At 49.8% G+C, this 137,032-nt stretch overlaps 2 protein-coding genes and 1 long non-coding RNA gene across 21 annotated transcripts in view; 1 reads left to right on the top strand and 2 right to left on the bottom strand.

Moving 5' to 3' along the window:
- Positions 1–19,791: 19,791 nt before the first annotated feature.
- Myo18a (myosin XVIIIA) lies at positions 19,792–120,133 on the top strand. Of its 17 annotated transcripts, XM_076936243.1 has the most exons (46): positions 19,792–19,923; positions 32,008–33,087; positions 69,701–69,778; positions 70,981–71,016; positions 73,015–73,102; positions 73,287–73,393; positions 73,488–73,664; positions 73,971–74,184; positions 74,384–74,526; positions 75,491–75,591; positions 76,326–76,389; positions 76,569–76,713; positions 77,062–77,082; positions 78,203–78,214; positions 78,804–78,980; positions 79,189–79,279; positions 79,519–79,711; positions 80,546–80,632; positions 82,986–83,127; positions 83,237–83,396; positions 84,630–84,816; positions 85,084–85,327; positions 87,704–87,813; positions 91,146–91,211; positions 95,222–95,350; positions 95,995–96,138; positions 96,472–96,561; positions 96,690–96,809; positions 96,967–97,078; positions 97,615–97,742; positions 97,981–98,135; positions 99,796–99,919; positions 100,006–100,206; positions 100,732–100,842; positions 101,278–101,382; positions 101,692–101,838; positions 102,237–102,350; positions 103,676–103,792; positions 104,449–104,532; positions 104,969–105,106; positions 107,187–107,372; positions 107,712–107,851; positions 108,656–108,700; positions 112,199–112,321; positions 113,516–114,828; positions 118,885–119,039. In XM_076936243.1, the coding sequence occupies exons 2-45, from the start codon at positions 32,089–32,091 to the stop codon at positions 114,822–114,824; spliced, it is 7,464 nt and encodes a 2,487-aa protein (XP_076792358.1). In that variant the 5' UTR covers positions 19,792–19,923; positions 32,008–32,088; the 3' UTR covers positions 114,825–114,828; positions 118,885–119,039. The 17 variants fall into 17 exon arrangements, with proteins under 17 accessions (XP_076792358.1, XP_076792362.1, XP_076792360.1 ...); XM_076936247.1 differs by lacking the exon at positions 113,516–114,828 and having other exon boundaries at positions 70,981–71,124; positions 118,885–120,133; XM_076936245.1 differs by lacking the exon at positions 69,701–69,778.
- Positions 47,535–56,406, bottom strand: LOC143442743 (uncharacterized). Of its 3 annotated transcripts, none has more exons than XR_013111178.1 (4): positions 56,263–56,378; positions 50,936–51,067; positions 49,470–49,659; positions 47,535–49,194 (listed from the first exon to the last, which is right to left on the bottom strand). It is a non-coding gene; the product is annotated as an uncharacterized LOC143442743 (long non-coding RNA). The 3 variants fall into 3 exon arrangements; XR_013111179.1 differs by having other exon boundaries at positions 47,535–48,769; XR_013111177.1 differs by lacking the exon at positions 49,470–49,659 and having other exon boundaries at positions 56,263–56,406.
- A 14,673-nt stretch (positions 120,134–134,806) lies between the features above and the next one.
- Positions 134,807–137,032, bottom strand: part of Pipox (pipecolic acid and sarcosine oxidase) — a 13,000-nt gene continuing 10,774 nt past the window's right edge. Inside the window, exons 5-8 of the mRNA XM_034506119.3 lie at positions 136,760–136,906; positions 136,289–136,447; positions 135,682–135,757; positions 134,807–135,410 (exon numbers count right to left, since the gene is read on the bottom strand). Coding sequence (XP_034362010.2) covers positions 135,280–135,410; positions 135,682–135,757; positions 136,289–136,447; positions 136,760–136,906 — 513 coding nt within the window. The 3' untranslated portion in view covers positions 134,807–135,279. The remainder of the gene's footprint in view (positions 135,411–135,681; positions 135,758–136,288; positions 136,448–136,759; positions 136,907–137,032) is intronic.

The raw sequence follows: 137,032 nt of genomic DNA, 5'->3' as shown, positions 1-137,032 counted from the left end.
AAGGATGATACAGACATCACAGTAGGTGCGTGGTGAGGAGTGTGGGACAGGACGAGCAGAGGGCAGGGTGGTTCAAGTGTTGGAGAGGGAGTTGCTACCTGTGGTGTGTTGAATGAGTTTCTGTGAGCACACCAAAAACATCCTGTGCCATTTCAGTGCCTGCTGATTCCTTCCGTCACATGGGACAAATGCACTTATCATGGGAGAATATCTGTGTACGTATGTGTGTGAGGTAGAATAAGAGTGACAGATAAGATAACCAGTGGTATAAACTAGTTCAAAGCTCATTCTTTTCTCTTAATTAGTGTCCAATCTAAATGGTATGCTCTTGCTTAGCACTTAGCTGGTGGATTGGATGGTTCAGTGGCTATGAATACTTGCAGGTCTTGCCAAGGATCTGGGTGAGGTGGCTCACAGCTGTCTGTAACTCCAGTTTCAGGAGATCTGAGGCCCTCTCTGACCTTTGTGGACACTGCATGCACATAGAGCATTCATATACATGCAGGTAAAACATCTATATACATATTTTTTTGTTTTTGTTTTGTTGTTGAGGCCCACACTGCCTGGCTTGGGGGCCACTGTGTCCCACCCGAGCTGCTGCTCCAGTCCGCGGGTCAGGGTCTACCAAGAGAGAGAGTGGGGATGAAGGGGAAGAGACTCAAAGAATGGAGACAAGATAGAGGTTCTGATCAAGTCTCAAGTCTCCTTTATTGTCTCATTCGTTGAAGGGAAGTCCAGGGTATTTATACGCTTTGCCACGTGCCTTGTAGGTGTGGATAGCACGTGCACCATGCACCTTGCAGGCGTAGATACCACGTGCACCTTGCAGCTGGGGGCACTGAACAGCAAAACAAGATATGTGGGATAAACAAGATGTTTATCAGAGTGTGCTCAGCTGTTGTAGGCTGTTGAAAACAAGTCTCTTGTCAGGGTATATGGCCTGAGATGGCTACAAGAACGATAGCTGCTTTTTGCTACGAGTCAGCTCCCAACATTTTTTTTGTTTGTTTGTTTTTGTTTTGTTTTTCGAGACAGGGTTTCTCTGTGTAGCCCTGGCTGTCCTGGAACTCACTCTGTAGACCAGGCTGGCCTCCAACTCAGAAATCCACCTGCCTTTGCCTCCCAAGTGCTGGGATTAAAGGCGTGCGCCACCACTGCCCGGCCATATACATGATTTTTAACCTTTATTTTTATTTTACAATGTTTTGCCTGTGTATATATATGTATGCCTGGTACCCTCCAATGTCATAAGAGGACTTTGGATCCCTTGGAACTGGCATTACAATGGTCGTGAGCCTCCATGTTGGCACTAGGAAGCAAAACTGGGTCCTCTGTAAGAGCAGCAAGTGCTCTTAACCACTGAGCCATCTTACCATCTCAAAACACCCATGTACATAAAATGAAAATAAATAAATTCTTTTTTGTTTGTTTGTTTTTGTTTTGTTTTGTTTTCGAGACTGGGTTTCTCTGTGTAGTCTTGGGTATCCTGGAACTCACTCTGTATAACAGGCTGGCCTCAAACTCACAGAGATGTACCAGCCTCTGCCTCTGAGGTGCTGAGATTAAAGGCATGTGTCACCACTGCCCGGTAAAAATAAATAAATCTTAAAAACAAAACAAAGTTGTGGACTAAAGAGGTGGCTCAGTGGGCAAAGCTGGGAAATGAGGTCTTTGTATGAGTGGGTAATGTGTAGCTATAAATAAAGGATTCTACTGCCATAGAAGAAAAGGAATCTATTGTCAGGCAAAAATAAGCAGTCTCTGTCCGTGTATGTGTGTGTGTGTGTGTGTGTGTGTGTGTGTGTGCGCGCGCGTGCGTATATATGTGTATTGTGATATGGTATGTATGTGTAGGGTGTGTGTGTGTGTTGCATGTGTGCATTTGTGTGATATGGTATGCTCATATGTTCTGTGTAGTGTGTGTGTATGTGTGTGTGTGTGTGTGTGTGTGTGTGTGTGTGTGAGATGTGGGGTATTTTTGTTTGTGTGTGACATACATGTGGTGTGGTATGTGATGTGAGGTGTGTTGGTATGTGGGGTGTGTATATGTGTATGTACATGTGTGTGGTGTATGTGAGATGTGTGTATGATGTTATGCATGTGATGTAGTGTGTGTGTTTGTGTGTGTATGATTGTGTGTGTGTGCACCCAGGGAGCAGTTAGACTTGAACTGCTGCTCTGGCCCCAGACCTGATCCCGCTCTTTTCAAGTTATACTGCTCTATCCTGCAGCTCATTTCCTTGTAGGTGAGATGATCTTAGATTAGGACGGTGTTTTCCCAGGAGAGGAAAGACAGGCAGGGTTTCCAGCTTAGGTTCTGAAATGCCCTATAGAGTCCCTGGCCAGGTAGTCTCATCTGGATGAAGGACATACGAGATGGATTTTGGGTTCTTGGGAGTGATCACCCTTCTGGCCAGCTTGTGGCTCTGCGTGCTGAAACCAGTTCACACCAGTGTTCCATTGCATCAGCGTTTAGGGAGGGACTCTTCTGACCTGCTTGAGCTTGATAGTTCTTGGTGCAGGTGGGGCAGCCTCATTGGCACTGGGGGGTGCTCATGGGGCTTCTGAAGAATGTGGCTACTCAGGTGTGTGTCAGCTCGTCCCAGCTGGTTTGTTCTTTGAGGATCGGTGCCTTTCTGTCTAAAATGGACACAGTAGAAAGTATTGAAGGGTGAGGATGTGACTGAAACCCAGTTGGCAGAGGGCTCCCCTAGCTTTCACAAAGCCTTGGATTTGGTCCCCAGCACCGCATTTCTGGAACATGATGCCTCACACCTGTAACCCCAGCATGTGGGAGATGGAGGTGGGAAGATAGGAGTTCAAGGTCATTCTTGGGGACTTATCAAGTTTGATGAGTACATGAGATCCAAGACACAGTCTCAGAAGAAAAAAAAAGTGCCTGCTAGGAGTTTAATGATTATAAAAGGAAATAAAGTAGCTTAAGTACTGATCACAGTGTTTGACTTAACCAAAAACATGCTACATGTGGTAATTGTGCTGGTGGTGGTTGTGGTGGTGGTGGTGGTGGTGGTGGTGGTGGTGGTGGTGGTGGTCATAATGATGGTAATGATGGAGAGTTGTAGCACCCCAAACCCTCCCCAAAAGGAAGGAAAATTGGTGCACATGAGGAACCCAGCACTCTAGAGGCTAAGACAGGATGACTGCACCTTTAAGGCTAGCTTGAGTTACATAGTAAAACCCTGTTTTAAAAATAGAGTAGGGGGTAGAGATGTTGAGAGGTGGCTGAAAGCAATAATCATTATAAACTTGGGGCTGGAGAGAGATATCTCAGTGGTGAAGAGCTTTTGCTGACCTTCCTATAGACCTGAGTTCACTTCCTAACACCCAAATCGGGTGGCTCATAACTACCTATAATTCCACTTCTAGGAGAATCCAGGGCCCTCTTCTGGCTTTCACATGTCCACAAGAATCTATACTGTACACACATGACATTCACACAAATAAAAATAATTAATTTTTTTTTTGTAAAAATTTTAAGTTTATACCGGGTGGTGGTGGTGCACGCCTTTAATCTCAGCACTTGGAAGGCAGAGGCAGGTGGATTTCTGAGTTCGAGGCCAGCCTGGTCTACAGAGTGAGTTCCAGGACAACCAGGACTACACAGAGAAACCCTGTCTCGAAAAACCGAAAAAAAAAAAAAAAGTAAATTTACATGTAGTATTTGTTTGTTTTTGCTTTTAGAGACGGTTTCTCTGTGTATCCCCGGATGTCCTGGACTTCACTGGGTTGGCCTCGAACTCATAGAGATCTGCTGCCTCTGCCTCTTGAGTACTGGGATTAAAAGTTTATGCCACCGTTGCCCGGCCGCAGATAGTTAATGATGTGATATTTTTGGAGATTTTTTTCCTGATATTTTTCTTACTGATGTTTTAAAGGAAGATTTATTATACTTTTCTGTCTGTCTGTCTGTCTGTCTGTCTGTCTCTCTCTCTCTCTGTGTGTGTGTGATATGTGTACACATGAATGCAGATGTTCTTTTGAGACCAGAAGAGACTGTTGGATCCTGATGTTTTAAAGGAAGATTTATTATACTTTTCTGTCTGTCTGTCTGTCTGTCTGTCTGTCTGTCTGTCTCTTTCTCTCTCTTTGTGTGTGTGTGTGTGTGTGTGTGTGTGTGTGTGTGTGATATGTGTACACATGACTGCAGATGTTCTTTTGAGACCAGAAGAGATTGTTGGATCCTGTGGCGATGGAGCTTCAGTGTGTCATGAGCCTCCTGACACGGAGCTGGGATCCAAGCTCAGATCCTCTGCAGGACCAGTGCACTGTCCAGATCACAGAGCCAGCTCCCTGCTATTTTCTTTCCAAGGAACTTGTCTGTCCTGTGCTCCCTGCCTCACAAATGAGGCTGAGGAATCGAGCTTCTTTCTGACCTGGCCTGTAGGGGACCAGAGTGTCCTTCCATCATAGCCTGGATGATCCAGGATAAAATACAAACAAGAATAGTGAATGGCCTGGGCATGAGAGGGCAGGAAGCCAGAGAAACTAGAAGAGAAGAAACTAGAAGCGAAGTGAAGTACAGAACTCAAATGAGCTGCAGCCATGATGGAAATAACTGAGACAGAGGTAATTCTATGTTTCCCCTGCATGGACAGAAGCTCTGGGTTCACCTGTAAACAGTTCCAGGAGCTAAGAAAGCACTTCGAGACAGACCCCAGCCCTAAGGAGGAGACTGTGGAGGCCTTGGCTGATGCACTCAAACTGACAAAAGGACAAATTAGGTACTGGTTCTTCAAGAAGAGACCTGAGATGATACTCAAGTGGTTGTCTCAGGCCCACAAGAACTGGAAAATGTACTGTCGCCACTGTACATCAAGAGGGACCACCAGGCAGAACCCCAAGGAGTCCTCTCAAAATGAGACTGGGCTCCCTGATGCTTTGGAAGCCTTGAGGAGTGTCACACTCTCTTCTGGGGACTAAAGAAGAGATGGCGAGTCACAGGATTTCTGACTTTTCTTTCTTTCTCTTTTCTCTTTTTTTTCTTCTTTTCTCTCTCCCTCACCCCCTCTTTGTTTGTTTTTTAAGACATTGTTTCTCTGTATAGCCCTGGCTGTCTTGGAACTCACTCTGTAAACCAGGCTGGCCTTGAACTCAGAAATCTACCTGCCTCTGCCTCCCAAGTGCCGGGATTAAAGGCGTGCACCACCACCGCCCGGCTGATTTTCGACTTTTCAACTTCTTTGTTCCTTGTTGGGGCAGGGGGCTGTTGGGATTTATATCTATGAAAAGTACACTAATAATAAAGCTTGCATTCATAGAAGAAGAAAAAAATAGAAACTAGAAGCTAGGGCTTCTCCGTGCTCAGAAGAAATGACAGAGGGGAAGTAACGTCAGTGGAGGTGACCACCCCAGCAAGGAAGGTCCTATCATGTTTGGAAGGACAGAGTGTGGGGGACACAGCAAAGGAATGGCTGGGAAGGTAGAAATTTGGCCTCAGAGTCCTAGGACCTCATGCCTGACATGGAGGGAACAGGAAAGCCATCTCAGTGGAAAGCCACATGTGGGGTCTTTAAGTGGATAGATGGCAGGTGACCTGGAGATACCAACCAGGGGTGGAGGACATAGTGGCTGAATGTTTAACACCTGTTTTAAGGACATTTTGATAAAATGCTGCTGTGGATGGAAGAGGAACTTGGGTATACATAAGTGACCATCTGTTCCCTATGGCCTGCAATTAAGGACAGTCATTTCTGCTCCACTTAGGCCAAGTACTGTGTGATTGATGAAGCTACAGCCTGGCTTTCACTCTCTAGGCCTGGCTTTGGCTTCCAGCTATGTTGCCCAAGTTAGCTTTTTTCCCCCATTAAATGTATTTTATCGTGTATTAGTGTTTCATCTGTGTGTATGTCTGTGCATCATATCCTGCTTGGTGCCTAAGATGACCAGAAGAGATTGTCAGAGCTCCAGAAACTGAAGGTGAGCTACCATGTGGGTGCTGGAAATTGAACAACTAAAAGAACAGCAAGTGCTCTTAAGAGCTGAGCTATCTCTCCAGCACCCCAGTCTACCCTGGCCCTCCCCCAACTCCCAGTGTCCTGTGTGCATGTTCTGTACTTTTCCGCTGAGCCACACCTCCAGCCCCCATGACAAGGATTCTGTTATCAACTTCATATTGTTGGTAAGAAGTTTTGAATGAAGCAAGAGATGTTAATCATCCATGTGTACGGCCCTAGAAAGCCACCAGATGTAGTTGTTTTTTTATACAGATAAGGACCAGAGAGAAATTGTGCTGCCCAAGGCCACTCAGAAAGTGATTGAGATCAGGATCCCTGTGTTCAGGCTGATAGAGGATTGGAAGCCAGAGAAGCAGGTAAGGCTTCTAAGATGGAGCTGGAAACGTTTTTCCTTCGCTTAGCTCTTCATGCAGGCTTTTATTGTTAGCATGGTTCCTGGGAGTCTCCCCAACCCTGAGATCTGCATTCAGAAGAGGTCCAGGGCCTACCTGACTAAGTGGGGTTGAATGGCATGTCATGGCTCATCACTGCTGAAACCTGGGGGTCACTGGTCCTGAGCATGCCAGTCTTGTGATTCCAGAAGACCAGCTCAAGCATCTCCATTGCCTGTGGCCTGGACATCTTCTCAGCCCCGTTTTTGACTTCTTATAGAATTTGACATTTTGGATTCTGGAATTTAAATGTCAGCTCTTGTTGTTCAAAGCCATCTTAGACCCCTTAGTGAGACCTTGTCTTAAAGCAAAAAGTAAAAAGAAGTCTGAGGCTACTGAAAAGATGGGTCAACGGATAAGAACACTTGTTGCTTTTGTAGGGGACCTGAATTTGGTTCCCAGCACACACACACACACACACACACACACACACACACACACACACACCTATATATACATAATAAAAAAAAAACTTTTTGAGATAGGGTCTTAACTGTGTCACTCTGAGTAGATAACCTGGGACTTACTGTGTAGGCCAGGCTCATCTTGAACTCATAGAGATCCACCAGCTTCTGCCTCCTGAGTGCTGGGATTAAAGAAGTGTGCCATCGTGCCTGCAAAAATAAACTAAGAAAAAAACCAAACCAAAACAAAAGAAGGCTGGGGGTGCAACTCAGTGGGGCACCGGATGCAAGTGAGAGTCCCTGGGCTCCACTGCCAGCATTTCCAAAGGAAAGAAAAAGGGAGCGTTTAGCAATAGATGGTTTTGATTGCCATGGCTGGGGATGGGGATGTTGCCAGTATACAGGGTAGACCAGGCCAAGATGTTGCCATAGCTCCCACGGTAACCTGGAGAGACCCCAAACTGTGTCCCCTATGCCATTGAGCGGAGGCTACAGTTAAAGTTGAGAGACTGGCCTGCAAAGCTGAAGCTCTGCCCCATTTTCAAAGTCTTACTGGGAGTCTGTTTTCTGCCATCGCCTTGGAGCCCTGGGCTGTAGAACCTGTTCACTCCTAATGCTATTCTTATGGCCTTTTCTTCCCAGGAGCCCTAGAGACAGATAAACTCCTCCGTCCCATCTTTCTTGGGCTACATGGCATTTCCCATTCCAATCCCTAGGTCTTATTGATTTCTTTCTCTATTAATTTTTTATTATTTTATATATATGGGTTCTTTGCCTGCGTGTATGTCTATGGACCACACATGTGCCTGGTACCCTCTGAGTCTAGAAGAGGGTATCTGATCCTCTGGAACTGGAGTTATAGATGGTTGTGAGCTGCCATGTGGGTGCTGGGAGTCAAACTCAGGACCTCTGGAAGAGCAGCTGATGCTCTTAACCACTGAGCCATCTCTCAGGCCCCTATATTCTTTATAATTATGTGTGTCTCTGTGTGACTATGTACATGTGAGTGCAATGTCCTTGAAGGCCAGAAGAGTGTGTCAGAATGCCTGGAGATAGAATTGCAGGTGTCGGTGGGCCATATAACATTAGAAACCAAATTCAGGTCATCTGTGAGAGCATGCATACTCTTTATTTATGAAGTGTTCATTAAGGGCAGCTCCTAATGGCTGAGCTATCTCTGGCCTCTGACTTTTCTCTTTTAAGGGGCAAATGGTTCAGAGTTTATCCAAGGGCTGCCAAGAAAGCTCAGCTAGTAAGGCATCTTCTGGCAAGCCTGACAACTTGGGCTTAATCCCCAGGATCCACAGTATGGAAGGAGAGGAACAACTCCCACTCAGTGGTCATCTGACCTCTGTATACACATAGTGGTGTATATGCCTTAAATAAATAAAAATACAATAAAATGGTTTTTTAAAGGGTTATCTCAAACTCAGAAGAGATTTATACTTTTGGTTTTATTTTGTCTCTGATATAGGGTCTCTTTGCATGGCCTGGCTGTCCCGGAATTAAGTATGTAGATCAGGTTGCCCTTGAACTCATAGAGATCTGCCTGCCTCTGCCTTTCAAGTCTTGGGATTAAAGTTACTCCTGACTTCTGCACTCATAGGTTGAATACTCATAGGTTAAAAACTCATAGGTTTTAACAATAGGCTTGTTAAAACTTTGGGCATTTTAAAAGATTTGTTTGTTTTTATTTTATGTGTATGAGTGGTTTGCCTACACATATGTATGTGCACCATGGGCATGCCTGGTGTCAATGGAGGTCAGAAGAAGCCATCCAATCCCCTGCAACTGAAGTTACAGACAGTTGTGAACTTCTGGGAACTGGTTGTGGCCAGTACCATCTCTTCCCACTATTCCTTGGGGTGGGTTACTAAGCTGAATTAAAAAAAAAAAAAAAAAGATAGTGAAGCCAAGTGTGGTGGCACATACAGAGGCAGGTGGATCTCTGTGAGTTCAAAGTCTGTCTGATCCAGAACAGCCAGGATTACATAGACCCATCTCAAAAACAAAAATCAAAGCAGAAAAGGTGAGCCCTGGCATCCACCCCTCCTGACTGCAGATGAGATGTGACCAGCTGCCTCATGCTCCTGCCACTGGGCTTCCCCACCATGATGGACTGCATCCTTAGACTGCGAGCCAAGATAAACCCTTCCTTCCTTGTGTTGTTTCATCATAGCCAAGAAAAGTAACTAATACGGTTTTCTAGCACCATGTGGCCATGGGCAAGTTGCTCTACCTTTCTAAGTTCCTGTTTCTTCATCAGTGTAAGAAGGAGTACCATGGCGTTGGTCTCATCATGTTGTGCTGGTTTCTTAACTAAATGCATATAAAGAGAAAACAGAGAAAAGAGCTGGGTACAGATCAAGCTTCATTAGTAATCAATGCTATTCCTGTGGTGGTGAATGGCACCATTGTCTACACCAAAATTGTACCCATACTTACTTTCTTTAGCTTCTTCTCCATAGCTAATTGTCACCCCAAGTTACCATTTTTACGTAGCTCCTATCTCATCTTAGACAGGCTGTGTCTCCTTCCCTGAGGAGAGAGATGGTCTAGGACACACAGAGTTAGAGATGCTTGCTGTGCCCTGACAGATTGCTTTCACCAGGACTGGACAGAGGCTGAAACATCTTGAGAGAAATGTGGATGTTTTCAGCAGGAAGGAAAGGGCATGTCGGCCACAATGGAGTAGCCATTTCCTGAAAGCTAAAAAAAAAAAGGTCTATGGGCAGCCTAGGATGCAGTTTCTGAGGCGGGCAGGGATGGCAGTCAATGAGGGCTTGCCTGCTGCTGCCCCCTTGCTGTGTTTATCTGGGAGGCTGAGGGACGGTGTTCATTCCAATCATGGGGTGTCACTGTCTACCCTAAACTACACCGTACTAACTTTTCTAGAAACTTCAGGGTTAGAAGCTACAGGGATAGGACAGGAATTCATGCTGTCACCATGGCAGCCTGAGGAATTCCCTTGATCTTTTAGAGGCCTTGATGCAGGTCATATCAGGATTCCTGGCTTGGATGCTGAAAAGGAATTTCAAGAATAAACAGTATGATGAACAAGCGTTGGGGATTTTATTAAGCATACTAAGGTAGGAGCCAGGTAAGATGGCTGAGGAGGTGAAGGCGCTTACCACCAAACCTAATGACCTGAGTTCAGCCCCTGGACCCACTTGGTAGAGAAGAGCACTGACTCCTGTAGTTTGTCCTGTGAGCTCCCATGAGTACTTTCTTTTACTTTTGCTCACTGAGCCAGCTAGCCAGCCCATTTTTGTTTTTGCTCTTTGATAAATAAGTCAAATAGGGTGACTGCAGAGAGGCATCATGTGAAATTACAATCTGATAAGATAGATTCAGAAGGCACTAGGGTTACAGAAAGGGTTCAGGCCATGTCTTTTTCTTGGAAATGTTTCTGGTGAGATCCCTAGAACAGTGCAGGCTTGAAGCTCAGAGACAGAAAGGTCTTGAATGGCTATTAACTGTGCTGCAAGTTGTTTGTTTTGTTTTGTTTTTCTCTGTGTAGCCCTGGCTGTCCTATTCAATCTGTAGACCAGGCTGGCCTTAAACTCAGTGATCCGCCTGCCTCTGCCTCCCGATGCTGGGATTAAAGGCGTGTGCCACACTGCCTGGCTTGAGCTGGAGTTTTGACTTCCTTGTTGGCCAGCAGTTTCATCTGGTTACCTGGGTGAGGGGCTCCCCTCTCTTCCCTCTCATGTCCCCCAAACTTTCCCTGTCTTCTTCCCTGCCTCTGTAAGGTGAGTTTCCCAGCAACATGAGTCCTCCACAAACATTGGGCAGAGACACAGTAGCATCTGTCCCTATCCACCCTGACGTGGTGATCTTGGGACCCAGAGGAGAAACAAAGAAAGTCAGGAGCTGACCTTCAAGACATCTTAGAACAGATTTCCCCTGCTATGCTGCAGGGCTGGAGAAAAATTTGGGGAGACCAGAAGGGCTACTGCATTGGAAACCTTTCAGCAGGAGACTGCTGGGCCCTCAGCTTTCGGTTCAATGACATAATTTTGGGTTATGGCTGGGCTACTTCTGGGGAAGGTTGTTCTGTCCTTTCTGCCTTTGTGTCCTTTTCTTTTCTAGTTTGCTCCTCCTGTCCTTGTCAAAGCTAATGACACACCTGATCATTAGGAGCGGATGCACTGCAGCTCTTGCTGCGGGCCTGAAATAGTTTTGCAGGCATCTGGAGGGTTTATCTTTTCATCCCCATCTCTCCTAAACCCCAACCTTTCGAGCTCCTTCTCCTCCTCTTCCTTTTCCCTTCTTCTTCCTCCCCCACCTCAAATTAGACCACGCTGACCAGTTGGCTTAGTTAATTTTGAGATAGGGTCTTGTTATGTAGCTCAGATTTGGCTTGGAATTCATAATTCTCCTGCCTCATCCTTCTAAGTGCTAAGATTACAGGCATGTCTCACTATACCTGACTCCTCCTCCTCTTTCTCTTTAATTAATTTGGAGACAGGTTTCCTTATACATCCCAGGTCAGCATTAAATTCACTATGTACCCAAGATCTTATTAGAACTTACAATCCTCCTGCCTTAGCCTCCTAAGTGCTGGGATAACCTTTTGTACCACTGTTGTGCCAGGAAGTGTTCGTGAACCCCAAAAGACCACCAAGGAGCCATTTCTGATGTAATCACATTAAGGTCTCTTTATTACAGGCTCGGGCTTGGGCTCTCCTCCAACCTAATCCTGACACATTAGGATGGGAAGACAGAACAGCCTCGAACCCTCAGCAGGGCAAGGTTCTACAGAAAATGGAAATAAGTGAGGAGGGGTCCATCCTGGCAAGCATCTAACTGAATGTCTGTTGTAAGCTGACAGGTGGGTGCTCTGAAGCAAGACTGTATACAATCACAAATGGTCTGAAAGTACATCTGAAACACTCAGACTAATCTTTGATTAAACTGTTGTTAGAAAGCCAGGGAGTAACTGTTGTTAGAAAGCCAAGGACAAGCCCTGGGGTCCTTCCTGGTACACGGGTGCAGCTTGGGTTCTGCTACAGGTCAAGTTCTCAGGCAGTTTTTTCTTTTCTTTAAGATGAAGGCTGTCTAGAGATGCAGTAGGTTTGGCCTCTCACTACTACACTCGGTCTTTTACCTTCTTTCAGGCTTGTGATTTCTGTGTCCACAGATGGTGGACTGGTCCCTACTGGTCTTACCTTCCTACTAAAGTGCCCAGACAGACTACTGTGATTGTGACCATAACTCAGTGTCATGTGGCCACCCTGGTGGGAGATGCTGTGAAGATAAGCTATCCAAGTCGATTGGCCACATGTTTTGTGTGGCAGCCAGGCCACACCAAACCACTGCATCTGCTTCTTGCTCATGCTATGTCTACTTGTAGAGCTTCTAGACTCTGCTGCAACCCACATCTTCTGCCTTCTAGGTTCTGTAACAGTTTGTGAAAGAGGAGGTTGGATGGGCACAGCAGGGAGGCCTTATAGAAACTGCAGGTCTGAGGCTTGGGGTCTTGGTCCTTCCTAGAGGGCCACTTGGCAAAAGAAGAGGTTCTCCTTACATTCTTGGGGCTGCAACCTAGTAGCCCAGCCTGTAGTCACAGGGTCTTGCAGTGTCCAGCACCCCAGGGTGCTGCAGTTTCCCATGGAGCTGGGCTTCCTGGGCAATGTTCTCTAGGTTTGGTATTGTGCATTTATTTCCCTGTCAGCCCTCCCCTATCTCAGAAGATCCAATCATATTCTGTCCAGTGCCTCAGAGAAGCCAGTCTCCCTGCCATGCATGTGTGGTGGTGTCAGACAGCTTCCTCCCTTACCTGGTGGAGCTTACGATGGCTATTCTTGGTTGTCAACTTGACTACATCTGGAATTAACTAAAACCTAGGAGCTAGGTACACCTGTGAGGGATTTTTTTCTTAATTAAATCACTTGAAGTGGGTAGAACATCTTAAATCTGTATCTTTTGAGGTAGAAAGACCCACCTTTAATTTAGGCCACAACTTCTGTTGGCAGTCTCTTTTATATAAAAGACATGGAAGAAGGACACTTTCTCTCTTTGCCTGATTACTCTCCATCTCACTGGCAAGTCCATCCCTTCACTGGACTTAGAACCTACTTACTTGGAATTCAGCATATACTGAAGACCAGCTGAGACATCTAACTTCTTAGAACTAATATCATACAACAACATACGGGATTCTTGGACCTACCATTGATAGCCATTATTGGGTTTGTTGGACCAAAACCTGTAAGCTAGTATAATAAATAGTGTGTGTTGTTTCTTTTTATCAGATCTGCTCCTCTAGAGAACTTTGACTACCACAGAGCTGCACTACCAGACTAGGTTTTTTGCTGTTGTTGTTGTTTTAAGATTTATTTATTTATTTATTTAATGTATATGACTACACCGTCGCTCTCTTCAGACACACCAAATGGGGTCATCGGATCTCATGACAGATGGTTGTGAGCCTCCATGTGGTTGCTGAGAATCGAACTCAGGACCTCTGGAAGAGCAGTCAGTGCTCTTAACCGCTGAGCCCCACCAGGCTACTTCTTTACTGCCAGCACTCTTTGCAGCCTGTGCCAGCTGAGATCGTGGTTGAGCGCTGCTTGCTGCACTCTGAGTAAGGACTAGGCTTCAGCTGTCTCCATTCTGGTCAGTGCCGAGACAAGTCAGGATCTAAGGGTGTTATTCCCCAGGCTCAAAGCCCACAGTAGAATGAGGGACCCAGTCTTTGACCAGGCATCACCATTATCTTAGGGTTTCTATTGCTTCGATGAAACACCATGACCAAAAACCAAGTTGGGGAGGCAAAGGTTTATTAGGCTTATGTTTCCACATTATAGTCCATCATTGAAGAAAGTCAGAACAGGAACTCAAGGAGAGCAGAAACCTGGCAGGAGCTGGTCTAAAGGCCATGGAGGGGCGCTTCTTATTGACTTACTCACCTTGCTTTCTTATAGAACCTAGGACCTCCAGCCCAGAGATGGCACCACACATAATGGGCTGACTACCATCCTTCGTCAATCATTAATTAAGAAAATTAATACGACCCCCACAGCTGGGTCTTATGGAGGCATTTTCTCAATTGAGGTTCCCTTCTTTCAGATGACTCTAGATTGTGTCAAGTTGACATAAAACTATCCAGAACAACCATCCAGGGAGAAATCCTGACATCTTGTTTATCTTTGAAAATGGGGAATGTGGAATGTGTGTATTAAATCCTGATTGTTCCTCCTGAGGGTGCTACCTCAACAGAGATAGTGATACAAGAGACCTGTGGTGCTCGGGACAGGGCCCAGACAGTAAAGGGCTTGTTGAACAAACATGAGGACCTGAGCCTAATCCCAGCCCCCAGGGAAAAGCTGGGCTCGGTGGCATGTACTTATAATTCCAGTGTTGGAGAGGCAGAGACTGGAAGGTCCCTGAAGCGTTGCTCTCCACAGCCAGTCTACTTCACTCTCCGGGGTCAATGAGAGTCCTTATCTCCAAAAGCAAGGTGGAGGAGGATGGTTTAGACACCTGACCCTAACTTCTATCATACAAACCTGCCTGCAACGACTGGCTGTGTTGTCTTGGGTAGGCTATCTGGTAGTTGGGAGGGACACTCTCCCATGTATAAAAGGAATCTCATAATGCTACTTGTCACAAAGGTTAAATAAAGGAATGCAAGGGCCAGGTGCACAGGCTCCCCAGGAGGCAGGAGAGGCTGAATGAAGCCCCATGGGAGTGCCTGGTTTGCCTGTGTTGAGGCCCTTAGGTGCCAGATGCCCTCTGTTTCTGGGAAGCCCCTACCCTACCCTTTTGTCTGCCGCCCCTTTTTCCCTCTGAGGCCCCAGGTCAGGTCCACTTCATAACTAGTCACATATGGCGTGTGACTTACTCCTGCTGTGATCTCGGACAGTTCAGCTTGTCCTGATGAGCTGCCTGTGAGTCACTTCAGTCTATCCCGCTGGATTGCTTGCACTGGTCTCCAACTGGGCAATTCATCTCAGTCTCTAGGAGGGCCAGGGCCAAGGGTGTGATCTGAAATGTGGGATGTGTGTGTTTTGTAGTAGATACAAGGATTAGGGGCTCAGCTCATTATGCTAGTTTAATTATTTAGCATATTTAGATGCCACACTAGGGTAGCACATACCTGCAACCCTGGCATGGGGAGGTAGCCATGGGAGGGTAAGGGCATAGATCAAGGTCATCCTCCGTTATGGTGAATTTGAAGCTGTCCTGGGCTATATGTAATGCTGTCTCAAAAATAAATGGGGGCTGGAGAGATAGCTCAGTGGTTAAGAGTACTTGCTGTACCTTGACCTAAGTCAAGTTTCCAGCATCCATGTTGGGCAGCTCCCAACTGCCTGTAACTCCAGCTCCAAAGGACTCAACACCCCCACACACGTGGCGTATGCTCATGCAGATACACACACATGCACATAAATAAAATTAAATCTTAGGTGGTGGTGGTGGTGCATGCCTTTAATCCCAGCACTCAGAAAGCAGAGGCAGGCAGATCTTTGAGTTCTAGGTCATCCTGGTCTACAGAGTGAGTTCCAGGTCAGCCTGGGCTACCCAGAGAAAGCCTGTCTCAAAATAAATAAATAAATAAATAAATAAACAAAAAAATAAACAAATCTTATGAAAACAGCCGCCCCCTCCACCTGACTCTAAGCAAACAAGGAAATGGTGAACTGAAGTTGAGATGGGACCTTGAGGATTTAGGTTCATCGTGTTACTTTGCTTACTTTTGTATTTTTCTGAATATCCCCAAACAAAACCTTTTTGTGTTGTATTTTCAAGTCAGGGTCTCACTATATATCCCTGGTTGGCTTGCAACTGTATCTGTAGATAAAGCTGGACTTGGGGTCTTAGAGACCAGCTTCTGCCTCCCGAGGGCTAGATGAAGGGATATACCACAACAGCCAGCTATTGTATTTACTTGTGTGTGTGTGTGTGTGTGTGTGTGTGTGTGTGTGTGTGTGTGTTAGCTAAGGCAGTGTCTTACTCAGCTGGATTTGTTTGAACTTGCAACGATCCTTGTGTTTCAGCCTCCCCAAAGCTGGAATTACAGGAATGTCCCATCACACTCAGCTTCACCTGGGTTCCTCAAGTAAACACAAACATTTGAGGGCCTGGAGAGATGGCTCAGAGGTTAAAAGCACTGATTGGTCTTCCAGAGATCCTGGGTTTGATTTCCACACTCACATGGCAGCTCACAACCATCAGTAACTCCTGTTTCAGGGAACCTGACACCCTCTTCTGGTCTCTGTGGGTAACTATAAACACATGGTACACAGATGTACATGCAAATAAAACGCTCATACACATAAAGCAATAATAATAATAATACTTTAAAGTTTAATCTCTTGATTTGCAAGGGTTTGTTGTTATTTGTTTTAAATTCAGTCTTACCATTTGCCAGGCTGGCCTCAAACTCCTAGGTTCCAGGAACATCCCTTCAGCCTCCCAAGTACTGAGGGCTACAGACCCCACCTTAGTTCTTTCTGGAGGGGCATAGCATGATAACTAGCCATTCTGTGAGTTCTACACAGGCTGTACTCTAGGATGTACATGTTATTAGCACTTCCCATTTTACAGATGAGGAAATAGAGGTCCAGAGAGACTAATAATAGCTAACCACGTACCACATTTTGAGTCCTGGGCTAATTGCTTTAATTGAATTTATTCATTTAATCTTCTCCCAGCCTTCAGAACTGAGCTAAGCACTATTATCATCTCGACTTTATAGGCGAGGAGAAGATTGAGGTCTGGAGAGGGTAAGGAGCTGGCTGGCAGTGGAGAGAGCCAGGCATCCTCTCTGTGTGGCCCCACAGCCCAGCTGCTAGTCACTGAAAACTCTCAGGATGCAATTCAGCTCAGTAGTTCTGAGCAAGTGCTCAGATCTGTTACCTGTTAGACACATGGCCTTGGGTGGGTGGCTTGGCTTTTAGAAACCTGGTTTCTAACCTGTCAATTGGAAATAAGAATAATAACAACTCCCTCATAGGGTTTTGTCGAGATTAAATGAGACAATTCTATCAAGGAGTGAGCCTTGCGTCTGACTCATACTAAGGGGTCAGCTGGTGTGAAGGATTTATAGTCTCTTGTTTGTTTCTCTCTTGGCCCTACCAAAGTCACATGACCTTAGGAGTGTAGAAAAAATCTTTAAAAAATGAGATGGGTATGGTGCTCATGTCTGTAATCTCAGTACTCTGGAGGCTGAGGGCAGAGCTATATAGCAGGACCCTATTACAAAGAAAGAAAGAAAGGAAGGAAGGAAGGAAGGAAGGAAGGAAGGAAGAAAGAAAGAAAGAAAAAAGGAAGGAAGGAAGGAAGGAAGGAAGGAAGGAAGGAAGGAAGAGAACAGGAGTTTAGAGTATAGCCTAGTTCTTAGTATGCTAACCTGCTGTGCATGAAAACCTGGATTTGATCTCAACCCAGTCTTCCGTAAAACTGGGCATGGTGATCTACACGAGTAATCCAGCACTTGGGAGGTAGAGACAGGAAGATCAGAAGTTCAAGTGCAGCTCGGGCAATATAGGACTGTATCTCAAAACCACTTATTAAGCAAATGGTCCCTTGGTAAAGTGGGGACATTCCTCTGGTATTTTCTGTGAAGGGGAGAGAAATTTTTTACTTTTCCATTCATGTATAGCCAAGACAAGATGGTGGCACACACCTTTAATTCCAGCACTCAGGAAGAAGAGTTCTAGACCAGCCTGGTCTACATAGAGAATTCCAGGCCAGTTAGAGCTGTATAGTGGGGCCCTGCTTCAAACAGAAAAACAGACAAAACAAAACCAAAACCAAATCCAAACAAACAACCCTCAAAGTTTGTCACTTATAGCAAAATTGAGTGGAAAGTACAGTGCATTCTATATCTTTGCCTGCTATCATCATGAACTATCAACATCCAACATCAGAGCTACACATTTGTCACAGTGACTATACACAGGCTCATTTACAATCACCCAAAGTCTACAGCATACAACTTCTGTTGTGTTGGGGACAGTCTTACATACTCGAGTCGAATATGCCTCTTGCCGCTACACAGCAAGTGTTGGGACTATGGGCACATGGCACTAAACCCAGCTTTCTTAGTCTTATCACTGTGATGCGACACAATCACCACAAGCAACTTGGAGAGTAAAGGGTTTATTTGACTTACACTTCCACATCACAGTTCATCATCAAAGGAAGTCAGGACAGGAACTCCATCACAGCAGGAACCTGGCAGCAGGAGCTGATGCAGAGGCCATGGAGGAGTGCTGCCCATGGTTTGTTCAGCCTGCTTTCTTATATAACCCAGGACCACCAGCCCAGGGATAGCACCACTCACAATGGGCTGGGCTCTCCCTCACCAATTACTAATTAAGAAAATGTCCCACAGGCTTGCCTGTAGTCTTACCTTTATGGAGGCATTTTCTCAATTGAGGCTTCATCAGCCGGGCAGTGGTGGCGCACGCCTTTAATCCTAGCACTTGACAGGCGGATTTCTGAGTTTGAGGCCAGCCTGGTCTACAGAGTGAGTTCCAGGATAGCCAGGGCTACACAGAGAAACCCTGTCTCGAAAAACCAAAAAAAAAAAAAAAAAGAGAGAGGCTTCCTCCGCTCAAATGACTTTAGTCTGTGTCAAGTTGATGTAAAACCAAGTATCTAGCACACCAGCTGAGGTTCATCGTGGGTGAGATACAATCTATAGATCTCCAAAAATGTATCAAGCCATGTGCTCACTAATTATCATACAGAATATTTTTACAACCCTAAAAAGAAATCCCTGTGCTCTGCCCTCTGTCCTTCCCTCTGCCCTAGCTCCTGGCACACCCTCTCCACTAGCTCTGCCTTTTCCAGAACAACATATCATGGGAATCGCATAGTATATAACCCTTCTGATTGGCTTCTTTCACCTAGTAATATACAATAAGCCTTTTCCTCATCTTTCCATGGCTCGGTTGCTCATTTCTCTTTGGCACTGAGTATTTCATTGTCTAGACATACTGAAGTGATTTATCCACTCTCTGAAGATATGTTCTACTGAAGATGCCACTTTCATGTTTTGGCGATTATGAATGAAGCTGATAGAAAATCATGTGCAGGTTTTTGTGTGGACGTGATTTCAATTCATTTGTGTAAATATGAATTATATTTTGTAAGAAGCTGTTTTTCAGAGATGGGAGTGGTGTGGTGGCACACAACTTTCCTCTCAGCACTCTGCCGGCAGGAACAGGACAGAGAGGCAGAGAGACAGGGGCAGGTGGATCTCTGAGTCTGAGGCCAGACTGCTCTACAAATCGAGTTCCAGGACAGCCAGGGCTACACCAAGAAACCCTGTCTCAAAAAAAAAAAAAAAAAAAAAAAAAAAAAAAAAAAAGTTAAATAATAAATAGTCTTCTTTTAAAGTACTTGTGTCATTCCGTACTCCCACCACCAGCTGGGGTTTAAACTTGTCGTTCCTCCCACCTCTCATGTTGGGGGTCTGGAGTTGGACTTGTGGGTGCTAAACAGACCTCTTAGAGCCTCTTAAACTCTAAGTTTAAGAGAACCTCTAAGGGCTCTCTTAAACTAAGCCACTGAGAGCCTGTTCCTTCCCACTTTGGGGTGTAGCTCTGGAAGTGCCCCTTTGGATTTAGCCATTGGCACCATCCAACAGAACTCTGCCTCTGCAGGGCCACTCTGGGAAGCGGCAGCCACCAAGACTCACTCATATTTCTAAACAGCTCTATCTATCCTGACCAAGCCCATGAATGTCCAGCCTTGGGTAGAATTCCAAACATTTAGCGCATCCCTCTGAGGTCTTCCCTGGGCAGTGCAACTCAGCATCTTTCAGACATGCCCCGCAGTCTCCAGCGGCTAGAATGGACAAAATCTCCAGGCCATGGCCTCTCGGACGCGGGGTCCTCGGAGTCCATCGTGGACAGTGTCTGGGCAGCGCCGGGCTCCAACTTGGCCCGAGGCTGGCGGCGCGCCCGGGCATCAGGCCGGCGGGCGTCTATGCCGCCAGCCGCCAGCAGAGGGCAGCCTTCGGCTCGCTCGGCTCGCGCGGGCGCGGGGGGCGGCGCTGCGCCGCGCCGTGCTGCGCTCCAGCCGGGACCCGGCCGGGGCCGCTGGATGCCGCGTCTCAGCTCCTGCTGCCTGCCGGGCGGGCTCCGGCGGCCGGTGAGTGCGGGGCGGCCCCGCGGTGGTGAGCCGGGCCCGGGAGGGTGGCGTGGTGGGTTCGGGCCGGCGGCGGGCTCGCGGGATCCTGCTCCTTCCCTGTCCCCTGGAAGCGGCGGCCCGGACTCCAGGCTCTGTCCCTGGCGGCGCCGCGGGGCTGGACAGCCCGGGTGGGGGCCGATCCGAAGCGTTGGGCAGGGAAAGCGCGGGGCCCGTGCTGGCAGGCTGGGCGCCGGAGGCGGGATAGGGTGGCCTTCGGCTTGGGAGGGCTGAAGGTTTAGAGGACCCAGGTGGCCCAGAGCTGCAGCCTCGGGACTGCAGCCTCGGGATGGGGGCTGCAGCCTCCGGACTGGGTCGGGGGGCATCTCTGGGCTAGGCCCGAGACCCCCAGATGAAGCGAGCGGGGTGAGGCACTGGGGAAGACAGTGAGGAAAGCGAGCACCTCCGCCGAGTCCTTTATCCCTGCCAGCGGCCTTCACCCTTTCACTGCCAGGCCGACAGCGGGCTCCTCTCAAAGGAGCAGCTGCTAGACAGCTGGCAAAACAATGGAGACCCTGCTTCCCGGGCCCCCTGCTCTTGGGACAGATGACTGGGGTGGGGTGGGGTGGGCGAGTGTCAGGCTAGGGGATTTAGCAGAGTAGGCTGCCCGGAGTAACTGGTTGCCCACTTCACCTTTCCCTGCAGGGGGTGGGGTGTGTGTGGGAAGGTAGGGCAGTCTGCCCCAGGCTTCTGGGAGAGAGCACCGACGCCCCGCCCTGCGAACCTGCCGTGCCAGTTGTTTCGCCAATGGAAGGGGAGGTGGCAGGGTCAGGTGCCCCCGCCCCTCCCTGTGCTAGAGGCACGCAGGTTGGTACCCAGCATGGCCCAAGGAGTGGGGTCACACTCCTGGAAGAGATAAGGCCTGCAGAGACACACCATAGGTTGGGGCTTTGTTGTGGGGGTGTCACCCTGTGTCAAGGCATTGTGTTGTCTACTGATCAGCTGGAAAGACGGCCGCCAGAATGAGCTAGAGGTGGCTGGAGGTGGGAAGGGAAGACAGCCAATTTGGTTTTGTACTCATTTTGCCTGGCCTTTTAGCCAACGAGGCTTGTGTTTGTCAGCTTCATAGTGTGTGGGGACTGCAGGGAGGTAGTTCCTGAAGGGGGCTCTCCTGTCTAGGGCCTTCCTGTCCTCAGGTAGTCCAACAAATGATAGAATTAGGATCCTTCTCCTTTCGGCTCCCTAATGCTCTGGGCTTGTTTGCATAGGTTGCCTTTGCCTCTCTGTGTCCCTGACACAACTGTGGCTAAGGAGGCCCTTAGTTGTGTGAATACACTGGGGGGCATATTGGAAAGAAGGAAAAGTTCACTCCAGAACCATGATAAGAGCATGGCCACCCTAGCAGGATGATAAATCTAGAGTATGCTGATTCAGGCTGCCTTGGCTTGTGCTCACCAAATCTGGAGCCTTTTTTTTTTTTTTTTTTAAAGCAGGTTGGTGTCCTGTTGCCATGGCAAATAGGACTGGCTAAATCGTGCTCCCACCCTTTCTGGTTCTGGGGCTACTTTTTATTTGGGGATATTGAAAGTTGCTCTCCTGAGGTCTCCAGCTTCCTGACAGGCCTTGTTAGCTCTTTGTCAAAGGCCGCCCACCTCCTTAGCTTCCTCCCCATCCTTTTGTGATGAGGCTTTCCAGGAAGGATCTTCCTGGTTGTTGGACAAGACTTGATTGGTTATATATAGTCTTGGGTGGAGATGTGCTTGGCTATTTGGAATTGAGGATACTTGGAGTGGGGCCTCAGTTCCAGAAAAACAATGGCTTTGGAGTGAGCTATTGTGTTGTGAGCTTAGGGAACCAGGAAAGGTTGCAGGCAGGGGAGGAGGGGGGAGTAGGAAGGGTCACAGGCTATGGACACTTTCTTTGAGAGCTTGGACTTTGGATAGTTGACCACAGGATACAGCGTCTCCGAGTGTCTCATTTGTTTGCTCTCTCTCCTGGCCTGGCTCATGTCCCAGGTTGTATGTCTGAGGGCTTCCTCCTCAGAAGCCTCATCACATGGATGGTGCCCTTCCTGACTCCAAGGAGGTCTAGGCTGACTGCCCAGATCCCCTCCAATGACTTTGCTGGAGGCTGTTCACTGAGGGGGGCATGTGTCTTCAAAAATTGGTCCCAAAAGTCTAGGGTTCCCCAGGAGCAGGTCTGAAGGTGAACTGGGTAGGGCAGAGTTGAGTTTATGTGAAAAGGGAATCCACCCTGCTGGGGTGGAGCAGGGAGGTGTTGGGACTCCGGAAGTCTTCATCCAGACTTAATGTGCCAAAGGATTTCAGGGCAGCAGGGCGGTTCTTACTCCTTCAAACCACAAATCTGTCCCTAGCCTCTGGAGTGGACACCACAGCCTAGAAGCAGAGCATCAATGTGAGTGAGTCCTCATGTGGAGGGAGCACTGCCGAAGGGAGCACTGTGTATCTTGAGTGACAGGTTTTCACAGGACTTGGGATCTGCTGAATGAAGTCTTAAAAGTTGTACTTTGGGTTAGGTCCTGGGTGCTTTAGAATCTGTACACCCCATCCTACCCCATCATCGGTTTCTTTCCCCAAACCTTTTATTTTTATTTTTAAAGCATTTTCTGAGGTAGCCAGAATTAGAGGGTACAGGAGTGGTAGTGAGTGGGTGTTCTCCACTTCTCCCTCTGCGTCACCTCCCTCGACTTTGTGGAAGTAGGAATTGAGTGGCTTATACACCGTCCACATTTCCTTGACATTTCTGTTTTGAGAATTGGAGCTTTTGATGATTTTGATGGCTCAAAGGTGGGTTTCTCTTTGCCAGGTTTTTCAACACTTCAACATCTCTGACCAGGGTGTGTGTGTGTGTGTGTGTGTGTACAATTTTCTGGTATTCAGCAGAGATGTTAGTGTTGGGTTCAAGGTCACACAGCAAGTCGGAGGCGGAGAGGGCTTTGAACCTGAATTTTGTAGTAGAACAGAATTTCCTTCAGGCAGATGTTTGGGGTCAATTTTGTGCTGTCAGGCCCTTGAAGATTTTACAGTTGGACTCCCCCCCTCCCCCTTAAGAGGCGATGCCACTAGCTCAAGGTCACACAGAAGGGGTGGGTGGCCTGCTGAACAGTGGGAGGGCTGAGCTGCGGGCCAGGCTGCAGGCAGTAGGCGCTGGAGGCTGAGGTGACACTTGGAAAAGGAGGGCAGGGCTGGACCTTAGTATTCTCCCGCCCTGGTCCTCCCAGGCCCGCAGCTTTCCGCGTGCCATGGGAGTGGGTTCCGCAGCAGCTGGGAAGCTGCAGATGCTGCTGTGCGGGCCGGCTGGCGTGTAAACGCCGAGGGCCGCGGGGCTACTGGGCTGCTCTGGGCGAGCCTGCTGATGTCATGCGAGAAGCCTGCACACCTGGAGCCCAGATAAGCTCCGTGTGACCTGGCAGTGAGTCACGCGGTGCTGCGGAGCTCAGCAGAACAGGCGGGCGCGGCGGGCGCGGGCCAGGTCAGCCAGCACGACCCCGCATGGCGCTGCGCCATTGCGCGCAGGCCTGGGAGAGGGGCTGCGGACTGGAGGGAACCACAGCTCCGGAGGTCAGAGGCCAGGGGAAAGAGGCCGGGCCCCCTCCGGAAGGCATTTCCTTTGTATTTATTTATGAGTGTCGAGAGGGGTGGTGGCTGGGGAACTGACCTAAGGATCAATCCATGGCAGCCAATCATGGTCCCCAGTTTGGGGAGGCTAATGCTATAGTAGTTTCCATTTCCTGGAGTTGCTGCTTTGCCTGCAGCAGGATGGCCCATTTAGCTCTGTCCCAAAGCTGCGGAAGTCACTGAAAGTTTTTGTTTTTGTTGTTTTTCAAGACAGGTTACACTGAAAGTTTTTGAAGACAAGAAGGCAAGGCTTATACTAGCCATGGCAAATCCTATTTACTGCTCTGATAGCCGTGGCTTGCTCACTACCTTGTCAAGACTCCCCTTTCACTTTTTGAAATGGACACTCTCCCCACCTCTGACTCTAGAGTTGGATCTTTTGTTTTGTTTTTGGTGCAGGGCTGGCATTCAAACCCAGGCTTGTCACAGGTGCCAGCCAAACCCTTCACTGCTCGCTGAGCTATATGGCTAGCGCTGCAGAACTTTCAAAGACTTGTTATATGGATATGTAGAGATGGTTAAATATTACATTAAAATATAATTTAATGCACATATTTTTATGTTTTCTGTAGAAAATAAAGCTGTAGAAAAGTAGTTGAACAAAACCCCATTCCACTCAATTTTCTCACCCACACTTGGACACACACACACACACACACCTACCAGCTGAATGCTGACATTGTAAAAATGTATAACATGGGCCAGAAAAATGGCCTTGCCACCAAATCTGATGACCTGTGTTCAATTCCTGCAACCTGCATGGTAGAAGGAGAGAAATGACTCTCACAAGTCTCTTATGTCCACAGTGGTCCTGTGGGACATGTACTCATATATACATAGTTAGAAATAAAATGTAATCATTGAAAGCATATATATGTATATATATGTGTGTATCACAAATCTGCTTTTGACTTCTAAAATCTGTATCACTTCCTCAAAGCATACATTCACCCGTGGACATGCAAATAAAATATGTAATATAAATGTATATGTTCAGATACACATACATATATTAAAATTTTTATGCCATTGGCCTAGGGAGATGGCTCTGTAGTTAAGAGCACTGGCTGCTCTTCCAAGGGACCTGAGTTTGGTTCTTTTCATTCACATGGTAACTCCAGTTCTAGGGGATCCAATGCCTCTGCAGGCTCTGGACATGCAAGCAGTGCCTATAGGTACATACATACAAACACTTATGCACACGGGGAAAATCAATATATATTACCCACAAGTTACCTTTTAAAAATTTTAACAATATAGAATTTTTCTAGTCAGTACACAAATGTACCCCTCCCCCACTTTCAGTCTAGGGACTTGAACCTAGGACCTTGTACATGTTAGACAAGCACTCCAATGCTGTTATATCCATAGTCCCTACCTCATTCTTCTTAATAAAATTTTGCAATTTCCCTAGTGATTTATGTTTATAGATTTGCTATTATAAATAAAGCCACAAAAGATTAGTTACATTTATTGTGTGGAATATCTATAGATGACCCACAGTAGAATTGACCAGACAAGGGCTGGGGAGATGGCCCTGTGGTTAAGAGCACTTGCTGCTCTTCTGGGAAACCCAAGTTCAATTCTGTGCAGCTCATAACCACTGTAACAACAGTTCCAAGGGATTGGACACCCTTTTCTCATATATACATAGAGCATATGTACCCGCACACACATGGTGTTACTCAAGTAAGCACACGTATGCACATAAAATTGAAAAACATCCCAAAAAATGGACTGGTCAAAAAAAACATGTATATAAGTAATTTCATAGACACTACCTATTCACCCCACTAGAAAATTATGCCAGGGCTTACTCTCACAGTATAAACACTAAAATTGGACGATCCAGGCGTTAGCATGGCTCCTGTGCAAAGATAAAATACTAGTTCATGAAGTACTTCCTGTTTTTATAATAAAAGTGGCCTGGCCTTTTTGATACTCAAAAAAAAAAAAAAAAAAAAGATATTATGGGGTCGGTGAGATGACCCAGCAGGCAAAGGCTCTTGCCTCCAAGATTGGTGACCTGTGCTCTGAGTTTGGTCCTTGAGTATGTGTACCTCGTGGGAAGAGAGAAATGACGCCTATAAGTTATCCTCTGACCTCTACCCGTGCACATCAGCTCTTGCACCCACAATAAATAAATGTCACTTACAGTTTTTTTAAAAAAGAAATCATATGAGTATGTACTTTGATCAACATGGATAAGAGTCTCTGTTTTCCATGCCCTAGTTGGTCTTGTTCTTGAAGCTTCTTATTAAACTACTATGTAAAAAACCTATGAGCCTATGTCACATGTCCGTGACTATTATAAGAGCTGAGTTGATCTCCTTGGTGGCTGTTTGTGTTTCTGTATCTGTGAATTTCCTGTCAACATTCTTAAGCAGCAGTTTTGGAGGGCTGTGGACTCAAGCCAGTAGATCCATCCGGTCATGTGCTTACTGGCTCACCTTCACACCTTTGGGCTTTCCCGTCCATATTCAGAGGTCTAAAGCCCAGTGGTGGTAGCTGGTGCCACATGCCTTTAATCCCAGCACCGAGGAGGCAGTGGCAGACAGATCTCTGAGTTGGAGACCTGTCTGGTTTAAGAGTAAGTTCCAAGACAGCCAGGGCAGCAAAGAGAAACCCTGTCTTGAATAACCAAACAACAACAAAAATCAAAAACAAAACAGAAAACAACAACAAAGGTCTAGACTTCATTTAGTCACATTTGTGCTGGTTTGCACTCATCGTCAGTATTGTTCGAGTGGCAAAGATTATGCTTTTGGATGTGGAAACCGAGGGAAGATCTTATTCAAGGTCATTCCTTGGCTACTTGTTGCATTTGAGGCTAGCATGGTAACAAAGGACTACCTGTCCTTTCAAAAGCAATAAAGAGAAAACTTTATATATCATATATGCTACAGGATTTGGAGTTGCCCAGACAAATAGCTTTAATTTACTTTGAGATGTGTCAAATATATGCTCATTTGCATATCATTAATTATATGCGTGTATGTGTGGTACGTGTGTCTGTGTTTGGGGGAAGTGCATGCTATGACACACACATGGAGGTTGGAGAACAATTTTGTGAAGTTAATTCTCTCCTACCCTTATGTGGGTTCGTTCTTTGGATAATTCAAGTCACTGGGCTTGGATTTCAGATAACAATTTGCTTCAGCTGTTGCTCTAGTGTGGTAGCCCTTTGTTACCATTCCTGAGAGCTCTCGTGTGGCTTAGGCATTGTAAGAACATCTATCTACATGTACTCTGTTTGGTGCCATCTATACTCTTGGCTTCCCACTTCTTTTGTGATAGGTACTATCATTGTGTCCATTTTACAGATGAGAAGAAGGCAGCGTTCAGTGTCTCTAAGTGACTTCTCCCAAGTAGCATAGGTGTTACCTCTTTGTTCCTATGTCTTTACCTGATGGCCAAAGTCCGAGCTTTTTACTAGGTTTACCTACTTTGATGTCATTTGTATTTAGTAGGTACTTGGTGCACACATCTTATCACAGAGATCGGCAAACGTTCAGAAAAGTTAAAGAATTTTACAGCTCCTGAGCTTCCCAGATCCTGCACTCACTGCTTCTCCCTCCTGGTTGTCATATTCCTATCCGTAGTCCATCTACGAAATTATATGAGAAGATTGATACGTCCCAAGGAAAATGAAAGCCATCAGCATGCTCCACTCAATCCTGCCGCTTATATTTATTAACTAGAACTTGGCATTTGTTTACAGTTGTTTGGGTATTTTGTTCTTGGTTTTTTTTTGTTTGTTTGTTTTGTTTTTGTTTTCTGAGTCAGGGTCTCACTGTTAAGCTCTGGTTGTCCTGGAACTCGCTCTGTAGACCAGGCTGGCCTGGAACTTAAAGGTTCACCTTCCTCTGCCTCTCAAGTACTGGGATCAATGGCATGTGTCACTCTGCCTAGCAGTTAGTTTTCTCTGTCCTCCTCCTCTTCCTCTTTTCTTCCTCTTCCTCTTCTTCCTCCTCTTCCTTTTTTTTTTTTTTTAGTAAATTTTAAAGCTCAAGAAAATGCACTGATCTCACAGTACACTGATAACAACTGACAAATGTGTAAGCTTGTCAACTCAGACCTCTCTGAAGACACATGGCTCGATCATCACTACACAAAGTCCCCTCATGCCTTTCTCACATATTCCTGACCTCTAGTCCCCAGAGATATCCATTGCTCTGGCTTTTCTCATCATAAATTAGTTTTGCCTGCAAAAAGCAGAACCATACCACCAAGTATAGTGATAAATGCCTGTAATCCCAGCACTCAAGAGGATCAGAGCCATCCTCTGCTACATAGTGAGTTCAAGTCCTGCCTGGTTACGTGAGACCCTATCTAGAAAAAAGGAAAAATTTAAAAAAAAAAAAAAAAAAGGAATGATATTAATGTGTCTGCTTTTGTCAATGGCTTCTTTCTCTCTTGTTTCAAATGTTGTTGAGAACCATTCTTGTTCTATGAGTAGTATTTTGTTTTGTAAATATGGATGCACATCTGCCTTGAGTGGTCCTTGCCTTCAAGAGGCTGACTGTCCTAAAATGATAAAGCAGCTGAGTTGCCAGATTAGACCTGGAGACAGGATGGTCAAAGTCACTTACATACACACTTACCTTTCCTCCAGTCAAAATTGGGAAGAGCTTCCTGGTCAGGAGAGTTAGGGAAAGAAGTCAGAAGGATTACAAGGTTAAAGTCCCTGCAAGGAAGTGAGAGGGCAAGAGAGGAAGGGGCAGGGCCCAGCATGAAGATCTGGGAGGTGGTGGTTCCAGAGCTGCTGGAGCCTTTCATCTCAGGACAGGAGCCACTGGCAAGCCCAAGGAATCTAAGAAGGGTCTGGAACCCAGGAGTGAGGAGTTCAGCAGAGGCAGCTGCAGCTGTATCACAAAACTAGTTTGGGAGAGAAAGGGTACAGGCAACCATTTAGTGGTGGACACATGGCTCAGGAGAGACTGGATCCACAGCCAGGCCTGACCACATGGGGCTGGCAGTGGGGGAAGGCTGCTTTGTGAGCTGTGCAGATAATGGTAGTGGGACAAGGGTGGTAAGTGACTCACAGTGTAGCCTCCTAAGGCCCCAGGCTTGTGATGAGAGAAGTGTCTTTGACAGAAAGTTAATAGTTAACTTGTGTCCACAGGAGACTTGGTCTGTTGGAATTTTCGAGCTGGAGGAGGTCTAGATCATTTAGTTTAACCTTGAGCAAAGTGACAGGCTCAAGGTCCCCTGGAGACCTGTGGCAAATCCAGGCCTAGATACAAGATCCTTAACAGTTTTAGTCAGAGCTGTCCCCTGTGGTGCTGTTTGGTCCTGCCTGTTGCAGTGACAGTGAGGGACAGGCTTGTGCTGAGAGAGGGGTTTATGGAAAATTACCTCTAAGGGACTTTTGCAGCTCAGAGATTCTAGAATCCTCAGACTGCTTTCCATGGATAGTGCTCTGCTGTCTAACCTACAGCAAAGCCAGCATCCTCTGGAACTGGAGTTACAGACAGTTGTGAGTTGCTGTGTGGGTCCTGGAAATTGACCCCAGGTTCTCTAGAACAGTGGCCAGTGTTCTTAACCGCTGAGCCATTTCCCCAGCTCGCTCACAACATTTCTTACCCTTATGAATACATTCTGTCCTGGTTTTGATGTGATAAACACCATGACCAAAAGCAATATGGGGAGGAAAGAGTTTCCACAGTTCATCATGAAGAGAAGTCAGAGCAGACATTCAAGGCAGGAACCTGGAGGCAGGAACTGAAGCAGAGGCCATGGAGGAACACTGCTTACTGGCTTACCCCCCCCCCCCCCAGCTCACTCAGCCTGCTAATACCACTTGGGACCTCCTCCTGCCTAGGGTAGCATTGCTCACTGTGAGCTTGACACTCTCATATCAAACATTAATCAAGAAAATACCCTACAGGTTTATCTGGTGGGGGCATTTTCTCAATTGATACATGACTTCCCAGACAACTGTAGCTTGTGTTAAGTTGACAAAAAAACCTAACCAGGGCACACTCTATCTCCAGAACTCTCCAGAGCTGTTCTGGCACTCCAGCATCCCTGGAGACTGAGCATCTGAAATCTAGGCTGTGTGCTCTGAACTCTGCTCTAGATGTAAAGTACAGACCACGATCTTACTTACTCATTTATTTTGAGACAAGGTTTCTCTATGTAGTTCTGGCTATTCTGGAGCTTGCCATGTGGACCAGGATAACCCCAAACTCACAGAGATCTTTGTGCCTCTGCCTCCTGAAGCTGGGATTAAAGGTATGAACCATCATACTCAGCCTTGCACTGGATTTTGGAAATTTAATATGGATGGGTCAGGAATGGTTGTGCATACCACAACAGCTCTCAGGAGCAGTGGCAGAAAGATTCTCCATGAATTCAAGGCCAACTTGGTCTTTGTACTGAGTTTCAGGTCCAGCCAGAACTGCATGAGAATATATCTCAGAACCAAAAGGCAAAATAAATAAAATACACACACACAAACACATCTATATATCAAAACAAAACAAAATATAGAAAATTAAATATAAAATATCTTAAGTTTATATATAAATATTTTATGTAGATTACATGTTGAGATGATAACAGTTGGACACATTATAGTAAATGGAATATATTATTAATTCATTCAATTAATTCTATGTAAATTAGATAATAGTTTATCTAATTTGTTTTTGAAACAAGGTTTCTAGTTACTGGCCAAACTTGCCTCAAATTTAAGATCCTGTCTCGCCGGGCAGTGGTGGCGCACGCACTTGGGAGGCAGAGGCAGGCGGATTTCTGAGTTCGAGGCCAGCCTGGCCTACAGAATGAGTTCCAAGACAGCCAGGACTACACAGAGAAACCCTGTCTCGAAAAACCAAAAAAAAAAAAGATCCTGTCTCAGCCTTACAAGTAGTTAGAATTGTAGCTATGTGTCACCCTGCCCAAGTTCACCAATTTCTTTCTTTTTAATTGTTATTTATTTATTTTATATGCGTGCAGGCATGTTGCTTACATGTATGTGTTTGGGTCACAAATGTGCCTGGTGCCCATGAGGCCAGAAATGGCCACTGGATCTCCTGGAGCTGGAGTTACAGATGTTTGTGAGTTGCCATGTCTGATTACACAGAATCAAACTTGGGTGCAATTAGCTTGGGAGTTCCTGGTCTTACTGCCTTCCTAGGCATTGAACCTTGGTTGGTGCGAGTTGCTCTCTCTCAGTGGACAGGGCAGAGTGGAGGGCTTTGCCTAGCTTTGGGGGTTGGGTGGAGAGGAAATGCCTGTCCAGGGCCTGGCAATAGGCCATTGCTGGAGTGGATAAGCTCATAGACCCTCTGTTTGGAATTCAGAGGGGAGGCGTTCATGGAGAGAGAAAAATTACAGTTAATTTCTAATTAGATGGTATGGCCTACTTTTATTTTGTATTCCCTGCTGGTTAGAACAAGAAAGGCCCTTTGGGCCCCACCCCCACCAGGTTTTTCTTACTCCTGCCCGCATCTGGTATGCATGAGAGGGGGGGTAGGTTAGGGCCCTAGGTGCTCACATCCTGGAGCGGGCCTTCTCTCTCAGGCCGCCACAACTTTCTTCCCTAGTCTATATTTAGATATTGGTCCGGGGAAAAGGATGTGAGTTTTTCAGGATCCTGTTTATCTAGCCGACCCCACCCCCACCCCGCTACTGTCTGTCCCGTGTATAGTCTGGAACTTCCCCTTCCTTCCCTCCCCGATTTACTTTGGGCACCCAGGGCATTAGAAGGGACACATCAGTATGGCCACTCATTTCATGAGTAGCACCTAACACATCCTTAATTTCCCAAGAGCCATTTTTTCTCACCTGTGAGGATTGAATAGGAAGGGGTATGTGTGATGTTCCCGGTAAGACACATCATATAAATGCTAATCCCAGGTGCCAGAGAGATGGCCACGTGGTTAAGAGCACTTGTTATTCTTACAGAGGAAGATTCAGTTCCCAGCGTCCACATGGGTGTGCACAACTGTCTGTAACTCTAGCACCAGGGATCCAACACCCTTCTGGTCTTCTATGGTACTAGGCACACATGTGATGCACATACAGACAGACAGGCAAAACACTCATCTAAATGAATATTGTTTTAAAAAGTTGGACCCTCCAAGGTCTTTGAGGCCGGGGCTAAGGCTGCAGCTCTGGGGCTACCAGGCACAGGGAGGAGCCCAGTCACGTGGGATGTCCACTGCTTCAGTGGACTGCCTGTGGAGAGGTGTTGTTGCAGAGTCCCTTCCATTTCCTTTTATGTTCCATTTTCATTCGTGTTCTAGGTTGCAATGGCGTTTTCTGTAAGGCAAGTCTCTCAAGGGACACCTATGCTTTGGTCTAAAGGATTAAGTGAAATTAGAAAAAATATGTAAATCAGATTGCCTGTTACATCAGTAGCACTCCAAGAGTACTGGAGTGACTGGCTTATCAGTATCAGCTGCCTCTCTCTGAGCTGGAGGGAAAAAACTGAATAGCTTTTCTCTGTTTCTACCTGCAGCTACAAGGTGGGGTCCAAAGACCCTGTATTAAGCACCCATAGTCAACTGGGGATACAACCCCTAAAGACAGCATACCCACCATGTTTAACCTCATGAAGAAAGATAAGGACAAAGATGGCGGGCGGAAGGAGAAGAAAGAGAAAAAGGAGAAGAAGGAGAGGATGTCTGCTGCAGAACTGCGGAGCCTGGAAGAGATGAGCATGCGCCGTGGCTTTTTCAACTTGAACCGGTCCTCCAAGCGGGAATCTAAGACGCGCCTGGAAATCTCCAATCCCATCCCTATCAAGGTGGCCAGTGGCTCTGACCTGCACCTGACCGACATTGACTCCGACAGCAATAGGGGTAGCATCATCCTGGACTCAGGCCACCTAAGCACAGCCAGCTCCAGTGATGACCTCAAGGGTGAAGAAGGCAGCTTCCGGGGCTCTGTGCTACAGCGGGCAGCCAAGTTCGGTTCACTGGCCAAGCAGAACTCTCAGATGATTGTCAAACGTTTTTCCTTCTCTCAACGGAGTCGGGATGAGAGTGCCTCAGAGACCTCAACCCCCTCAGAGCACTCTGCAGCCCCATCACCTCAGGTAGAGGTGAGGACGCTTGAGGGACAGCTAATGCAGCATTCTGGGCTAGGCATCCCTCGACCAGGACCACGATCTCGAGTCCCTGAGCTGGTGACTAAAAGATTCCCAGCCGACTTACGTCTCCCCGCTCTGGTGCCCCCACCACCTCCTGCTCTTCGGGAGTTGGAGTTACAACGACGACCCACAGGAGACTTTGGCTTCTCACTGCGGCGCACAACCATGCTGGACCGGGCCCCTGAGGGCCAGGCATATCGACGGGTGGTTCACTTTGCTGAGCCAGGGGCAGGCACCAAGGACTTGGCCTTGGGGCTGGTGCCAGGAGATCGACTGGTGGAGATTAATGGACAGAATGTGGAGAATAAATCCAGGGATGAAATTGTGGAGATGATCCGGCAGTCTGGGGACAGTGTGCGGCTCAAGGTACAGCCCATCCCAGAGCTTAGCGAGCTGAGCAGGAGCTGGCTTCGGACTGGCGAGGGACACCGCAGGGAGCCGGCTGATGTGAGTGCTTGCCTGGGTTTCAGGGATGAGCAAGGGGTTTGTGTATGTGAACCACTCCCACTGGTGTACTTAATGGGGGATTGAGGGTACCCAGCAACTGTGAGCAGATCTTAGCGAGTGTGGAAGTGGAAAGATGGGCCAATAGGGAGGAGCCAGCCCAGGAGAGGGTGCTCCTCTGGAAACTCATTAAACTCACACCTTTGCTTCTTCTGTGCCTTGTCAAAAAGCTGAAGGTAGTCCCCCAAAAGTTCACTGGGAGAAAGTCCTTAGTAATTCAGCTGGGCCTTCTGGTCTGAAGTTTCCGTGCAATGTCCTTTTAGATTGACATGATTGAATTCAGCCCTGTGAGTTTTCAAGGGCATTGGGTTAAGATCAGCTTTGGCCTGTTACTATCAGTGGGGGTGAGCTGCCAGTGGGTAGTTGGTGAGAAAGTGTTCAAGTTTCATCATACAGAGATAGCTTAGGGACCTGGGAACCATATCTGCTGAGCCCTAAATTGGAGATGTAGGTTAACAGGTGCCACTTTGAGATCTGAGAGTCTTCGAGCATCAAAGTATAGGAAGCTCATGTTGTTTAGATTTCAGGGATGAGAACAGTATGGCAAATGACTTAAAGTCATGGCTGTCTGGGGTGTCTGGCTGCTGTGGTTACAGTAGTCATGGCTGTCTGGAGTGTCTAACTGCTGTGCTTACAGTTCTGGGGGAGGTGATTTCTGCTAGGGTGGTATCCTTTCACCTCAAGTGAGTGAGACACTAGGAGTCAGGTCATAAAGAACTTGTAAACAATGGTTGTGGTTTAGATATATCTATACTAAAGAGATAGTTTGCAGCCTGACTGTCTGTGAGCTCCACCAGTTGTGATTGCCATGAAACCCCCAGTGGGAGGGGCGAGAACATTCAGATCACATGCATGGGTAGGTAGGTCTCCGTGGAGCATCAAGATGTGTTGTTGTTGTTGTTTTGTTTTTGTTTTTCGAGACAGGGTTTCTCTGTGTAGCCCTGGTTGTCCTGGAACTCACTCTGTAGACCAGGCTGGCCTCAAACTCAGAAATCCGCCTGTCTCTGCCTCCCAAGTGCTGGGATTAAAGGCGTGGGCCATCACTGCCCGGCCGCATCAAGATGTGTAACCTCTTGATGAGGTTATCTTTTGATGCAGAGAGAGTGAAAGAATTTTGCATGTCCTGTGTGGACATGGTATATGACGGACTAGGTGGCCTTTAGTCATTGTTCTTGTCCAGCTATGTGTTTTAGATCTATGTCCTGTAGCCTGAGCACTGAGTGACCTGCCTGGGACCTTTTAGCACTAAGTGATTAGCCAGATGTGCCAAAGTCAGAAAGGGGAGGAAGTTGGGAGGAAGCAGGCAGAGCCCGGCTCCCAGTGAGGGGGGTAGGGTGCTCCGGGTGATGGCCCAGTCTTGCAGTATGCTGGATCCAGAGGAGGCTAAGAGGGGCAGTTCAGACCTAGGAAGACACACTCGACTTGTGTTCCAGGCCTTCCTGTACTGGAACTGCTTGTGTCTGGCAGCTTTGCAGAAGTAGGTTAGTGGGTGGAATGATGCTTCTATGGAATCCAGAGAGGGACATGGACTTATTCATTCTAGAGATACATACACTGAGGGCCAGAGAGATGGCGCCACAGGTAATGGGGAATGTACTTCGCATGCAAGCCCAACAGTCTTAAGTTTGGTACCTGGATCCTGGAGAAGGAAGGAACCAGCTTCTAAAAATTGTCCTCTGGACCTCTGTATGCCTACACACACACGCACGTGCACACACACATGCATGCACGCACACGCACAATGGCTTAGAATTTCAAAGCACTTGTGGCTCTTGATGAACACCCAGGTTTGGTTCCCTGCACCCATATGGTGGCTTCCAACCAAACATAACTCCAGTTGCAGGGGATCTAAAACCTTTTTCTGACTTCCTGGGGCATCAGGAATGCTAAGTCGCATATAGGTGTGTGCAGGCAAAATCGTCATACACATAAAATAAGATAAATAAATCTTTTTAAAAAGCAAGAAAGCAGAAAAAAGCCATGTGTGGTGGTTGTATACCTGTAATCCCAGCACTCAGGAGACAGAGGGAGGTGGGTTTCTGTGTGTTTGAGGCCAGCTGGGTCTACATAGTGAGTTCTAAGACAGCTAGGACTATATGGAGAGACCCGGTCTCCAAATAAACAAACAAGCAAACAAACAAAAAACCAAAAAAGAAGAGAGGAGAGACAGACACATTGAGCATCTCTGTGTTAGCATCTAGCTAGGCTGAACTCAGGGAACTGTATTTTAAAGGAAGATATGCAAGGGAAACATTTTTATCTCAGTCCCTAGGTCATAGTATTCTACCACATTTGACTCTTGGGCCTCTGCTGATACTGCTTTTAACAGGTGGAATTTTCTTCTCAAACACAAATCCCCTGGGGTATTGTTGCCAGCTCCCTGCCGAACCACAGCCAGGCCTCTGGGGCTCTGAGCCTGGCATCCCAGATGCCACTATGTTTACTCTTTATAGCTCAGGCAGGGACTATCCTGGCAACTCACATTTCCCAGGCACTTTACCTTCCCAGCTAGCTGCTGCTACTCCATCCCCAGGGAAGAGGATGCTTTAGCTTGGAGATGTGGTAGCATCCACCTTGCAGCTGGTATCCCTGAAGTCCCAGCTTGTTCTATCCCCCATGGGACCAGCCCAGCTGATGCCCAGAGGACTTCTTCCCCAGACTTAAGCGTAACAGATCTGACAGAGTGCACCGTAGGAAAGCCACCCGTATGACTTCTGAAGGCTAACAGCACTTACTGTAAAACACATGGGGCTGGAAGAGTCTTTGTACTTCCCTCCATTCGGGTCATGGTGAGACTTGAACACAAGCAGAGGAGCAGGGTGAGCCCAGCATTTCCAGCTTCTTGAGACTGACCCCAGGAGCTTAGTGGGAGGCTTGTCAACTCTCTTGGGGCCCTCAGCTTATCTTCTCTTCTTCCCGTTCCAACTTCTGCTCATTGTCTTGGCATGGGTTCCAACTTCACTTTTACGCCAAGAGCCTTCGAACAGCCTGAAGCCTCTGGGCGGGGTACCCTGATGACAGTAGCTCCCTCCATAGGGATAGCTCCTGGCAGCCTCCCTGGCCATCAGGTCATCCATCAACTGTCCACACGCTGCCTGTCTCCAGGGAGCTCTGAGGGAGTTGGCTAGCCATCCATCTGTCCTCTCCCCCACACAGATGGGGCCTGAGGCCTTCATTCTTTGTGGCCTGTTTTAAAGGCCTTGGGGAAGAGACAACCTTTGGGATTCCAGCTCAGAAGATGTAAGTGGAATTTGCAAATCCTTTTCACCTGTCCTGTAGCTACTACAGGGGTAAGATGAGAGTGGGTGAGAGGTGAACCAGAGTGATAAGAGAGACTTGGGGCTTGAGTGACAGAAACCAGTCAGCAGGCCTGTCAGCAGCACCCAGTTCTCATGCCGTGGCTACCTGCCCTTCGGTACAACTGTCCATTAAACTGACATCTGTTTGAAGACCCAGGCTTGGGTTTTGCCAGTTTCCAAACTTCTCTGAGCCTCCACTTACTCATTCCTCCAATAGACAGTGAGGTTTGCTTAATGGCCAGGCACAGTGCTGGGCATGAGGGGTTAAGTGAGTAATGTGACCTCTCCATGCGGAAGCACAGACCCAGGTGCAGATGTACATCTGAGCACCATAGTTGCTTTTGCATAGGGCTGAGCACAAGCACAGAAGGTTGGGAAGGAGGAAGTGGCTAGGTCTGACCCTATGAAAGGTAACAACCAGCAGAGATCACCTCAGTGGAAGTGACCCTTGATTCTATAAAAATGTATCTATTCTCTCCTCCCAGAGATTAGATTGGATAACTCCTCCCAGGTTAGACTGGAGAAGCAGTGAAGCAGTGAAGCCCAGCAACTTCCCTCTAGGCCTCTCTGGGAAAGACAGAGCAGGGGGCTAGGCTAGCTCCTTAGCCGGGTGCTGTCCTCTGTGGGTCTCCATAGAAGACAAGCTTGTTTATGTAGCAGGTGAGCTGGTCTGGGGAAGTTAGTATCTTCCACCTCTACAGTTTTCTATGATTCCCAGGCTCTTACCTAAACATTTTCTTTAAGACAGCCCCAGGCGCTGGGGTTACAGCTCAGCGCCTGAGAAGTCCTGGGTAGTAAATAAATGAATAACAAACAAACAAAAAAGTCAGCTGAAGGAAGAAGAGGCATACTGGGTGTTCCAAATCTGTATCCAGGTTTCTGTAGAGGAGACTAGTGGGAGACTGGCTGGTCAGTGTTGCCTTTGTCTGGGAGAGACTAACAGAGTTCCTTTGGCTATTGTGCTATTTCAAGACTCCTGCGTGGAAATGGTATGAACCACACACATTTACTTTGTCAACGAGATTCCAGGTGCCGTCAGGAATGGGACCTGCAGGGTTCCAGGAATGGCTTGGAGATGAAATTGCGTAGTTGGCTAAGCTTCCAGGTTAGCCGGGTCCATGCGGAGCACTGGCCTGGGGGTGGAGCGGCTAGGTGCTACTTGGGTTTGGAGTTCGGTAGTGCTTCTGTTCCTCATATTTTTCCGAATGATTCTTACAGGAGTTTTGAGGGGTTTTTTGTTTTTTGTTTGTTTGTTTGTTTTTGTTTTTTTGTTTTGTTTGTTTGTTTGCTTAAAACAAAAAAAAAATTTTTTTTTTTGTTTTATGCCAAAGCTTCAGGACCTCTGGCGTCAGAGTCTTACCTCATGAGAGCCCAGACTAAGTTTCTTTTTGTCTCTCTCTTTCTTTCTTTTTCTTTTTTTCTTTTCTTTCTTTCTTTTTTTTTTTTTTTTTGCAAGTGTCAAAAGTACAGGAAGTGCTAGGTAGAAGGTTCTGGGGGCGCCTGAGGGTGCACTGTCCAGGATTACTAGGGTTCCAGAGCAATGAGCAGACAGAGCAATGAGCAGAGCTAGTTCTGTTCTGCCAGGTCTCCCTTCTCTGTCCTTAGAAAGACGTTTCTGCCTTCTTCCTGTGATGAACAGCAGTCCCAGAGTGCTCTGGCCACCCAGCCCGTGGGTGTGGGCACAGTGCCTAGGCCACATTGAACGGGGTGTGGGTACGTGCCCTGGTCAATGGCTGTTTTTGTAGGCGCTGCTTGGCATGGGGCAGGATATTAAAAGTGGCTTGCCCTGAGCCACCTAGGACATTGCCCTCTGCTTCCGGCTAATCTCTTATTTACATTAAAATGGTTCTGGAAAATACCAGATAGGCAAGCACCCTGACTGGGGTGGCTTGGGGAGTGGGGTGAAGGGGGTGTGTGAGGCGGGTGGGAACACAAGTATTTTAAAAATGCTGCAAATGTCTACAGCGTTTCCCAGAAACCACAAGCATGTGCTCTGCCTGCCAGCAGGGTTCCCGCCACCCCACTGCACCAAGCAGCTAGATTCTCCCAATGAAGCCAGGAGTGGAAGTCAGCTTGGTGGGGGTAGTGGATGGGCATCCATGACCCAGTTGAAGTAGGGGCATCCCTGCTGCCAGGACAAGACATCTGGCGCCTCCATTGTCAATCCTGTGGTACAGAAGTGCCCTAGGCATCGGGCAAGTCTGTGGGCACCTCCTGTGTCAGACACACTCTGTGAAGGAGTGCCATTCTCTCGTGGGTTCCCTGCCCCCTGCTGTGCACCTAGAGGGGGTGGATAGGCAATTCCAACTCCTGGATGGTGGTTGGCAGCAGCCTAGGATTTGTTAACTACAGAGGACATTGTCAGCATAGCTTAGTTTTCAGTTCGGTTGGGAGACTATTTCCTTAGACCTGGGTCACCATTCTGAGTCCTTTTTTCTCCTGCCAGATGCCCGTCAGCATTAGGGCACGGCCTTCTGCCCTGGCTGACTCAACTTCCCTGCACTTTGCATAGACTCTGCCTTCTCTATGGTGCCCAGTCCAGTGTGGGTGTGGGGCAGATGTACCACCTAGTAGTGATTACTGGATCTAGATAAGATTCCGCTGGACCGAAAAGGCTTGGGAACAGCATGGGAAATAATGTCAAGTGAGGCCATAAACCTCACTTCTAAACCCACTGCAGACCTCAGCCCTCTGTCCCCAAGCCTAGAACTTTCTTCTTTCCTTGTCTTCCTGCCGGGAAGGAAGGGGAAGCTAGAGGTGGCAGTCTTGTCCTGCAGAAGGGTGTGACTGTGACTCTCAGAGAGTCAGCTGGAGGAAGTGAACAGCAGGTGGCAACAGCTACTATTTAGTGTGACTGGACGGGCAGGAGTGTAGCTGAGGAAGCCTCCAGAAGGGCTGAGACAGGGTAGGGTGTGGTTCCCCCAGGACGGAAGAGGAACACATTGTGTTGCCCACTGCACAGCTTCCCTGACAAACCTTAGATCTTGGAAACATGTACATTGCCTTGCTCACACATTCTCTCTTACTGTCCTCAGAATTTATGGTGGCACAATCACTGGAGTATCACCTCTGACAATGGAAGGCAGGCCCCCCTGTATTGCACAGGGCTGTGTGCTATTCTATACGTACTGTAGGAGAAACTGAAGGAGTAAGGCCAGTGGAGGACCCAGCAGGAAGGTGTCCAGCTCTGGGGTTCTCATTGGTTCCAAATAGGGAATTCTGGGGCCTTCCACTTGTCCAAAGTGCTTTTCCCTGCAAACCGCATGCACACATGCATATTTCCCAAAGTCTGAATGTCATTTCCTCAGGGAAGCCGTCACTGATCCTCTCAGACCACATCTGTGTCCACCTTAGCAACAGGCATCCTCCCTCACAGCATCCATTGCCACCCTTGGAGCACCCATCCTTCTTCACTGCATCCGTTGGAACTTCGTTAGTTATCTGGGTATTTCTCTCTCAAGCAGCAGGTGGGGGAGTGGTGGGGCCCATGCGGGTATTTGTGAATGATAAGATGGTTCTTTAGCCAGAAACTAGTTTTCCATTCTCTCGTTTGGTTTTCTTTGTGTAGCTAAGGTTTGGTTGCTAGAACTCACCTCTTTTCCAGGCTCTAGTGACCTGTCTGCAGTATGTTGCTGCTCTTGCTTAAACTCACTGACTCTCTTTAGTATTTAGAACTTGGCATCTCTCACAGTGGAGAAGAATGAGGTTCTGCAGGTATCCTGGGTAGAGAGACACCCAGTTGCTGCCTCTTCTTGTGACTGCAGGGACATCCCCATGAGCCACTGGAAATTTAGGTTTACAAGGGAGCCTACACTGTCCAGTCCAGGAGACCCTAGTGGAATGTGCCTGTCGTGCTGTCTGCAGGTCTCTGAGGGGTTGGAATGTGGCCTGGGCTCCAGGCTTCCTCTTCCCGCCTGCTGTTTTCCCTAGGCTGCCTCCGTGCTGGAATGTCAGCAGCCTGGGAAGGTTCTTGGTAAGGACCTCTTCCAGTCTCAGCAACAAATTCCAGCTGGAGCCTGGGGACAGCTCCCACATGGGTACGGAGGCCACCAGAGAGGGCAGCAGGAGCACTAGGCCTGTGGGAACTGCTATGTTCTTGGCTCTCAGGCTGGTGGACTTTCAGCCCTGACAAGCCGATATAGGGACTTCTCCTCCCTTGGCCAGGTCCTGAGGAACCTGAACTGAAAGACTCAGGAGTGGAAAGGGGAGGCCTGAGGAGAGAGGAGGCTGGCCCTTTCCCATAAGGCCTTGCCTTGCCCAGCCCTGACATGAAACAGGAAGGGGAGTAGCCTCAGATTCTGTCGTCAGGTGGGGCCTGCCTACCAGCACCAGGTTCTCTGGTCCACTGGGACCATCCTTCACAGCAGGAGGTGACTCTCCTGAGTTTGTCAGCCATATCTGACTTCTCAACATTTCCAGGGCCTGGTTCATTTCTTGGTGACCTTTGTAGCTCCTGTGCCCTTTGTCCCCTGATCACATTTCTTCTCCCTCCCATTCCCATCTCTGTAAGGAGCTGACTCACTTCCTCCCCCTTAACTCCACTCACTGCCAGGCCCTGTGGCAAACAGGGTGTGTGCATGGAGGGAGATCTCACCCAGGACACGGCAGTAGGACTTGGAGGTCATCCTTGGCTCTGGAGCAGGAGATGGGGAGGAGGGGTGGCTCCAGGCCATAGGGGAACCCCCCGCCCCCCAGCCATTGTGCAGTCTGGATAGGGCATCAGGGAACACCTGCTTGTGTCACACTGTGGGCTTGTTTGGGGAGGAGACTGACAGCCCTGTGATGAAGGAGCCTGTGCTTTCACTAGAACTATAGGCTTCGGTAGAAAGCTAGATCTCAGCCCTGGGTGGCATGGGCTAGAGGCCAAGTGGTGACAGCACTGTCAGGCAGCTTGAGAACGTCATGACCCTTTGTGACACCCTGTCTCATGCACAGACCCATCACATTGAATGGACAGTATTTGGAGGTTTAAATAGGACCTTCTGGAGGCCCAGCAAGAGACAAAGATTTGATGTTGTCTCCTGTGTAAGTTCTTGCTGACAAGGCTCCGCCTCCTGCCCCCCTCTTTAATGAACTGGTTTGATTGTAGAATTGACTGATGGCAGAGGGCCTGTCTGGGCTGGCGTCTTCTACCTCACTCTCCCCTGAGCTGTCCAGGCTATAACAGCCTGAAGCTCAACACTCCAGGCCCTGGGGGGACCCAGTTTGTGCTGAGCCTGGCATAGCCTTGCATCCTCCTGAGAAGATGCCTCAGTTACCTAGGGTGAGCACAGGGTGGGATCAAGTCCTCACTCATTTGGATGTTCATTGAGGTTAAAAAGAAAAAAGGTAGGGACTGGAAAGATGGCTCAGTGGGTAAACAGAAGACTTGAGTTTTGATCAGTGTATGCACAAAAAAAGCCAAGTGTGTGGCATATGCCTGTAGTTCTAACACTGGGAGGCACAGACAGGAGGCTCATGGAGGCTTAGCACTAGCCAGCCAGACTAACTCATCAGTGAGCACCAGGTTCAGTGATAAACCCTGATAAACAGAAGAGCTAGGGAGAGGGGGTGCAGGGGAGGGAAGAAGACCTAGGCTGGAGAGATGGCTCAGCAGTTAGAGGTTACGGCTCTTGCAGAGGACCTGGGCTTGGTTTCTAGCATCCCATGCAGGCTCACAACCACTGTACCCCAATTCCAGGAGGTTCAATGCCGTCTTCCAGCCTCCATGGGCAACGGACATATATGTGGTGTATATACAAATGTGCAGGCAAAACACCAATATACATGAAATTAAAACAAAGTAAATCTTAAAAAAAAAAAAGAAGAAGAAGAAAAGGCAGAAAAATGATAGAGGAAGATCCTTTGCATCAGCCTCTGATCTACACACACAGGCATACACCACACATACACACACATGCATACACCACACATACACACACATGCATACACCACACATACACATGCATACACCACACATACACACACATGCATACACCACACATACACACACATGCATACACCACACATACACACACATGCATACACCACACATACACACACATGCATACACCACACATACACACACATGCATACACCACACATACACACACATGCATACACCACACATACACACACATGCATACACCACACATACACACACATGCATACACCACACATACACACACATACACATACATGCAGAGAGTAAGGTGAAGGAGTAGATATCAAGAGAGAAACTGGGCCACGGCCTTTGAGGCAGGGTGTGTTGGGGTGGGGGTGGGCACACGACTGTGGTCTGCCTTCCTGGAATCCAGTGACAGCAAACAGCCCTGTTCCCCGGCACTGGCATTGAGCTATGCCTGGCAGTGCCCCATGTACTGTGGCCTTGGAGTCTGACCTTAGGACTTTTAGATGGCAGGAGTTTCTTGTGTAGGTTGTGGGGACTGGAGAAAGTGAGGGGTGCCAGCCTGACCCCCACCTGACATGCCCGTTCCCTACCTAGCAGGAGGAAAACACACTGCACAGGCACATGGAGACCCCTCTGTGTTAGCTCAGACACTGTTGCTAGCTCATGCTCCACTGGACTCTGGCAGGATCCTTAGTGTGAGAATGGCCTAGGTACTGTCCATGTACCTCCGGCAGAGTCAAATACAATTTTGCTTTTAGCCGTCTGTCCTTCCTCCAGCTCTTCCCTTCTTTATCCGTATGAAGCTTCACAGCAGAGGAATAGGTCTCTGAGAAGGCAAGGCCGAGTGTTTCCACTTTACTTAGCCCGTTTGTGTTTTCTTCAATTGTAGGTGTTTCTTCTCTGCCATTGGAAGAGGGATCTTGCTGGGTGTGGTGTATATCTGTAATCTGTCATATCACTTGGGAATTGGAAGCAAAAGAATCAGGAGTTCAAGTTTAGTATTAGCTACATAGCAACTTTGAGGCCAGCCTGGGCTACATAAGACCTTGCCTCAATAAACAAACACAAAAACAACTAAAAACAAAAAGAGGGGCTGGAGAGGAGAGCCGACTCAGCGGTTAAGAACACTTGTTCTGGGGCTGGAGAGATGGCTCAGCAGTTAAGAGCATTGACTGTTGTTCCAGAGGTCCGAGTTCAATTCCCAGCAACCACATGGTGGCTCACAACCATCCATAGTAGGATCTGGTGCCCTCTTCTGGTGTGTCTGAAGACAGCAACAGTGTACTCATATACATAAAGTTAATAAATACTTCTTAAAAAAAAAAAAAAAAAACAAAAACACTTGTTCTTGCGAAGGATCAGGGTTCAGTTAGTACCTATATGACGGCTCACAACATCTATAAGTCCAATTCCAGGGAACCTAACACGCTCTTCTGACCTCTGCAGACACCAGGCACACACACGGCCCACATACAGATAGACAGACAAAACACTCATATACATAAAAAAATAAAAATAAAAAAATGTAAATGTACTCGACTTATTAAAACAGAATAAGAATGGGGGAGGGTTAACCTAATCTGTACCATGTGTTCGCTCAGTCCCTCCCATTCTCAAAGTCCTGTGTAGTCCCGTCCCCCCACTTGTACTGCTGCGGTAGAAGCAGAGGCATGTGCATAGGGGTTGGGTCAGGGGTTGGTTCTGTCTGTAGGAGCCGCCCCAGCTCTTCTGGGACAAGAAGAGGAAGGCAGCTCAGAGGAAAGGGCCCAGACATCAAGACTGATGTATGGTTTTGTATGTGTATTAAACTGCATTATAATATTTGGGTGATGTGTGGGCTTTCGTCTGGATTGCCTCTGGCTGAATGACCTTGAACAGATTCTTTCATTTCTTTGGGCCTTATTTCCCTCTACTATAAAACAAGAGTAACGATGGTGCTTATAAGTGTCATGAGGGCTGAGGGGCGTAGTGCATTTATAATGACTTTTAATAGCCCCTCAAAAACTATTAAAGTAGTTCCCCTCACCTCAGAGGGTAACAGACCTGAAGTGGATGTCCAAAACCTTGTGTATACTATGTCCTGTATATAAATATTTATGGTAAATTTTAATTTATAAATTAGGTGCAGTAAGAGGTTAGCAGTAACAGTAAGATAAAATAATCCTAACAGAACATTGTAATAACATTTATAAATGTCCACGTGCCGTGCTTGACACCAGGAATCTCAGCATTTAGAAGGGGAGGAGGAGGAGCAAGAATTCAAGATCACCCTGGAGCACATAGCAAGTTTAATGCCAGCCTGGGCTACATGAGACCCTGTCTTCAAAAAACAAAACCAAGCAAATGAGGAGCCGGATGAATTATTTGTTTCTGGAATTTGCCATTGAGTTGTTTTTGACTGCAGTTGACTGTGGCTAACTGAAACTGTAGCGGGCGGAACCAGGACTGAGAGGATGATGTCGGGGCGCCAGAGTGAGCCTCGCCGCCATCAGTCCACTTCTGAACCCCAGGAAGTGCTTGGTTTCTGGAGTGGAGACCATCTGCCTGCAGAAGTGCTGCAGGCTCTGTCCCTGTTAAGGACGCAGCTGCCTGGCGTCCTTTACTCATGTCCTCAGGCTAGTGCCTTTGCCCACAGTGTCCTTCCAGTGATGCTGGGGAAGCAGCCTGAGCTTCCTCAGGGCCACTCTGAGCATGGACGGCTTGCCCTGAGCTCCAACCTGCTCTTCATAGTTTGATGCAAGCTTTCAAATCCTGCTGGTTTTTCTTTGTCTGTCTGGTGCCAGTGCCTTTGAGCCCCAGGTTTTCTCCTGTTTGCTTTCTAGTTGGCAAGCTTGCTCTGCTCTTTGTTGTTATCTATCTCCATGCCTGTCTTGCTCCCAGCAGCCAGTCTCCAGTAGGGCTAAGCAAGAAGAGAGGCACAGAATTTAAAGGCAGCCCTTGCCTGCTCTCTCCTGGGTCATCCTCATCACACATAGGAGTTTGCTCAGACTCTCGTGTAGAGTTTCTAGCTAATGTAGCAAAGCCCTGAGATTCAGGTCCCGTGGTAGGATGTGCTAGCAGTCAGATCTGCTCTGCTGTCTCACTCTTCTGCGTACCCAGGTTTAGTAGAGCTTGTCTGAGTCACTCCAGCAGGTGCCCAGAGTCCATTGTCCTCTTCCTCATTTGCCTCATAAGGCTGTCTGGAGGGAGATGTCCAATTTGGCTCTCACTGCCCCGTGGCCAAAGTCCTGGCCTGGGACAAGGTGACTTCATTGCCTTTATTTGCCCTTAAAATAAACCTTGAAGTTTTCACTTAGGACCCTTTCTGGGGCATCACCAACGACTGTGAGTCCAGCAGCCAGTGTTCTGGTGGGAAACCCTCAGGCCACTACATTCCAGACATCTTACCCGGTGCCTGGCCCAGAGACTGTGGAAACAAGGACGGATTGTGCTGGACTGAGGGGCTTTCTCCCAAGCCAGGGAGCCTCGGGGTGGAGGCTGGCTTTCCTTCAGTCTCCTTCCAGCCCTGTGGCATCTGGCTTTGGCTGATTGGCTGGATGCTAATTGTGACTGCTCCCTCTCCCCCATTTCTTTTTGAGGCCCAGGGAACAAGGCTCCACACATGGGACAAGGGTGTAAGCAGGCTGTGGGCAGGGGTGAGAGACAATAGCAGCAAGTCAGGGACACCATCTGAAGGAAGCTTGGACAAGAATGACCTTAAGCAGCGTGGAGGGAAACCCCTGGGCCAAAACTGTCCAACAGAACACGCTGAGAAATAGAAATGTTCTGTGGTCATATGGCTACTGAACACTTGGAACGTGACTTGAACAAAAGAGAAGCAGAACTTTACATTTTATTTGATTTCAATACAAAATATTCCTGGTATTTTTAATGTAACTTAAATTTAAATTGCTTTCATGGCCACGGGCTACTGTATTGAACACTACAACTCCAGACGGCTCCTAGAAGTGTGGGGTGGGGGCAGGGAAACAGTTCTTACTTCTTACAGTCTTATCTCCTTCTGCAGAGTGCTCCCCCCCCTCCAACCCCTCCAGGCTGAGCCTGGTGGCATTTCCCCTTCCTGTCAGGAAGAAAGGTTTGTTCTCTGGCAATTTCTCCACTTCACCAACTCTGGAATCCTGATGCCCTAGGGACAACAGGTCCCTGGCAATGTGCCACCATACTGTGGCAGTGCTTCCCCACCTTGCCAAGCGTGACTCTTGCCCAGCTTGGTAACACACAGGTGCTCACATGCCCAATGGGTTTGGCGGGCTCTGCACATGGGGGCGGGGGCAGAGCCGAGGTAGGTAAAGCAGAAGCCTCTTCCTGCTTCTGTGAAGATTGGGCCCAGCTTTGTTGTTACTTCAAAGGGTTCTAGAAACAGGCCCAGTAAGGACCTCTAGAAGTGAGCACACAAATCTTCAAATACAGGATCTGTGTGCCCCCTACCCCCACCCCACCCCCATTTAGGGGAACCTGAGAGGAGAGTGCCTGAAGGAGCCTCTCTGACTTTGAGAATGAGTTCTACAGGATGCCAGCTCTCACACCCTGGAAGACCTTTCTTGGGCTTTATTAAATCAGTGTGGCTGACCCTTAAGCTGGTTTTCCTTTATTCGTCTGTGGAAATAGAGAAAAGCGGTCATTTATATGAAAAGAGCACAATGCTTCATTGTGCTTGTTCTCAAATGTCAGCCAGACAGGATGGGATGTGAATATAGTGACTGTGGTGTAATTAGTAGACTCAGACCCAAGTCTCCGTGAGATTTGAGGCAGAGCCTGGTGAAATTGTCAAGACTGGTCCTGGGCTTTGAGCCTTGTTGGAAATTGGAAAGGCAGAGATGTTTGGAAATCCCCAGAGCTGGAGGAAATCCCCAGGGGCTGAGAATCCCTAAAGAGAAACAGTACCCATGGAGCCACCAATCAGGTGGCCTTTCCATACATCCAGGATCTGACTGTTTAGTTTTGGGGGTAAACACCTGTTCTTGATAGAGAAGGCAAAAATGGTGCGCTAATACAGGGCTCTGAGCAAACCTTTGGATGTGTAGAACTGCAGTCTGGTGGTGGAATGGAGGGGACCCGGAGTGCTCATCCTTGGGTCTTCAGGACAGAGATCTGGGACTGCTCTTCCTATGTCCACTGACTCTACTGACTGCTTGTCTCAGGCTGCACTCCACTATGAAACTCAAGGCGTGGCTTGAATCTTTGAACTATAAACTCAGGTATTCATTCATTCACTTTATTCTATCAGTTAACACCAAATATCTACGTGTGGGAACTATTTCAGGTACTGAGGGTAAGTCAGTAATGAAAAAAAATGGAGGCGCCTAGCTCATCTTTGCACCTTCTTTGCCATCTCTCTCCTGGGTGAGGGGCCATCTTGCTGCTGCAGCCCCCCTGAAGCCTGAGCTCCCCGGGACGCTTGCTGCGGGCGGGCCCAGCAGAGGTGAAATCCTGCAGCCTTGGCTATGCCAGCAGGTCCATGAGAAGGGGAAGGCTGCCCTCTGCCGGGATCTGGTGGCACTGTAGGGCGGAGTGGCTCTGGGGCTCCAAGCGCATGCGCTGAACGTGGCTCCACCCATGCGCTGGCGGCTAGGCGGAACAGGAAGTACAGCAATAGTCAGGTCTGCGGTCGATTTGGCCACCGATGGCTCCCGGTGTGTAGACTTTTGGTGTGTAGACAGTACAGGTTTCCTTTTTACCTGCCCCTCTTGAGGTCATCTCTAGGCTTCTTTAAGGAGTTTGGCTGCTTCCCTTTCGGAATCCTTTGATCACTTAGTGCCTTTAAGATATGGAAGCACCCCAGCTCCAGTGTTTCCTGTAAATACTGTGTTTAAAGCTGGTGTTGAGGAGCCTCAGAAGTCCTCTGATGGGGTGCACCTGACACGATTGGTGTCTGGCGCTCTCCTACCCAGGAAGCATAGGTTCTGTGGGCTTTCCCCAGTTTTTAGGGCTAAGTGCATAAAACAAGGCTCCCTACAACTTCTTTAAACAAAAGTTCCATTTGTTTTATGTTATTAGATACTGTAAATTAGTAATACAAACATGTAATTGGTACTCATTTATGGAAAGAGTGTTAATAGATTCTTCTTGTAATGATTTATTATTTTTTTATGTGCACTGGTGTTTTACTTGCATGTATGTCTGTGTGAGGGCATCAGATCCCCTGGACCTGGAGTTAAAGGTAGCTGTGAGCTACCGTATGGGTACTGGGAATTGAACCTGGGTCCTCTGGAAAAGCAGTCAGCATTCCTAACTGCTGAGCCATGTCGCGGCCCAATAGATTCTTTCACATTTACTTATTATTTGTATGTGTGTGTAAGCATGAACATGCTACAACATACATGAATGAGTTGTTGTGGACTTGCTTCTCTCCATCATGTGGATTCTGGGATCAAACTCAGATTGTCCAACTTGGTGGCAAATGCGTTTGCCCACTAAGTCTTCTCAGCCTGAAAGACTGAACAAAAAAAATGTTTGTTTAGAGAGAGGGTCTCACTGTGTATCACTGCCTGGACTGGATATGTAAACCAGATCGGCCTGGAGATCCACCTGCCTCTGTCTCCTGAGTGCTGGAACTAAAGTTGTGGGCCAACATGTCCAGCCTGACATATGTGTGTATATGTATGTGTGGTGTATACACACATATGTATATATACATACATATTTATTTACAAGAGTTTTGATCGTCAGGAGGAACTAGGGACAGTTGGGGCTAGGGAATTGCTCTCAGTAAGGCTTTTAAAGAGAACCTCAGTTTTAGTGCTTCCACCCTGCATATTTACTGATAAACCAATTATCTGTAATAGCAGCACTTGTGGAGCTGAGTAAGATCACTGTGAGTTGGAAGCCAGCCTGAGTACTTATTGTAGTGGGATCCCATTCCTGCAAATAAATAGATGAAAAACCAAATAAAGCCCCTCTCTTTTATGGATAAATAAATAAAAGCCCCTCTCTTTCATGGTCTGGCTCCAAACTGTACCCTGTATGGCTGACTCCCTCACCAAGAGAAATTCCCATCCTCTGAACTTTCCCAGAACTTTGTTGGTGCCCCTTGCAGGAGGAGCACATTCTTACTTCAGCTATAACTATTTGGTCATTTTTTTTTTTTTTTTTTTTGGAAGAGGTCAGAAGCTAAGTCACTACTTTATGCCACTCACCCATCCTCATATATGCCTCATCTCTGAGCAGAGTCCAGGAGTGGGCGAGCGTTGAGTCGCCACCACAGACATCTCACCATGACAGCTCAAAGGATAGTTGTCCAGAGATGGAAACATTCCATCCAGCTTATTATTGTATCTTCTAGATGAGTTGGGTAAATCCAGTGGCTCGTTGAATGCCTACTGTGTGCTTGGTGTTGGAGAGCAGGACAGCTTTGAGTAAGTCTTTTAGGAAGATATAAAATTAAATATACACCCAGCACTAACAACCAGAAAAGTGACTTATTCAAGTGTGTGTGTGCGTATGTGTGTGTCGGGAAAGACTGTACTGGGTCTTGAACACAGGGCTTCAAGCACACTAGGCAAGCACTCTACCACTGAGCAACAGCCCTCCAAATTTATTTTGATTGAGTAAAACTGAATTAATTAGGGATTACTTACAGACTGATGGACACGGGACAGATGGACATGTTTTTCTTGAGGCCACCAATCTGTCCCCAGCATATTTTATCTGGCTCTAGTCCGTGACATAATTGTTGTAAACCTAGGTTCTGAGTGCCACCCCGAGTTTAGCTCCATGGCCAGATAACAGAAAGACGTGGACTAGAGGAGAGTCAGGGAAAGCTGTATGCTTGTGTGTATTCTGCGTTCCCTTATCAGGGTTTCTGCCCGTCTCAGCAAGCACCATCCAGCTGTGGGTAAGACGGCATGTTTTGCTATAGTCTGACAGGTACAGCAAGTAAACAGCAGCTTGCACACAAGGTGGAGTTGACTCTCGCTAAAGGACCAGTCTCTACAGATGGCAAATGAACGAGGCAAAAGTGGTCCTGATGGAAGAGCAGGCTTAGACATATGGCATCAACCGATAGCCATCCAGAACATGAACTTGGGCTCTGTAGTCACAGCACACACACAGTGAACTCCAGTGAGTTCAACCGTATGCTTGTGCAAGACATTATATTGGCCTAAGATTATTGAAAATTGTATTTTAGGTATTATTATATGTTGTGCACACTGTACACTGTGCTTCCACGGAGATAGATTGTATAGAATGGTACAGAGGTTCCCTCCTCTCCACGGGAGACGTGTTTCAAGATATATAGTAAATGCGCAAAAGCTTGGCTAATACTGAGTCCTAGAAATAATATATTTTTTCTGTTTGTATACCTATGATAAAGTTTAATTTATAAATTAAGCACAGTAAGAGATTAACAGTAAGTAATAAAATAGCAGCAGTAATAATAATATGGTGTGATTAAAGGTTACGTACATGTCAACTCTCTCAAAAAGTCTTACTGTGTTCTCACCTATAGGAAGTACTTTTCAGCTTCTCTCTGGCAAATCTGAGTTTCTGGCCTTACCGCTCACCCCTTAGGGGGAGAATTTATTTATTTAACAGTCTAGTGAATGAATCAAGGGTTTTAAGCATGCTAGACAGGTATTCTACCACTGAGCTACCTTCTCACCTCTGAGGTCGTTATTAAGTAGAGTTATTGTTCCTTGAACACAGCCCCGGGATCCTGTGATAGTCTGCCTCATAACCAGGGCGGCTACTCAGTGACTTCTGGACAGATGGCATTCGTGGTGCAGATTCATATCTAGGAAAGAGTGGGATGATGGGAAATTTCATCATGCTTCTCAGAATTACATGTAATTTAAAACTTATAAAAACTTTATTTCTGGGGTCGTCTAATATTTTCAAACTGTGATTAACCTCAGGTAGCTCAAAGTGTAGGCCATGAACCCGCACAGAGAGGGAGTGCTGTAGATGCAGAACCACGGGTACTATATACTTGCTGAACAATGGTAGGAGTTTTAGGAGATTTATTTATTTATTTATTTTTTGTGTGGGTGGGCATTTTGCCTACATGCATGTCTGTGCACCACGTGTGTGCCTGGTGTCTGTGGAGGCCAGAATTGGGCATAACTCTTCTGGGGCTGGAGTTAGAGACGATTGTAAGCCGCCACATGGGTGCTGGGACCTGAACCCGTGTCCTCTGGAAGAGCAGTAGCCAGTGTTCCTCACTAGTGAGCCATCTCTCCAGCCCCAGAAGTTTTTGACTGTATTCAATTCTGGTATTGTGTGATGAGTTTAGAATCTATTGCTACATAATACGTGACTCTCCATATGTAACAGAGAACCACACCAAGTATGTAGGTATAGATACTGAGCACTGTGGTTTTAAATGATAATTTAAGTTATGTTAATCCTGTGGTTACCACCTACAATTTAATTTGTCAAGCATAAGCTTATATGTACTGTCTTCTAGTCTCACAACAACTACACAAGGCAAGAATCATATTTTACTGCTGTGAGGGGCGGGGCGGGGCTGGTGGCAACTTGAAGAAGTGGAATAATTCTGTCTCAGGTCAGACAGGAAGAGCGAGGCTGCCCTGGGGTTCAGCCCCAGGGGTATGTTGTTGCTCCATCTGCTTTTGCACTACACCTCTGGGTGGGCCTTTTATTTTTTATCTTTTCGTACACCCCAGAAAGGTATGTTAAAGAAGACAGAACTATAGGTGGGTCTCGAGGAATGGGGAGGGCTGGGCAAGGTGGAGGGGCTGGTGGTCGTGTGGACAGGGAACGTGGGGAAGTTTACATGAATGGGATCGCATGAGAGAATGAAGGGGAGTCAGGCCTGCAAGTCCTGGGGACTTCCTGTCTTCCTCCTCCTGGCACTGGGATCAAAGGTGTGCACCACCACTGCCTGGCTGATTTGATGGGTGTTTTGCTACACAGTTGTCTGTGGACCGTGTGCATGCTGTATCCATGGAGAAAAGGGAGTCAGATCCCTGGAACTAGAGTTACAGATGTGAGCTCCCACGTGGGTGCTGGGAATCAAACCCAGATCCTCTGAAGAACAGCTTCTCTTAACCACTGAGCGATCTCTGCAGCTCCTGAGCCTGAGTCTTTCCATGGTTCCTGGGATCTAACTCAGGTCCTTATACTAATACAGCACGCACTTTACTAAGCCATCTCTCTGTCCTTGCTTAAAATTTTTTTAGATTTATTTATTATGAATTTTTTTATTTATTTTAGATAGGATCTCATTGTGTAGCTCCTGGAACTCACTCTGTAGACTAGGCTCCCCTTGAGCTCACAGAGATCCAAGCCTCTGCCTTCAGAGTTCAGGTACCCCACCATACCTAGCTTATTTAGTCTTTATTTGTATTTTATTTTTTATTTTATGTGTTCAAGATAGGGTTTCTCTGTTTAGCCCTGGCCGTCCTGGAACTTGCTCTGTAGACCAGGCTGGCCTTGAACTCAAGAGATCCACCTACCTCTGCCTCCCAAGTTCTGGGATTAAGGGTATGCACCACCACTGCCAGGCTTCTATTCTTATTTTATGTGTATCAATGTATTTGTATGTATGTGCATCATACATACATGGCTGATGCCCTTGGAAGTCAGAAGAAAGTGTTGGACTCACAGATGGTTATCAACTGTCATGTGGGGACCAAACCTGGGGTCCTTTGCAAGAGAGTGCTCTTAACCCTGAGCCAACTCTCCAGCACCTTTCTCCCATTTTTAAGATAACAGTATTTACATTTTCCCCTTTTATTTGTGTGTGTGTGTGTGTGTGAGAGAGAGAGAGCCAGAGGTGGACACTGGGTGTCTTCTTCAATCCTTATGTTATGTTTTTGTTTTGAGATAGGGTGTCTCTATTAGCCCTGGCTGTCCCAGAACTCACTATGTTGATGAAGCTGGTCTCAAACTCACAGAGATCTATTTATTTCTAATTCCTGTGTACTGGGATTAAAGGCATGCACCACCATACCTGGCTTTCCTCAATCATTCTTTAGTAGAAATTTACATATTTAATATGTATGCATCTGTGTACCTTTGTGTGTGTTATGTACATATATGTATGAGCAGAGGCCCTGGAGTTAAAGGCATACAAATGACCACCCTAGGCATGCTTGAGCACACATACATACACATATGTGTTCATGCATACATGTGAGTGTACACACATGTACTCATGCATGTATATGTATGTGCACATGTGTCTATGTGAGTATATACCACATGTGTGAGAGTACCCACGGAAGCCAGAAGAGGGCACTGGATCCTGGCAACAGGAGTTACAGGTGGTTGTGATGACTTGCGTGCTGGAAACCAAACTCTGGTCCTCTGGAAGAGCGGGAAGTACTCTTAACTTTGGAGCCATTTCTCCAGCTCCTATTTTGGATTTTTTAAAATGTGCGTCCTAGGGTTTTGAACTCACGTCCTTATGCTGACACAGCAAGTGTCATTACTCATTGAGACACCTTCTCAGCTATTATTTACACTTTGTTTATAGGTACCCTCCCTCACGTGCTGGAGATAGAACCCAGGAACTCAAACATGCTAAATAAATACTCTATCCCTGAGGCCCAGCACTGGACGGTAGTTTTAGAACTTTGTATGCATTAAATCTTCTACTCTATGCTAACTCTATGCTATAGGTACTATTATTTCTCCTACCTTACTGATGAAAAAAATTGAATTATAGAGTAGTGATTACTGTATATAGTTACTATGTGAAAGAGCCTAGATTGAACCAGAAAGTGTGGCGTAAACTGTGAACACATCTTTTCAAGCTCACTTGATGTGGATGCTGCTGGTCCAAGGATCAACCTTTGAGAACTAAATTTTGTTTGTTTGTTTGTTTGTTTTTAATCCCATACTCACCTCTTATTGACTGGGAACTAGTACAAGCATGATCTTCAGTGTAGAGGTGCAGGGAATTAAAGTCATCTGTCCATGGCTACACAGACCACCCACCCATGCATCTGTCCTTCCATCCATCCTTCTATCCACCCAACAGTTGAGCACATTACTACTAGGCTTTTAGCTCAATGGCCTTGGTTTAAGCCAGAATCACCAGGAGCCTGGCTTGGGGGCACACACCTGCAGTCCCAGCTTCAAGAGCCTGAAACAGAAGGATCTCAAATTCAAAGCCAGTCTGAGCTGCTTAGCCAGATTGTCTCAAAAACAAAACAACATACTAAGCATGATGGCATATGCCTGCATTCCCAGCATTTGGGAGGCTGAGGCAGTAGGCTTCAGTGAGGGTTTGAAGTGGCCTGGGCTATATAATGAGTTCCAAGTCAGCCTGGGCCATAAAGTGGGAGTCTTTCACAAAAAGCCAAAACCAGTGCTGGAGAGAGGGCTCAGTGGTTAAGAGCCTTTGTTTTTCTGGCACAGGACATGGGTTTGGTTCCCAGCACACATGTGGTGGCTTGCAACGATCTACAACTCCTGTTCTGGGAGATCTGACGAGCTCTTCTGACTTCCTTGGACACCTGGCATGCATGAGGTATACATACACAAATGCAAACTAAACATTTATACACATTTAAAACAAACAAAAAACACCAAAAGAATTATCTGGGACGTTTTAGAAATCCCAGTGCTTAGGGCTCCTTCCCAGACCAATTAAATCAGAAACCGAGAGGGAGACAAGGAGGCCTAGGCGTTATATCCTATGTTAAAACCTGAATTCTGAAGCATTCAGGGCTTCAGTGAGCATTGCTGTGCTCAGAGGAGCCCAAGAAACCTTTGACAGTTGCATTGTCCCTAGGAAGAAGTACCACTTCCCTAGAAAGCAGAGAGGTGTGCTTCCTGACAGCCTGTGTACGGGTGTGCATGTGTGTGGGGGATGGTAAGACTAGGTGACTTACACAGTGTCATGTAGAAAGATCACAGAGACCTGGCAGTGCTGTCTCGCACCTTTGATACTAGCAGTTGTGAGGCAGAGGCAGGCAGGTCCCTGAGTTCAAGGCCAGCCTGGTCTACAGTATGAGTTCCAGGACATTCACAGCTATACAGAGAAACTGTCTCGGAAGTAAAAACAAATAAATGAAAGGCAGGAGAGCTGGGTTTGGTCCTTCCGGGCAGTTCTTATCATTCTCTTCCCTGAGAATGTAATAGCTACAGGACCATGGTGCTTAGAACTGACCGGGTGGGTGACAAGCTTGGTTTTTTTTCCAATCCCTCCCTCCCTGGAAAGGAAGAAGGAAGTGATGACTGTCTCCATTTTCCACAGACACTTGGCAGGCCATGTCTTTCTCCCAGTACCCAGCGTATCTCTGGTAGTGTTAACTAGAGCCAGGCCGGGGTTTCTAACAAGGAACACAAGTTCGTCACTGACAACCATTGTTTACTGGCCAGACACCCCCAGTTCCCTCCATTTGCAGGGCTGAGAACTCCCCACCCCTCCCCTCCCCACCCACCACACTCTCCTCTGCCTGTGCAGCAGCTGGCTGGTGTGTGGGAGAAGGAAATGTGGATGAAGGAGAGCATTGATTCTCTCTGCATGTCTCCCAGGCCTCTATTCTAATGAGGCAGCAGCAGGAGGCTGCACTTAGGCTGATCTTGTAGGTCTCTGCTCTTGCTGGACCTTACAGGATCGCTGTGAGGTTGCTGCCTGGGCCTGGTGTGTGTGGCATGGCATGTCACATTGAATACAGTACTTAGATGGCATAGTTAGGCGTAGGATTGAAAAGTACACTGTGCTGTGATTGAGTTCACGCATGCTGGTATGTGTGTGTATGTGAGCGTGCATGTGCTAGTCTCAATCTTGGCCTGTGGGGCCGGGGGCTGCAGGTCTCAAATTCCTTTGCTATTTTTAGGGGCCATATCAGCTCAGCTGTCCAGGAGCCTGAGTGTGTGTCAGAAGGAAAGTGCCACCCTTCCTGTCTCCTGTCCCTAACCCCAGGACACTGTCTGTCACCAGCCCATGCCCTTATTTGAAGAGCCTCTTCTCCCTCCTACCCAGACCCCGTTGCTCTCTGGCTGTGGACATACCTGGTACCCGCAGTCCTCTGGCCTCTGCTGTCTCCACAGCTCTGGCAGGGCTGGGCAGCTGCAGCGGGAGGGGCCTGGGAGAGGGAGGGGACCAGGGGCGGGGCTGCAGCCTGTGCTATTCTGAGCTGCTAACGGGAGCAGCAGAGAGAGGAGACTCCTTGCTCTGGGCTGCTCCAGGCCAAGCCATGCGGGTGAGTGTCCTTCTGACCCCAACCCCGGAAATGTCCCAGCCTCTCCACGATGTTTCCTCATTTAGGAAAGGAAGGCGTCTTGTTATTTCCCCAGATGTGGTAGAAGTAGGTGGAGAGGAAGGGGTGGAGCTGCCTTGGGGCTCCTCTCTCAGTCACTTGGTTGAAAGGGCAGTCCATGGCCCCAAGCTGCCTCAGAGCCCCTAAGAGGCAAGGCACATTCTGGGTCTGACTCATGATTTGGGGAGCTTTGGTGGGAAACCATCTTCTAAACCTCAGTTTCCTGGGGCTGCCTCCACCACCCCACAGACTGAGGCACGCCTTCCCCACAGTGATGACTGCCGGGAAGCTTTTATTTCTTCCAGAGCCTAGGAACCCAGGCATGTCTTTGGAGAACTTGGTCCTGCTTTGGGCTGGTATAGTAGCCCCCCTGTGCTCTCTTACTCTGGACTAGATGGGAAAGATGGCCTTGACAGAGGCTGGTCCTTGGGGTTTGCTGGAATCTTCTTACTGTCTGTCCTCAAGAAGAACCCAGCATGGCCTCTTCCGTTCCATGCCCAGGATACTTAGAAGAGACACACATGGCATCTCAGAGATGCCCTGTCTGTGAGCCTCTTTATCTTAATTTAAAGAAAACTTTTTATCTTTAATCATTTGTGTGTGTGTGTGTGTGTGTGTGTGTGTGTGTGTGTGTGTGTGTGTGTACGCGCCCGCCCCTGTGTGCCTTGGCTTGTATGTGGAGGTCAGAGGACAACTTGTGGGAGTTAGTTCTCTCCTTCCACTGTGTGAGCTCTGAGGACTGAACTCAGGTCCTCAGGCTTTATCAACAAGCCTCTTTCCCTCCTGAGCCATCTTGCCAGCCCATGACTCTCTTTTAGCAAATTATTCCAGAGAAGTAAGTTGCTTCAAAAAGCAAGTGAGGAGAGGCATAGCTGCCTCCCAGGCCATCCACTCTGCTCCTCCAGCCACTGAGGGTAAGGTTTTCGATGGAGTCAGCAGTTGGCAGAGTGAGCTGGCCTGGTGCGGAGGTGTATCAGAAGCCTGAGATGTGCCCATAACATTTGTATCTCTCTGTGCCTGAAGAACTACCCTGTCCCAGCTGCCAAACTGGCACCGCTGTGGAGGTGTGTGGGGGCAGAGCAGGATGGTACCAGAGGAAATTCTTCACTCGGGGAGCTGGGTGCTTCCTGCTCTAGCCTTCTCCCTACCCTATCCTGCATACCCAGGCCCCCAGCACCTTATCTACCACAGATTCAGGGCCATGGGAAATGGCACTAGTGTATGGCAAAGTGCCCTGCAGAGGAGCCTTGAGTGTCCTCAGAGAGGGGAGGCCTCCAGCAGGCCTGGCTGCCTGTCTGAGGAAACCCTGGCCCTTCTGCCACTGAGGCGGCAGGGGCAGGAAGCTGTCCTGTGGCACCTGCTTCCTCCAGGGGGGTGGGCAGTGGCCCAGGGTTCTCTGTTGCTTTCTGTTCCGCCCTGCTGTGGGGGAAGGCTCTGCTAGAGGCTGGCTCCGAGGGCTAGCTCTTCTTCCTCTCCTCCTTTGGCTGGCAGTGTGGCCTTCAGGCCCTTTCCTGTAGAAATCCCCTTTTTCCAAGCAGCTTTGTAGAGTGGTCATGAGTGGAGAACCGTGGAAACTACTGCTTTCTACCCAAGCTGTTGCTCTAGCCACTGATGTGGAAGGCCCACAGAATAGGTGAACAAGGTGGGGAGAGCTGACCACGGTCCCTTAAAGTAAGCTAAAGGCTTGGTAAAGGGCAGATCTAAGTGTGCATTTTAGATCTGTCACTTGCTGTCATGAGGCCATAGCAAAGTCGTGTGATCTTCTGGGTCTCCCTTTGCTCATTTGTAAAGCAAGACTTATGCTGGTGTCTACTTCAAAGGGATGTTGTGAGCATTAAATGGGACAGTGCTTGTTAGGGATTGAGCACAGTGCCTAACACCAAGAAGATGCTCAATAAAGATGTACCATTGGCTGGGTCTGCTGCTCAGTGGCGGATGGCTTGTCTAGCATGGTGAGGCACTGGGTTTGAGTCCCAGCACTGCAAAGAAGTTACTGCCATTGCTGCTGTTCTTTCTTCCCTTCCCTGTTCCTCAGGTAAATGGGTGCTAGGGTGAGGTTGCCAAGGGGAGATTCTCCTGAGAGCTCCCTTTTGTGCCTTGAAATGGGGATGAAGAGGGAAGAGCATTGCCAATGTTGGCACAGGGCAACAGGCTGGAAACTTACCTCCGCCACTGATGGCATTTCGGTTCCCTCTACACACAGTCTCTGTCTTGGAGTTACTTGCTGTTTTGGGGACTTGGATGTCTGGCTTAGACATGTACCACTTAACAACATCCGTCCAGGCTGGGCATTCCTGGCCTGAGGGGATGCCCAGTGGGTATGATTATTCTCAGGGTCTTTAAACTGCCCTATTTCTTTCTTTTTCTCCTCTCCTCTCCTCTCCTCTCCTCTCCTCTCCTCTCCTCTCCTCTTCTCTTTCCCTCCCTCCCTCTCTCTCTCTCTCTCTCCTTCTCTCTCTTCTTTTCTTTCTTTTTCTTTTTTGAGATATTTTTTTATGCATTGACGTTTTGCCTGCATGTATATCTGTGTGAGACTGTCACATTCACTGGAGCGGGCATTACAGATGGTTGTGAACCACCATGTGGGTGCTGGGAATTGAAGCTAGGTCCTCTGGAGAGCAGCCAGTGCTCTTAACCCCTGAGCCATCTCTCCAGCCCCATCTCCCCTTTCCTTAACACAGTGTACTGTGGTAGCTAAGGGAGGGTTGCGAGTGCTGACACAGGGGGAGGGTAAACCCCAGCACTGTCTCCCTGAGTGACGGGTGCCTCTGGGGCCCAGGGGAGACAGTGCTTCAGCACATTTCTCCCCTTTGAAAACAAATGCTTCTAGCTATTATCTCTTTTTCTTTTCCCTTTTTTATTGACTATTTAGCCATCTTTACAATAAAAACAAGCTGTAAGTAACAACTGCACAGCAAAATAAATAGCAAGGGTGTCTACTGTGTTTAATTTACAACATTTACAAAATTATTATGATCACCATTTGCATGCTATTTATGTTCTCGTTCTTTGTGATTGATGTCACTTTGTGTGGAATTTTCCATATGGTTTCATTGTCCACATCTTTGTCGGTGTACATGGCAGCATACCCATGTGTTGGGCTAAAGCCGCTGTTTCCCTAGCCAGCTCATTCCAGTCCCTTGGGCTGTTTGCAGTTTGACTGTCCTGTAGAGTGCATCTCTGAAAAAGTGCTTGCACGAGCTTGTGGGTTTTCTTTTCCTCTTTGTTTCTTGACGTCAGCTCATTGGGCATACATTCCTGCAGATGGGCTGGCAAGGCCAGAAGGGATGCATATCCCTGCCTTCCTCATCCTGGTCCCACGGCCAGGAGTTTGCTATTGATTTACCGGTGCTAAGTTTGGAAGTTACACGTCTCTTGTTAGTGTTATATCTCTGAGAATCAGGATGAGCAAGGCTTATTCTCTGTCATGTGTATGGGGCAAAGCTTTGGGCCCAGAACCCTGCCTCCACTTCCATTTCCTTCATTGTCATATGACTGACAACTTGTCAAAGCCTAATGGTGTGATGGGTAAGAGAGAGTCCTGGCCAGGAGGAAATCCCAGTCAGGGGATGCCATCGTTACCAAGACCCCTCCTGGCTGCGAATGCCAGCTCTGCCACCTAACTGAGGAGCCGCTCAGCAGTGCTCTCTTGTCCTTCTCTGTAAGCCGGTTGCTGTGAGGAGTGTGAGCAGTGAAATGACTCAGGGGAGAATGCTCAGGGGGTGATTTTCCTTCCCATTCTTCCAAGGGAGGAAGGAGGTCAGAAGTGACACAGAGAGAGAGATGGCAGGGTCCCAGAAGGTGATGGGGACATACTGGAGTCTTCCTTTTGTAGCTTCAGAAACTTAGTTTGGAAAAATTAGACACAAGTGCAGCCACACTGCCTGCCTGTGCACTGGCTTGAGCCAGCTCTCCTGGGGCTCGACACCGAGGAAGAAAAGACAGTGAAGGAGGTGGTATAGATTTTGGAGTTGGATCAACTTTAGTTTAAATCCAAGCTCCACTTGGTAGGTGGCAGCAGGAAGATGAAGAGTTCATGCTCATTGTTGGCTGCACATTTGATTGCAGCAGGTATAGGCAGTATGAGATCCTGTCTCAAAATAAAACAAAACCACCCCCCCCAAAAGAACAAAATCCAAGCCCCATCGTATATCATCTTTGTGACATAATAGCTTTCAGAATTTTTTTCCTGGTCAGCAAAATAAAATAATGATCCCATGTTAGATGATTACATTAGAAAATCCGGGTTAGCTGGGTATGGTATACATACGTGTAATTTCAGCATCCAGGAGGGCTAAGGCAAGGTAATCACAGCAAGGCAAACCTGGTCTATATAGTGAATTCTAGGCCAGCCTGGGCTATATAGCAAGACCCTGTCTCAAAAGAAAAACTAAATAATAAAATAAATTAGACTAAGAAGATGGCTCCTTAGGTAACTGCTGTACAAGCATAAGGACTGAGTTTGCGTTCCAAGCACTCATGTGGCGAGTAATGTGTACCTGTAACCCACAACTGGAGAGTGTGTAACCCACCACTGGAGAGTGTGTAACCCACCACTGGAGGGTGTGTAACCCACCACTGGAGAGTGTGTAACCCACCACTGGAGAGTGTGTAACCCACCACTGGAGGGTGTGTAACCCACCACTGGAGGGTGTGTAACCCACCACTGGAGAGTGGAGACAGATGAGAGTTGTCAGCCAGCTAGGCTAGTCAGAAAAGTGAGCTCTGGATCCATTGACAGACTCTGCCTCAAACATTTTTAAGTGGAAGGGCTGGTGAGTTGGCTCAGTGGCTCAGTGGCTCAGTCAGCGCTCCTCAGCCTAACAGCCTGAGGAAGCTCCTCAGGACTCACATGGTTGGAGAGAACCGAGTCTGCCAGTTATCTTCTAATCATACACGCACCATGGTGCATGTGTGTGTGCACATGTATGCACACAGACACATATAAATAAATGTAATAAAAATTAGATGGAGACGTGATTGAGAAAGGCATCCTGATGTTAACCTCTGGCCTCTGCACTTTTCTGCATGAATGAATACACCCACATCCACATACAAATAAGTGAATGGAAGAATGAATGAATGGATGGATGAAAGGAAGAATGAATAGGTAATTAGGGAAATTTATGTTAAATACTTTGTATAAAGCCCATTCCAGTGTAGGCATTCCTTATTCAGTAGTTACTGCTAGAAATGGCTGAAGTTACAGGAGCAGAAATGTGTCAGTCTGGGGCAAGAGTCCTTCTCTCTGGGAGCCCTTGATCCACACAGGGAGAAACGTGTTTTCACATCTGGAGTCATAGCTGCAGAGGCATTGCCATCAGCTCTGGGGCCGGAGTTCCTTCTCTGTTCCTTATTAAATAAAGATGGCCTGCCCCTGGTCCCAAAAAGCTGAAAGAAAGAGAGGAGAGATTCAGGGAGTCCTCTCCCAAGGCACAGAGCCAGCTTCCTCTGGGGAGATCCCCACATACTATCAGAGTGATACTCCCTGGAGTAGCCGGTGCGGAGGGGTGAACCAGATGTCTAGTGGCCTTCTGGGTCATATGGAACCTCCCTAGACAAGTAGGGAAATGTAGACATGAGTTCAAGGACCAAATGAGTCGGTTAAGTGTAAAACCTGTAGCATATTAACTGGATACTAAGAGGGAAAACAACAGATTAAAAATTGGGCTAGGGTGTAGCTCATAGGTGGAGCCCTTGCCTCCTGTGTGTGAGGCCCTGGGTGCCACCCCCAGCATTTCAAAACAAAACTGATTTCTAACTGTTTATTTATCACAGTCAGCTATGGGGCAAACCAGATGGTTAGTTCCACAGAATCTAAGTAATCCTTTGGTGAAGCCTCTCCTGAGCAAGGGCGGACTCTGCTGCTGGACCTGCAGATAGGAAAGATAAAAGTCCACAGACCTCTCCTTCCTGCCAGGCAACTTGGTTGCAGGTGGGAGGCAGGGGTGCTGGGGTCCTGAGGCAGCTTGCTTAGTCTCCCTCTGGGAGACTCAAGGGCATGAGTGGCTCTGGCTCGCCATCTCCCTCCCTGACTCCTACAGTCCTGGATCTGGTGGCGACTTTATTCATTATCTAGACCAGTCCAGTCCCTAAGTCTCCAGTCAGTCTCCAGAGGGGTAAAGTGGCTTATTTGAGGACACACAGCTTCCCAGTTTAGACGGTCTCTGTCCGACACCACCTTGCCTCCGTTTTCTTCCCACAGTTTACTTCTCAGTCCTTCCATAACCCGAGTTTTGGGGTCCTCCCTTCTATCCTCCTTTCCTTTTGTCACCCACAGCATTCGTCCCAGCGGGTCCTGGCCTTTAGGAAGACTCTGAGCCCCTGAGAGGCCCCACCCCTATTTCTTCTCCTGACTCGGGGTACAGGCTGCCTCCAGCACCATGGCCTTTTCGTCGCGATTTGCCTTCTGGGAGCAAAAGGGAAGTTGGATTTCGAAATCTTGGTTCTCTTACATGCTCAGCATGGAGAAGCTAGATTGGGGCATGTGTGTGCATTTGGGGGTGCAGAGAGAATGACCAGTGGCTGGGGAGCCCTTTTCTGTCTTGATGGCTTCTGTGCTGAGTCACTCTCTTCCCTGAGCTCCACCTCTGGTAAGCTGAGCTGCCTTTTGTGCTGCTGGTGCCTCTCCAAGTTAATCCCTCCACAGCCTTCCACAGCCTGTAGCTCAGACTCACCACTGGGACTGTGGGGTTCCGGGGAAGGCTCAGCCCTGACGCCTGTGGAGCTCAGATTCCCCAAGTCTGGGGAATGAGGTGGGTGGACGAGAGGAGCTGCTAGTGGGCATGTCAGGCCAGTTGGCAGATAGCTCCAGAAAGTCATCCAGGCTGTGGCAGACTTGGGCATGCCTTTGTGCATATGCACAGTCTCTGGCTGGACAATGACCTACACGGCCAGAAGCTTTAGGGAGGTGGGGAGGGCGTGAGTCAGCCTGAAGCTAAATCCAGAGCTGAGCTCATACCTGAGCCAGTGTCCCAGACACTTTGGGGGGCAACCAGTATTTCCAATGCTTCACCTTGGACAGCCATTTGGGACCCCAGACACAGGGTACTGGAGAAAGGACAGATTTGGAGCTGGTGAGGAACCCAGAGTGAACTTAGAATCTGGGCCATCTGTGAAGCCAAGCTAACAGCATTGTGTGCGCTAATGAGAGTGTCTGTGCTTTGGGAATATTTAATATCCTCTAACCTGTGTGCCTAGGGGCTGCATGGTGTGATCCCCATGGGGAGGGATGGCAGCCCTTGCTGAGGACGGCAGGTAGAGACATAGCCACCATGCATATATTGTATGGGCCTCCCTTTCCCTTCTCTGCAGCTTCTGAAGTAGGAAGGTTTTCTCTGTGAGTCTTTGCCATCTTCCCTTGCCTTGTCCATGTCAGTGAGAGCTAACTGAACCCTAGATCCATTGAATATGCTTCATAAACAGGACATAGCTTCAGTACTGTAGTGGTCATCATGCTGGACAGTGTCCAGGCACTGCTAATTAGAGCTCAAAATTGACCATGGACCTTGGTGGAAAATGAACAGCCCCAGTTCTCTATTAGATAATTGATTCTAGATGTTGCTAAGAATATCTTCCATTAGAAGTCAAGGCTTCCTCCTGGGCTCCTGTCTTCCTACTATACAGGGAAAGAAAGGCATGACGAGGATGCTGTGGGGTTAGGAACAGAGCTAGTTGCCTGGGGAAGGAAGGAACATTAAGTTTCCTAGGACTGCCTGGGTTTAGGAGCTAGAGGTCCTAGGAAAGCGGGCTTTTCTGACATTGGGGCCCAGCCCCTCAAGAGTGTGTTCCCAGTTTGACTCTGTAGTGGAAAAGCCTTCAGAGAGTCCATATCACCAGCCCTTTTCCAGACAGTGACAGCGTCTGCTGTTTCCCCTGACTCTGCACCTTCTGACTCAGGCTGCAGGCTCCAGCTGTAGCACAAACCCCCACCCCAGCCAGGCACCTCTCGCTCCTCCACACCTCACCTTACTTTGGGGTTCCTTGCCTCATTTGCATGAATGGCAATTCTGTGACCCTGAGATCATGATGTGGTGGACTTCTGACAGCCCCAGTGAGCTGGCTACTAAGCCCCAGTAAAAATCCTCAGATTTTACTTTCATAGAGACTCTTAGTTCTTATAACCCTGTTTCTGGGCAGTTTCAATCTCAGAAAAAGAGATGTCTTGCTCAGACCCCTAGCCCCAACCCCAGCCCCGCTCTGCTTCTCAGGGAGAGAAGGCCCTGGATCTTTTCTTCCAGCTTTGACCTGCCAGTGACTTCTCTGTCTGCTCCCTCAGGTTAAAGAGGAGGACAAAGGTGTGCCAAAACCCGGCCCTCCAGGCAAAGAGGACGGGGCTGTAAGTGCTTCCCTGAAGTGTGTGTGTGTGTGTGTGTGTGTGTGTGTGTGTGTGTGTGTGTGTGTGTGTGACTGGTGGGTTGGTCTTGTCCCTTTCGGTGTTGCCAGTATGGTTAGAGGGAATGCCAGCAATGGGGTGGAAAATAGTGTGTGTAGCACCACTTTGGGTACAAAAAGGGAGGAGGGAAGCTAAAGTGCTTTGGGGCCTACCCTCTGTTGTCCACCCCCAAGCCCCTTTAATTGATTACTTTCAGGTTTGGTTTCTTGGACCTTTGGGGACAGGCAGTGTGGGTAAACTCTCAGGTCAGGGAGCACAGGCCAAATGAAAGCTCAGCTGTTGGGATTCTTCAGCCTGCACTGGGTGGCCCAAGACAAGGACACAGAGGGATAGAGGGATTCAGGGCAGCAGCTGCTGGCACTTCCACCCTATCCCTCAGCTGCTCTGTGTACAACCTTTGTGCCCACAGACACCCAATGTCCCCAGACCCTACCACCTTGGGACAGAGACCCTGAATAAAGCTGAACTCTTATAGGGTGAGAGGGAAGATATCTTCTGAGCTGTGTGTCCAAGAGAGGATATAGACATTTTCAGGATGAGCAAACTGTCCTTGCTGTCCCTACTTCCTTAGATGACTGATTAGCCAGGCTTGTGGCTTCCTTTGGAACTATAAACGATCCCAGAAGGTCAAGGCTAACCTGTGATTTCAAAGGAATGTGTTTGAGACGTGTAGAGCCTCAGAGTAGCCCAGATTTTCTTTCTTTCTCACATGTAAAGTGCTTAGGAGAGTGTCTAGCAGGCAAAATACACTGTATGTGTTAGCAGTTACTATCGAGCGCTCATCTCTGCTTGTGGGCGGTGGGAAGGAAGTCAGGAATGAGAAAAGAGGAGGACCTGGCAGTTGGGGATATGGCCAGTTCCACAGTTCCCTGTTATGCCACCCAATACTCTTGGCCTAAGAAGCTGAAGAAGAGCCAGCCTCCAGCCCTCCCTCTTTACCCCCTCAGTAGAACTTCCCTAGAGCAGAGGCCTGGACTAAGGCCCTTGACTTAGCTGTGCTCAGAAGATGAGGCACCCTCTGCATGTAGCAGGTCTGTAAACAGACATGTCAGCCAGACCTTCACAGTGGTGTGATCAGGAATCACGGGGTGGCTCAGGGGATCGAGGACTGGGTTATACAGTTCAGGGAGTAGCAAGTCACTGTCTGGTCAGCTCCTGAACTGACCTTGCCTCCAACCACAGGCAGTGTGGTTAGCTTTGCAGGAAACTGCCCTGTCATTAGCCAGCGTGGCCCTCCTAGTAGTAGCCTCTTGCTACCCCAGACAGTTCCTGGCAGAGTGTCAGGGAGGGAGTGGGTACCCTAGATGGAGAGTGCCAACATATACCAGGCAACTCTTGGATGCTCAGAGACTGGTAGCCACTCAGCTGAGCCAGGACCTTGCTCCCCAGGGAGTGCAGTGGTGGCTGCTGAATTGCTTAACCCTTTGTGGGTTCGAGTTGCCTTCCTCCCATCATTCCACACAAGCCCTCTGGGAAGTCTCTAACTCATGAGAAATTTGCAGGAAGGAAATTTGCCAGCACTGGGCCTCTGCAGCTCCTTAGAGTGTAGGTGAAGGGGAGGCAGTGGCTACCGACCAGAGGAGCTGGGTTGGGGGAGAAGCTTGACTCAAGAGGAGTACCTGGTCAATTTCTTCCTTCAGAGTGATCAGGCTAGACCACCTAGAGAACTGAGTGATAAAGTAGGGATGGCAAAGGCAGGGAGCTCTGAGGCGATAGGCCTGGGACTGGTAATAGGAACTGACCTACTACCTAAGGCTTGACCTTCTTCTTTCCAGCTCTACTGGCTATAGGGGAATGGGGTGCAGGTGCATTGGGCCTTGGTTGCTACTCTGACATAAAGACAGTAGTTCTAAGGTGCTCGTGGGCCTTGGAGCCATGTGTGTTAGTGTTTTCAGTGTTCATCACACCTTCTGGGGATGGCAGCAGGGTGATCTGTGAGAAGGAGAAGCCAAGGTTTTTGATGCAGTTGTTCTGTCTAGATGTCTAGACTCTAGAAGGTGGAGAGAGGATTGCTGGGGAGAGAAGGGAGCTTTTGGATTTGTGTGTTGTTTGGTGGGCGAATGGAAGATCTGTCTTGGGGCCTGAAGCCACACCCCCTTTGACCCCGTGTGCATGACATGGGTAGGGCTATGGGGTTGCTACTCATGTCCACCTGTATTTATGTGACTATAGCTAGAGACCAGTTGTAAGGACAGCAGTGCTCCACCTAGGAGTCCTCAGCCTGCCACCAGTCCCATACCCTCAGAGACTTCCCAGACAGCCAAGAGTCCTGAACCCACGCTCACTATGAATGGCCTAGGGGCTGCCTCAGCCGAGGGCCCAAATGAAGAGGCCCAAGGCCTGTCCCGGAAGCGGGTGGCGAATGCAGTGAGGAAGGTGGTCAGCAAGGTACTGCCTGGTGAGGAGCCCGGGAATGCCAAGGAGCCTCCAGGCCGAGGAGCCAAGTCCCCTGAACACCCAGCTCGAGGCAAGAAGGGAGAAAAGGCAGCCTCTAGTCCCAAGCCCCCCCCACCGCCGCCGCCTCCTCCTGCTCCACCAAAGCCTGAAGCAAAGAAGGAGGCAGCCAAGGATGAGCTCTCTGTGGGCCTACGCAGTCTGATGTCTAAGGGCCGAGGCAAGGACCACAAGTCCCGCAGCAAGCAGCCTCCCGGGAAAGGGGAGAAGGCACCCAGCCAGGAGCCAGCCTCCTCTGGAAAATCAGGCTCTCCAGACTTGGTGGACTCCCCAAAGAAAGCAGGATCTCCAGCCAAGCCCGAAACCCCAAATAAGCAGTGCTCCCCAGCCCCAGCACAAAAGCTGGCTGACCCAAACTTGGCTGGCCCGAAGTTGAACCCCTCTGGAGAGCAGCAGGCCAAGTCACCAGCCTCTGATGTGCAGCAGGAGGTACCAGAGTGTGCCACTAACCTATGCCCCTCACTACTCTTACTGGAAAGCATTGCGCCCTCGTGGTAGCTTTCTCAAGCCTAAAGGAGCCTTGCATGATCCAAGCTGGCCCAGGGTTATGTGCCCACCCATGGCAGGGGCTGCATGACTTTCATTAACCTTTTGCCAGAATGAGTGATGGCCTGATCTGTGGCCTGGTTGCTGAGATGGGAGCTGCTAACCAGCATGCTGCAGGCCTTTCCCTGGAAGTCAAACCCTGAGTCTTGGCAGATGAGCACAGGGTAGAAACAGGTTTCTTAAGTCAGGTGGTCCAGGCTCACATCCTCAGTCTCACCCCTGGGAGTCTTCAGCAAGGTCCATCACCAAGGATGTCTGTCAAGCGGGAAGTTATAATGTAGGTCCTTAGTTCCTTCTGTGAAGCCTTAAGTACTGGGAATTAGTCATTTTTATATCTTGGAGTGATTTATGGTATACATACAAGTCTACCTGTATACCTGTAACCACCTTGTGTGACTATGTCCAAGGCAAACCTCATTTCAGGATTATAAAAGATCAACATGGGGCCGGGCAGTGGTGGCGCACGCCTTTAATCCCTGCACTTGGGAGGCAGAGGCAGGCAGATTTCTGAGTTCGAGGCCAGCCTGGTCTACAGAGTGAGTTCCAGGACAGCCAAGGCTATACAGAGAAACCCTGTCTCAAAAAAAAAAAAAAAAAAAAAAAAGAAAGAAAGAAAGAAAAGAAAAGAAAGAAGGAAAGAAAGAAAAAAGATCAACATGGCTTTTGCCACCAGAATAATTAAGAAAAATCTTTTGTTTGGGGGACTCTTTGGAGTTTTGAATTACAAACAAGGGGTGATGCCTGTGACACATGGTGGGGTATGATGCAGGTTGTGTGCCAAACCTGCTCCCTGGCACCAGGTACCCATGATGGTAGGACCAACAGTGACGCTGATGACAGTCACTAATGCCATCACTGCTTTCTTCAGGCCTGGCCTGGGTGGCAGGTAGACACAGTGAGTCCCTTTGTAGCTACACTACCCCAGCTTCACAGGTGTTGGCTCCTTGGCTGGTCCTGAGTTAGAGTCAGTTCTTTTCAAGCTCTTCCACCTTGTGTGTCCAGCTTAGGTCCCGTAGAAGGTGTGTGTTGGGAGTGACATTAACTTTGACTCTGCTTCCCTGAGCTTTCTCAGATTTCCTGTAGCTAGAAGGAGAAGGGTAAGGTGGGTGCCAGGGCACAGCCTGGGGGACCTTGAGGCACTCACTGGGTGCTTCCTCTTGGTAGCCATCTTTCCTGGAAGCTGCCTTGCCCCCATTCTTCCTGGGTATTGCAGGAAGTAAAGGAAAGCCAGCTCCCACCCTTCCCCACTCTCCAGGCCTGCTCTGTCAGGGCAGTGTGTTTCTGTCCCTCAGGGAGGAGTTGGAAGGGGCTTTCTGGCATGATGATCAGGGTAGGAACTGAACCTCAGTTCCCTGGGGAACCTGTAAGTATCCAGGGAGTGTCACACACCTGTCCTGGGCTGTGGCGGCCTTCTCCTTCCAGCTCTTCGAAACTTCTTCTTGAACTAGGGTGGAGTTGGGGGCTGAGACATGTCTTGACCTGGAGTTCATTTCTTGTTCATCCTGCGACAGGAATGGGTGGTACACAGGACCCACAGGTGGTTGGTGGATACTAGGGTTATTTCGAGGCCACAATGATAGAGTGGTAGGAGAAGGTAACCCTAGGCCTCACAGGCACCTTCCTACCCGATCCTTTTTCAAACCATAGAGTTTCAAAACTCAGATTGGTGCTTGGCTTGTCTCCCTGACCCTGCTCCACTTCTGCACTGGGTCCCAGTGGCTTCCTGTGCTAAGAGCTTGGCATGTGGTGCCCCCACTGTCCCCTGGGCCAGAACTAATAGTGGTTTAACCTTTAGATAGGAGCTGACCCCGAGGTCCGGCTGAGTCCTGCAGAGGAGGCACACCAGCGACTTGAGAGGATCTTCACAGCTTCTGTAATTAATGCTACCTCCCTTAAGCCATTGGCTAGACTGTCTCTGTCTGTCTGTCTCTGTCTGTCTGTCTGTCTGTCTGTCTGTCTGTCTCTCTCTCTCTCTCTCTCTCTCTCTCTCTCTCTCTTTCTCTCTCTCTCTCTCTGTGTGTGTGTGTGTGTGTGTGTGTGTGATAGAAGAGAACTCCATGGCTGTCTGTGAACCCTCACAATGGCTCTTTGGTTGAAGAAAGGAAAACTGAAGCTGAACTCTATGGAATATTAATCCTCCAGACAGCCCTGGGCCCTGTGACCACACAGAGGCCCTTCATAGCTGGGGATCCAGTCTCCTTCTCTAACCCTGGTCTCCTACTTTGAGGAATTGAGCTCATTGGTGGGAGGGCCTGGTGTATGGCAAGGCAGGAGTCAATGTTTCACATTTTGATGTCCTGTGTCTAGACCCATGTGAATATTAACCCTTCTCATTTCTAACAAGCAGTATCCAAGGCTTGCCTGGCTCTCATTTCTTCCAGAAAGGCTTTGGAGGGCTTTAAGTAATCAGAATTTAGTGTAAAGATCAAGTCAGTCTCAAGGGTTGGGTACTTGACAGGTAGCTAGGGTTGGAGCTGGGTGGAATGATGCTACTGCTTACAGTGTGGTCACTGTGCCTGCCCAGGTGTGGAACATGGTGCACTGGGGGCTCGAAGAATGTGACTTAGATTTAGGCTGTCAGTTCCCTTGTACTAGCTCTGAAATGTAGCCCTTGGCATGGGAAGTGGCACCTCTGGACTTGTGTTTAGAGAGGACAGACAGCGTTGGTGTCTGGTAGTCATAGGGAAGCTGGTACCCTGGGGGCAGAGAGAGAGCAGGAGGATGGGGGGTGGGGCAGGCGTTGGGTGTTGTGACCTGGCCTACCAGGGGTGTGGGAGAGCAAGACTAATCCAGGACAGACTGGCTAGAGACAGAGTGTCAAGATGCCTGTGTGCCACAAGAAATAACCCACAAGAGCCTTTCTTCTGTAGGGTCTGATGATAACAACCTCTCCTGTCTCGGTCTGGCCTCTCTTGCCTAGCCAGCAGCCCAATCCTGGGCAACTGCTCTTGATTCCCTCTCTGAACAGGAACAGAGTGCTGGCTCATGGGTCTAGGGGTGTCTTTTGGAGGGGACCTGCAGTGGTCTCCACCTGTCTTCACCTTTTTCTCTTTCTCTCTTTGGTGCTGCTGGTAGCTGGACCCCGAGGCCGCCTCTCCTGCCCACAGCCAGGTAGGGTGCTCCTGCCCCACCCAGGAGCCCTCTGCTTTCTCCAGTGACAACCCACCACCCCCACCCTGCACCTGGGCTGGAGTCTGTGCTCGGGCCTCCTGCTGGAGTGTAAGGCCTCTTTCCCTCTAGGTTCCCACTTTGGTTTGGGGTACCCAGGGGAACTGAGATGGTGCAGCTGTGGCCCTTGGGGAACTTCGTGGCCCCAGCTTTGCCTCTCAGCCACTGGAGCCCAGGTGCTGCTGCCCTGATCACTCTGGGTAGGAAAACATCAAAAAGACCTTTCTTCTTCTCCTTAGCCCCTGTCTGAAGATGAGATGGTCTCTATCTCCACCTCCTGGTCAGTGTGAGAAACTTGTTTTCAGACAGGCCATGACCCTTCCATGTCTCCAGAACACATGGCCATAGAACATGCTCACTAAGGACAAAACTTTCACTTGGTTCATGTGATTTGGAAAAGACAACACTGATGGTTTATTTTTTGAGACAGATTCTCTCTCTGTGTAGCCCTGGTTTTTCTAGAACTCCTCTATAGACCAGGCTGGCCTTGAACGCAGAGCCTGCAATCTGCCTCCTAAGTGCTGGGATCAAAGGGATTCTATTTTTCTATCAACCTATTAATCTCCCTTCATTTCAAATCTAAGAAATGTGACAGAGATCACACAATATCTCTGCTTACATGTTCTTGTTATTTTCGAATCCCTCACTAGGGATTCAGTATCATAGGATGGTGTCTCTGCCTCAGTTTGGGTCTCATGAGAAAGGGACACACGTAGGGTGAGAATCTGGGGGTTGCCGTCTGGGGAGAGTGTTGGAGCCAGTGTAAGCTTGCAGGCTGGCCTGCTTCTGGGGTGGCCAGCCTCAAGGAGCCATGACACTGCTGACATTTTGCACCCAAGGAGCCCGATATCCATGGTATCTAGGTCCCTTTTTGCTCCCAGTTTCTCTGGTGCCACTGTTTCCTACTTCAAGTGTTCTCGTTAGAGGGTGTCAGGTCTGAGAGCCCCACACTCTGATGGTGCTTTCTTTTTTTTTCCCCCTTCCCTTCTTCTGGCCCTGCTCGCTCCGGCCCAAGGGGTTTTTATTTATTTATTATATGTAAGTACTCTGTAGCTGTCTTCAGACACCCCGTAAGAGGGCATCAGATCTCATTACAGATGATTGTGAGCCACCATGTATTTGTTGGGATTTGAACTCATGACCTCTAGAAGAGTAGTCAGTGCTCTTAACCGCTGATCCATCCCACCAGCCCCTGATAGTGCTTATGAATGCCTGTTTTGATTGCTGACCTCTGACCTCTGGGCTTCCCAGCCCTTTCACACCCACTTCTGTGCTCCCTGTCTTTGACCAGTCAGCTCTGTCTTGTGCCCCTGCTGCCCCGTGCCCTCACGTGACACTAATATGCCCACTAGGCTTGTGCAGCTACAATCTTCCAAGTGTACAAAGGGCCCCTGTAGACTGTGACTTGGAGGAGAAGGGCACTATGCCCTTGCCAACATAGAGCATCTTCAGTCGAACGCCCAGGGCCTCTTATCATTCCTTAGCGCAGAATCCTGGGATGCAGGAAATGGCTCCTCCCATCTTAGGGGACGAGCCCTTTCTTTTGGCATGAAAGAACCTGTGACACTGTGGCCCAGAGTTCAGGGCTTGAGTCAGGATGCAGATCTCACAGGCTCCTAGGGAGGAAGGAAAGAGGCAGCTGGAGGTGGAGCCTGGTGACTCGATTTCCTGGTGCCTGTTCTCTTCAGTCCACAGTGCTTCCTGTGTGCCTGAACCCTCACAGTTACAATCCCGAATCTCACTGTCTTTGTCCTCAGTGACATCTGCCCTCCTTTCCTAGCCTCTCTCTCACACACCCGTGTCCTGTGTCTCCTGCCTGACTCTCCTGCTTGCCCAGTGGCTCCACCTGACGCCCTTTCCTCCCTTGTCTCCTCCTCACTCTTGCTACCCTTGTCTCTGATCTTTTAAAGCAATGTGTTTGTTCCCCCTCCCCTCCCACAGGCCAAGTCAGAAGAACAGATTGCCGCTGAGGAGGCCTGGTATGAGACAGAGAAGGTGTGGCTGGTCCATAGGGATGGATTCTCCTTAGGTGAGTCTTTGAACATTGGTTATAGATGGTGAGACTTGAGTCAGAACTGGCATGAGGGAATGCCTCTGCTCTGGTAAAGGCCTGGTAGTGAGCAAGGAGAGGCTGGTGAGCCCATGGGGAAGAAAACAGGACAAGGCCTAACGAGAACTCCCCAGGCCCAAATCCAACTAACCCTGCTCTGCAGCCAGCCAGCTCAAGTCGGAGGAGCTCAGCCTACCTGAGGGGAAGGTGCGTGTGAAACTGGACCACGACGGAGCCGTCCTGGACGTGGATGAAGATGATATAGAGAAGGTTGGAAGGAGTCTGGCAAGGGAGGACACAGGCAGGGCAGGCCTGTCCCCTGTGATGGAGATGGGACCTGTGTCTTTATTGTCTGTCTTCCCAGGCTAATGCTCCCTCATGTGACCGGCTAGAAGATCTGGCTTCACTGGTGTACCTCAACGAGTCTAGCGTCCTGCATACGCTGCGTCAGCGCTATGGGGCTAGCCTGCTACACACCTATGCTGGCCCTAGCCTGCTTGTCCTTAGCCCCCGAGGGGCTCCTGCTGTATATTCAGAGAAGGTGTGCCTTTCTATAGACCCACCCACCTGCCTTATCCTACCTGTTTCTGGTTCTCTACTCTTCCTCTTGGGTATCCACCGAGTTCATAGTTGACCTCAGAAGAGGCGTCAGTGGGCAGGGCCAGAGGGATAGCCTGCAGTCTTTAATAGAGTTGACAAATATCTGCATTTCCATACATGGCCTGGCCCTCCAAATACCCGGGCATCTCTAGAGTGGCATTACAGAAACACACATTCCCTGCAGGTAAGAGCAGGCGGGCCCAGCTCTACGAGCCTCTCCCTTCCCTCTGTGCCTCTGCTGTTCTAGGTGATGCACATGTTCAAGGGGTGTCGGCGGGAGGACATGGCACCCCACATCTACGCGGTCGCCCAGACTGCATACAGGGCCATGTTGATGAGTCGTCAGGACCAGTCCATTGTCCTTCTGGGTAGTAGTGGCAGTGGCAAGACTACCAGCTTTCAGCATCTGGTGCAGTATCTGGCTACCATCGCGGGCACCGGTGGGACCAAGGTGTTCTCAGGTGAGGTGGGCAGCAGGAGACAGACTGGGCAGGGGTGTGGGGAAAGGAGAATGATCCACTGAGATGCTGCCTCTTTCCCCCTGAGTAACTCCCCAAACCCAATCCCTGGACAGTTGTTGTCTGGGACATCCTGGAGCCCAGGCCTTGGGGGTGAGCTGTTCCTGGGTTTCCTGATGTCCCCTGGCTCTGTGTTCTGCAGTGGAGAAGTGGCAGGCTCTGTCCACCCTCCTGGAAGCCTTTGGGAACAGCCCCACCATTATGAATGGCAGTGCCACCCGCTTCTCCCAGATCCTCTCCCTGGATTTCGACCAAGCTGGCCAGGTGGCTTCGGCCTCCATCCAGGTAAGGGGCATTGCCCAGACCTAGAGAGCAAAGATGGACCCTGGGTCATCCTCTCTGGGATTCTAGCTGATGAAATGGATCCCATGACAGCACAGGCAGGGTTGGCCTGGGCTGTCCCCAGTCTGCCCTCCAGATCTCCTACCTGTCTCCTCTTCCCCTCTCCACCATACTGCTGGGAACCCCACCCTGCTATGCCTACTTTCTGAGACCCAGGGACTTAGGACTTCTGTCAGGCTAGTGCTACAGACGATAATAAAGTAAGGCCCAGGCACACTGATCTTCTCTACACACTGAATGAAAATTTTTTTTAAAGATTTATTTATTTATTTTATATATGTGAGTACGTTGTAGCTATCTTCAGACACAACAGAAGAGGGCATCGGATCCCATTACAGATGGTTGTGAGCCACCATGTGGTTGCTGGGAATTGAACTCAGGACCTGTGGAAGAGCAGCCAGTGCTCTTAACCTCTGAGCCATCTCTCCAGCCCATGGAATTTCTTTTTTAAAAATTATGTTTATTCATTTATTTGTGTGTCTATATGTATGTACACACACACCAGCATGTCACAGCATGGAGGTCAGAAGGCAGCTTGCTGGAGTCGGTTATTTCCTTCCATCAAGTGGGTCCTGGGGATTAAACCCAGGTTGTTAGACTTGATGGCAAGTATTTTTGTCTGCTAATGTTGTCATACCCTAAACGAAGTTTTCTGCCTCAAGTGTCCATCACCCTAGGAAGGCTGATTCCTGGGTACTGGGCATGGTAGTGCCCACCTCCATCCCCTATTCTAGGAGTTGGGACTTTCTTCTTTTGCCTGGCTCTGGTTTCTACTTTTGTTGATCTTGAAGTGAAGTGGTAGGCGGGTGAGCACCTGAGAATAGGATGCCCTGCTGGCTCTCTGAGCGTGGAGGATCATGGGTAGGAGGAATGTGACCTTTCTTCCTCACCTCTGCTGTGCCAACAGACAATGCTCCTGGAGAAGCTACGTGTGGCCCGACGCCCAGCCAGTGAGGCGACTTTCAATGTCTTCTACTACTTGCTGGCCTGTGGGGATGCCACCCTCAGGTGAGATGGGATGGGGCTCTAATGGGGCTGTGGACTCCAGCCCACTGACTAGGATTGTGGGCCTTGCCAGCTTCTGGCCCACTGTGCCTGTGTCCATCACCTGCTTTGTGCTGGCTCCAAGCTGGGCCCTAGGGACGGTGAGATTATAGAGACTCAGGCCTTGCCATTTAGGGATTACTTGATCTGAAATCTTAGGGTCACATCATATGAAGGGGCTACAACTGGCCTCTCAGTGTTCAGTTGTCTCCAGGTCTGGGGAGGAAGCTCACCTGGATGCAGGTGACAGATAGCTTGCCTGCAGTTGCACAGTTGCAGTAAGCTGAGGTGGTCTGAAAGCCAAGCCTTCTCTAGTACCTCCAACTGGCCCTCAGCCACTTGTTGGGTAACTTCTGCCATGTTCTTCCATTTATGCCTCAGACTGGCTCCCTGCTCAAGGCCATGCAGGTGGCTCCCAGCACCCTCTTCAGCTCCTTTTACAACACAGGCACAAATGTGTCTTTCATGCAGGCCCCCTGCTCTTCTCCGGGCTTCTGACTATACCCTTTCTTCTAGGGAGGTGGATGTCCTTCTGAGGCATCCGATCCAGTTAGGAAATGTGGCAGATCTGGCTGGGTGATTGGGGTGATGGGAAGACAAAACACAGTCTGAAAGCTAAGATTAGTTGTCATCCCGAGAGGGATATGGCCTCAGCCTGGGGATCAGGCCTCAAGCTGATGCCTCGTTTGTACCCCTAGGACAGAGCTCCACCTGAACCACTTGGCAGAGAACAATGTGTTTGGAATTGTGCCATTGTCCAAGGTGAGAATCCACCTCTGGGAACTGAGTTGGTGGCTCTGGGGCTAGAAGCCTCCATTGGCAGATGGGTCCTCATGGGTGGATCTAGCCTGGCCCTGCATTCCCAGAGGGTGCAGCATATGGGGAATGCTGGAAGGGCAGCCCTCTGAGGTTCAGAGCCAGCATTGCTGTCTCCCCTCCAGCCTGAGGAGAAGCAGAAGGCTGCTCAGCAGTTCAGTAAGCTACAGACGGCCATGAAGGTGCTGGCCATCTCCCCTGAGGAACAGAAGGCCTGCTGGCTCATCCTGGCTTCCATCTACCACTTGGGGGCTGCTGGAGCTACCAAAGGTAATGGGCAGCCTGTCCTGGTACCCAGAATGCCTTGGAGGCCCCTACCCATTTGTGTTATTTGTTCTTGTCCCACATGTTATGTCTTAAGTTCAGCTGTTACCAGACAACCTTCCCCCGCCCCCACACATGGTTTGACCTGTACCCTGTCTCAGTACTCCACATCAGAGCAGGCTAGAGAGACATCTTTGTCCACAATGGCCTGAGGCTTGGCCTTAGCTATCAAGACAGAGTGAAGATCGGGCAGGTGGGTGGCAGGTGGGTGGGTGGCTCCGGTGTAGGGTTGAGGGATGGAAGGTACTCCCTCAGAGCGGCAAGTGACTCTCCTTCTCGTTCCCTTCCTGATAGAGCCCCTTGAGGAGCAAGCCGGTAACTAACCTTGGCATACCTTGGGATGTAGGGACCTGCTTGACTGTCTTGGTGCTTCCCTGGGCTTCTGGGCACTGGGCTCATTCTCACGGCATGGAGAACTGGTCTAAGGAGAAGCCCTATTTGTGGATAGAAGAACCCGAGTGCTGTGGGACTTCTTAGAGCCCCTCGCCGCCCCCCCCCCCCCGTGTCAATTTTCATTCTTATTTGCATCCAGAGCCTGGGGCTTCCTGAGGCCAGTTTCCCCATCTTTCAATCCACTGGTTTGGTAGTTGCTGCTCTCTCTCCTGCATGTCAGGGTGGTGGTCACTAGGGGGCAGCAGGTACCTGCTGATGGATGGGCTTAGCACTTGGGATCCATCCACGCTTGTGGATGGCTGGGATGCAATCTGAATCGGAAGACTGTTTTCTTCTTTGGATATTGCACTGAAGGGCCAAGATTGTAGCAACTCTTCACCCCCTTTCCCTCCTGCCTTGCAAAGGGGGATGCTGGCTGTGGACAGCACTTCTGGCTTTTGCCTCTCTGTCTTCTTGGAGACAAGTGAAGGCTGCTTAGCAGGAGTTGGGAAGCACTGGAGGCTGTGGGTGGGTGCATGCAGGAACGAGTGTCCGGTGTCTGGTCTTTATGAGACCGGCTTTGGGTTGAAGAGGTGACCTACAGACTGTTGGGCAGAAGGGTGTGAGGGGGTGTAGTCATGTCTTGAGAGAAGTGCTTGTTCTCTGAGGAGTCAGGCCCAGGTTTCCTTGACCCTTCTCAGTTGTGACTGAAGGTGGAAGGCTCTCTGAGTGTTGATTAGTGTCATTCTCTCCTCAAAGTTTCTAGTATTTCCCAGATGTGTGTGTGTGTGTGTGTGTGTGTGTGTGTGTGTGTGTGTGTGTGTATGCGTGCAGGCATACACAGCAGGACATCTGGGTCTCTGTCAGTGTGATGGCATCCACAAACACATTCCTTTGAGACTGTATCTCATAGCCAAATGTGATCGTGTTTTCTTGCCTGCTCATCTTCATAAACCCCTGCCTCCCACAGTCCCTTCCCAAGGGCCTGGCGGGCTCAGCTGATGACTGTTTGCTAACACACTGTTTTTCTTTGCATGCTGCATGCTGGTCCTTTGCCTTACAGAAGCCGCTGAAGGTAAAAACCTTGTTTCTTGTTGGCTTTCCCTAATTGCTGTGATTAGACACATGTTGGCTCAGGCGAATACGTCTGTGTGGGCTGCTCCCTTTCCCCTGCAGCTCTGTTGCCTCTCCACTGTTGAGCCATTAAGGTGTCTAAGTCTCCCTTAGGGTAGGGGAGTGCGGAAGGATCTTAAAGTACCCAGGGAAAGGACAAGTACACTTGCTTTCTTTTGCTAAACCCCACACAGGCACATGTGGCTTTAGTGCTCCTGGTGGGTGGGCCTCATCCTCTGACCCCATCCTCATCCAACTCAAGCTGGAGTAAAGGGGTTTTTGAAACTGGTTGTGCGCCCTCTACTGGCAGCCCGTGGAGTTAGTGCTTTTTTTAGGATCTGCTCTTTCCACCCTTAATGGACTCTGGAAGAGCTGGCAGTTGCTGGTGATTCTGTTCCCACGTCAAGCTCAAGTTCATGTCAAGGCTGTCTTTTGCCTCCAGAAGATGCCAACTGCCCCATCCTATGGGGTGAGGGTGCCAAAAGTCACAGCAGTCTTCAGTTGTCCTAAGAACCTAAGGTGCTAGACATATTTTTTTTCCTACCCCACAGCTGGACGAAAGCAGTTTGCCCGCCATGAATGGGCCCAGAAGGCCGCATACCTGCTGGGCTGCAGCTTGGAAGAGCTATCCTCAGCTATCTTCAAGCACCAGCTAAAAGGTGGCACCCTGCAACGGTCCACCTCCTTCCGTCAGGGCCCTGAGGAGAGCGGCCTGGGAGAGGGTACAGGTGCCTGGGGCCCCTTGGCTGAGGAGTGGGATTGGAAGGCCTTGCCTGGGACTTGTTGCCATCCTTGGGGTGGGCGGGTCTAATAGAGGGAGTAGATGCTTGTAGTGGGATAGCCTGGGACTCTGTGCTGACTAAGTGGGCAGAGAGCATTGCTGGGCAGGTCGAGTGGCCCCAAGCTAAAGCTACATCTGCTCCTCTGGTCCCCCAGGCACCAAACTGAGTGCTCTGGAGTGCTTAGAGGGCATGGCGTCCGGCCTCTACAGCGAGCTCTTCACTCTCCTCATCTCCCTGGTAAACAGGTAAGGACCAAGTGGAACCCAGAGGCTCCCCACTTCTGCTTTAGTAAATGCAAGTTTGAGGTTTATGTGGTGGTTTGGGCAGGGTTTTCCTCTACCAAGAGAGGACTGGCTATCCTTCTAAGCCAGGGGCACTGGGTACCTGGGCAGGGAAAGGGGCCGGCCACATGCCAGGACAGAGAAGTGGGGCTCATTGTGCGGTAGTGCCACATCCAGCTCTGAGCCAGGTTCTTCCCACTAAGGGCTCTCAAGTCCAGCCAGCACTCACTCTGTTCCATGATGATCGTGGATACGCCCGGCTTCCAGAACCCTGAATGGGGCGGCTCAGCCCGAGGAGCCTCCTTCGAGGAGCTGTGCCACAACTACGCCCAGGACAGGCTGCAGAGGCTCTTCCATGAGCGCACTTTCCTCCAGGAGTTGGAGAGATACAAGGAGGTAGGTAGTCGCCACCTGAGCGGGGCCTCTGTACATGTGCGTCAGTGACTCCCAGTTCTCCATCCCCCTCATTCGTGCTGTCCCTGTTTTATGGATGGAGAATCATCCTGGCCTTTAGCTGTGCCCTTCCTTTGTGAATAGTCTGTGCTTTAGGAAGCTGAAGGCATATTCAGAATCCCAGGGAGGTCTTCTTGGGGTCTCTTTTATGGCCCACTTTTTAGTCTGTGAATCGCCACAATGCAGTTTCTGCCTCACAGTGGGCCTGGGAGCCTCTTCTCCCAGACCCCTGTCCCAGATCTCCTAGACTCTAAGACTTGGGTGGTGGCTAGCTATTGAAACCCTCTGAAGAGCAATATGGGATGGGGGTGGGATCTGAGATTTCCTCCTCCTGTGGAAAATAATATTTCTTAGATAAGAAAAGACCCCAGAGGGAGGGGTGTGACTTTGTCTGCATGGGTTCTAAGATGACTGGCTGAAATGAAGAGAGGCTTATTCTGCAGTGCCTAATCAACTGGTGTACATAACAGCCAAGTATGACTACAGTTTAGTATGGAGAGAGATTATGAGAATCTTAGCTGGCAAAAACCACTGAGTAGTACTACCTTGGGAGGTAGTGAGCAGTTTGTCCTTTGGGATAGTTTAGGGGCGCTCCTGCATGCAGATGCATTTGCTGACCCTAAAGGGCCTACACGGCCCGCTCCTGTGGCTGCACAGCCCGCTCCTGTGGCTGCACGGCCCGCTCCTGTGGCTGCACAGCCCGCTCCTGTGGCTGCACGGCCCGCTCCTGTAGGCTTTGTGGTCCCTTGTACATTACCGTTGTACCTTCTTTCCTAGGACAACATCGAACTGGCGTTTGATGACTTGGAGCCAGTCACAGATGACTCCGTGGCTGCTGTGGACCAGGCTTCCCACCAGTCCCTGGTAGGGATGTTAGGGTAGCATAGGCTAGCCTCGACTCTTTCCACTCACTTGCCTGTGGTAGAGCCTTCCCAGCTGAGCTGCTACCAGGGCTGCCACTGTGTCCTGAGGAAGGATCACACCACACAGTGTGCACCGCACAGCTACAGGTTCTCAGCCTGCCCGTGAGGGTAGCACACATATTCCAGAGTCCCAGCCAAACAGACCCTGTCGTAAGCTCGGCTGAGCCTTCGGTGTACTTGCCACCGAAGCACTGGTGTCCGCTGCTGTGGGTTGGGGGTGTGGGGTGAGGACCCAAATCCAGAGGCTATAATCCTTCGCTCCATTGTCACAAGAGGAAGACAGTGCAGTCTCTCAGGGCCTGTGAGAGGAGGCAGCACCACCCTCAAACAGAGAAACAGTGTAGGGACAAAGATGAGTATGTGAGTCCTCACTGCACAGCATTGGGGACAACCTGTCACCTTTTATCTTGGGCATCTTTTCGCCTGAGGCTGTGGCTGGCCTAATGAGAACTTGGCGTTTGGTAATTGTCTTCAAGTCCAGGATTTACAGCCTGTACATTTTTTGGAGAGTGATATTTTTGCTGGGCCGCAGAGCTCTTGGTCTGCTTTGGCTCTCCCTGTTTGCCTACAGCGGGCCCTGCTGGGCTAGCCCAGGCATGGGGACAAATGCTTGTAGTGCCAGGCAATTCTCCAGGGAAGATGGAGTTTCCAGTTCCTAATTCCTGGGCTCCTGTGGTGGCCTCCCTGGAGAGCCTTTGGCATCTTCAGATGTGAAGAAGTTGTCCTGACGACTCCTGAGCAGCAGGGGGCAGACGTGTGTTAGGCTGTAAATCAGGCATCCTCTCAGGTCTCTGCTGTTTGATGGTTCTGGGGAGGGGTCTCACTCCTTCCTGCTATTCATCTCCAGATACTAGAATAACATCACCACCCACTGGTCTTTGGCCTTCTGGGAATCATACTCACTCCCTTCTATGAGGAAAAGATATAGGCATTAGATCAAAGAGATCAATTTTCTTATTTTTCTTATCTGCGGGGCCCAAAAGCCAAGCAAGAATGGGGTGTGGGCAGTTCTTCCTGCCTAAGGAAGACAAGGGAGATACCTAGAGACACAGGAAGGGCACCTTCAGGCCAGATGTGGCCATAGGCCTGGGTTACTTGGTCTCCATGGGGTATTAGAAGAATTCTAGCCTTTCTTGAAAAAAAAAAAAAACCCAGAGGCTTAGAGGCTAGGCAAGTAGCTCATTTGGCAAAGCTCTCGCTGTGTGAGCGTGAAAATTGGATTTCACCCAGGAGACAGAGGCAGGAGATCCCTAGAGAAGCTGGCTAGCTAGACTAGCCAAGTTGGCAAGTTCAAGCAAGAAACCCTGTCTCAATATATAAGGTAGAGGCAAGATGAAGAAGAAAGATACCTGTCATTAACCTCTCCTCCACATGCATGTGCACACATGTACACACATGAGGGAGGGGGACAGGGAGAGAGAATGAGAGAGAGAAAGAGGGAGAGAAAGGGAAAGAGGATGAGAGGGAGAGGGAGAGAGAGGGAAGGAGAAAGAGAGAGAGAGAGTGAGATTATTTGCCGACACCCACTACTTGCAGGCTCTTCCAGGTCAGTAGTCTGCTTGAATGGCCATCATTCCCTTCCGATAGGGACACATCCTGCTTTTAGCCACTCTGCTTCTTCGGGCTACTACCTCTAAAGAGTCACCTGCCTCAGGGGTTTAGTCCTTGTGTTTGTGGCCAGCAGTGATCTGGGCACTCTCTGGATTCTCCCCGCGGGGACCAGTGTTAGCCCGACAGCCATCATTTGTAAAGAGCCTTCTTTGAAGCCGGTGTGGTGGCACATGCCTTTAATCCCAACACTCTGGAGGCACAGTCACATCGATCTCTGTGAGTTTGAAGCCGCCCTGGCCCACAAAGTTAGACCCTATTTCAAAATAAATAAGCAGAGAAAGGCCTTCTTTGAGCGTTGGCTGTGCGCAGACTTACAGACTTCATCGCAGTGAATCCCCCAGGGAGTGAGGGCAGTATGGGAGCTGACCTCGCTCCCATGCCCTCTGAGGGGATAAAGATTGAGGAGAAGCTCTAAGTATGGGTGCACATCAGAAGAAGCTTCAGTCTTGGGTACCTTTGGACCCCAAGTCCCAACAGTCTTGTGGTGAATTCTTAGCATTCTTTCTCAGCTCTTTTCCCATCTATGCCCATCTCATCCACAAGGTGGCAGCGGTGAGCAACCAGCGCCACACCGTTCAAATTCAAGCACGTGTGACTATAGCTGTTAACTGTGTGGTTGGGAGGGGACGGATACTTTCGCACCGCTCCACGCAGCAAAGCTGGATCTTTCTCCTTGAGCATAGGTTCGCTCGCTGGCCCATGCCGACGAGGCAAGAGGACTACTCTGGCTCCTGGAAGAGGAGGCACTGGTGCCAGGTGCAACGGAGGATGCCCTCCTCGATCGTCTTTTCTCCTATTATGGCCCCCAGGAAGGTGACAAAAAAGGTAGGTGGTGCCTGGAGGACAGCCCTTCTGCTTTGGAAAAGCCGGGTGGACTCTCTACCTATGTCTGTCTGGATCCTGACAGTCAGAACTTTGCTTCACGCACCCTCAGGCCAGAGCCCTCTTCTGCGCAGTAGCAAACCACGGCACTTTCTCCTGGGCCACAGCCATGGTACCAACTGGGTGGAGTACAACGTGGCTGGCTGGCTGAACTACACCAAGCAGAACCCAGCCACCCAGAATGCACCCCGGCTTCTGCAGGACTCCCAGAAGTAAGGCCATCTCATATCCCGACCCTGGGCTGCCTTCCTCTGGTGATACGTCACCGACCCATCACTAGCAAGGCAGATAAGCTTCTGATCCCTGAAACAACAGTCAAGGCCACAGGGCTTCCTTCAGGACACAGGAATAGCCTACAGAAATAGAGATGGGGACCTATAGTTTTCAGTGTGGACGGGTCTCTCACTCTTCAGAGAAAGCAGAAACAACACAGTCAGCAAACTTGGTGACACACACCTAGAACCTCAAGACTCAGAAATTAGTAGTAGGGGTGTCAGAAGTTCAAGATCAGTCATCCTTGGCTACATTTTTAGATTTTATTTTTTTTTAATTATGTATGCGGGGAGGGGGATGGGTACACGAGTGCAGTGCCCATAGAGGCCAGAAGAGGGCATCAGATCCCCAGGAGTGAGAGTTACAGATATGTAAGCCACACTAGAGCAGTCAGCACTTGGAGCTGGTAAGCCATCTTTTCAGACCTCTCAACAAAATTCAGAAACAAAAAAAAAAAAATATTTTAAAACCCAGAAATCAATGGGTGGTGGTGGAACATTCCTTTAACCTCAGCACTCGGGAGGCAGAGGCAGCTGGATCTCTGAGTTTGAGGCCAGCCTTGTCCACAGAGTGAGTTCCAAGACAGCTAAGGCTGCACAGAGAAACCCTGTTTTGAAAAACAAAATCAAACAAACAACAAAACAACAAACAAACAAACAAACAAACAAACAACGGCATTTAAAACCCAGAAGTCACATAAGCCCTGCCATTCATTCATTTATATCGTAGATTGTTAACTCCTCCCTCTGTAGACAGGGACTTGTAGGTGCCAGGCAGTTAGCAGTGAAAACAACATCCGTGCCCTACACAAGAGAGGTAATGGACAAGAGGATGTATGGAGACTGATTATATGGCGTGCTGAGCTGTACATCAGAAACATCTCCCCTCACCAGTGAGGAAGGAGTGGATTCTTCTGCTGCCCACTCTCCTGCATGGCCTCTGTCTATCTTGGGTTTTCTCTTCTTCTGGTTTTGCTGTAGGATATGGGACATACTGCCCCAGTAAAGATGGTCCAAGCCTCTGGCCACAGCCGTATTGGTGTGTGTGTGTGTGTGTGTGTGTGTGTGTGTGTGTGTGTGTGTAGGGGAGTTCCTAAGGAGCTGAGGTGAGGGGAACGGTAGCCTCTATTGCCCCCCACATTGTAACTCCTTTTCTGGGTTTGCCTCCTGCAGAAAGATCATCAGCAACCTGTTTCTGGGCCGGGCAGGCAGTGCCACAGTGCTCTCAGGCTCAATTGCAGGCCTGGAAGGTGGTTCCCAGCTGGCCTTGCGCCGAGCAACTAGCATGAGGAAAACCTTTACCACAGGCATGGCAGCTGTCAAGAAGAAGTCACTGTGCATACAGATTAAGCTGCAAGTGGTAAGTGTCCAGCAAGGTCCGGGTCCCTTACTTCTGGCAATTTGGGCAGTCAACATACCCATGGTATCAGTGCCCACTCAGATCCACCTGCTTTGATCACTGCTAATGGGGTTGCTATGACTGGCTATGACTGGTCAGCCAGGCCTGAGGAGGGCAGAGATGTCTGCGCTTAACAATGTCCTAGCAGGTGGCAGACCAGCTGCTCTCCCATGAGGAGTGGAGGTACCAGATGACAGAGCATTGAAGGTGGTCCCTTCCCCTTGACAGGATGCTCTCATTGATACCATCAAGAGGTCCAAGATGCACTTCGTGCACTGCTTCCTTCCTGTGGCCGAGGGCTGGCCTGGGGAGCCCCGATCTGCTTCTTCCCGCCGAGTTAGCAGCAGCAGCGAGCTGGACCTGCCCCCAGGAGACCCCTGTGAGGCTGGGCTGCTACAGCTGGATGTGTCCCTGCTCCGTGCCCAGCTTCGGGGATCCCGCCTGCTTGATGCAATGCGCATGTACCGCCAAGGTGAGACATCTTCCCTCACAACCAAGCCCTGGAGCTCTTTCCCAGAGCTAGCCCCATCCTGCCCTGCTGCTGTCCACTCTAGGGGCTGGCTTGAGGTTTCCTTCCTTCTGAAGGTTCTTCTTACTATTCCCAGCCCAACCTGTGGCTTTATTACTTTCTACTGTGGGACTCCTCTCCCTTGCTCATCCTAGTCCTACACACACACACACACACACACACACACACACACACACACACACACAGAGGCATGCATGCACGCACACACAATCATTTGCTCTTTCGGCTCCTCTTGCCTACCATCCCCAGTGTGGGCAGGAGGTCAGCTCTGCTGGTAGCAGCAGATAAGAAGACTCAGTGGCCTTTCAGCTCCACCTGCCCAAGGGGAAACAGGTGCTAAATCTCTTGGAAGTACTTAAAATTCCCAAGAAAGGTCAAAAAGACCCTTTTAATGGACCCAGCTCAGGGGAGGGGGGTGGTACAAGGACGGCAGTAGTAGCAGTTGCCATCCGTACAGTATTTATGGCTCGCCAGGTGCTCTGCCCAGCTCTTCCACGCAGTAATTCACAGCAGCCCCATGAAGCAGTAACTGCTATCATCCCTAAGTAAAGAGACAAGGCTCAGAGAGGCTCAGGAGCGTGCCCAGGGTCACCCCATGGCAGAGCTGGATTCCAGCCAGGCAGATTCGCTTGTCTGGCCTCTCTCAGAGAAATTAGGAATTGCCAGGTTTCTGCTCTTTGTTCCCTCCCCATCACCTAGAAGCTCAGGCCGGCCCCATCCACTCACAGACAGGTCCCTCCCGGTGTCCCACAAGCATCCTCACTTTTCCTCAGCAGTGAAAGCCAGGAAACAGGCTCCCTACCCTGTTCTAAATAAACCATCGATCTGTCCCCACGTCTTGATATGGAGTTGGTGTTTATTATTTCAAAACCAGATTGTTACCGCTCTGAACCAAAATCAATGTGCTTTACTCAAACAAGCAGATCGATGAGGCCAACAGTAGCGGCCTCCCCCTCCCCCGGCCCCTAGCCACCATCGATAGCACTGATGATTAATTAAGATGCCAGGCGTCCAGACCTGCTATCCTGGCCCATCAATTTAATTGCAATTCAGATACAATCAATAGCTCACTTTGTCTCGGCCCCTCGGCGGCCCCCGCCTCCTGTTTCAATTATCAGGCACATGCATCAGCCTCATGTCCCAGTTGGAGGGTTTCCCAGAGCTGGCTGGCCAGAGCAAGCCCCCAGCTGGCTGTCAGCAGCCCAGGTGTGAACTCCACTTCTGGTCTGCCGCCAGCAGCAGCAGCCTTGGTGACCTTGGGCAACCCAGTGGCTCCAATCTCAGGCCTCAGTTTCCATGACTGAAAGCTGAAGCAGATCCACTTGGGAATCCCTTTCTGGTTTGAAACTCTGGAGTTTTGGCCCTCTGCTGTGGGCCCTGGTGAAGTCAGTATAATTGGAGTCTACTTCTGCTAGCCTCTCTCCTGACCTCGTTCTGAGCCAGGAGCCATCTTATCCTTCACTTGACCTCAAACCCAGACACTTAAGGGGAAGAGAATTTCAGGGTTATTTTTGTTGTTTATTTTTGTCATTTAGCTTTAAACTCAAGGTCAGAGTGGGGCAGGGAGGGAGCCCTTCCATAATCCTGCTTCAGGAGACAAGAGACAGGGATGTCCCATTTCACTGAGAGTTTACACGCTAAGCCATGCTTACTTCATATTTTCTGGCTTGGTCTCTGTGACTGCCATGTGGAATAAGGTCCAGGGCCCTGTTTAAAGGTGAAGATGGGCCTGGAGTGAGACTTCAGCTCATGATAGAGAAGGAGCCCCCACTCAGGAAGCCCTCCAAGTGAAGATCACGGAGGACAGCTAGCTGATTTGGGGATGGCTGGGAGGCCTGAGTGACCTCTCTAGGATACTGTCTACCCTTTCAAGTTCAGGACTCTTTGATAATACAGAGACTGAAGGAAGCTTTGAAGCCCTGCAGCCTTAATAAGGAAAAACAGTAGGACATCAGATGGTAGTTGAAAAATGTGGGGGCTGGCCTGGGGATCCACACCCAGCTACCTACAACCATGTGACTTTGACACACACACACAGAGAGAGAGAGAGAGAGAGAGAGAGAGAGAGAGAATGTGTGTGTGTGTGTGTGTGTGCGCGCGCGCGCGCGCACGCGCATTTACAGTGTTGGGAATGAAACCTGGAGCTACAGCCATGCTCTACCCTGAGCTGAAGCCTTCATATCCTGTTGTAGATCTGAGGGTCTGTCCTTTCTGGGCCTTTCCTGTCCACAACCACCACTATCCCACCCCCTTCACCTCCCCACCCTGCCAGCCCAATCAAGCTAGGTATTGATGATCTGGTTCTGGTTCTCTCTCCAGGTTACCCAGACCACATGGTGTTTTCTGAATTCCGCCGGCGCTTTGATGTCCTGGCCCCACACCTGACCAAGAAACATGGACGTAACTACATTGTGGTGGATGAGAAGCGGGTAGGTTTGCATCTCCAGGATCTTTGCAGTCCCCCTCACTCGTGCAGAGCCCATCTTTCCTAGACATTGCAGGCTGGTTCTTTGCTCAAGATTACCGAGTTCCAGCCAACCATGGCTAGGACAGACACAACAGGATGGCTGCAGGAATTGGAGAGAAGCCATTGTTGTTGAAGGCCAAAGACTTGGGTGTCTGTGTCTTAGGAAGCTAGACAGTCAGACTGAGTAAACATGCCAGAGCCTCCCAACTAGATGAGTAGGGTTTGTGTTTTGAGTATCCCACTGATGGCACCTGGGTCCCTTGGCCTCGGCTTTCATTTTCCTAGGAGGAGGCTGAGATGGCAAGTCTACTTTGGTGCCAGGAGCATATGGGTCTGTGAGCCTCTTACAATCAAGAACAATAAATTCACCCTGAAAGAAGGGGTGTCTTTACCACTTTACCCTGCCCCCTTGTCCTCCAGAGGCAACTTCTCAGGCAGCCAATAGGCTCCTTCCTTGTATACCAGCCTCATGCTTCCGACTTGGCTCTGAAAGCACCTCAGTCCTCAGGAGGCTTCCCGAAGGGAGGGCACAAAGCCTGGGGAAGGAGAGCCCATGGCATTGCCTAGGCTGTCCCTTCACATTCCACCCATGCCCTGACTCACAGACATACACTCTTGAAAGCCTCAAAGATGTGTGCAGTCTTGGGTCTGTCAGTGTTCCTCACCTCCTCACACAGGCCCTGACTTCATCCTAGCTCCTCTCTTAGCTACAGACTGTACCTGTCTCCCTGGAAATGCTGTCCTTCCCAGACTGCCCTTTCTACATGAACTTCTCCAATCATGGCATCCAACTTGTAGGTGTCCCCTGCTCAAGACATCTGCTGTTGGACTCAGCAAGACCTTTCCAGTCTAGACCAAATCTATTCTCTGTTCCATGACTATTTTTAAAAGTTTACTAGCCAGGCAGTGGTGGTGCATGCCTTTAATCCCAGCAGTCGGAGGCAGAGGCAGGTGGATCTCTGAATTAGGGCCAGCCTGGTCTACTTAGTGAGTTCCAGGATAGCTAGGGCTGCACAGAGAAACCCTGTTTCAAAAAAAAAAGGGGGGGGGTGGAGAAGAAGAAAAAGAGACATTATTTCTGCTCAGCCTCGACACCGAGCCTAGCCCACCCATCACTTAGCCTCTACCTTGCTCGGCTCTCCTGAGCTCCCATAGCTCTCTCTCAGCCCTGCTCTGAAGGGCCAGCCCTCGGGTGGCTGTGCCCTTCGTGTTAGACTCCCAAGGGCCAGGGAAAGAAATCGTGCAACTCTGTAGACTTAAATCCCTACAGGCTTGTGATCTTCAACTTTAGTGGGCCCTTGGCACAGCCTAGTGAGACTTCGGTGCCCTTCCTTATATGGCTTTAGCACCAAGCTCCATGCCTGCTCTACCGTTCGCCTTTCTCCCCACATCTTCCCCTACCTTGCCTTCCCACATCATCTTCCCAGCAGACCACCTTGACTCTGACATCAAGGGTCCAGCTTCTACATCTTTATGCTTCTCTTCATCTTCCTCCTCCTTCCTGTCCCCTGTCCTGCTTTGGTGGAGACAGGGTGGAGGTGGGACTTTTTTTTTTGTGCAGTTCTTTCCTCTGCAGCTTAGAATCCATTCCATCAGGGATGACCATTTCTGTCTTGATCGTCAACCTCTCTTGGCTCTTTTGTCTATGAGAATAGTTCCAGAGATATCAGCCACAGACGTAGCAGCCTCACCCTGAAAGGCCTTGTGTTCAGCTCCTGAGCTGACTCTCTCAGCTCTCTAGCCTGAGGCCATCAAGTCTTCTCTCCTGAGCTCCTGCTCTGCTGCCTCATCGGCCTGTTCTCCTCTCTGGTGTCCTGGGGATGCTCTCCCCATTACGTCCATGTTGCTAGAGCCACTGGACACTTTTCTATTCTCCGTTCCTTGAATTAAAAACAAAACATTCATTTATTTTTATGTGCTTTAAGTGTTTTGCCTACATGTATGTAGTGTACTACTTGCATGCTTCTGCCCATGGAGGCCAGAAGAGGGCATCTGATCCCCTGGTACTGGAGTTACAGATGATTATGGGCCACCATGTGGGTGCTGGGAATGGAACCCAGGTTCTCTGGAAAAGTAACCAGTGCTCTTAGCCGCTGAGCCACCTCTTCAGTCCCTTTTCTTTCTTTCTTTCTTTCTTTCTTTCTTTCTTTCTTTTTTTTTTTTTAAAGATTTATTTATTGTGTATATAACATTCTGCCTACATGTATACCTGCAGGCCAGAATAGGACACCAGATCTCATTATAGTCGGCTGTGAGCCACCATGTGGTTGCTGGGAATTGAACTCAGGACCTCTGAAGAGCAGTCAGTGCTCTTAACCATAGACCAGGCTACCCTAGAACTCAGAGCTTCATCTGCCTCCAGCTCCCAAGTGCTTGAAGTAAAAGTGCAGGGCACCTGCCTGGCTGTTCCTTGGGTTCCTGACTTTACTGGCAGCTCTGTCATTTTGAGACGTTTCCTGCTCACCTTCTCCACCCCGTGCCTAGCTCACCAGTTCACGTTCTCCCCCTGGAGACTTCTGCTAACACTCAGCACTTCAACAAAGCCCTCATCCCCCAGTACACCATCTTGGCTCTACTGTTAATCCCGCCCCCTCTTCCTGGACAGCGCCGTCATCCACGCCCATCACTTCTCTTACCACATATGTCTCTGATCAGTCGCTGCCAGACCTCTCTCCTGCACTCCAGGCCCACACTATCTCACTGCTCTTATGCAAGATTGAGCACCCTCAGACCTCTCTTTCTCTTGCCTCTCAAACCTGTTCTTCTTCATACATCCCATGCCTTGGTGAGTGACCTCTTCAACTCAGACTCTGTCCCTTCCTGAGAGAACTGAGTGAGTTCCCAGGCATGGCTGCTGACTTCTCTTGTGGCACTTAAATCCCCGCCCCTCACTCTTGCAACATATACTCTCTCATCTTGTGACCCCGGCATTTGCTTAGTTGGCAGCACTGCCCAGATGCCCTTTTCTATGCAGCAGTTAAATTCTGCACTGCTCTGGGGCCCTTCAGTCACCATTCTGGACTGGCTTCCATGCCTTTTATTTTGATGTACTTTCCTTGTCTTGCCTCCCATTCGCCTGCTCTCCAGCAACACAGTTTGTTCCTCTTCCAGTCACCTCTGGTCTCCAGAGTGGACATAGTAAGTAGTAGCACCATGGAAACCTACCTGAGGGGCTTGTGAAAGAAATGATGGCTTTCTAGGAAGGACCTGGGCGGGGTGCATAATGGATGGGGGTGCTATGTAAATGGAGATGGTAGAGCCTGTCCAGACCTCATGACAACCTTCTCTCCTCAGGCTGTGGAGGAGCTGCTGGAGTCTCTGGACCTGGAAAAGAGCAGCTGCTGCATGGGCCTGAGTCGGGTAAGTCGCCCACATGTGGGCAGCCAGGTGTTTGCTCCCTGGTGGCCCTAGGCAGATGGCTGGGCCTCCATTCCATTCTGCTGCTTTGTCAGACCTTGAAATCTCCCTGTGTCCCTTCTGAGTCTTGCTCCCCAGCTCCTCATTGGCCACTCAGGAACTACCTTTTCTTCAGCCAGAAGCCAGGGTGTAGATATTCCAGTTTCAGCAAACCACTTTCTTGCCAAGATAGCTGATTCAGGACTGTGAAACCTCTGTTGGACATGGCTCTGAGCTTGGCCCGAGGCCCATTTGGGGAGTGGGAAGCAGAAGGGCTGGATTTGAAGGGAGGGGACTGGGAAGGCCAGAGGCAGTAAGAAGACTGTTCCAGAATGTTTCCAGGGTCTATAAGAGCAAGCAAGGACACGGTGAGCTGGGCCACTACCTGCCCACAGGCCACATTCCTCATCTAAATGGAATGTGTAGTATAAAAAGCAGGCTCTCCTGACCTTGGGCTCACACGAAGGCCAGCTGAGCAATCCCCCTACAGCAGAGAGCCCTGCCCACCTCTCCCCTGGCTGGAAAGCTCAGATAGGAAGCATTCTTGAATGTGCTCTGGGGACTGGCGAGGAGCAAGGGCAGGGGCAGCAGAGAGAGAGTCACTGATACAGTGTTCTTCTGTCAGCAGAGAGGAAAGGCTCCCTGGTCACAGGGCCTCTTACAGTGTGAGGTGGAGGGAAAGGCACACATGTTCCTTGTTGTCTGTCCTCTGTCAGTGTTTCCTGACTCACTGTGTCTTCTCATCTCAGTGCCTGGTGTCCTTGGCTCTCTCTTCTCCGTTGAGTCTTCTAAGTCCTTTCTGCCCTGTTTGTTGCTTTCTGCTCCTGTTTTTCCTTTCTCTCCATATTCTGTGTTTGTTTGGTGTTATTTATCTGCTCTGGTCTCTGCTTTGTCTATGACATCTGGCTCCCTTCCTTTCTCTCTGCTCATCCTCCACTACATACATACACAGATACACACACAGGGTGGGGGGAGAGAGATGCACAGAGACACATACACACACATTCACACACCACACAAACACACTCATATACACACATTGACACACACAGAGAGACAGATATACACAAACTCATACACATAGACACAAACACAGATACACAGACACACACAGACAGACAGACAGACACACACACACACACACACACACACACACCCCAGAGACTGCCAGCTGGGCTTCCTGCAGTCAAAAATCATTCCTTCAGCTATGCAGCACCTCTCAGATTAGCTCACACCCAGGTTTTTCTGTGAGCTCCTACCCCTCTAGCCGGCTGGACCACTGCAGGCTGGTACTGGGAGTGGCACTCCTCCAAGCCAGTTCCCAGTTTCCCAGACACATCTCAGGCAGGAACAGGCCTGCACAGGTTGCTCTTCTTCTGGCTACATCTTAGATCTTCAGCTGTCCTGAGTCCTTCTGGGTACCAAGCTGAGGCAGGTGAGCCACAGGGGCCTACTGGTACTCAAGGGAAAAGGGGGCTAGGCCAGGTGTTTGCTTTGAGACAAGAAGCTTTAGCTTTGCAGGCTGCACCTAGCACTGGCTGGTGATCAAGGACTGAGTGTCTGTCATAATGCTTCAGTGGGGTGGCTTCATTAGAGGCCACTGGTCCCTGAGAGGTCAGGCTAAGACTTTGGGAGTCTAAGAGCCTCCTAATACTGTAAAATCTGCATTAAACGGTACTCAAGGAAGGAGATGCCAAGAGTCTCTCCCTAACTTTTTTTCTCTGTGTGTAAATGTGCATTCATGCGTATGTGCTTGTAGTGGGTGCTATTGAATAGAGGTCAGGGGTTGAATCTGGTGTCTTTCTCCCTGGTTCTCCACCTTATTTATTATTATTATCTTTGTTACATGTATTTATTTAGAGAGAGTTGGAGGATGGGCATCCTTGAGTTAGAGGGCAGCTTGTAGAAGTGCATTCTTCTTTCTACCATATGAGCACTGTGGATCTAGCTCAGGTGCTCGGGTTTGGTGGCCGATGACAATTCACTGAGTCACCTCCTCAGCCCTGTCAGTCTTGAGTTTTTTGAAACAAGGTCTCTTACTGAGTTGGGAATTCAGTGACTAACTAGACAGAACAGCCAGCATACTCCAGGACCGTCCTCTCTCTGTGCCCTACCCAGTCCCCAGGACTAGGGTTACACACAAATGTTACCATACCTGACTTTTATTTGGGTTCTGGGTGCCTAAACTCAGGTCATTTTGCTTCTATAACAGGCATTTTACAGGGTGAGCCATCTCCTTAACTCCCCTCAAAAAGGACCCTTAACTCCACAGCCTTTGAAGAGATTTAAGGCTGGCATCTGTAGTCTTTAGAGAATTATTTCTCAGTGTGTTTCTGAGCCATTCTGGCTCTCTGTGTCCACACTCCTTTTCCCTGTGTGCTACCCAACCATATTTGCTTGACTAGGAGCAAACTGGCCATCCTTCCCCTCAGAGGCTTGCATATATAGTACTGGGAACTGATGTATGAGTAAGACTTAAGATGCATATGGAATCCCACTGGGACAGTATCACAAGAACAGAGCTGGTCTCAGAGGATGAGGCTTCTGTGAGGTCACCAGGTGTTCTGACCAGGTTTAGGCTCTCTCCCTTCTTCCCTGAAGGGGACTCTGGGATCCTCCCCCTATAAGAACTTTATATTACCTGGTTCTTCATTTCCCAACACTGGCCAACAAAAGGGAATTCTTCTTTCTCTCTTTCTCTCTTTCACTCTTTCTCTTTCTCTCTTTCTCTCTTTCTCTCTTTCACTCTCTCTTTCTTTCTAAGATTTATTGCTTTTATGTGCACATATGCATGTGTATGTATGCCATGTGTATGAAGGTTCACACAGAGATCAGAAGAGGGCATCAGATTCCCTGGAACTAGAGTTAAAAAGTAATTGTGAGCCACCTGAGATGGGTGCTTCGAACCAAAGTCAGGTCTTCCTGAAGAGCAGGTAGTTCTCTCAACTGCTGAGCCACTTTTCCAGCCTGTCTTTCTTTTTAAAGGTAAATTATATTTATTTATCATTTATTTACTTGTTTGTTTTGTTTGTTTATGGATGTGTGCATGCCACAGTACATATGTGGTGGTCAGGATAACTTGAGAAAGTCAGTTCTCTCCTACCGTGTGGGTCTTGGGGATCAGCCTAGGTTGTCAAGCGTGGCAGCTTAGCCATCTCATTGGCCCTAAGAGAAAGATTCTCTTGTGCTCTGTCCCACGTGAGAGTGGGCATATACTTAGTGCCCCTTCACCACCACCGCTGCTCCACTTTAAGGCCTTTTGCTCAGGGCAGCAGAGAGGAGATCGAGAGAGGAATAGCTGGGTGTAGGTCCCTGCAGGTTCCCTGCACATCTGTCTTCCAGCCCCCAAACCTGTAGGACAGGTCCCTTGCTAGAGCCCATTCACACCCACCTCACCAGCTTCTTCATGAGAGTGTGAAACCTGGGGGTAGGGGTGGGGCAGTGACATGAAAGAGGAGGCTGGAATGAAGCAGAGCAGCAGGGTGGACTGGCAGAAGCCCCACCCCCATCCTTGTCTTTCCCCCACATGCAGATCTCAGACCTTTCTCTCACACCCAGACACACAACCTCACTCTTCACCTGATGCCAGGCAGCTGGAGCTGCTTTTTGGCCCTGGCTCCTGCCATGCCACCCAGCACAGTAACAGGATCGCAGATACACCTGAAGGGCCACCCCTCCTTGTTTGGCCAGTGAGGGCTTCCTGTTCCTGTGCCTGGTATCTTCTCTCTATGTGCTGTGGGCATCTCTCTTTGAAGTTAGCCTTCCTCCTGGGTCTGGCCCTTCCCCAGCAGCCCTGCCAGAGCACCTCCCTTCCTCTCTTGGGCAAGTGGATTTTCAGGCTGTTCTTGAACCAGGGTCCACACTCCCTAGGCTGCTGGTTCCCTGTGCCAGCTGCCTCTCCCCCTGGCACCTCATCTTGTCTCTTTGCTGCCCCAGCCTAGTCTCCAGCTTTTACCAGACTGCTTCCCCAACAGGTGTTCTTCCGGGCAGGCACGTTGGCACGTTTGGAAGAGCAACGAGACGAGCAAACCAGCAGGCACCTGACCCTGTTCCAAGCGGCCTGCAGGGGCTACCTTGCCCGCCAGCACTTCAAGAAAAGAAAGGTGCTGCTCTAGGGACACCCCAGCCTAAATGGCAGAGTACCTGTGGGAGGGCATGCAGGATACATGCCAGGGAGGCCAAGCAGTTATCATCATCTGAGAAGGAGGTGGGAACCTCCCCAGAGCACCGTGCCTGGGCCAGAGTGGGCAGCGTGCTTGAGTGCCAAGCAGTGTGGGCATGTGCCCCAGCCAGGGTACTGTGTTGTGGAAGTGTGGGGGAAGCAGGGCCCAGGCAAAGGTGGGCTCTGGTTCATGGGCTGCTCTATGAAGATTAAGGAGCTGTGTCAGCGACTCCTTTTCTTATTAGCAAGTCCATAAAACAGCCAGCACTGCCGCCTCTTGTGTTTCAGCAAGATTAGGTTTTATAGCACAGCTAGGCCGGGGTGCTGGAAATAATCAGGCAGCAAATAAAGCAGATGAAATTATTCCTAATGACAGTGGGACGTGAGGACCCTGTGCACCGCTCCCGGCTGGGCCCACCCACCCTCAGAGGGGTGAGGGAGTGTGGGAGCCAAGGTGGGCATGAAAAGGGTCTGTCTGGTTCTGGGTCAAGGGTCCTAGGGAGCCGACCCAGGGGTTGTGTGGGTGGTGGGAACTGGCTTGGCCAGGAGAACTGAAAGTCCATCATGTGGCAAACTCAACTGCAGATCCAGGACCTGGCCATTCGCTGTGTGCAGAAGAACATCAAGAAGAACAAGGGGGTGAAGGACTGGCCCTGGTGGAAGCTCTTCACCACTGTGCGGCCCCTCATCCAAGTTCAGCTGTCAGAAGAGCAGATCCGAAACAAAGACGTGCGTGACCTCCAGGGCCAGCTGGGTTCTCGGGAGGGACTCCATGTATACGCAGGGGTCTTGCTGGTCTGTCTCGGACTAAGGTGCTCTTAGGATCAGTTGGAAGAGCTGGTGTCTTTGAACTATGCCCAACAAGCATATGTCCCTCTGGAGTGTTGTCTGGGCCCTAGGTAGCTTCTTAGGATAAAATTACAGGCATCCCCTGCTTATGGAGAAGGGTCTAGGCTCAGGAGTCCTGGGAGGGTCTCCTGTTGTGGACGTGCCTCCCCTTTGTGTCCTCAGGGACAGACCTGGGGTCTTCGCCCCTCACGGCATCTCATTTGGTCCCCACAGGAGGAGATCCAGCAGCTGCGCAGCAAGCTTGAGAAGGTGGAGAAGGAGAGGAACGAGCTCCGGCTCAACAGTGATCGGCTGGAGACCCGGGTGAGTGAGTCCAGTCACCAGACAGGCTGTCCCACTATCCCAAAGTGCCCTGCCCTGGTCCACGAGCCCAAGTTTCTGACTGAGTGAAGCAGTCACTTCAACCAGTGACCCCCCTCCCCCAACCCCAGATCTCAGAACTGACATCGGAGCTGACTGATGAACGCAACACAGGAGAGTCCGCCTCCCAGCTGCTGGATGCAGAGACAGCCGAGAGGCTCCGGACCGAGAAGGAGATGAAAGAGCTACAGGTAAGAGTGGGTGAAGACCCGCAGGCTAGCGACCACCACGCTCTGCTTCCCCTCCCAAAGCTCGGCATCTCTCTCTACCTGGGGTAAGCCCAGGTTTAGGATGTTGGGTAGACAAGCCGGGGGAGGACTGGTGAGGCTGACAGGCTGTTTCCTTCAGACCCAGTATGATGCACTGAAGAAGCAGATGGAAGTGATGGAGATGGAAGTGATGGAGGCCCGGCTCATTCGGGCGGCCGAGATCAACGGGGAAGTGGATGATGATGATGCAGGTGAGTGTGCAGTGGAGGAGGGAGGTGAGGGCCTGAATGGCACACCCTGGTGTCTGCCCATCCCTGGGTAATCACACACCCTGTCTAGCCTTGTCTCCCCTTCTCTGAGCTGTTTTAATACTAAAATAAAGTAAATAGATGAGAGGGTAGAGTTGCTGAAGTCAGGCATGGTGGCACATGCTTGTAATCCCAGCTGACCGAGGTTAAGGTCACCAACTCATAATAAACTCAAGGGTGGCCTGGGGTACATGTGATCTTGTCTCAAAAGCCAACCAGACAAAGACCTCAAAACCGAGACGTCAAGGTGCTGAAAACAAACGGGTTGAATGGCTGTGGTAGTGACAAGGGCCATGGTCCTGGAGGCCTCCAGGGAGAAGATCGCATAGGTGCCCCTGTCACCCTCTCTAGAGTTTCCCCCTTGTAGTGGTTCCTTCTAGCCACTGTTCCAGAAGCACTCCTACATCCTTCTGGCTGTCTCCCCTGTCCCTTCCTGGGGACCCTCAACAACTCAGGAGCTGTCTGCCCCCACCCTGCAGGGGGAGAGTGGAGGCTGAAGTATGAGCGAGCTGTTCGGGAGGTGGACTTCACCAAGAAGCGGCTCCAGCAGGAGCTGGAGGATAAGATGGAGGTGGAGCAGCAGAGCCGGAGGCAGCTGGAGCGGCGGGTGAGGCTGGCCAGGGGACCGAAGCCTATGCCCAGCGGGCTGGGGCGCAGTGCCATGCCTATTGGCATACAAGCCAGAGATAGACAGACCCTGAGAGGGACAGGGAAGTGGTTTGTTAGCCGGTCCTGAAGGGGCAACTAGGAACTACTGTGTGGGTATTGCGTCTTGGGTTCTGAAGATGTCCCCGCACCCTGGCCTCTGGGTGGGAGCTGACAGTGCACACTTTCTCCACCTCTAGCTTGGGGACCTACAAGCAGATAGCGATGAGAGTCAGCGGGCACTGCAGCAGCTCAAGAAGAAGTGCCAACGGCTCACAGCTGAGCTGCAGGACACCAAGCTGCACCTGGAGGGCCAACAGGTCCGAAACCACGAGCTGGAGAAGAAGCAGAGGAGGTGGGTGGCCCCGCCCTGAGCTCTCAGAGCCTTCAAGCCACAGGACCTGCATTTGGTCAAAAGCCTCACTCACCTGTATGGTCATCCAGGCTATGACACGAAACAGGCTCTCTCCTGATCTCCCGGGAGGACTCGGGCCGTGTCTACTTGGAAGGTCTTTTAGACCTCTTTTCACATGTGTTCCACTCGAAGTGTACCTGTCATCTGCCCCAAACCAAAAAAGGACAGGCTTTTCCAAGTCCAGAACCACTGGTCCTGGCCCCTGGCCCTGCCCCCACCCCGCCCTGCCTGAGTCGCTCTTGCTTGTCTCCACTATATAACACACTCTCCTGACTAATGTCATTAAACTACCGTGCCACTTCCATCTCATTATGGTAATGGCACAGAGGAGGGGGGCGACCCTCATAGGAGAAAATCCAATCTAAATTAATTTCCCTGGCTGGGGATGGGATGGGACGCTTTTATTAGCATCGTGAGGAGCCCACACACCCTGGGAACAGTGGGGTGCCCTAGGGAGCGGGAACAGTGCCTGTTTCCCCTCTGCCAGCTTCTGTAAAGGTACCAATTACCTTTGTGAAAGGTAAACCTCACCCCGTGACCCTGGGAGCGAGAGGGGCAGAGCAGAGCCCCCACTCCTCACAGTAATGAATTACCTTAGTGTCCCCAACTCCCTGTTGCCTTCCTTGCAGAAGTGCCTCCTGTGACTCTGAGGAGAATAAGGGGGCTTGGAAGACTTTTCTGTCCCCTCCAGGACAGCCAGGCAGTCCACTTCTCTCATTCTTTAACCCCACTCTGCCCCTTTACCTAAAGACTGGCACTCTTAGCAGGAACCCCTCCTTCATGAGCACCCCAATAATGGTGCCAGCTTGGCCTAGTTACCATGCCGCTGCAGCCCCTGCTGGGCAACTTACTAGGTTTTGGCTGCCCAGAGCTTTCTTACTTTCATTCTTCTGTGGGAGGGGGAGGGGGCTGTGGAATTTCCACAGGAACCTGATTAGCTATGCAGTTTGCTCCGGATCTAGAGTCACTAGGCAGGAGGTGGAAGGACAGGAAGTAGAGAAGTCAAGGGGTGGCTTTGGACCAAGGGCTTCATAGAGCAGCACACTGCCAGCTGGGCCTAGCAGGAATGCTGTCCAGCCCAGCATGGGGTACTCTGGTGGTAACTCTGGTACTGCTGGGGTGGATGGTACTGACCAGAGACAGATGCCAGAAGTGGGTTGAAGGCAGCACTGTACCTGATGTTGCTGTGTCGTACACAGAGTGAGTTTTACATGCAGAACAGCATCTCCACTCACCCTGTTGGCACTCTGTCTCACCCTGGCACCTTAGTTTTTGGTCTGTTGGAGAATGTAGAGATTTGTCTCCTGAGGCAAGGTTTGGCCTGCCTCTTTACCAGAAGCAGTGTGTGGTACCCTCTTACACCCACTTGATGAAGCACTGAGTGTTCAACAGGGCCTCAAGTAGTCAGACCTATACAGCCTGGATTCCAATTCCATGTCAGCAGGGCCCCAAGTTACGACTGCATGAGTCGCCCCCATCACCCACCCCCAGCCCTGTTGGTGTCTTGTCCCTATATGTTATGGCATCACTTCCTGACAGTTGCTGGGTGCTGGAAACCCAGACTTTGTCCTGCTGGTGAGGTTACCATGCTTTCACACAGGTTTGACAGTGAGCTTTCCCAGGCTCATGAGGAGAGCCAGCGGGAGAAGCTGCAGCGGGAGAAGCTGCAGCGGGAGAAGGACATGCTCCTGGCTGAGGCTTTCAGCTTGAAGCAGCAACTGGAGGTACCAAGACTGACCAGCTTCCTTCTCCATCTCCTCCAAGACCTGGGGACAACCCAGTGTCAACCTCACCTTCCCTTCCTCTCTAGGAAAAAGACTTGGACATTGCAGGGTTCACCCAGAAGGTTGTTTCCTTGGAGGCTGAGCTTCAGGACATTTCTTCTCAAGAGTCGAAGGATGAGGCTTCTCTGGCCAAGGTCAAGAAGCAGCTCCGGGACTTGGAGGCCAAGGTCAAAGATCAGGAAGAGGAGCTGGATGAACAGGCTGGGAGTATACAGATGCTGGAGCAGGTACGGGGGCTGGCCAAGGGGGGGAGGAAGCACAGCAGGAAGTATCACCACCCTCACTATTAACACAGGCCGGGGAAGGACAAGGTCCACACTTATTCATTCAGTTAGTCAGTCTCTCAGTCACTCATTCACCTACTCATAAAATGTGTGAGCACTTGGTCTGTGCCAGCCACAGGGTGAAGATAGTTAAGCTGCCATAGAGCTTTTCACAAAAGCAGATCCGGGTTGGAGCTAGAGAGAAAGGAAAGAGAGGATAATGTAGCCAGAGGGCTAGGAGCCCACAGAGCAGGTGACTAAACAGCCAAGTCAGTTCAGGGGGCCCTGCTCAGGGAGGGAAAGCTTCACGATCCTCTCCCCCTCCCAGCCTCCTCCTGAGCCTTGGCCAGGCATTTAGTATGGAGGCATGCTACAGCTTCCATGGAGAAGTTGGCTGCCAGGGGCAAAGAGAGCTGGGGTGGAGGCAGTCTGTGCACCTCAGACGGGCCCTGTTGGGAAAGGAACCTTATCCTGACTCACAACCCACAGGCCAAGCTGCGTCTGGAGATGGAGATGGAGAGGATGAGACAGACCCATTCCAAGGAGATGGAGAGTCGGGATGAGGAGGTAGAAGAGGCCCGGCAATCGTGTCAGAAGAAGGTATGACATCTCAGCTCCTTCTAAGCTGGTATACAGACCTGCTCTTTCTCACCGCTTTACAGTGAGGGGCTTTGTTTTTCTACCTTAGCCTCCTGTAATATACTGCTATTCTGGCCCAGTAAGGACTCACTTAAGACTCAGGTCTGACCTGAGCTATGCCTTTCAGTCTGTAGAAAAGCTTACAGGACAGCAGTTCCTCACCTGTGTGTCAGGCAGCCTCGCTGAATGGGTCCCCACACTCCCCACTCTGTATGGGGTCTACAGTGGCTCTAGTGACTTGTGGCCTGCTGTCCCCATCCAGCAACTGCACCTCTTTGGGTTACCCTCACTCATCCCTGCCCCATTGTTCTGGGATGAGACACTCAACGTGCATGGGAAGGGACTATTGGCCGAGCATAAAAAGGACAATGAGCCCCTGTCCCCATGGCTCTGCAGTTAAAACAGATGGAAGTGCAGCTTGAGGAGGAGTATGAAGACAAGCAGAAGGCACTGCGGGAGAAACGGGAGCTGGAGAGCAAGCTCTCCACACTCAGTGACCAGGTACGTGGCGACTCCTACAGCTTCCTGCTCCACTGACCCAAGACTGGGGATCCTGAGGACAGAACACTGAGGATGGGGTGGTGCTCTGCAGCAGGTACCATATCGTGGGGTTGATGAGGGGCATCATCCATCGCCCAGGCCTTTCTTGATAGGCAGCACAATCCTGCTATACCCAGGAAAGCATCCCAGGAGAGCACCCTTGCTCATTTTGGAGAGTGTGAGGAGGGATAAAGTTAGCAGTCAGCTTGGGAAGGACTCAAGGAAGCCCAATGGTGAAGCTCAGTGCCTTCCCGGATGGTGTCCCCCCAGGTGAACCAGCGGGACTTTGAATCAGAGAAGCGGCTACGGAAAGACCTGAAGCGCACCAAAGCGCTGCTGGCAGATGCCCAGATCATGCTGGACCACTTAAAGAACAATGCCCCTAGCAAGAGGGAGATTGCCCAGCTGAAGAACCAGGTACCTTGCTCAGTTAAATCCACTGGTTCCAGGGGTAGCCAGGACACTCGTTTGTTCAATTACCTTCTATACTGCTTGCTGGCTCTTAAGTCTTAAGATGGCTGGACAAGCCACTCAGAGCAGTCAGGTTCCCTAGGGTCTGTGTATGCCCTACAGTATGGTTGCCAGGCCCTAGAGTGGTGTGGATGGGGTTTCATGCCTACTGGAGGAGATAGCAGTGTATGTACCACTGCAAGCTGTGGCTCTCAAACTTTCAAGGAGAAAGAGGAGGAGCAAGTCAGGGAAGAGGAAGGGAGTGTCTGAGCCCCTTCTCGCTTGTGAGCCAGTGCCCTGCACAGCCCCTGTGCCCCAGAGCATGGCTGATGTTTCTCCCCTGGGTGGGGGTGGCTTGTGTCCAGCTGGAAGAGTCGGAATTCACCTGTGCAGCAGCTGTAAAAGCACGGAAGGCAATGGAGGTGGAGATGGAAGACCTGCACCTGCAGATTGATGACATCGCCAAAGCCAAGACAGCGGTGAGAGGCGGAGTATCCAGGGCAGGGCCGGGCTCTGAGGGAGAGTTGAACCATGACTGTCTTCACCAGACAGTGGCCCTTCCATGCCAGGGATTTCTGCAGGGTAGCACCCTCCCCTCCCACGCCAGTCCTCTGCTTTCTCCCAACTTGAGCAGAGTCTTGAGAGGAGGGAGGGCTGGCAGAAGAGGGAGCCAGCCAGGGTGCACATCTCCCTGTTTAACCACCTGCCTCTGGGAGCTTGGCCGCAGGCCCTGGAATCATAAATAAAGGCAGCTAATGTGGCTGAGGGGTGTAAACAGGTGCCTGGAGATTAGCAGAAGCACCGATAAGAGGCTGGGATGCTGGGCTTCCTTTCCCTCCCCTGCCCAGCCCTCTGACAAGCCCAAGCGCAGCTAATTAGAGCTTTTATTTAATGCCTCCCTTATAATTTCCCACCTCTCCCACGGCCCATCCATCCACCGGGCTGAGTATTCACTCCTGGGATGTGGCCACCCGTACTTCCTCAGGCCAGGAATGGGGCAGGGGAGGAGGCTGATTTAGCTGCTGGCTTCACGGCCCCTGTCTGCCCATCCTGCTGCTGAGAGATGCCAATCTCACAGGCTTGATTTATCTGTGACATTTGTGCTCCTCAGCAGCTTCCAGGTGAGTAATTCGAATTCCTTAATTTTGTTAAAAAAGGCTGTTATAAAATTACCATTTTATTTAAATCTGAGTTAATAAATTTCTTGGCGGAGGCTTCCCCAGCTCCCCACAGCCCAGTAACAAGATGGATAGGGCAGAGAAGGAGCCAACGCAGTCATTTTGGTTTGGAATTACAGGCTAATAGATTCATTCATTTCCTGAAGCTGCTGGTGCCTGTCTCTTCCCCTCCCCCACAGGCTGGGAGAGCTGGATGACCCAAGAGTGGACCATCCCCAGGGAGAACAAAATCCAAGTCAGGGGGTGTCGCCAACTCAAAAGGTCCTTCCCTGTGGGCTGACATGGGCAGAGGACATGCTGGTCAGGCTGAAAAACCTGGATGGTGGATCATTTGTTATGGGCAGAATTTCTACCTTCTCATTAGCCTTGAAAGAACTGCCAGGAAGGAGATACCAATTAGCACCTCGAGGCCCCAGGGTCCACCTGTCCCACACAAACAGCTCTGTCCCTCATCTCACTGCCCAGAACCTCAGGGAGCTTCGCTGGCTCTGGAACCCACTCCAACATGCCACTCCACTATCTCCCCACTGAGGAGAGGTGGGATGGGTGGGATAGGTTTAGACTTGCCACCCCGGGGCCTGCAGATACAGGCCTGATGCCCTCTGATCTACCCTTGCCCCGACCAGCTGGAGGAGCAACTGAGTCGCCTTCAGCGTGAGAAAAATGAGATTCAAAACCGGCTGGAAGAGGATCAGGAGGACATGAATGAGCTGATGAAAAAGCACAAGGCGGCCGTGGCCCAGGTACCCTGCCAGGAATGACATCAGAGTGAACCACCTCACAGACCCCTGGCTAGACTTCCTCCTCCTCCTCTCTTCTTCCTCCTTCCTCCTCCTTTTCCTCCTCCTCTTCTTCCTCCTCTTCTTCCTCTTCTTCCTCCTCCCCTCCTCTTCTTCTCCCCCCTCCTCTTCCTCCTCCTCCTCTTCTTCTCCTTCTTCCTCCTCCTCCCCTCCTCTTCCTCCTCCCCCTCTTCCTCCTCCTCCTTCTCCTTCCTCCTCCTCTTCTTCCTTCTCTTCCTCCTCCTCTTCTTCTACTTCTTCCTCCTCCCCTCCTCTTCCTCCTCCTTCTCTTCTTCTCCTTCCTCCTCCTCTTCCTCCTCCCCCTCCTCTTCCTTCTCCCTCTCCTCTTCTTCCTCCTCCTCCTCCTCCTCCTCCTCCTTGTCGTCGTCTTCTTCTTCTCCTTCTTCTTCTTCTTCTTCTTCTTCTTCTTCTTCTTCTTCTTCTTCTTCTTCTTCTTTTTCTTCAGAGATCCACCTGCTTCTGCTTCTGCCTCCACACCTGGCTCTAGATATTTCTCTGGAGAGACATAGTCTGGGTGTCCTGGCCCTTGATGGGAAGAGGCTGAATTTCTGTGTTGGGGGTGGGGGGACCCTTTTTCCACTTCTCCTCTCCTTTCCCAGGCCTCCCGGGACATGGCACAGATGAATGATCTCCAAGCTCAGCTCGAAGAGTCCAACAAGGAGAAGCAAGAGCTACAGGAGAAGGTGGGTCCCCTGGCTTCCCCTGGGAGTGAGAGTTCAGGAATCACTGAGCATGAAGCCTTGCTCTCCCAGTATGGAGGGTGTTTCTCTCTACCACCAGTAAGCCATGGAGCAGAGTGAGCTGGCAGGAAGAGCTAGGCTTGCAGCCATATCACCATGGTAGAGGTGTTGGCTTCAGCTGCCTTGCTTCACACTTCTCTTCCCTCTCTGGTCCCTAACATCTTTCTTCCTTTCAGAAGGGCAATAACAGTGCCAAGTGCAGGGGCAGGCGGGGCATGGCTCTGCTGGGGCAGGGCTCCTCTGACTCTCCACTGTGTATCTCTCCTGCCTCGGGTCTTCTAGTCACCATGGTGATGTTGCCTGTCCCAGACTTGTCGCTACCCCTCCCCCTTCCGGACTTACCCTGGACTCAGTCCCTTCTCACTCCCTCCACTCCTAGCTACAAGCTCTGCAGAGCCAGGTAGAGTTCCTGGAGCAGTCCATGGTGGACAAGTCCCTTGTCAGCAGGCAGGAAGCGAAGATCAGGGAGCTGGAGACACGCCTGGAGTTCGAAAAGACCCAAGTGAAACGTCTGGAGGTGGGTTCAGCTTCGTGTGCTTCACTGCAAGCCAAGCAGAGCTGCCCTAGTGGCTGGAGCCACGCATGCTCCGAAGGGCTGTGCAAGCCAGGGACACTCCTGAGTCCTCTGCCAAGCTGCTGGGCCAGCTGACAGGGTGGGAGCTCCCTTCCCGCCTGCCTGGCCTGCTCTCTGGGCCCCGCAGAGCCTGCCTATTTTACATTCTGTATCCGTGCCCGCTTTCTGCCAAGGGACCAGAGCGGCTTAGCTTTTCGTCTTCATATTTTCCTCTGCCAGGAGTTCCCCCTCCTGTCCCCCTCACTCACTCTCTGGTAGGGTCATAAATATGCAGCGGATGGCACCACTGCTCGGAGGGTTGAAGTCTGCTCTCATCTCATGGCTCGCTCGTCTTCCCCCCTTCCCTCACTTCTTGTCTCCCTTTCCAGCTCTGCTTTTCTTCCTTCTTTCCTCTGTTGCTGTCCTAGGTCTTTCTTCCAATGATTTCATTTCCCTCCTCACCCCCCCTTCTCCTTTACACCCCGCTTTTGGTTGGTCTCTTTTCCTCATGCTTGATTCCTCTGTCCCCACAGTGACTACTTCATGCTCTACCCCAGCCCCTTCCCCTTCTGGTCTCCTGTAACCAGCATGCTCCAGCCTTCCCTGTGTGAAAGAGAGTGTTCACCTGTAGCCTTGTCTTGAAGCAATTCCTCTGAGCTTATGGACATCTGTCCAAGCACCATCGGGCCTGCCTGAGAACGTGTTCATTGAGGTGGATGGGGAGCCTCTCTGTTGCCCCTCCCCCAGCAGTTCCTCTGTCAACAGAGCAGGTGGTAGGAGAGGGGTGGAAACAGGTGGGCAGCCAAGGGCATTACCCACCTGGACATGGGAAACCAGAGAGAACTAGACGGAGCCTTATAGCTTCTTTTCTGCCCCCAGGACCTCAGGACAGGTGGTTACATTCCAGGCCCCACATCCCATACAGAATAGGGTTTGTGTGGCTGCTAGGGGCCAGAAGAGGCCGTTGGTGGTGTGTGAAGGCTCTGCCTCTTACACCTGCCACCTCACTTATCACTACTTCTACTCAAAAAGGCAATATTGTAGTTTGAACTCCTAAGAGCTAAGTACAGATGCCCCTAAGTGACCCTGCAGCCTGGGCTGTCACTCTGCAGAGCCAGGCTTGTATAGGTAGCCAGTGAAATGACACTGGATGATGACTGGGTCCTCCCTCACACTCTACCTCTGCTCCAAATCATTTCCTGCTTAGCATCCTACTGCTGCCAAGGAGAACATGGTCATGCTTCTGAAGGAGACAGATTCACGAGGCTGAGAGAGAGCTCTGCCTGGGTCTTTTAATCAGACAGTCTCAGCAGAACCAGTTACCTCTGAGCACTGGCTGTAGCTCTCTCTGGGAGCTTCTGAGTTCAGTCTCTGAAGAAGCCCAGATGACCATGAGGACACTTGCATGACAGGCCAGCCTCTGCTCAGAGCCGTGGAATCTCTGCAGTAACAGTCACTCCTCCAAAGCCCGCTGCAGAGATGCAGGTGTCATCCTCCCCCTTGATGGGCAGCAAAGCTCAGGGCTAGGGAGTCAGATCCGTTTGCATGGAAGAAGACCCGATTTTGCTTAGCACTTTTGTAAAAAGCCAGACGCAGTGGTGCTTCCTTATAATCCCAGCACTGGGGAGTAAAGACAGGAGGACCACCAGGGTTTGGTGGGCAGGCAGACAGACAGCCTAATTGGTGAGCTCTGGGTCTCAATGAGAGACCATATCTCAAAGGACAAGATGGATGATACCTGAAGAATAATACAGGTTGACTTATGGTCTACATTCATGTGCACCTACACACACACACACACACACACACACACACACACATATATATATACACAGAGAGAGAGAGAGAGACACAGACACAGGAAGACACAAAAGGGACAGTGGTGGGAGTAGGTTAAAAGTAAGTAAACCTCTAACATTGCTTAGCCATGGCTGAGTAGTGGGGCAAGAGCTTGGCCAGATTTCCTGGTCCAGACCCTGCCAACAGTGCTTCTCTCTGACTGACAACCTACCTGCTGGTCTTTCTTCTCAACCTGTTTACCCAGAGCCTGGCCAGTCGGCTCAAAGAAAACATGGAGAAGCTAACTGAGGAAAGGGACCAGCGCACTGCAGCTGAGAACCGTGAGAAGGAGCAGAACAAGAGGCTCCAGCGACAGCTTCGTGACACCAAGGAGGAGATGAGCGAGCTTGCCAGGAAGGAAGCTGAGGCTAGCCGCAAGAAGCATGAACTGGTAATGTCCTGCTTCTCATAGGCCCCAAAAAGGCCTGCAAAGAACACGCCCACCCCACCCTGGGCTGTGTGGGGTTATTTCAATCCCCAAGCCCTGTTAAGTATACACTTACCTCACCATGGGTTTTGGTGGGGGACAGTTCAGTCCTGACAGGCAAGAAAGTCAAGGGTGGCCCCATGAGGTGAAGCCAAGCCCCACAGCCAACCTAGTAGCTCTATTGGAGGCTTAGAGGAGAACCAGGGTAGCTCCTGCCTGCCAGGGAGTGACTTGCTGCAGACTCCTTCAGAGATGCTAGGGGACATTGTGGCCATCCTGTACACTAGACCCCCCCCCTCCTAGGAGATGGACCTGGAGAGCCTGGAAGCCGCTAACCAAAGCCTGCAAGCTGACCTAAAGCTGGCGTTCAAACGCATTGGGGACTTGCAAGCTGCCATTGAGGATGAGATGGAGAGTGACGAGAATGAGGACCTTATCAACAGGTAAGAGGTGGAGTCTGTGGCGTCTCAGGCAGGTCAGAGGCCTCTTGAGCAGCAGAATTAGGTCCCAGGTAACATGCAACCAACCCCTGACATCCCACAACCAAGCTACCATATCACCTTCCCAGTGTAGATCCAGGTGGGAGAGGCTGAGGATGTTGGGGGTGGAGGGGGTGTCTACCATCCTTTCCTCCTGTGCCCTCCCTTCCAGGCCTCCCAAAGCCCAGACTCTGGTGTTGCCTGTTCCCCTTGAGTTACCGCCCCATTTAGCTGCATTTCCGTTGGCGCCTGCCCTACTCTAGGGAGAGCAAAGATTTAAGGGCTGTGGTGCCTTGTTACTTGTGCTAGAGAGATTTTCTCAAATAAAACCCACCCAGGGAATGGTTTTGGAGAGAGATTTGTAGTCCTAGGCTGAACAGAAAGCCACAAATCCAGAGGACCAGCAGTGTGGGGGTGGGGCTGGGACTTAGGTAGATCCCAGAGGCTCCCCACTTCCTACCTCAGGGTCAGGTCCCTTCCAATGTCCAGGGCAGGGCAGGGCAGGGCAGGGCAGGGCAGGGCAGGGCAGGGCAGGGCAGGGCAGGGCAGGGCAGCCCAGGAACCTTGCTCCTTTGGAATGAGCGCTGGCAGTGAGTCAGGCCTGGTTCTGAGGATCCTGTTGCTCACTTGTACCTGATCTCAGCCAGCCAGAGATATCATTTACTGAAGAAAGGGGAGCTATGGATGAGGACACTCCTCAGGATGTCCATTGATTTCCCAGTCTGCTTCTTGTAGCCCCTTTGCCCACCATTTTCTTTCTGTTTCCAGTTTGCAGGATATGGTGACAAAATATCAGAAAAGAAAGAATAAACTGTGAGGACCAGAGCCATGTGCTCTTTGCCTCTCCCCATGGGTGTCTAACCATCCCTAACACAGGGCTTCCTGCAGGGGCCCCTGCTGCATGCTGCATGCAGACACAGCCTCCTCATGCTCTCTTACACTAACATTGCTGACCGTCCATAGGCTGGGGTGGAAGGACTGGCTGGCAGTGGAGCGTGTTCTAGAAGGCCAGACTGACCCTCTTAGCCCAGGTAGTCAGGATGAGGCTTTATTGCCTGACTAAGTCCCAGTCTCTCCTCTCTGGGAACCAAGTGTGGCCACCGACCTGGCCTGTCTCTCTGGGGGTCGAATGGTCAGGCTACATCTGTCTATACCCTTGGGCTCTTGGATCCCAAGCTGTCTGGAAGGGATGGGTCTGTTTTGTGTTTAAGGTCTGTTACCTTTCTTAGGCAGATGAGAACTGAGGATGAGGGGCATCTCAAAGCTGCTCCTTTGGAGAAAGCATTCAGGCAGCTCTGCCCTGGCAGTGGGAGGAAACAGCAGGTTGTGTTTACTTTGCTACCTGGGGGCACCTCAGGCAGTGGTGATGGTGATGGGGTGGGGGGTACACATCTGTGTTGGTATATCTGTCAGGTGCTGGGAGACCCAGGACATCTACCCTCTTCTGTTCCCTCTTTCTGGTGGGGGAGCTGGAAAGTGGTGTGGATATACAGGCCTTCAGGCAGATTTGCTGATCCTCTGTCAAGTTCGACAGGGTTGCTTTTGGAAGTTGTTTTTTCGGCATGGCACTGAATTTCCTGCCTGGCAGGCCTCCTCCCCTGGCCAGGATGGGCTGGCGGCCGTGCAAAGGACTCCGGGAGAGCTAATGATAAATGTAATAGTGTGTAACAGTGATAGAGGGCCGCTGGAGCCCGGTTGTCACACACAATTAATATCCCCTGCCGTTCTGTCTCCGTTTGTTTGTTCCCCCGTGATTCGGCTCCCAGTTAACTAATAGCACATGAGCCTGGACATAAATTGTATTTGACGCGAGGTTTAATTCCGACCATTTAAAATTTCAACTGCCCCCTGAGCCTGCCTGCCCCTGGAGTTTGTTTACGGGGCTGATTATTTAAGGAAGAGAACCCGAACATTGTCTGGATTCTTACAACTAAACAGAAGGTGAGGGTAGGCATGCTAGCTTCTCAGACCACTGACTACTCTGAATGTCAGGAAGCAAATTCATATTCTGGGCCTCAATCTGTCCCTAGTGTGTTCATCCTGACATTCTCGGTTAGGAGGAACTCTGAGGGCTGATAAAATGTGCATTGAAGATCATATTCTAAAGCATAGTCGGGCATACAGATTACACACACACACACACACACACACACACCAGCATGCACTCAAAGCAGGTGCATGAGAACATGCAATTCTGAGCAGGTTCCACTGACAGCAGAGAGGCTCCATCCTCAGCAGCTCCAAGTTATCGAGCGAGCATGCTAAGGCGGGCAGAAAAATAATGTTTCGATTTACTTAGAGATACAGTTGTTATTGCCATAACCTTAATGAAAGCAGTAAACAGTGCAGTATTAAGGGAGATTTATACAGAAACACTTTTAACATGTAGACATAGATTTTGCGATGCATACAGCACCTCCTTTCTAAAGCCAATCAATATGGTTATGAACGGCGGTGATAAATTACAGGGTCTGAAGCTACAGAGGGAGGTTTTCTGCACGGGTGTATAAATCAGGTAGTATTGGCGTTCCATGGGACCCATGCACCACAGTAAATCTGCCAGGCTCGAATGGGCACAGAGCTTGCATTAGTGGTTTGGGGGTTGCCTGCTAAACTCCTGTTTACCCGGGGCATCGGCAGGCCTTGTCTCTGTTATAATTCTGTATGTGACGGAAGCTCATAAAATAACGCCTCTTTGTTCCCCTCCCCCACGTGCATGGCTGTCTCATGGTCCCTAGAACCTTGTGGTTTCCTCTGTCGTGTGTGTGTGTATGTGTATGCACGCACACTTGTGCATGCCTGGGTATGTATGTGTGTGCCTGTGTGGATATTTATTCAAGAACATAATTCAGGACCGCTCTTGTTGACACAGATGAAAGGAAATTCACATCAAGGAGAAATCTTAGCCTATCCACAGCAGGGGAATTTAGGGAGCAGACATTTTGCATAATTTGCAAAGTATTTGCACTCAGAAACCATCACTGTGCCCCCACTGCTTCCTGAGGGGGTCACCAGGACTTTAGCCTTCGATTTCCACTCTTTGAGGCTTTCTTGCAGGTCCTGAGGTCATTGGAGAGGAGGGGCTAGAGGTTGCCTAAGGGAGCAGACCCAGAGAGTTAGAACCTTGCTTTGGGACTTTCTGGGCCCCTGGGCTTCCTGCAGCTATCTGAACTCTGAAGGCATCATGAGGCCTCCCAGAAAGGCCTCTCTTCTTCTCTTCCTTCCAATTTCTAAGAGCCAGGGATACCACAAGGTGCATGTGACTGGTGCTTTGTTATCTTAAGTTTGTGTTGCCAGACACCTCCAGGTTCAAGTTAACCTGAGGTCATGTTTTCTGTCCTATGTCTAGCAACCCGGCTTTTATTTATTTATTTATTTATTTATTTATTTATTTATTTTTTTGTTTTTCAAGACAGGGTTTCTCTGTGTAGCCCTGGCTGTCCTGGAACTCACTCTGTAGACCAGGCTGGCCTTGAACTCAGAAATCCACCTGCCTCTGCCTCCCAAGTGCTGGGATTAAAGGCATGCACCACCACTGCCCAGCCAACCCGGCTTTTATAATGAAGACAGAAAATGGTGGTAGCTGTAGCCACAGTATGAGGCACACACACACACACATGTATACACATGCACACACAAGTATACACATGTATACATGCACACACATACACACAGGCACACATATACACATACACACATGCACACACAACTACATAGATACACATTACATACATATAGACACACATTCACATGCAGACACACATGCAGACACATGCACACAGACACACATGTACATACAAGTGCACACATGTACACATGTACTTGTGTATGTGGATATATGTATGTGGGTAGATATGAGTGTGCTACAGTGCATATGTGGAAGTTAGAGAACATCGTATGGCTTCTAGGGATTGAACTCAGACCATTGTGCTTTGTGGCAAGTGCTGTTCTGCATTGAATCATCTTGACTTGACCTAAGACTTCTTTATAACCGAGAGCCATTAGGCTAGAATCACTAAGTGGGTGGCCTGCCTATTTCTCATCTGGGATGGAACGGGTGGTGCCTCCATACTCCTCAGGATCTTCTTAGTGACTGTCACACAGTGTGGTCTGCTGAGGGAAGGGATGGGCACCTTGTGGGTAGCGTGCTCACTCTAACCTTTCTCTTCTCTCTGACTCACTGATGTGCATGCCACCTGCACTCCAACCCCGCCCGAGATGCGCCCTGTCCCCTTCTTGCTCTCTGTCCTGGACAGCAAGTGATCCTCACCTGCCTGGCCTTGCCTACCTTTATGCTCCTCACCCCAACAGTGAGGGGGACTCAGATGTGGACTCAGAACTGGAGGACCGGGTCGACGGGGTCAAGTCCTGGTTGTCAAAGAATAAGGGACCTTCTAAGGCACCTTCTGACGACGGCAGCTTAAAGAGTTCCAGGTGAGCACTCGGCCTCCAGCAGGAAGCAGAGGTCATCTTGGCCATCAGCCATGGGTGGACAGTATCATGGCACCAAGGGTGCAGCCCTCAGGCCACACAGACTCTCTTCGGGCCTGTGGAGAGCACACAGGGCAGCTGCCTAGCCAGGGAATGTCCCATGTTTGGGTGTGGGCTCTTGTCTAGGCTTAGCTTCATCCCACCTACTGGTCAGCAACTAACTGTTGGTCCCTTGAAATCAAGATTTGTTTGGGGAACTGGGGACTCTGGTTCCTAGAGCCCTGCACAGGCAACCCTGATCAGCCTTGGCTCCTGGTCCTCCATAGAGCAGCAAGTATCTGCTGCCAGAGCCTCTGCGCTTCCTTCCTTCCTTCTCGCTCTCTCCTAGCTCTGTGCTCTTCATCGCCCACCCTTCAGGCTTGCCTGCTAATCTTGGAGGGCTGGGGGTTTGCTCCCCTATTTTCTGGCCGATCATAATCTGATCACACAGACAGCCGCTTCTAGAAACCAGAGCTCCCACTTCGGGTCCATCGCTGCCTATTCCCTGTACCCCCCTCCCACACAGAGTTCCTTGCTGCCTTCCCCACCCCCTCCAGAGCCGGTAGGCAGGCTAGATAGAAAAAGGGATCTCTCTCCTTTTCCAACCACCCCCAGACCCATTCCCCCCAAGTCTCGCCCCTCACCACTGGTACCTAGCAGCCCCCTGTAATTGGTTTAATTTATTCGACCAAACAACATTTTGTTATTGCAGATAATGGTGCGTCCCCGCCCCACTGCCGTTCACCACAGTGTGGCACAAGGCTCCAGGTAGTTGACAATGAAATAAATTGAACTAAACGTTTTAGAGGGGGGAAAGTGATGAAATAGAACAATAGTCTAATTTACATGACATTCTCCATGAAGCTATTTTCACTGACGCAAATTATTTTGCTTCATTTCCTTGGATGCTCTTGCTACCGCTTTGCCAGGGCTGTACTGGTTTCTCCTCCTTCCTCCCTCCCCCTGTGTCTTTATTTTTGTTAATGCCTCTTCTCTCTCTCTCTCTCTCTCTCTCTCTCTCTCTCTCTCCTCCTCCTCCTCCTCCTTATCGTTCTCCCTCCTCCTCTTCCTCCTCTTCCTCCTCCTCTTCTCCCCTCCCCTTTCTCCTGTCATTCATTCGCTCTGGGTCTCTTCTCCTGGGCCTCCCTTCCCACTTAGGACGGCTCTCAACAGCCTCCCTAAGGAAGGCAAGGGACCAGAGGAGAGACCCTCCTCTGTTCTCAGCTCCCTCAGCTACCGCAAGAGGCTCACTCTGAAAGACTCCATCGGGGGCACTGGAGACCAGGACTCGCTCCTCACCACCCTGAGTGAGCGTGCTACCTCCCCTGAAAGGCCACCCAGGAAGGCCCGTGTGGGCTCCAGGGAGGAACCTGACCAGGCCCAGGGCAGGAGGTGCGAGGAGCTGGATGACTGTAGCTCCATCTTCTCAGGGGCTGGGAGCCGCACTGGCCGGGGTCTGGAGAAGCACTGGGGCTCAGACTTTGACCGATCCTCAACAGTCTCTGCTCCGGTCAGCCGAGCCTCCTCAGCCACGCGTGGCTCTGGCGAGGATAGGGCTCGCTCCTCGCTGAGCTTCTCACTGTCAGGCTCACCCAGCTCCCGCCGTAGCACATCCAGGCTCGACAGCTTGTCAAGCACTGTAAGTCCTTCCTGGAACCGGGCCTCAGGCCTGGGTCGGGAGAGTCCCGACTCCAGGCTATCCCTCGGCCAGAGCTGCCTGGATGAGTGGGATGATGGTGCCAGCGTGGCCCTCAGTGAGGCACACTCACAGTTCAGCCATCCATCACTGGCCCGGAGCCTGTCTGTGCCACCCCAGCCACGGGGCTCTTCCTCAGCCTCAGCCTCAGCCTCCGTCACTGAGGGCTCCAGTGTCCGACCTGTCAGCCGCCACTCCTACCTGGATCCAGACCTGGAGGCTGCCATTAACGAGGTCTTGAGCTACAAACCTGTACCGTTCCAGCGGAGCAGCCTGGAGCCTGACTCTGAGGATGATGACCGGAAGAGCATCCAGAGTGCCCGGAGCGCACAGCTGGAGCACCCAGATAGGGGCACCAGCATCCGCCGCTCTGCCTCTGCCATAGATGTCTCTTTACGCAGTGGCCGAAAAAGCCGGAGCAAGCATAGGAGTAAACGGAGCAGCCCCAGCCCCAGCTCCAGCTCCAGCTCCTCCAGCTCGGAAGCTTCCTCAGAGCACAAGCGGCGGAGAAAAGGGCGCTCTCGGAAGAGCAAGAAGAAATCCAAATCAAGAAGAAAGAAAGCAGAGACTGAATCTGACTCCTCATCCTCATCCTCATCCAGTGGCTCCACGGTCTCAGGCCATAGCCGCTCCAGTGTGAAAAAGGGCCCAACCACAGACATCGAGGAAGTGGGGCAAACTCCAAGACGGTCAAAGAAGGAAGAGAAGCAGCGAAAGAAAGAGGTCGACAGTCTGATGATGCGGTACCTGTACCGACCAGAGAGTGACTAGCGCAGTAGGTGCCATCTGCCCTGGTAGAGTGCAGCATGGTGTGTCCCACCCTTCGTGAACTAACGTTCCCTGCTCCTCCAACTGACACCTCAGGCTCCCCTCCAACCTCTTGGGCCCCGGAGAGCCTCCTGGGTACTACATGTGCTGTGAGCCCAGTCAGCTGAATTTGCTGACGGATCAGAGCTCCAGCCTCACCCTGATCCTCCTGTGCAATGTTTTTGGAACTAATCCTTCCTATAACTTCATAACAAAGGTCTGATCAGCTCTGTGTCATAAAAGTTAGGGTTCAGAGAGATTAAGATTACAATTGGGAAGTAAGGTTACCAGGAGCTAATGGGGTCTGTTTTACACCGTTAACTGCCTCTCCATGCAGAGCATGTAGGTGTCACCGACACCCACGGCAGAGCTTTCATGCAACAGAATGGACCCAGATAAGGACCCTAGCTGATGTGATACTTTGGCTGTGAACTCTGATGAGGCACTTTGCTCTCTGCTCTCTCCTCTGCTACCTCCCTTCTTACCATGGATCTGGCGCTGCAACCTACCCGGTGCCACACCCTACAGTAGACCCAGGAGATACCTGCCGCCTCCCTAGCCCTCCCACCCACAATCAGCCCACTCGTGGGCGGTGGCACCTCAGCTCTGCTCATCTTGTGAAGTTCTAATGAATAGAAATTAGCAATTGCTGAGTGACAGCCCCCTCCCTCCCCCAGCTCTTTTCCCTAAGAAGTAGCAGTCAGGCCCTTGTGCCCACACCTTCAACAGAGAGGCAGAGCCTGAATCATCGGAATCCCATTGTTGCCTGTTTCCCTGGTGGGCGGTGACATTTTGAATCACCCCTGTTGTGAGAAGCATTTTCTGCATGGGGCATGCTTGCTGCTTCCCGGGAGGCACAACCCCATACTGTAACCACCTGGGGTACCACATTTGTTTCCCAGACTGTGTGAACTAACACACCTGTTGCATGCTTGTGCCTGGGGGCATCTGGTGAAAGGGGAAGTTGTCTTTGTCCATTTGGAAATGGGAGGGAGAGAGGGGAAGTGACTGAGAACTGGGAATATGGAGATGGAGCTTAGATCCAGACCTGGTTTAGGGCAGCTCGGTCCAAGCTAGACCACTCCTTGGTTTCAGCTCTGTTGCCTCCCCACCCCCACCCCATGCCGTTTCAGGGTACTCAAGGGGGAGCAGGGAGTGTCCGTGGCCTTCATTAGTTCCATCGGGAGGGAAGATAGGAGTTAAAATACTTGGTCAATGATTTTAGCTTTCTTAAGGCTTCCTAAGGGCCCTGCACCCCAGGTGGAGAAATCGGTTGGTGGGTGGAAGGGGAGGTCTAGACACAAAGAAGGCCAGGCCTCTCTGTACCTCTTCCCAGAAGGAAGCAATTGCCTTGCTGGGCAATCCCAGACTAGTGACTGGTGACTAATAGACTGCATACCTGAATCCCTCTAGCGCCCAGTCCTATTTCACAGTGACTAAGACAGAAGGCCCTGTTTCTGCAGCCCCTTCTCACCCACAGCTTAGTTGCTTTTATCTACGGAAAGAGCCAGCTGGTCCTGAAACCCTGGTGATGGTAGAGTGGGCTCCAACTAGAACCTGGCCAACTACCATGAAGGGGGGGGGGGGGGCAGCAAGGGATGCCATGCAAAAGCAGAAGGTGGGGCAGAGCCCCTGCCTAGGGTTAAGGACCAGTGAAGAATTCCAAAGCACAGAATACAGTGTTGTCACCCTGGGCTTTCCCAGTAGGAATTAGCTTGTGTACCAAATTGTTTGTACAATTTTACATACCCCAACACGGAGACAACACGGAGAAGGAGAAGGGGAAGGAGAGCTTTTTAAACAATTTAGTTTAAATGTTCCAACTGCCAGCCCAGACTCTTGCTCTGGGAACAGGAAGGCACCTGCTGTTGGCCTACCAATGGTGGCGGCATTAAAGGCGGATGTGGAGACTGGTCAGAGAGAGCTCAAGAAAAATTGCAAGGGATCTTATGGGTCCTCGGCCCAGGGAAGAGCAAAGGACGGAGTCTGTTCCATGCTTGGTTGCCTCTGCTTCTTTGAGGTGTCTTTAGAGCAACCTGACCGCTGTTTATCTGTGTGTCTGGGATGTGGGAATGGAGTCTGAAGACCCACCTGTGAAAAGAGATGAAGGATGGAAGCAACCAGCCACACAGGGCTGTGCCTTGCTTACACCCGGACCCCAGCCCTGGCATCTGCTCATGCCCTCTGCTCACAGAATAACCCCATTGTCTTTCCTCAAAGCCAGGCATTCCTTAGCTGAAAAGCAAACCTTTAGCACAGGGTGTAAGGAAATTCCGTGTTAAGAAAAGAAAACAAGTGGCTTCCACTAATTCAGGATCTAAACAAGCCCAAGGCTACAATGACCTCCATTTTTTTTCTGTGTTGCAACAGTTAGCACTGAGCTCTATAATTTTGTCCTGGAGATGCTGTGAGGCCTTAAATGCTTCTGGCCCATCAGAATAAGACTCATTTATGTTCAGTCCAGTTTGTATTAAGTGTGTTTTGTGCTATTCTGATTCCTTTAAAAATGGTAATTCATTCATGAGAAATACGATAACTATTAACCAGACTGCCCCATTGCTGAGCCATTTTGCATAATTGAACATATATCTTCCCGGGCTCTTCCCTTCTGCCAGGGACACAGAGACCTGTCTTTACATACCCCAGTTGCTCCTCCAGCCAGCAGGAGATGTTAGGTTTGGTCTTGTTTTGTGCTCTAAGGCTGATGTTCAGTTCAGGTCCTGGCTGTGACCTTGGGCAGGGTACTGCTTCTCTTAGAGGCAGCTTTCTCATCTTACTGGGAAGAATAAGAACAGTGAGTCCAAGGCAGTGGCTCTCAGCCTTCCTAACGCTGCGACCCTTTAATATAGTTTCTCTTTGTGGTGACCCCAAACAGTATTTCATTGCTGCTTCATAACTGCAATGTTCTACTATTATGAATCGTGATGTAAATATCTGATATGCAGGATATTTGATATGTGGCCCCCAAAGGGTCATCCAAGGGGCTCAGGCAGTGCCTCCTGCAGGAGGACTCTTAGTGGAACCTTTACTTCTGCTCCTCTACTGCTACCTCCAGGGAAGCCTAAAATGCATTTGCTTCCTCAGTAAACCAGTACCAGTAAACAAAGGGCCGCCCTCAGGTTTCTAGTTCAGAATGTAGTAGACTAGGGATTGTAGACACTCTCCTTGTCCAAGGAGAAGGTCACCAGGACTTGTATCCCTTGTCTCTTGGAGCACAGGCACTCTAGGGGTGAAGCTGGGGCTGGGGCACCAGTAGAGGTGAAGCTGTGTTGGGTTGTGTATTCTCCAGTGACATTAGACTATACTGCATGTGCTTAGGGACAGTGGGGACAGGAGGAGTCTCAGAAACTCTGGGAAAAATGAGAGAGTCCTGTCTGCTCTGTTGGATGTCACAATACTCCTCTCTCCAGGGGATAATGCTTTTTCCTGTCTTTGGAGGGACAGCCTTCCAGAGCCAGGGGCCTGATGAAGACTTCAAGGAGTTGTTAAGGGCCTTTCCCATTGGCCCATCCTCAAATAGGTCTTGCCAGCCTCTGTGGGAAAAGCCTCCATTCCTTTTCCAGTGGAGGATGCATGGTCAAGGACAGAAGTCTTCCAGGCCCAGGGAAACCCTTGATTAGGAAAAACAGTTCAGACCTGGGATCCTGCCAGGAGTAATCTGCCTGAGAGTTTCCTCCATGGACAGGTTGTAGTCAAGTGTAATCACCTGCCTCGAAACTTCATCTATGGACTGCTTGCATCGAAGCAAGGGAGCTGAAAACTCCCAGGGTCCCAGGGTTCCTCCCTCATGACTCAGTCCAAGCTTCTCAGGGGAAGGAGCCAGGAACGTGCTTCTCAGGCTCATGGAAGCCTGGCCCTTGTTACCACCAGCCTTCCTGTCATGATAGTCTGAAAAGCTTACCAACTGCAAACTGTGTGATCCTTTTGACCCAGAAACATTTGGGTTTTGAAGTGCTTGAACAGAGCTCGGTGGCCCAGAGTAGAGGTGTTCTTTGGCCCTGACCCTGTTTCTCTCTCCCTGCAGCCCAACCAGCCACTGGAAGTCCCTCGCCCCTGACCCATCAGATGATGAACACGATCCTGTGGACAGCATCTCCAGAACCCGGTTCTCCCACAACTATCTGAGTGACAGCGACACAGAGGCCAAGCTGACAGAGACCAATGCATAGCCTGGGATGGCTCACGGCCCTCCCACGCCACAGCCTCTCCCAGGAAATAGAGGGGTACCACTGCCCCCATTTGACTGCCGATCTGCATGGAAAACACCTCGGCTTTCTGCCAGGGGGACTCTCCAGGCTGTGGGTGTCTGAAAGCTCCACATGGAAGAGGTGGGAGAAGCAGAGTCTCTGCAAAGAGAGCTTCCACTCTTGCCTCAGAATGCCATGTTCTTAGCTCCCTCCCTGGGCCGCTATGGATCATGTCAGGTGTCCTGGCACTCCATGGAGCCGGTAGTGGGCCTCCATCTCAGCCTTCTGCTCAGGGATGGTGGATAGGTTACCTGCTGGACCGCTCACTTGAAGTTGCTGGGCCCACGGGAGTCAGGAGGGAACAGCAATGCCTCCCCTCTGCTGGGGTGAGGGCTTTCTCTTCTCAGTGCCTGCTGTCTTTTTACTGTTTAATTTAAATACCCAAACCTCCATGCAGCTGTATCCCTGAGAGTGGGAGGGGCTGCTGCAGCTGGGCCCTGTGGGATGCCTTGGAAATCTCCTCTCCATCTTCACTTCTCCAGAGGCCCTTTCTCATGCAGGCTGCTGCCAGGAGACACTGGTGAGCAGAGCTGGGGCCCTGGTTCTTAGGAGCAGCAGGGTGGGGAGAGTAGCAAGCCTTGTTGGTATTAAGTGCAATGAGCAGTTATTTACGAGCTCTTCTCTTCCACCTGCACCCATCCATGGCTTCCAGCACTGCCTTCCTCTGACCGTCTTATAGCCGGCCACTCATTAGGCGCTGAAGACTTGTGGTGGGCACAGTGGAAGGTAGATGTTTTGGTCTGTTTATCAGACTAGAGTCCTAACCCTTTGTCATCTTTCTCCTGCCCATAACCCTGTTCCCACACATTTATCCCAGACACAGCAACAAGTGGTCTGGACATCTCAGTCACTCAACCATAAAGGTCATGCCGACCACTCCACCGGATTTGGGGGCCCATAGGCAGTACCTGGTGCTGGACCCATTTGCCATCCCTTCCCTTCTGCACTCGCTTTGTACTCATCGGGCTGTGCTCTCCCTGTGGACCTGATTGATGTAAGGAAATAAAAGGCCCCTTCCCTCCTGGCCACATGTTTCCCTGCCTCTCCTTGCTGGCCCAGGGGAAATCCAGGGTGGTCCCAGGGCAGGGGCAGAAGTGGGATTCTGATGGGGACATGGAAGGACCACCTTGGTCTGTGTGGCCTATTCTCAAGCCAGGCCAGTATTACTCCCAGAGCCTCGGCAGGTCACTTAAGATAGTGGGTGAGGAGATTGGTTCAGGAGGACAGAGCCCCCACATTTGTGTTGAGGCAAGTGGGGTTGGCAGCTTGCTTATGCTTTGTCCCCAGCCCTTTCTCAAAAGTTTAGTCATTCCAAAGGCAACTTTCTTGTGAGCATGTTCTCTGTTCCTCAGCCCTCTTTGGCCACAGAAAACTTGAATAAGCTGGGAACACTGCCTTAAATCCTGTTCAGTCAGCCTGCATGGCCGAGCTACACTTTGGCCAGGCTTTGTGGCCTTGCAAAAGTTATAGGGTCGCTCATGAAGATGAGGAAGAAACCAAAGACCTTCCCTACCCTCCTCCTCCTCCTCCGAACCTTACCCATGACTAGATATGTTTTCCACGGGCATTAAATGGTCTCAGGAAGTGGGTGGGAAAGGCTCTGGTGATGTCTGCTGCCCAGAAAGTCAAGAGAGGGAAAGTCACCACCAAAACAACTATGAAATGGATCCTTCTAGAACAAAGGCGCCTGCCCTCCAACAAAGAGAAAAGACAATGAAACCGAGTCTCACTGTGTAGCCCAGGCATACTTCCAGTTCACACTTCTCCTGCCTCATCCTCCCTAATCCCCAGATTACAGGTGTAAACTAACATACCTGATCTGGGGTGAGAGTGTTTTCTCAAGAACTTGTGTCCCTCAGTCTGCTCAGCATTTTGAGACAGCTGCCCTCATTAGCCTGGGCATGGTCCTGGTGCTGAGTCCTTTCAGATCAGGGATATCCCAGTGTGGAATTGGACTCTCGGAGCATATGCCTCACCTGCTGATAAGTAACAGCTTCCGACCTGAGAGGAGAAATCGACCTGAGAGGAGAAATAGTAGTGCCTGCCTCCAGGGATGGGAGCAAGGGCCACTGCAGAAGGGCAGAGAAGTTAGGGAAAGTGAATGAGTGAATGCCTTTGTGGGGAGGGAGACTGTGAAGGGTCCTCAAAACAGTATTTGGGGCTAAGGGCTTCAAGGAGAATGCATTCACAAGTAGTTATTGCTAGGATGCCTGGGAAAGAATGGTCCTGGGACAGCCCTGGATAAACAGTGCTCATGCCACACACTGCCTGGGAAAGCCCGAGTTCACAGCCCCCTCCCCATGACTAGTGCTTCTCCCAGTTCCCACAAACCCCTTCCCACTCCGTTAGGCTCCAGGTTATGAGGGCAGTGCTTCCTTCCCTTGGTTCCCACTCCAGAGGCCCATAGGACCACCAAAGCCTATCTTCACTTGGGGTTACACCTGGAGAACTCTGCAAGCTCCCAAATACGCACAGTACCTCTTCTCCCTAAGATGCTTTTGATTCTACAAAACAAAGCCACTGACCCTGTGCCCTGTGCCCATCTCACCAACACCCTGTGTCCTCATTCAATCCTCCCTGCTAATTTCCAGCCTGCAGGAATGTCTGACTCCAGAATCAAAGGCAAGGACCAAAGGCCTAAGGGACTCCCTGTAGTGCCCAGACACAGCAGCAGCAGGCAGTGACCCCCCAAACTGCTCCCTTTGTCCTCGAGTCCTCTTGGCAGATTATCCCAGTTGTCCTTCCCTCATACCCCGCCCCCGTGCCTGGTGGCACAGACACTTAGCGATTTGCTCCTTAATTGTCCCCCAGCTAGGCTGCGCAGATGCCGCTCTTTAATCTCTCCTGATAAATGAATCTCGCCGCTCCTTTAATCATATGTTCATATCCAAGCCAATTTGAATCAATTTGGCAGGGAGCGTGTTGCAAGAGATGCCATGACTGCTGTTCTCCCCCCAGGGCCCCAGAGCCTGAATGCTACAGTCCTCACTTTCAGCAAAGAGCCCAGGAGGCCCATCTAGGAAAAGGAGTGCCTACCTGAAGTGAGGACTTTTTAAAGTCAGCCACCTCATGTGCTTCCCGCCCTCCAAGCAGGCTGTGTGGGAAGAGAAGATGGATTCCCAATGGCCTCAGGAGTGGGAGGGACAGGGATGAGTTCACAGCCAGCTTTGGTCACAGAACAGAGGGTCACGTTATCATCCCTGGGAGAAAGTGCTGTCTTAAATCTAACCTTAATCCCTTCTGTTCCCCTTTCATTTCCTTGGAGCTGGAGCCAGGAACTTGGAACACTTCTGTCGCCTCTTATAAGGCAACACAAGTCAGACCAGACTATGCTAATTTGTCCCCACCCGCTACTCAGAGCTACCTCAACTGCTTTCATCTTCCCCTGGGCTACATCTCTAAACCTTCCAGCCCAGGGCTGGGCCTGATAATGGACCGAGTTCTGCCTTTGGGGTAGTTGCCTTCCCTTTGCCCCAGTTGGACGCCAGGCCCACTAGGAAAAACAGCAGAAGCAAATGGGCTACTGACACCACAACCTGGGAAAAGGGGCTGACTCTTCTGGCCTCAGTTTCCCCCATTGTAAAGTGGGGTGTGTTGCTAGCAAGAACCTTTGGTTCTTAAGTTCAGAGTTCATTGCTGCCGCCAAGGCACCCTTGGGTGGCACCCATGGAAGACTTGGGTGCTGGGGAAGCTCACAGTCTGGCTGGGCTTGGCTTCCATCCAGCCGCCTCTGCCTTTCAGCCCCTCTTTCATTTTCTTTTGTCCTCTCTTCCTGACTCCGGTGGGTGGCCTGTCCTTCTCTGGGAAACCGGGAAATCGTTATTTATTCTGGTCTTATTTGCAAGTTCACAGCCCTGGTTTTAGAGCTCAGTCAGTAGCTTCTGGCTCCATCCCACACCTGGAGATTCTGCCCATATTGCTCCCAGAAGCCACATCCCCACACACACATACACAGGGTTTCTCTTTTTAACAGTTCTGGCTGTCCTGAAACTCTGTAGACCAGGATAGCCTCAAACTCCCAGAGATCCACCTCCCAAGTGCTGAGATTAAAGACCGAGCCAATGCTACCACCATCCATCCTAAGCCACATCTTTTATAAGAGGATGTGTTAGCTCTGGTTTAAGCAGTTGACAGGGCCATGTGTATAACATTGCCTCTCTCTCTCTCTCTCTCTCTCTCTCTCTCTCTCTCTCTCTCTGTGTCTGTCTGTCTGTCTGTCTGTCTGTCTGGGGGAGGGTGTCTCACTATATCCTGGCTCTCGTGAAACTCACAATGCAGACCAGGCTGGCCTCAAACTCACAGAGGTTCAGCTGCCTCTGCCTCCCAAGTGCTTTGATTCTGTCTCTTCCCAGATCAAATGGCAAGAGTGGTCTGGAGTGCAGAGTCTTACTCACCACCATGCTCAGCATTGCCCTCTTAATGATTTCAGCATCAGAAAGTCCAAGGGAGCAGGTTCCTACCCCTTTAAGGTTTCTTATAAGTCTTAGGGGGAGCTGAGGCAAGGATGGAAGGGGTGGGTTGAGCAGTGCTTCCAAGATTATCACCTGTTCCGTGAAGAGGTAACAATTGCTCTTGGGCATTGTGGGGGGGGGGGGGGTGGGAAGGTGTCTCCAGCCCTGACACCTTGGCTGACATAATCCTTCACAATTCTGTAAAGTGTCATTGTCCTCTAAGGTAACTGAGGTTCAAGTGATGTCAGCAAGGTCCTCTACTTGGATCCAGCAGCTGGCTGGGCACCTGGAACTATTCCAGGCTTGTCAGAATGTAAGAAGCAGCAAGAAGGGGAGGGACTGCTGTCATGGCCTCCTCAAGCCCTTACGTGCTTCGTCTTCACCAGACCTGACCTGAGGAAGAAAACACTTCTGGCAATTTCAGGATGAAGTACCTAGTTCACGTCCATGTTGCTCTTTAGAGTTTTCAGGATACCCCCACCCCCATACGTAATCACATTTGTGCCTCGTTCCCACTGTGCCAACAGTATGAATAACAGTTCCGCACAGCTCAGAATGCATATTTTAAGCAATATTCACTTCATCTAATTTTGCGATGGTAAGACAGAACAATCCAGACCATTTTTGCGATTCGATCTGGGAGGAGAGCGATCCAAAGCAATAGCCATTTTGGAACTAACAAGGATGCTAGATCTGTTTAGGAGGAATTTTACAGAGAAATTGGGTTTTCTGCAGTGTATGCTCCTCTGATGGGTCATATCCATAAGGGAGATTCCAGAGACGCTGTGTGCTTTGTGATTGAAGTTGGTGACACAAATCTCCCAGCAGAATACTTATATGTGCAGATAGAATTTGCTTTTGATATCAAAAGTCAGCTATGACAGTTTTATCAAAAAAATGTTTTAAAGGATATTAAGTTTTGACACCGTTCAGGCAAATTATATTTGAGGTGACTTAAGAGTCAAAGAGTTTCCACATTTTAATAAATTTTTATATGTTTTGTGCCAGATTTACCATCTGACTAGATTAGGGAAAAAAGCAAATGCATTTGAGGAAGAGAAGGGCGCTTAGGGGATTTCAAAGTGGGGAATAAAATTTTTAAAAGGGAGTTAAAAAAAGAAAAAAAAAAAAAAAGATGCTTCGGAGTGGAGGATGTAGCCAGCAGCTTTTGAAACAGTAAGTCTTTAAAAGACAGGTCAACGACTGCAGCCAGACATAAAATCCTATGTGATAAAACAGGTTCAGGGTCTCGTTTCAACCCTGGGGCCTGGCATCATTTACAGATTGGCATCCTGGGGCAGAGTCTAGCCCCAGGGACTACTATGCCATGGAAAGCAACCTTGGTAGGTGGCACTCCCTGAAAGGTTTTGTGTCAGAAGGACAGGTCCTGTGAGGTGCCACCGTGAACCTTGGCTCTCACGGGAATCTCCTTCTGATACACATGTACTTAACCACCAAGCAGGTATTCATGATAAAAAATGGGCCTCTGCTCACAAGGACCTGCTGAAGTAAGCCAACAGAACAGTGAGGCAGCCTGGGGCTGAGGATGTAGCTCAGTGGTGCACTTGTTTAGCCTGTGTGACACCTGGGTTCTATCCCCAGAATGGAAGAAGGAGATGGAAGTGGGAGGGAGAGAGAGAGATGGTTTTGTACTACACATGACGGCTAGCTGTGGTGCCTTTAATCCCAACCCTCAGGAGATGGGTGGATGGATCTTTGTGAGTTCTAGGCTAGCCTGGTCTATATAGAGAGTTCCAGGCCAGCTAAAGCTATATCATGAAAACAGAAAAGTACACATGAGAATGGAGGTTATAAATGGGGAGTCAGGAGATATGAGTTTATGTGTAAGACCTTGGGTTCTGTTCCCCGCAATGCCTGTGGGAGGGAGCTGGAAGGGTAGTAAGCACCTATAATCCCAGGTACTAGGGCCAGTATGCAGCGTAGCCAAACACACACACCCCTCTCCCTCTCTGTGTGTCTATCTCTGCCTCTCTCTCTCTCTCTCTCTCTCTCTCTCTCTCTCTCTCTCTCTCTCTCTCGTGGTGTGTGTGTGTGTGAGAGAGAGAGAGACAGACAGACAGACAGAGACAGAGAGATTGTAAGTAAGGCATCTGTTACTGTTAGCATGGAATTTGTATGTGATTCTGAAAGTCAATACAGACGTGGACACTAACACCAAAGAGGGTCCTACACTGACCTATGTGGCTGACTAGAATAGTTTTTTCCTAGCCTCCTCTGTATACATGTCTGCTCTGTAGGGTAGGTGGGGGTAGGGTAAGCCGTGTGGCAAAGCTGCTTAGACACTGCTTGGCCCCTTGCTCAGGGAATGCTGCCCTTAAAGCAGCAGGCATCTGCTGGCAGGCCTGAGAGTAGAAGCTGGAAAAGAAACAGATTGGAGAGTAGAAGGGTGGGAAGGAGAATAGAATCCATACCTCTCTCTTTCAGCAGCCTGGAGCCCTGCAGGTGATGGGTTTGGTAAGGACATTCCTATTGACAAAGGGGCTGGGGTAATAGTGAGAAAGTTGCACACACACACATATATATTCCTGTCTCTAAAGAGACACTGCTCACTGACCCAACTTTGTACTGGTTAATAGATTTGTGTATCTAATGTCTGTTTTATCCTCAGGAAAAAGTGTTGTCCTCAAATCAAGTGACCAGGGAGTTTCTCCTGGGAAATAAGAAGGTTTGTGTATAGAAGAGGCCATCAGGACTTCAGGCATACCAGAAGGGCTGGGAAGGACAGTGGGTCCCCCAGGGCCCGAGTGCAATTTCCATGTCCCTCCCCACCCCCACCCCTGGCTCTCCAGTAGAAATCAGCTACAAATCTCAGCTTGTTGGGAACAGATGGCCTTGGCTGACGAATAAGCCACCGCAGGCTGCCCCACCTGTTCTGGAGCTGGAATAATCAGCTCGAGACAAACATCGATGCTGAAATAACTCATGGCAGCGGGTGATGTGCAGGCACGGATTCCAACACTCTCATAAGCAGACCCTCCCCAGCCCTCCCCACTCCCCAGTGGCCATCAGGAAAAGTAATGGAGCAGAGAAGATGATTGAGACCCAAATGGAGCAAGATTAGCAGGGCAGAGTGGAGGGCAGGGCTGAGTTATCTGACAGGGTGAGACTACCCTGATCGGGGTGAGAAATTATATCTCAGGGGTCCTTGGAGAAGGTGCAAGGGTCGGAGAATGGCTGACCTGGCAAGGCTGAAGAGACTCAGTTGATACAGGACCGGAGAGACCTGAGATTCTGAGATTTGTTTTATTAAAGGAGTGCTATGCAAACAGGGCCTAGCTAGGAAGTGACTCTCAGATCACAGCAACAGTCACAGACCTTCCCAGGCTGCTGGTGCCTGATGCCTGAAATTCCCTCCAGTTGCTCTCAGCTTCCCCTCACCTCCTTGATGACATCAGCAGGGCTAAAGTCTCCTGCCTGGTGGAGGCAGATGAGCCCAGGAAGAGTTGCTGAGTCAATGGGGATCAGGCTTCCTGGAGAGGGCAACGCTTCAAGCAGTGACTTTCTGATCCACAGAGCACGGGGTTCTGAGCCCCTAGAGCAGCGGTTCTCAACCTGTGGGTCACATAGTAGATATCCTGCATATCAGATACTTACCTTATAATTCATAACAGTAGAAAGATTAGTTATGAGGTAGCAATGAAAATAATTTATGGTTAGGGTCACGATGACAGGAGGAACTGCGTTAAAATGTCACAGTATTAGGAAGGTTGAGAAACACCACTGTAGGGGCTGGTGGGTACAAGAAGAAGAAGCAGAAGAGGAAGAGGAACAGGAAGAGGAAGCAGCAGCAGCCAGATGGTGGCTCTACAGCTCTGTTTGCATCTTTAAATGCCAAGTTTTTGTGCCCATGTAACCTGAGGCCTCAGACATTAGAGGACAGGGCCCTCCCCTGTCATGTAGGATCATAGAAAAACCCTTCTAGAAGTCAGTTCTGTTCTCAAAGGTGCGCTGGGTCCCTGCTCTCCTAAGCCCCTGATCCCCCGAGTATCAAAGAGCTGCCACCATTTCTGTTTGTGAACAAATGTAAAAAGTGTACTAAAATGACCCTTTTTACCCTTAGAGCCTCCACAGAGATCAGCAGTGAACTGTGTCCCGCCTGCCCGCTTCCCCTGCTGGTTGATGGCAGATCTGAAGGTTCATCAGGAAACACTTTTGTATTGATCCCCCCATAGAAAAGAAAATAGCTCTTTAAAAAGGCATGATCACAATATTTTTATCACACTCGAAAACAGATCAATAGCTTTTTACTATCGAATATTCAGCCCATGCTTCAATTTTCCTGATGCTATTACATAGTTTTTATTTTATTTTACATATATTTACACACATGTTTTATATAAAACAGATGTCAGGCCTTTAACCCAGAGTACTCAGAAAGCCGAGGGAGGAAAATTATAAGTTCAAGGCCAGTTTAGGCAACTTAGTGAGTCTCTGCCTAAAAATTAAAATAAAAGGGGGATGGGGCCGAGGAGATGGCTCAATGGGTAAAACTCTTGCTTTGTAAGCTGAGGACCTGAGTTCGGATCCCCAGACCCCATGTAAAAGCTGGACTCATAGCACAGTGCTCCAACAACAATCCCAGGAAGCTCTCTGGCCAGCAAGTCTGGAGTACTACACAGTGGTGAAGAAGGTGGAAGATGAGGACAGATAGCCAAAGCCTTCTGACCTCCACACATTGGCAAGCTTGCACCCACATTCACGCACATGCATGTGCGTGCACACATGATAAAATATAAGAGTGGGGTATAGCTCAACTGTTTACCATTTGACTAGCATGTGTAGGACCCTAAATCCAATCCCTAGTATTAAAAAAATAAAAAGGGGGCTGGTGAGATGGCTCAACGGTTAACAGCACTGACTGCTCTTCTGGAGGTCATAAGTTCAATTCCCAGCAACCACTGGTGGCTCACAACCATCTGTAATGAGATCTGATCCCCTCATATGGGGTGTCTGAAGACAGCTACAGTGTACTTACATATAATAAATAAATAAGTAAATAAATAAATAAATAAATAGGTTGGTTTGCTTCAAAACAAGACTCAAACTGGATTAAAGGACTTAAAAAATAAATAAATTGGGCTGGAGAGATGGCTCAGCAGTTAAGAGCACTGACTGCTCTTCCAAAGGTCCTGAGTTCAATTCCCAGCAACCACATGGTGGTTCACAACCATCTGTAATGGGGTCCAATGCCATTCTCAAGACCTCTTCTAGGGTGTCTGAAGACAGCTACAGTGTACTTGCCATATATATAAAATAAATAAAATCTTTAAAAAATATTAAATAAATAAATAAAAGACTGTGTTCACAGCCTTGTCTTTGGGGAATTCTGATTTAACTGGTCTTGGGTGTGGCCCTAGCATCATACATTTAAAAGCTCTCCAAGTGGTTTTCATGTGCAACCAGGTTTGAGAAATGTCCTGTTCTTCCATCACTCAGAGATTCCTGCAAGATCCTCCCATCCAGACTGTTGGATACATCTATCTCCCAGGCTTTAGCCCAGAGAGCAGGCAGCTCCAAGGGCTACCAGCATGAACGTGCTTGCTGGGCCGGTCCACATCTCCTTAGGCACCTCTTTTAAGGTATGCTGGACAGGTGTGGTTTCTCTCCAAATTCACACACCATGTGCTCATGCTCCCTAGTGTGCCCAGTGATGGTTCTTGCCTTGCAAAGATAGCAGATTCCCCTTTCCTGCCCCTCTTTCTGAGCAAATAGCAAAATTCCTGCCTCAGGAAAAAGTGAGAACTTGGGGGGGGGGGGTGGCTATACTCATTTGACTGTTCAGGTGGCTGCCTGCTGAGCTGGAGCTGAGCAAGGGCCTACTGGGAGTTTGGCAGCAGGGATTTGATCGGGATTTGAACCCAGCACATTTCAGAGTCTTCGAAGCGGCTCTGTCTTAAGATGTTGGATCAAGTTAAAGAAGCATGCTCATGTCTGTAAGTGCCCGTCTCGGCTTGGAGCTGGCCTTGAACTTGCCTTCTGGGAGTTGTCTCTGCACTTCTGATCCTTACCCCTCCACTCCTCTCGCCTGTTGGATCCAGCCTCCCTCCGGCGCCCCCCATTCCATGCCTCACTGGATGTTGATGAAACAAATCTAGCCTAAAATAGTGAGTAATCAGCTACCCTGATGCTCATTTTAGGGGCAGGGCTGAGGGAAGGGGTAGGAAACTGAATCATTTATAAAGCTTAATAAAGATGCAGATGAGCAGGGCTGAGTAGGAACCCCAGAGCTGGGCTTACTCATTATTCAAAGTTATGCAAATGCCACCGGGTCCTGTGTGATAGAATTCTGCCCCTTGTCCCTCCCCCACTCCCGCCCCCACCGCACCCCACCCCCACCCCAGCCAACAGATCCCACCCACCTTGTGTTTCCCTTCCTGCACTTAGCGGACCCATTTCCGGTTGTGCAGGTTAATCGGGATCCTAGATCGCCCTCTCCGGCCAGCAGTTTTCCAGAGGAATTGCCACATGCCCCGGTCGTTAGGTGAGCTTTTCCAGGCCCAAGGATACCCATGCCTAAGATACTCACAGAGCGAGCTCTAACAGTGCTCATGTCCGTGTCTTAAATATCTCACATTTCTGTCTAATGGGATCGATTTCCTGAAGTCTAATCTAAATCCCTCTTGCTGCATAGAATGTCCAATAGAGAAGTAACCAGATTCTCTTTAACCACTCTCCCTGACAAGGGAAATAAATGCAGGCATGCCTGAAGTCATTTTCCAGCCGGCATCTCCAGGCCAGCTCCTCTTGGCTGCCCTGTTTTGGCTTTCCAGACAGTTGAGCATCTTCCAGGTTGGATTCATATCCCTTATACTCTCAAGCCTGTTTGGGAAGACCAAACTTTGCAAGAGTTGAACCAGTACTGACCATACTGCATCTCTCCCCTTTTCCTCACGATGCCGTCAGATCACTGAGGCCTCTCCCCACTCTGCACCAGTCTTTCACCACCAAAACCTCATTTGTCAATTTGGTGAGGCTGAGAGATGAAGAATTGGGTCAGAGTGGGGAGCGGCATCGATTGCCGCGGCTCCCCCTCCTTTTCTGGCCTGGCTCTCCTCCCTGCATAGCCCCAGTCTATTTTTAGCCTGCCTCTGTTTTCCTCAGTCTGGTTGGCAACCACTCCGGCCTCTTTCTCTTCATTGCCCTTATCTCTCCCTCGCAGCCTGTGCAGACCCCAGCTGCCCCTCCTGAGGACTGCTACTGCCTCACAATTGCTTCTGATTTTCTTCCATCTTGAAGATATGTGGGGGCTGCCCGAGAGGGGATGCCTGGCCACGTTCAGGCAAATGGAAAGCATTGAGACAATGCTGTGCTGGGCAAATGCTCCTCTCTTACAGAGGCCCTCTCATTGTCATCCAACCTCTCCTGCTGTGTCTTCTGCCTCCCTGTGCAGCCAGATGTCTCCCTGTGTCACCCCTCCTGTGATCCCATCCAACCACAATTGAGAACATTTCCCTTCCTCCCACCTTGGGCTCTGGCTTTGTGGGTGCACGCTCCTGGAGGCCCCGTGGCACCCTGGTCAGCGGGTTCTCAATCCTTCCTTACCTGACCCCTGCTTCACCCCATTCTCCCTTCACTCTGGCTCTGCCGCTCCTACTGCTCGCCCTCGGCCCACAGTTGTAGCTTACACGAGGACTTTCTTGTAAAGGCCTAAGCCTGCTCAGGCAAGGTTTGGTATCCTCCCCCAGTTGTCCTTTCTCAGCTTCTGCAAGACATCGGTCTCCCCTTTTGGCTGTCACCGACAAACTGAATAAAGCTGGATATTTTGGAAGGGGAGCTGCAGCTGGCTGGGGGAGGAGGATGGTGCATTGGGAGGGGCAGAGGAAATAGAAGGCAGGCGGTGGGCCACGGAGCAAGGGGGTGCTCCCTAACCACCAGCTCCTGCCGGCTTTGTCAGCATGACACTTGCTGAGCTCTCATGCAGGACGCAGGCCCTTCTCAGCATCTGGTCTATCTGACACCCCCTACCACGCATCTCTTGCTTTGTGGTTCATTCCTTTTCCCTATCAACCAGGGCTGGGTTGGCCTCAAGTTTATCCTTACATAGCCAAGCATGACCTTGGTCCTCCTGTCGCCATCTCTTAAGTACTGAGATTACAAGTGTGCACCATGCCTGGTTTAAGGGGTGCTGGGGTTCTGAACCTGGGGCTCCATGTAGGTAGACAATCTAGCAAATGAGTCCCATTGCCTCCAAACTCCATACCGTTCTTTAATAGGCACCCAGTGTGTGGCATTTCCTTGGCGATCCACTCTTCAGTAAGACCACTGACCACTCACAGGAAGGCTCAGCTTCTCCCGCCATTTCCTGTCCTTCCCTAGTCTGATGTCCTCCAAAGCACTAGCCACCTTCTCGTGTGTTATAATTTACATGCATGCATGCATTGCTTACATGTCTGCTCACTACCACCGGCAGCTCTATAATAAGAACATGAATTTTTAAAAATCCTGGTAGAACACAGATAACATTTATCGTCTCAGCTATTTTAGGTGGGTAGTTGACTCAGTGGCATTAAACACATTCACAGGGCTGTGTGACCAACTCTCAGAACTTTTTTCATCCTCTAAAACTAAGGCTCTGGACCCATAAACAAAGCACAATTTCCACTTTCTCCGGTTGGCTCCTAGCAAGCCACATTCTCTGTCTCTCTCTGTGGCTCTCACCACTGGTCAGAACCGCATGGTATTGGTTCTTTTGTCTCTGCTTATCTCACTCAGCCTGAGCGCATTTCAGCTTTGACACAGCGCATGTCAGGGATCTCTTCAAGACTAACTACTGTCCCATGACATGCACAGACTACATTTTGTTCATCCACTCATGTGTAAATGGACATCTGTGCCTTTTCTGCCTTTTGGCCATTGTGAATAATAATGCTTTAACCATGGGTTTATAGATAACTTTTTTGAGACCCTAGGTTCAACTCTTTTGGAGATATATACCCAGAAGTAGAACTGCCAAATCAGACTATTTTCTCTTTCTAATTTTTTTTTTTTTTTTTGAGGTCCGTGTGCTGGCTAGTTTTATGTCAACTTGACACAAGCTAGACTCGTTTGGGAAGAAGAACTCATAACTGGAAAAACCGCCTCCGTAAGATCAGGCTGCAGGCAAGCCTGTAGGGTGTTTTCTTAATTAGTAAGCAATGAGGAAGACCCAGTCCATTATGAATGGTGCCATCCCTGGGCTGGTGGTTCTGGGTGCTAAAAGAAAGCAAGCTGAGCAAGCCAGCAGGAGTAAGCCAGTAAGTAGCATCCCTCCACAACCCCAGCATCTGCTCTGGACTCCAGGTTCTTCCCTTGTTTGAGTCCCTGCCCTGACTTCCCTCAGCCACAGAGTGTGACTTGATAGTTGTAAGCTGAAATCAACCCTTTCCTCCCCAAATTGTTCATGGTCACAATGCTTTATCCCAGCAGCAGAAACCCTAACTAACTAAGACAGGCCTACTCTGCTGTTTTAGAACAGGGATTTCCTCTGTGTGTTTACTGATTGTCTTAGTTTCTTTTCTATTGCCATGACAAATATCCTGGGGAAAAAAAGCAATTTAGGGAAGAAAGGGATTTATTTGGCTTACAAATCCAGATTAGAACCCATTATTGTAGGGAAGTCAAGGCAGAGACTTAAAGTATCACATCTATAGTCAAGAGCAAAGAGAGAATAAACATATGTATCTTTATTTGTCTGTCCAATACTCTGCAATACTCTGCTAGCCTTCCCTACCCTCATAGACAGGAGGGGCCCTGCCTAGGGGATGATGCCTCCAGTGGGCTGGGTTTTCCCAAGTCTGTTAGCAATCTAGACAATCCCTCACAGGCATGCCCACAGGCCAATCTAGGGATTTCTTCATTAAGAGTCTCTTCCCAAATGACTCCAGGTTGTTTCAAGTTGATAGTTAAAAGTAACCGGTTCGCCGGGCAGTGGTGGTGCACGCCTTTAATCCCAGCGCTTGGGAGGCAGAGGCAGATGGATTTCTGGATTGGGGCCAGCCTGGTCTACTGAGTGAGTTCCAGGACAGCCAGGGCTACACAGAGAAACCCTGTCTTGAAAAAAAAAAAAAAAAAAAAAAAAGGAACCAGTGCACAGATGCATCCACATAGCACCCGATACATTGTAGAAACTAAATCAGTATTTATGTGTCAGATGAGTAAGTGAATAATATTTGGTCCTCACACACCTCTGTACTTCAGTCAGTATTATTTTTATCATCTTATGGAGAGTGAGTATCTGAGACAATCAACTGAAGTTGCCCCCAAGCAGACTTGGCACGGGGCTGACAGAATCAGCTATCTTTTGGAACTCACTGGAGAGATCGGAGCTAGCACGAATCTCTGGTTTAAAGGACTAAGGGAGGTAGAGTAATTTCCTTTGTGGTGTACTTCTTTGGGAACATTTCATTCCTATTGTTCACGTTCCCTGTCCTCCTCCTGTCACATCCACCCCACCTTGCTCCAGCTTCTCTCTCCCCAGAACATGTAAGCTCCTGTTCTCTGGGATGAAGCTGACTCTATCTAGAGGTCTCCCACCCCTGGCTTTTGGGTATCATCTAAGCCAGTAGGTCTCAACTTGTGGGTTGTGACCCCTTTAGAGGTCAAATATCAGATATTTACATTATCATTTCTAACAGTAGCAAAGTTACAACGTTATGAAGTAGCAACAAATATAATGTCATGGTTGAAGGGGGGGTCACTACAACACAAGGAACTGTGTCAAAGGGTCACAGCATCAGGAAGGTTGAGAACCACTGCTCTAAGCATATCAGCCTAGCCTGAGTCCGAGTTCACATCCCTCGCCCCTCCACCCACCAGGGGTAGTTACAAGCCCCATTCTCTTCCAAAGCAATTAGTGCAAGGAGACCAGCCGACTCAACTCGGTGCTAATGCTGTTTCATTAAGTGGGAGCAATCCTAATGATAATAAAATGGCACATTTAACATTCAAACATTGAACGGGGTTTCTAAGCGAGTGTGTCTCTCGCTTTCTTTCTGGTATAACAGTTCTGTCTTCATAAGGACCTGACAATACACCTTAATGAGAGAGACTGGGGAGCTAAGCATCTTTACAGATCCAGAGAGAAGATGAGAATAAGACAAAGGAGTAAACCAGAGGGACACAGTGCATCGATGGGTGGGAGACTCCATGGATTCCTCGGGTAACAGACTCTGTGGTACTCATTTAGATAATTAGAGCTGATAAGAAATGGGTTATATAGAAAATAAAGACCATCGCAGACATTATGCGATCCAGTTTTTTTTAAAATTTTTTTTAGCAACTTTTTTTTCTTGGCAAATATTTATTTATTAGAGGCGAGACTTTACAGGAGTTGGTGATGGAGGCTAGCTTAAGTTTTTAGCAAAGAAACCCCCAAAGCATTAGTGATTTATAAAATATAATCTGTTTTACGTTCCCCTGAGCAGATTTAGTCAAAAGCAATCTCAAGTTCATCCAATGTCCCAGCAAAGAGAAATTTAGAGGAGCCCCTTAGTCTCTACTGAGCCATCTCCAGCGCCTCCCCACTGAGACATCCATCTTAAAGCTCCTTGCTATTCTGTGATGGTGAATCTTGCTGACTTTCTGGGAAGGAGAAATGAGATGGACTTGGGAGGCTGATTGGGGAAAGAGGTTCAATCATTTGGTGTTTATGGGAGATTCCATTGAAGCGGGAGGAAAAGAAACTCGTCAGGGCCACATCCTGCCCCTAGAAGCCAGCGGGGGTCAAAGATGGGCTTTGCTCAGGACAGAGAAGCGGCTTATTCGAAATGGAGCCAGGTCATAGGATGGTGGTAGTTTCATGCTCAGCTCATAGAGGATCTTCCCCACAACAGGGGCCAGCTTGAATCCATGTCCTGGGAGGAGGAGATCGTGTTGTATCTTCAAGTACAGAATCTGGGCTCTAGGAAAGTTCCCTCCTTACACAGACAGGACTACCTCTCCTCATGGTCTCATCCCAAAGCCAGAAATTGTCGCCTGCAACAAGTATCCCTTCTTTCTTTTCACTGCCTACCCTCCCTATACACTAAGTGTCCAGCCTTCAGCTAAAGCATGCAGGATCCCCCTTTGTCTGGTACTGCAGTAGGTCTGCTCACAGGCACCCCACCTGCCCATCTTCAAACTCACCAGAGAATCCAGCGCCGATGACAATGTTGTCATACTTTGGGTGGCAATCAAGAATGAAGTGCTCATCGGGAGTATTCTAGAAGGAAAGTCACACCCGTGTCCTTGGAAGACAGGTAGGAACTACAGGCTCTGGCTGGAAGGAACTGCCCTGCACTCTTTCAAGAGAGAACTGAATGGGGCTGAGGTCTGCTTCCTGCTTGCCCAGTCCCCTCTGCTCTCACTGAATGGCTGCCACTCTCCTACTGTGCCACAGACACGGTTCACTTTGTGAACTAACTTTAGCCAAGATGCCTCGGGCCTGGTGGCATCTGTCTCTTCTTTCTCCCCAAGGCCTGCTCAACTGGGAACATCTTGCCAAGAACTGCTTTAGGGCTCTTCTGGGAAATTTAAAGAAGGACTGCCAGGCAAAGCCTCACGGCCTAATAAAAAGGAATATGAATACTCTTTAACAGGCCCCTCATAGAGGTGAACCAATCCACAGGAATAGCTGGCTAGTAGAAAGTCGCACACTGGGTCAGAGGTCAAATGGAGTCAGGCCTGGCTAGCTGTGGGTCTGTCTATCTCTGCCCCCCCACCCCCATTTTGCAGATTGGAACAGCCCGCTTACCGTGTACATGCAGCGTTCCATGATGTCTGGCTCCGGCCGCAGGCCTGGTAAATGATCTCTGACAAAGCGGCATAGAATCTGAACATCTTGGATGTCTGAGAAGGTTTTGGGGCAGTCCCGCTCCTCTGGGTCCACATTGTCACCATGGTGATAGCAGATCTAGACCCCCCCCCCCCCCCCGAATGAGCATGAGCTGTAAAGCTGGTTTTCTGGGTATACCAGCTGGTGAGGGGTGGGCTTGGATACAGGATGTGTCCACCCATCATCCCAATCTTCAATCCTGGCATGAGCTAGCTATTGTTAGCACCTAAAGTTACCTAGCCCTCATCTCCCTGTGTTTAAGAGCTTATGCTGCAGATGGCCAACAGTGAAGCAGACTCCAGGAGGGTCCTACAGAGGGACGCTAGCATGGATACAAGGTCTCCATGGGCACTTAGTAGTCTAGTAGCTTTCTGAGTATTTTCTCCTTACCTTCATCAGCCCCGGGTACTCTGATGCTGGCAGTCCGTAGATGTGGTGAGGGGCCAGATCCAGACCCAGGATGCATGGGAAGGCTTGTGATACACTATAGCTCCCAGGGACTTTCTCTCTCCAGTAACACACATTGATCCTAAGGGTCTTGATGCAGGAGGAAGTTGGAGATAAAGGGGGAGGCCGTGGGGCTCTATAGATAATGACAGCAGGGCTGGTAGGGTCCTGTGGCCCTTTCATATCCAATCTGTTTTACCTAGTTCTTGTGTCATG

Source organism: Arvicanthis niloticus, chromosome 6 (assembly GCF_011762505.2).
Source record: "Arvicanthis niloticus isolate mArvNil1 chromosome 6, mArvNil1.pat.X, whole genome shotgun sequence".
NCBI classification, from domain to species: Eukaryota; Metazoa; Chordata; class Mammalia; order Rodentia; family Muridae; genus Arvicanthis; species Arvicanthis niloticus.
This window is presented reverse-complemented; position numbering and strand designations above follow the sequence as displayed.

What these genes read in the sequence shown, in the direction of transcription:
- Myo18a (XM_076936240.1), top strand. Translation starts at nt 32,089, where the DNA reads ATGTTTAACCTCATGAAGAAAGATAAGGACAAAGATGGCGGGCGGAAG. An exon ending in GCCCCTTGAGGAGCAAGCCG is followed by an intron (nt 77,083 to 78,803) that starts GTAACTAACCTT and finishes CCTACCCCACAG; the next exon opens with CTGGACGAAAGCAGTTTGCC. An exon ending in GGCAGCTTAAAGAGTTCCAG is followed by an intron (nt 112,322 to 113,515) that starts GTGAGCACTCGG and finishes CTTCCCACTTAG; the next exon opens with GACGGCTCTCAACAGCCTCC.